At 42.4% G+C, this 123,345-nt stretch overlaps 1 pseudogene across 1 annotated transcript; it reads left to right on the forward strand.

Moving 5' to 3' along the window:
• Positions 1-63,901: 63,901 nt before the first annotated feature.
• On the forward strand, positions 63,902-120,242 carry LOC311111031 (E3 ubiquitin-protein ligase NEURL1-like; annotated as a pseudogene). The gene is made up of 6 exons: positions 63,902-64,018; positions 74,018-74,265; positions 74,790-75,111; positions 113,474-114,181; positions 118,921-119,088; positions 119,998-120,242. The product of its transcript is annotated as an E3 ubiquitin-protein ligase NEURL1-like (transcript).
• Positions 120,243-123,345: the final 3,103 nt, after the last annotated feature.

Here is a 123,345-nt window from a genome sequence, read left to right on the forward strand (position 1 = left end):
CAAGAAACGTTAACCTGCAATTATTTCATTGCTTTAACCCAAAGTAAATTCACTACACCGTGTCATCTCATTCCCATCTACAGTACAGTATGGCTGTGCAAACAAGGAGAAATTGATATTTTTCATGAATCCAAAGATTTGAGGTGCTTAGTGTAACAGTGAGATGCTTAGTGATTTTTCACTGATGTCCCACTCACAGAAAAAAAAGTAATGGATAGAACAAAGACTTAATTCATTGTCTCAACATTGTGGGAGACAAATAGTTGACTTCTAAGTATAAAATGTTATAGAAAGCAAGAAGTGAAATGTATCAGTGGACCAGATCTTTTGTGTTCAGGAAATTATCAAAATAAAAAAGTTTACACAATTGGATATACAGTGGCTTGCGAAAGTGCATTCACCCTATTGCTTACACCTATCAAGTTGTTTCAGATCTACAAAAGTGCCTAGGAAGGAGGGATAGGGTTTCTTCTGGACAGGGCTTAATATTTGCCCATAAGCACATGCCCTAGAGATAGTGGCTTGCGAAATTATTCACCCCCCTTGGCATTTTTCCTATTTTGTTGCCTTACAACCTGGAATTAAATGATTTTGGGGGGGTTTGTATCATTTGATTTACACAAAATACCTACCACTTTCAAGATGCAAAATATTTTTTCTTGTGAAACAAACAAGAAATAAGACAAAAAAACAGAAAACTTGAGCGTGCGTAACTACTCACCCCCCCCAAAGTCAATACTTTGTAGGGCCACCTTTTGCAGCAATTACAGCTGCAAGTCTCTTGGGGTATGTCTCTATAAGCTTGGCACATCTAGCCACTGGGATTTTTGCCCATTCTTCAAGGCAAAACAGCTCCAGCTCCTTCAAGTTGGTTGGGTTCCGCTGGTGTACAGCAATCTTTAAGTCATACCACAGATTCTCAATTGGATTGAGGTCTGGGCTTTGACTAGGCCATTCCAATACATTTAAATGTTTCCCCTTAAACCACTCAAGTGTTGCTTTACCAGTATGCTTAGGGTCATTGTCCATCTGGAAGGTGAACCTCCGTCCCAGTCTCAAATCTCTGGAAGACTGAAACAGGTTTCCCTCAAGAATTTCCCTGTATTTAGTGCCATCCATTATTCCTTCAATTCTGACCAGTTTCCCAGTCCCTGTCGATGAAAAACATCCCCACAGCATGATGCTGCCACCACCATGCTTCACAGTGGGGATGGTGTTCTAGGGGTGATGAGAGGTGTTGGGTTTGCTCCAGACATAGCATTTTCCTTGATGGACAAAAAGCTCAATTTTAGTCTCATCTGATCAGAGTACCTTCTCCCATATGTTTGGGGAGTCTCCCACATGCCTTTTGGCGAACACCAAACGTTTGCTTATTTTTTTCATTGAGCAATGGCTTTTTCTGGCCACTCTTCCATAAAGCCCAGCTCTGTGGAGTGTACGGCTTAAAGTGGTCCTATGGACAGATACTCCAATCTCCGCTGTGGAGCTTTGCAGCTCCTTCAGGGTTATCTTTGGTCTCTTTGTTGCCTCTCTGATTAATGCCCTCCTTGCCTGGTCCGTGAGTTTTGGTGGGCAGCCCTCTCTTGGCAGGTTTGTTGTGGTGCCATATTCTTTTAAAAAATGTATAATGGATCTAATGGTGCTCTGTGGGATGTTCAAAGTTTCTGATATTTTTTTCATTTCACTTCACCAATTTGGACTATTTTGTGTATGTCCATTACATGAAATCCAAATAAAAATCCATTTAAATTACAGGTTGTAATGCAACAAAATAGGAAAAACGCCAAGGGGGATGAATACTTTTGCAAGGCACTGTAGGAAATTACAAAAGGCTATGTGCCATGATTGACATCTCTTGATTGAAAATAGTGTGTGTTTAGTTCAACTTAAACTTCTTCTTCCAAAGCTATTTGTAACAGGTGGTTAGTGAAATCTATGGTTGGATATTGGTTCAGTATTTTATTTTTAATTGAAATCACAGTCTATGTGGGCTCATATGTTTCAAGCATGTGTCTTAATGTTTGACAGTATAAACATTTATTTCAAAATCTCTGACACATACAAACGTAAACAAAAAAATTGACATAAAGCTGGCCAGGTGTCATTACTAAGTCATTACAAGAAACATCTGCGTTTCAAGTACAGTATAAGTAATGGGTATGTTTTGTCCGGCTCAGATGCTAATGTACATGCACAGTGGCTCTCTATTAAAGACTTTGGAGATGGCTTAATGGGAAGTCACCACGCCTGACATGAAAATATCAGTATAATTTCCCTTTCAAAGCAGTCTCTCCAAACACAACACAAACATGCCAAGACATTACCATATATTGGCCGTCATGGGGAAAGGAGATTATGTTCCCTTTTGACGAGTCCTATTCAGACAGTGTGTACCACAACACATTAGGGCCTTTATTCACCATCTATCACAGCATTAGATGCACTTTGTGGTCAGAGTACAGATCTATCTTACTTTGATGTGTGTTTAAGATTCTGGGCTGCGGCTAGGTTCACTTTTCATTTCAAAAGATGAGATTGCCAATTTAGGGCTACACGTGTAAACAAATTGATTCTAATCTTTGGCAACACATGATCAAATATTTCACATCATAGGTGTTCAACCACTCAATAAAGGTCATTGATTATGAAATTGTTGCTTTGGGAATTTAATCAGGCGTGAAACCTCTCCCAGTCCTCAAAGGGGAGAAGAATTGTTCATGAGACAGGTCCCAGGCTGCTTTTTACAGTCATTTCATGTAAAGTACAGCCTTCTAGGTGGAAAGCAAATAATCTACTGCATGAACAATAGATGTAGCAGTGGCACATTCTGAAATAGATAGTGTTGGGGTATTTAATCATTGGCCGGGAGGATAAGGAGAACGGACAGCTATCCTGTGGTCCATAATAGCATCACTCTCCCCATCCACAAGTTCAACAGGGCAAAGGTGAGTCCTCCTACGTTATCAGTACGGCGCCCATAATCTCTACCAGACTGCCGGCAGAATACAAAAGTACCTGGATTTAATGGCTTTGGCATCGGCCCAATATCTGTCCTTCTCGCCCACTATGAGCTGTGAGTTATCTGACTGGGGCCCTCATCTCTGTACCTGAGTCAATCTATGTCTGATGTCAGGTCCTTTTACACATCAAGCCGTTTGATCTGGAGATGTCTGCCCCCCTTCCTGCTCCTCTATGTTTCTCTCCTGTTACTCTCCTGTCTCAGGGCACCTCAGTCCTATTGACTCAGTCAGCTGATTCAGGCTGAAATCAGCCTGGCCTTAGAGCTCATTTACTATCTGCATTTGCTTCCATTCCTGAGATGGTAGAAGCTAATGCATGGGAAATAAGACAATGACAACATTAATTAACTTGGGTACCTAGAGCTAGCTCCCTGTATTGCAGAGTAGTAGGATGGATTGCAAAATGGCTATAAGTGAATAGAGCCCAGCTTGATTGGTGACAGGGCTCTCCTGCACTCCTCTCCAGTTCAGCACCTCCGGTGTATTGAATCACAGGCTCTCTGCCACCAGAGTCAATAAACACAGAGAACCTGGAGCTAATCGTCTCTCTAAACATCCAACATTAGGAGCTGATAGAGCCAGTGCATTGACAGCTATCAGTCATTTAGTTTAGGTGATTAGGATGCCCATTAGCCACTGCACATGCAGCAGCTACTCTTCCTGGGGTCCACATAAAACATACAAAAATACATGACAAAGTACAGAACAGTTATAGACAAGAACAACATAAGTTATTACATTAAATTAAAAATTAAAAATAAAATAAGAAATACAGTGCCTTCAGAAAGTATTTGTACCCTTGACATATTACACATTTTGTTTTGTTACAGCCTAAATTCAAAATGGATTGAATAAATAAATACATCTCACCCATCTACACACAATACCCCATAACGACAAAGTGAAAACATGTTTTTAGAAATGTTTGCAAATTTATTGAAAATGAAATACATAAATATCTCATTTACATAAGTGTTCACATCCATGAGGCAATACTTTGTAGAAGCACCTTTGGCAGCGATTACAGCTATGAGTCTTTCTCGGTATGTGTCTAAGAGCTTTTCACACCTGGATTGTGCAACATTTGCCCATTATTCTTAAAGAATTATTCAAGCTCTGTCAAATTGGTTATTGATCATTGCTAGACAACCTTTTTCAGGTCTTGCCATAGATTTTCAAGTAGATTTAAGTCAAAACTGTAACTCGGCCACTCAAAAACATTCAATGTCTTCTTGGTAAGCAACTCCAGTGTAGATTTGGCCTTGTATTTTAGGTTATTGTCCTGCTGAAATGTGAATTAATCTCCCAGTGTCTGGTGGAAAGCAGACTGAACCAGGTTTTCCTTTAGGATTGTGAGAGTGTGATTTGAAGGAGTCAGGCGCAGGAGGGTTGTCACGCCCTGACTCAGGGGACTTTTATATGTTGAGTCAGGGTGTGGTTTTCTATGTTGTGTATATCTATGTGTTTGTTCTAGTATGTGTAGATCTATGTTGGCCGGTGCGGTTCCCAATCAGAGGCAGCTGTCGCTCGTTGTCTCTGATTGGGGATCATTCTTAGGCAGCCTATTGGCACTAGTTAGTTGTGGGATCTTGTTCCGTGTTTAGGCTAGTTTGTGTTCAGCCTTTGGACTTCACGTTTCGTTTGGTTTGTTGTTTTGTCGTGTGTTTATCATTTAATTAAACATGTACGCATATCACGCTGCGCCTTGGTCTGACCCGTCCTTAAACGAACGTGACAGAAGATTCCACCAAACACGGACCAAGCAGCGTGCCCAGGAGGACCGTACATCCTGGACACAGGTGGGGAAGATGTGGTCGTGGGAGGAGATATTTGCGGGAAAAGGACCCTGGGCGAAGAAGGAAGCCCAGGCAGGAGAGGAGCAACGGCAACACAGAAACCGGCCAAGGAGGAAGCCCGAGAAGCAGCGGCAAGAAACATTTTGGGGGGGGCTAAAGGGGTGGTCGGGGAGCGAGAGAGAAGAGCCCCGACCACTGCACCCGGTGGGTTTCCAGATTGAGTCCCTACGACCATGGGAAGAAGAGTGGGAACAGTTCTATACTGAGGAGTCGGAGGATGACGACGACGATGAGTTTCTGTTCCCTATCTCGTGGGGGCTCATTGGAGGAGGAGTGCCGAGAGAAAGAGAAGGATCAGATCGGCAGGGTAAGAGAGGAGGCCACCATATTATGGGGGCTGATAGATAGAGTAGAGCGGGAGAGATCCAGTCAAGAGGAGGCACTGCAGGAGGCTCGTAGGGAAAAGGAGGAAGTAGAGGCACGGAGAGAGGAGCTGGTTAGGCAGCATAAGGAGCGGGGGTTAATAGAGGAACCCAGGTATGCGGAGAAACGCACTGTATCGCCAGTGCGCATGCACAGCCCAGTGCGTTCTGTGCCAGCGCCCCACACGTGTTGTGCGAAAGTGGGCAGACAGCCAGGATGGGTTGTGCCAGCTCTCCGCTCCAGACCTCCAGTCCGCCTCCACAGTCCAGTCCGGCCCGTTCCTGTTCCTCGCACCAAGCCAGTGGTGCGTGTTCCCAGTCCGGCCCGGTCCGTTCCTGCTCCTCGCACCAGACCTGTGGTGCGTGTCTCCAGTCCGGCCCGGCCCGTTCCTGCTCCTCGCACCAAGCCAGTGATGCATTTTCCCAGTCCGGCCCGGCCTGTTCCTGCTCCTCGCACCAAGCCAGTGGTGCATGTTCCCAGTCCGGCCCGGCCCGTTCCTGCTCCTCGCACCAAGCCAGTGGTGCATGTCGCCAGTCCGGCCCGGCCCGTTCCTGCTCCTCGCACCAGACCAGTGGTGCGTGTGTCCAGTCCGGCTCGGCCCGTGCCTGCTCCTCGCACCAGACCAGTGGTGCGTGTGTCCAGTCCGGCACGGCCCGTGCCTGTTCCACCAGTGCCTGGTCCGGCACCGGTCAGCTGCTCCACTCCGGAGCTAGAGCAGTCCACTCCACCGGGGTCCAGTCCAGCTCCGGTCAGCTGCTCCACTCCGGAGCCAGAGCAGTCCGCTCCACCGGGGTCCAGTCCAGCTCCGGTCAGCTGCTCCACTCCGGAGCTAGAGCAGTCCGCTCCACCGGTGCCCAATCCAGCTCCGGTCAGCAGATCCAGTCCAGACCCAGACATTAGCCCCTCTCCAGGTTCGGGGTCTCCCACACCAGGGTCCAGACAGGGCTTGGTACTTCGTGGGAGGAAGGAGAGGGGAAGCAGCGCGCCGAGGTCCAGACCAGACCAGGGGCGCAACAGGGTGGCGGAGAGTATGTGGTCATCACGCAACAGGGAGGCGGAATGCCCACCCGGTCCCTACCCTGTTAGGTAAAGGTTGTGCGGTCGGAGTCCGCACCTTTGGGGGGGGGGGGTACTGTCACGCCCTGACTCAGGGGACTTTTATATGTTGAGTCAGGGTGTGGTTTTCTATGTTGTGTATATCTATGTGTTTGTTCTAGTGTGTGTAGATTTATGTTGGCCGGTGTGGTTCCCAATCAGAGGCAGCTGTCACTTGTTGTCTCTGATTGGGGATCATACTTAGGCAGCCTATTGGCACTAGTTAGTTGTGGGATCTTGTTCCGTGTTTAGGTTAGTTTGTGTTCAGCCTTTGGACTTCACGTTTGGTTTGGTTTGTTGTTTTGTTGTGTGTTTATCATTTAATTAAACATGTATGCATATCACGCTGCGCCTTGGTCTGGCCCGTCCTTAAACGAACGTGACAAGGGTAAATCACTGAATACATAGTTTATTCCGTAGGACACAGTTACGCTGGATAGCGTCAACAAAATACAGGCACACGGGGAACAATATCCCCGGAAATACAAGGTACGGGTAGCTCAACCGAGCTACACTCAACTCACAAATAACAATCACCCACAAGGACAAGGGGGCCAGAGGGAACACTTATACATGTACTAATGAGGTGATATGAACCAGGTGTGTGTAATTGACAAGACAAGATGGAATGATGATATATGGAGCGGCAGTGGCTTGTAGGCCGGTGACGACGAACGCCGAAGCCTGCCCAAACAAGGACGGGAGGCAGCTTCGGAGGAAGTCGTGACAAGGATTTTGCCTGTGCTTAGCTCCATTCCATTTCTTTTTTATCCTAAAAACACCCCAGTCCTTAACGATTATAAGCAGACCCATAACATGATGCAGCCACCACTATGCTTGAAAATTTGGAGAGTGGTACTCAGTAATGTGTTGTATTGGATTTTCCCCAAACATAACACTTTGTAATCAGGACAAATTGTTAAATGCTTTGCCACAATTTTTTAAATATTACTTTAGTGTCTTGTTGCAAACAGGATGCATGTTTTCGAATATTTTTATTCTGTACAGGCTTCCTTCATTTACTCTGTCAATTAGGTTAGTATTGTGGAGTAACTGCAATGTTGTTGATCCATCCTCAGTTTTGTCCTATCGCAGCCATTAAACTCTGTAACTGTTTTAAAGTCACCATTGGCCACATCCCTGAGCGGTTTCCTTCCTCTCCGGCAATTGAGTTAGGAAGGACGCCTGTATCTTTGTAGTGACTGGGTGTATTGATACAAAGTGTAATTAATAACTTCACCATGCTCAAAGGGATATTCAATGTCTGCCTTTTTTTTTCAGCACACAGCCATGCAATCTCCATAGACAAACATTGGCAGTAGAATGGCCTTACTGAAGAGTGACTTTCAACGTGGCACCATAATAGGATGCCACCTTTCCAACAAGTCAGTTTGTCAAATTTCTGCCCTGCTAGAGCAGCCTCGGTCATCTGTAAGTTCTGTTATTGTGAAGTAGAAACCTCTAGGAGCAACAACGACTCAGCCGCGAAGTGGTAGGCCACACAAGCTCACAGAACGGGACCGCCGAGTGCTGAAGCGCGTAAAAAACTTCTGTCCTTGGTTGCAACACTCACTACCGAGTTACAAACTGCCTCTGGAAGCAACGTCAGCACAAAAACTGTTCGTCGGGAGCTTCAGGAAATGGGTTTCCATGGCCGAGCAGCCGCACACAAGACTAAGATCACCATGTGTAATGCCAAGCGTCGGCTGGAGTGGTGTAAAGTTCACCGCCATTGGACTCTGGAGCAGTGGAAATGCGTTCTGTGGAGTGATGAATCACGCTTCACCATCTGGTAGTCCGATGAACTAATCTGGGTTTGGCAGATGCCAGGAGAACGCTACAATAGTGCCAACCGTAAAGTTTGGTGGAGGAAGAATAATGCTCTGGGGCTTTTTTTCATGGTTCGGGCTAGGCCTCTTAGTTCCAGTGAAGGGACATTTCTACACTCCAGCATACAATGAAATTCTAGACGTTTCTGTGCTTCCAACTTTGAGGCAACAGTTTGGGGAAGGCCCTTTCCTGTTTCAGTATGACAATGCCCTCGTGGACAAAGTGAGGTCCATACAGAAATGGTTTGTTGAGATCAGTGTGGAAGAACTTGACTGGCCTGCACAGAGCCCTGACCTCAACCCCATCAAACACCTTTAGGATGAATTGGAACGCCGACTGCGAGCCAGGCCTAATCGCCCAACATCAGTGCCCGACCTCACTAATGCTCTTGTGGTTGAATGGAAGCAAGTCCCCGCAGCAATGTTCCAACATCTAGTGGAAAACCTTCCCAGTAGAGTGGAGGCTGTTATAGCAGGAAAGGGGGGACCAACTCCATATTTATGCCCATGATTTTGGAATGAGATGTCCACATACTTTTGATCATCTAGTGTATTTAGGCTTACCATACGAAAGCGGTTGAATACTTATTGACTCAAGACATTTGAGCTTTTCCTTTTGTATTCATTTGTAAACATTTCTAAAAACATAATTCCACTTTGTGTCACGATCATCATAAGAAGCAGACCAAGGCGCAGCGTGATATGCGTACATCTTTTAATGAGTACTTTATACAAATAACAAAACAACAAACGATACATATAAGAGTCCCCAGAGCCAGGGCGTGACACTTTGACAATATGAGGTATTGTGTGTAGGGGTGTGAATACATTCTGAGGGAACAGTATATGTAGGAAAGACACCAAGAGACAACAAAAATACTATTTACAAAAAACAAATACTATTTATAGTATTTAGAAGTAGTGGGGCCAGCACTTCCCTCATTGCAGCTTTCATCAACTTCAAGCCAGCTTTAATGCAATTCACAATCAGAGCATTTAGACTTCCATCTTCAGTACAGTGAGTCCACAACTGTCATCTTATTTTAACACTTTTGGGATTATCTCAAAGAAACCAAGTGACTTGCTCTTCACAAATAACATCAGATCTATATAAACCTTTGACAATGTGCATGACACAGTTGTTAAACAGAGAGACGCATACTTTTCCGGCAACTGTACTCTGAAAGTCACAAAACTTTCACATCTGTCACATCAACTGAATTGGCACATTCCCGCTGAGAAAATTCAATTGGTGGCAGTCATGCAGTCAATGCTGCAAATCTAAGGATTTGATGCCCCAGCAAGCTGGCTGAATGAAGATTATTGTAAGCTTATTGTAAGTTAGACAACAGAGTGTTTGAAAAGGATAATATAAAATATCTCAGTCAGATTACTAGATCAATGTAGATGTCTCTCTTCAAACATGAAAATTAAACAATCAGAAACAGGTCTTGGCCTTTTTTGTTTTCAATCCTCGGTCAAGGGTATAATATCAAGGAGAAGAACAGACTGATTAATTGACAAACATCTTGTCAATATGATATAATGTAGATTATGCTTAATGGAATATGTCTTTCAGATTGGATACAAAATTAGACTTGGCTTACGATTAATTACAGTGGCTGTAGTTACAGTTTGGCTGTAGTTTTATTTAATTTAAAATGTATTTGGGTACATCTTCCCATTCTAAATGAATGTACACTGAACAAGAATATAAACGCAACATGCAACAATTTCAATGATTTTACTGAGTTACAGTAAATCAATCAATTGAAATAAATAAATTAGGCCCTAATCTATGGATTTCACATGACTGGGCAGGGGCGCACTTGGAAGCCAGGCCCGCCCACCCACTTGGAAGCCAGGCCCGCCCACCCACTGGGGAGCCAGGCCCAGCCAAACATAAGTATTTTTCCCCCACAAAAGGGCTTTATTATAGAGAAATACTCCTCAGTTTCACCAGCTGTCCAGGTGGCTGGACTCAGACGATCCTGCAGGTGAAGAAGCCGGATGTGGAGGTCCTGGGCTGGGGTGGTTACACGTGGTCTGCGGTTGTGAGGCCGGTTGAACGTACTGCCAAATTCTCAAAACAACGTTGGAGGCGGCTTACGGTAGAGAAATGAACATTAAGTTCTCTGGCAACAGCTCTGGTGGACATTCCTGCAGTCAGCATGTCAATTTCACACTCCCTCAAAACTTGAGACATCTGTGGCATTGTGTTGTGTGACAAAACTGCACATTTTAGAGTGGCCTTTATTGTCCCCAGCACAAGGTGCACCTGTGTAATGATCATGCTGTTTAATCAGCTTCTTGATATGCCACACCTGTCAGGTGGATGGATTATCTTGGCAAAGGAGAAATGCTCACTACTAGGGATGTAAACAAATTTGTGCACAACATTTGAGAGAAAAAAGCTTTTTGTGCGTTTAGAAAATTTCTGGGATCTTTTATTTCAGCTCATGAAACATGGGACCAACACTTTATATGTTGCATTTATATTTTTGTTCAGCGTATATGGCAGCTTAATGATTAAAAAGTATTTTAAGAAATTATGATAACATTGTGCCACCAGTAGGAGTAGCAACACCAATGACAGTAACACCAATGACACATTTTAGGTAATTGAGGATTTTCTTAAATGGAGACCACAGATACTCAAATCTAAGGTCATTAACCCTTTATAAAAATACTTTAGGGATATGGTTAATCATTTTGCTCACAATGTAATTTTCCTGAGTAACACCAATGACAGTTTTTAATTTAGACACCAAATTATCATGGAATCCTCAGATTTATGACACACTAAAAGGGTGTGATTAGCTAATACATTTCTTTAATATAGACCCCTCTCCGATTATAGTTTGCCACTGGAGGGAATGTTCAAGGTCTGCGTATATCTTTGTAATGAGTGATTCTCAAGGCGGTAACACCAACGACATAATACTAAGGGACACATACAGTATTACATTTGTAAAAAAATTAAATAATGTAATAGTGTTATTTGTTTTTGGATCTATACAATATATTTAATACTTTTGTTTACTTTCTAGCATTCAAAGTAATAGATAGATATCTTTAAATCCCCACAACATGTCACTAAAACTCTACTAAGCACTATTGGAACAAGCCAAATGGCTTGCCCTTCGTACTTTATACAATGCATTGAGGTAAAGTTTTGCTGTATGAAGGACTTGCGTTATATTTTATTAATCATAAACAGTTCAATATAAACTAAAACATGTACAGCAAATTATCCAGTGTTAAAAAATAAAAATAAAATGTTTTATGAAAACATGTTCGCTTAGGATCTGACTTGGTGAAGTCCATTGGACCAAAAGTGGATGAATGCAACAACCACGTCTCTGTCACTAACAAATACAGTAATGGGTGGTAACTCTACAATCTACTCGAAAGGAAAGGCACTCTGGGAAATATTTGAATAAGGCTTTACACTAAGCAGTGTGTTAATTTAACACTGTTCCAGTGTGCATATGGGTCCACAGATTCCACACTTTCAGTGTTGATTCAACACTCTCAGTGATATATATATTATTTTTTTTACAATGGAGAATTTGCGGTGTATATGATGTGTAACTGTCATTCTAAAGTGTTTTTTAATGATTGCAAAGCAAAGGGACGCAAATGCCTCCGCAATTCAAGAATGATCCAAATGCCATTTAAAAACATTTCAAATGTCATAATCCAAAACATTCAATGATTCTGTTTCGATTTATGGTAAAATGTCAATGCAGTTCAATCAGGTATTGAAAATAGTCCTACGGTACATTGAGTAGATGTGTATAGAATTAAATAGTGCAAGGCTCCAGTACTACACTGTCCATGGCATTCTGACATTTAGATTTCTTTCTACAAGTTTGATGTTAATGATTTGTCTTTCTAGGGGGGACCTTCATATCATCTGAGCAGTGTGAGTGCAATATCCGGCCTTGGGATGAAAGCACATTGATTGCCCTCCTCTGAAGCTTTTTATGAGGGCCTTCTTTCATCAAGACCAGGCCATTATTGAGCTGTACTCAATAACTTTAACTTCATTGATGATGGTATTATGGTCTATGCATGGTCTGAGAACTGGTCTAAAAGCCAACCTTTATAAATGCAATTTACTATCATAAAAGACATCAAAACATAAATTATTATAAATTATTTAACAATCTAGCAAAAAAACAAAGGGGATAATGGCCACCACTTACTAAATGAAAAATGTAGAAAAATTAATTGTGGGGCTTGCTTTTCCAATCAGGGAACTCTAGAAGAAAAGGAGAACCTTATACCAAGTCTCAGGACAGTTTTTTTTTCTCCGAATTGAATCTTCTCTTTTTAAAAAGGACAGTATACTTACATAATAAATCTTACATAAACAGTTTTGTAGATTTATACAATATGCTACCTCAATAAACAATAACACATAAAGTAGTCTACTTGGCAGAATAACAAGGGAAGGCAGGGAACAGGCATTATATTGTTAATAGCTAAACAATGAGCTTGCTAACTGCATACTATTGAATCAGGAAACTTGCAGCCCCTAGACATTTTATTTTGTGCATTCATAAAAATGGACTTGTCATTCCTGTAATTGATTAACAATTCAATCAGACTTTGTAATTTAGAAGCCCCTTAGTTTCACTTTAGGCAGTAATAGCGCCTTTGCTTTCACATTAGAAAGTATTGAAGTAGGAAGTGAAGTTAGTCTATCTTTATGACAGTCTAAGTGTCCATTTGGATTACAGACTCTGCTGTGTTTGTCTCAATTGTTCTAATGGGGTTTCTGCTTGGGTTAAATGCTGAAATGAGTGAGTGATTTCCTTAAAGCTTTAACCTTGCTGCCATAATACAGACAGAGAGAGGCATTGAGATTGTAGAAATGCAATGTCAACATATCTCTTGATTGAAAATGCTTTGAGAGGCAATGATGGAAATACATTTTATGCTCATTTCATTTATTGCATGATCTGTTAATGTCGGCAATTGTACTTAATGTAAACTGCCCACATCACAGACACACTCTCTGGAATACGACCCTACTTTTCCTATTTACATACCAACAATATTTAATCATCAACAACTGATACTGGAAAAATGTTGTTACTATTTTCACTGCTGTTCAAAAACCTAAAAGTTTCCAATTTGCCTTGACTGGCTGGTGACATTTAGCCTAGAAAACTGCATATTTAGCATATTTGTCTGTAAGAAATACATTGACCTCTGCTCTTTTCACTTCATTTGCTGTCAAAATATAAATATTGAACACCAAGGCCTCACCTTTGCTCTCCAAATTGGCAGTGGAATATGTGATGTGGATGGCAGGGTTGATTTCATATGTCAGTCGTGTTCACATTAGCATCAGGACCCTTGACTAAACACAAACCCAAGTCAAGAGGTCCAATTTAGACCTCCATTTCACACTTTAAACACAAAGCTATACAGTAACTCATGGACACTCCCTATTTAGGATAAATCACCCAGAATTATAATACATAGCTGACAATAACTCAATGCAGAAGTTGACCCTACAACTGATTTAAGATCAGTATCCCCCTCCCAAATACTAACTGTAAATGATAGAAGGATAGGAAAGCAAAACAGACTCTAGATCAGCACTTTGGAACCTCGACATACAATATAGTACACCCAGAGGCCACAGGCATCTCATGCAATCCAATTTGTAGCCTAGCCACATTCTTGCTGCCAGTTCTATTCTCTTTGTTTTTTTCTCTCTGCTAAGACCCACAATCTCTTTAGATCTCAAGAGGCTTAATCAGGGTCTGTGTTAGACTACTTCACAGCAGCCTTTGGCCACAACGGATATTATCCATCTTTCTCTCCAACAAATCTGTCAATCCACCCAACAGGAAATTAAACTTGCCGAGAAGCTTTTGTCTGGAACACCCTGGCAAAAAGAGGAAGCAGAAAAACATGAATTCCTAATTTAATACTAGCACAGGTGATCTCTGATTATCTACAGTAGTAGTGTAGTAGCTACACCACACAGTAATATCAGGCACTGTATCAGTCACAAATTTGTGCAATGGAACCAGCCAAGGGAATGCTTGCTTTGATTTGGCTTCATTTGCATAAACCCTCCCAACTATTCTTTTAATAAGTGATCCCCACCCAGGGACTTGACAGTGCGTGACAGATTTGCATATTCTAGGCAATATAACCTTTGATTCCAACCAACCTACCAACCAGACCTTTTTTTATCATTAATTTCATTTGGATTATTTTTCTTTTCTGAAAAGAAGAAGATGGATACAAGATACAAAGATTGTTGTGAAAATGACAGCTGTTAAAATTACATAGACCTACAATGCCTATTGCCTGTGACTGTGTGGCTTTACAGTGCCCCCTGATGGTATGACTGTGAATTATTTATGTCTTAATTGTCAGATTGTTTTCTCTTGCTCTGAAACCTTGAGGGTAGAAATTCAGTCTACTTTATTATTATATTTCATTTTTACTCTGCATTGTTGGGAAGGGCTCGTATTCATCGTTGGGAAGGGCTCGTAAGCAAGCATTTCACGGTAAAGTCTACACCCATTTGTGACCAAGCTTTAACTTCATGACTGATGTCTTGAGATGTTGCTTCAATATATCCACATAATTTTCCTTCCTCATGATGCCATCTATTTTGTGAAGTGCACCAGTCCCTCATGCAGCAGAGCACCCCCACAGCATGATGCTGCCACCCCCGTGCTTCACGGTTGGGATGGTGTTCTTCGGCTTGCAAGAAACCCCCTTTTTCCCCCAAACATAACAATGGTCATTATTTACGTTTACATTACATTTACGTCATTTAGCAGACGCTCATTATGGCCAAACAGTTCTATTTTTGTTTCATCAGACCAGAGGACATTTCTCCAAAAAGTATGATCTTTGTCCCCATGTGCAGTTGCAAACCGTAGTCTGGCTTTTTTATGGTGGTTTTGGAGCAGTGGCTTCTTCCTTGCTGAGCGGCCTTTCAGGTTATGTCGATATAGGACTCGTTTTACTGTGGATATAGATACTTTTGTACCCGTTTCTTCCAGCATCTTCACAAGGTCCTTTGCTGTTGTTTTAGGATTTATTTGCACTTTTCACACCAAAGTACATTAATCTCTAGGAGACAGAACGCGTCTCCTTCCTGATCTGTATGACTGTGTGGTCCCATGGTGTTTATACTTGCATACTATTGTTTGTACAGATGAACGTGGTACCTTCAGGCGTTTAAAAATAGCTTCCAAGGATGAACAATACTTGTGGAGGTCTACAATTCTTTTTCTGAGGTCTTGGCTGATTTATTTTGATTTTCCCATGATGTCAAGCAAAGAGGCACTGAGTTTGAAGGTAGGCCTTGAAATACATCCAAAGGTACACCTCCATTTGACTGAAATAATGTCAATTAGCCTATCAGAAGCTTCTAAAGCCATGACATCATTTTCTGGAATTTTCCAAGCTGTTTAAAGCACAGTCAACTTAGTGTATGTAAACTTCTGACCCTCTGGAATTGTGATACAGTGAATTATAAGTGAACTAATCTGTCTGTAAACAATTGTTGGAAATATTACTTGTATCATGCACAAAGTAGATGTCCTAACCGACTTGCCAAAACTATAGTTTGTTAACAAGAAATTTGTGGAGTGGTTGAAAAACGAGTTTTAATGACTCCAACCTAAGTGCTTTTAAACTTCCGACTTCAACTGTATATACAGTACCAGTCAAAAGTTTGGACACACCTACTCATTCAAGGGTTTTTCTTTATTTTTACTATTTTCTACATTGTATAATAATAGTGAAGACATCAAAACTATGAAATAACACATATGGAATCATGTAGTAACCAGAAAAGTGTTAAATAAATCAAAATATATTTTATATTTGAGATTCTTCAAAGTAGCCACCCTTTGCCTTGATGACAGCTTTGCACACTCTTGGCATTCTCTCAACGAGCTTCGCCTGGAATGCTTTTCCAACAGTCTTGAAAGAGTTCCCACATATGGTGAGCACTTGTTGGCTGCTTTTCCTTCACTCTGCCGTCCGACTCATCCCAAATCATCTTAGTTGGGTTGAGGTCGGGCGATTGTGGAGGCCAGGTCGTCTGACGCAGTACTCCATCACTCTCCTTCTTGGTATAATAGCCCTTACACAGCCTGAAGGTGTGTTGGGTCATTGTCCTGTTGAAAAACAAAGTATAGTCCCACTAACCAAACATCTCCAATTTGGACTCCAGACCAAAGGACACATTTCCACCGGTCTAATGTCCATTGCTCGTGTTTCTTGGCCCAAGCAGGTCTCTACTTCTTATTGGTGTCCTTTAGTAGTGGTTTCTTTGAAGCAATTCGACCATGAAGGCCTGATTCACACAGTCCCCTCTGAATAGTTGATGTTGAGATGTGTCTGTTACTTGAACTCTGTGAATCATTTATTTGGGATGCAATTTCTGAGGCTGGTAACTCTAATGAACTTCTCCTCTGCAGCAGAGGTAACTCTGGGTCTTCCTTTCCTTTGGCGGTCCTCATGAGAGCCAGTTTCATCATAGTGCTTGATGGTTTTTGCGACTGCACTTGAAGAAACTTTCAAAGTTCTTGACATTTTCCGTATTGACTGACCGTCATGTCTTAAGATAATGATTGACTGTCATTGCTCTTTGCTAATTTGAGCTGTTCTTGCCATAATATGGACTTGCTCTTTTACCAAATAGGGCTATCTTCTGTATACCCCCCTACCTTGTCACAACACAACTGATTGGCTCAAACACATTAAGAAGGAAAGAAATTCCACAAATTAACTTTTAAGAAGGCACACCTGTTAATTGAAATGCATTCCAGGTGACTACCTCATGAAGCTGTTTGAGAGAATGCCAAGAGTGTGCAAAGCTGTGATCAAGGCAAAGGGTGGCTATTTGAAGAATCTCAAATATAAAATCTATTTTTATTTGTTTAACAGTTTTTTGGTTACTACATGTTTCCATATGTGTTATTTCATAGTTTTGATATCCTCACTATTATAGTGGCTTGCAAAAGTATTCACCCCCCTTGGCATTTTTCCTATTTTGTTGCCTTACAACCTGGAATTAAATTTGTATAATTTGATTGACACAACATGCCTACCACTTTGAAGATGCAAAATACTTTTTTGGGTGAAACAAACAAGAAATAGGACAAAAAAAAACAGAAAATTTGAGCGTGCATAACTATTCACCCCCCAAAGTCAATACTTTGTAGAGCCACTTTTTGCAGCAATTACAGCTGCAAGTCTCTTGGGGTATGTGTCTATAAGCTTGGCACATCTAGCCACTGGGATTTTTGCCCATTCTTCAAGGCAAAACGGCTCCAGCTCCTTCAAGTTGGATGGGTTCCGCTGGTATACAGCAATCTTTAAGTCATACCACAGATTCTCAATTGGATTGAGGTTTGGGTTTGACTAGGCCATTCCAAGACATTTAAATGTTTCCCCTTAAACTACTCAAGTGTTGCTTTAGCAGTATGCTTAGGGTCATTGTCCTGCTGGAAGGTGAACCTCCGTCCCAGTCTCAAATCTCTGGAAGACTGGAACAGGTTTCCCTCAAGAATTTCCCTGTATTTAGCGCCATCCATCATTCCTTCAATTCTGACCAGATTCTCAGTCCCTGCCGATGAAAAACATGCTGTTCTCGGGGTGATGAGAGGTGTTGGGTTTGCGCCAGACATAGCATTTTCCTTGATGGCCAAAAAGCTCAATTTTAGTCTCATCTGACCAGAGTACCTTCATCCATATGTTTGGGGAGTCTCCCACATGGCTTTTGGCGAACACCAAACGTGTTTTTTTTATTTTTTTCTTTAAGCAATGGCTTTTTTTCTGGCCACTCTTCCGTAAAGCCCTGCACTGTGGAGTGTACGGCTTAAAGTGGTCCTATGGACAGATACTCCAATCTCTGCTGTGGAGCTTTGCAGCTCCTTCAGGGTTATCTTTGGTCTCTTTGTTGCCTCTCTGATTAATGGTGCTTCGTGGGATGTTCAAAGTTTGTGATATTTTTTTATAACCCAACCCTGATCTGTACTTCTCCATAACTTTGTCCCTGACCTGGTGCCCCTTGCATTGTGGTGTTGCAGACTCTGGGGCCTATCAGAACAGGTGTATATATACTGAGATCATGTGACAGATCATGTGACACTTAGATTGCACATAGGTGGACTTTATTTAACTAATTATGAGACTTCTGAAGGTAATTTGTTGCACCATATCTTATTTAGGGGCTTCATAGTAAAGGGGGTGAATACATATGCACGCACTACTTTTCCGTTATTTATATTTTAGAATTTCTTGAAACAAGTTATTTTTTTCATTTCACTTCACCAATTTGGACTATTTTGTGGATCCAAATAAAAATCCATTTAAATTACAGGTTGTAATGCAACAAAATAGGAAAAACGACAAGGGGGATGAATAATTTTGCAAGGCACTGGATTCTACCATGTAAAAGTAGTAAAAAGAAAGAAAAACCCTTGAATGAGTAGGTGTGTCCAAACTTTTGACTGGTAGTGTATGTACAGTGAGGGAAAAAAAGTATTTGATCCCCTGCTGATTTTGTACGTTTTCCCACTGACAAAGACATGATCAGTCTATAATTTTAATGGTAGGTTTATTTGAACAGTGAGAGACAGAATAACAACAAAATAATCCAGAAAAACGCATGTCAAAGAAATGTATAAATTGATTTGCATTTTAATGAGGGAAATAAGTATTTGAACCCTCTGCAAAACATGACTTAGTACTTGGTGGCAAAACCCTTGATGGCAATCACAGAGGTCAGATATTTCTTGTAGTTAGCCACCAGGTTTGCACACATCTCAGGAGGGATTTTGTCCCACTCTTCTTTGTAGATCTTCTCCAAGTCATTAAGGTTTCAAGCCTGACGTTTGGCAACTCAAACCTTCAACTCCCTCCACAGATTTTCTATGGGATTAAGGTCTGGAGACTGGCTAGGCCACTCCAGGACCTTAATGTGCTTCTTCTTGAGCCACTCCTTTGTTGCCTTGGCTGTGTGTTTTGGGTCATTGTCATGCTGGAATACCCATCCACGACCCATTTTCAATGCCCTGGCTGAGGGAAGGAGGTTCTCACCCAAGATTTGACGGTGCATGGCCCCGTCCATCGTCCCTTTGATGCGGTGAAGTTGTCCTGTCCCCTTAGCAGAAAAACACCCACAAAGCATAATTTTTCCACCTCCATATTTGACGGTGGGGATGGTGTTCTTGGGGTCATAGGCAGCATTCCTCCTCCTCCAAACACGGCGAGTTGAGTTGATGGCAAAGAGCTCGATTTTGGTCTCATCTGACCACAACACTTTCACCCAGTTCTCCTCTGAATCATTCAGATGTTCATTGGCAAACTTCAGACGGGCCTGTATATGTGCTTTCTTGAGCAGGGGGACCTTGCGGCGCTGCAGGATTTCAGTCCTTCACGGCGTAGTGTGTTACCAATTGTTTTCTTGGTGACTATGGTCCCAGCTGCCTTGAGATCATTAAAAAAGATCCTCCCATGTAGTTCTGGGCTGATTACTCACCGTTCTCATGATCATTGCAACTCCACGAGGTAAGATCTTGAATGGAGCCCCAGGCCGAGGGAGATTGACAGTTATTTTGTGTTTCTTCCATTTGCGAATAATGGCACCAACTGTTGTCACCTTCTCACCAAGCTGCTTGGCGATGGTCTTGTAGCCCATTCCAGCCTTGTGTAGGTCTACAATCTTGTCCCTGACATCCTTGGAGAGCTCTTTGGTCTTGGCCATGGTGGAGAGTTTGGAATCTGATTGATTGATTGCTTCTGTGGACAGGTGTCTTTTATACAGGTAACAAACTGAGATTAGGAGCACTCCCTTTAAGAGTGTGCTCGTAATCTCAGCTCGTTACCTGTATAAAAGACACCTGGGTGCCAGAAATCTTTCTGATTGAGAGGGGGTCAAATACTTATTTCCCTCATTAAAATGCAAATCAATTTATAACATTTTTGACATGCGTTTTTCTGGATTTTTTTGTTGTTATTCTGTCTCTCACTGTTCAAATAAACCTACCATTAAAATTACAGACTGATCATTTCTTTGTCAGTGGGCAAATGTACAAAATCAGCAGGGGATCAAATACTTTTTTCCCTCACTATATATATATATATATATATATATATATATATATATATATATATATATATATTAAGCCTTGTCTCATGCTAATGGGATGCAAGCTCTAGGCTAACTCGTTTCTAATAGACTATCATAAAGCCGAAAATCAAAGAAAGATGGCAGCTGTGTTGTTACCCATGTTAACCTTTTCCTTGTGGAAATGCTCCTATTGTTTTTTGTTAATCAAGGAGAAAGAGAACAACATTTTAGTCAAATACAAACTCTGCAAAGGCAGCATTGTTCTCTTCGTCCAGAAACACCACATCAAACCTGAAAAAGCCTCTGGAGGTCGTGCACAAAGGCACTAAGCTGGCAGCCAAAGTTCCAGAAATGCATGAAAGAGGAGAAATCTATACACATTATGACAATAAATAAAGATGCATAAATAATATGTCGAAGTGTTCTAGCGAAATGTCCATATAAACAATTGAAATGTCTGATAAATGCAAATCAAAACGACAATAATTAAATTAACATGTATTGCTAAGAATGTGAGTAGGGTGACTCCCCTAGCAGGTCTCGAATTCAGGCCACCAGCACCAACAACAAACGCACTAACCACTAAAATAATGGATACAGTACTTTGCAAAAGTATTCATCCCCCTTGGCGTTTTTCCTATTTTTGTTGCATTACAACCTGTAATTTAAATTGATTTTTATATGGATTTCATGTAATGGACATACACAAAATAGTCCAAATTGGTGAAGTGAAACGAAAAAAATAACTTGTTTCAAAGAATTCAAAAAAATTAATAACGGAAAATTGGTGCGTGCATGTGTATTCACCCCCTTTGCTATGAAGCCCCTAAATAAGATCTGTTGCAACCAATTACCTTCAAAAGTCACATAATTAGTAAAATAAAGTTCACCTGTGTGTCACATGATCTGTCACATGATCTCAGTATATATACACCTGTTCTGAAAGTCCCCAGAGTCTGCAACACCACTAATCAAAGGCCAAGAGAGGGCCGCCCACCGAAACCCACGGACCAGGCAAGGAGGGCATTAATCAGAGAGGCAACAAAGAGACCAAAGATAACCCTGAAGGAGCTGCAAAGCTCCACAGCGGAGATTGAAGTATCTGTCCATAGGACCACTTTAAGCCGTACACTCCACAGAGCTGGGCTTTACGGAAGAGTGGCCAGAAAAAAAAAACATTGCTTAAAGAAAAAAATAAGCAAACACGTTTGGTGTTTGCCAAACGCCATGTGGGAGACTCCCCAAACATATGGAAGAAGGTACTCTGGTCAGATGAGACTAAAGTTGAGCTTTTTGGCCATCAAGGAAAATGTCTGGCACAAACGCAACACCTCTCATCACCCCGAGAACACCATCCCCACAGTGAAGCATGGTGGTGGCAGCATCATGCTGTGGGGATGTTTTTCATCGGCAGTGACTGGGAAGCTGGTCAGAATTGAAGGTATGATGGATGGCGCTAAATACAGGGAAATTCTGGAGGGAAACCCGTTTTAGTCTTCCAGAGATTTGAGGTTGACCTTACAGCAGGACAATGACCCTAAGCATACTGCTAAAGCAACACTCGAGTGGTTTAAGGGGAAACATTTAAATGTATTGGAATGGCCTAGTCAAAGCCAAGACCTCAATCCAATGTGGTATGACTTAAAGATTGCTGTACAACAGTGGAACCCATCCAACTTGAAGGAGCTGGAGAAGTTTTGCCTTGAAGAATGGGCAAAAATCCCAGTGGCTAGATGTGCCAAGCTTAAAGAGACATACCCGAAGAGACTTGCAGCTGTAATTGCTGCAAAAGGTGGCCCTACAAAGTATTGACTTTGGGGGGGTGAGTAGTTACGCACGCTCAAGTTTTCTGTTTTTCTGTCTTATTTCTTTCTTGTTTCACAATAAAAAATATTTTGCATCTTGAAAGTGGTAGGCATTTTGTGTAAATCAAATGATACAAACCCCCCCAAAATCATTTAATTCCAGGTTGTAAGGCAACAAAATAGGAAAAATGCCAAGGGGGGTGAATACTTTCGCAAGCCACTGTATCTCTAAGGCATGTGCTTATGGGCAAGTATTAGTCCCTGTCCAGAAGAAACCCTATCCCACCTTCCTAGGCACTTTTGTAGGTGTAAGCAATAGGGTGAATGCACTTTGAAGTAAATCTCAGCTCTGTTAAAAGTACACTCCAAAAAATATTTTTGGGATCATAGTGATTCAGGATTATCATTAAAACAGGTTAATATGCTTCACCAACATTAGACAACTATACAGAAAGCCTTTCAAATGCTGAAAAAAACTAATAAAATCAATGATGCTAGAATAGTCCGATGAACTGATAACTGACACAGATTTGGTGGCGTAGCAGGAAGTTCAGAGCACCGTGATACAGAAGAGGTTGTCAGTTCAAATCCCAGGTGAAGACGTGATGAATAATAATTGCTGTATACAGTGCATTTGGAAAGTATTCAGACCCCTTGACTTTTTCCAGATTTTGTTTAGTTACAACCTTATTCTAAAATTGATTAAATTGTTCTTGCAAATTTATAAAAAATTAAAATATGAAATATTACATTTACTTAAGTATTCAGACTCTTTACTCAGTACTTTGTAGAAGCACCTCTGGCAGAGATTACAGTGTCTAGTCTTCTTGGGTATGACGCTACAAGCTTGGCACACCTGTATTTGGGTAGTTTTTCCCATTCTTCTTTGCAGATCCTCTCAAGCTCTGTTAGGTTGGATGGGGAGCGTCACTGCACAGCTATTTTCAGGTCTCTCCAGAGATCGAGTTAATGTCCGGGCTCTGCCTCAGCCACTCAAGGACATTCAGAGACTTGTAGCGAAGCCACTCCTGCATTGTCTTGGCTGTGTGCTTAAGGTCGTTGTCCTGTTGGAAGGTGAAACTTCGCCCCAGTCTGAGGTCCTGAGTGCTCTTGAGCAAGTTTTCATCAAATATCTCTCTGTACTTTGCTCCATTCATCTTTCCCTCGATCCTGACTAGTCTCCCAGTCCCTGCCGCTGAAAAACATCCCCATAGCATGATGCTGCCACAACCATGCTTCACCGTAGGGATGGTGCCAGGTTTCCTTCAGACGTGACACTTGGTATTCAGGCCAAAGAGTTCAATCTTGGTTTCATCAGACCAGAGAATCTTGTTTCTCATGGTCTGAGAGTCCTTTATGTGGCTTTTGGCAAACTCCAAGCGGTCTGTCATGTGCCTTTTACTGAGGAGTGGCTTTCATCTGGCCACTCTACCATAAAGGCCTGATTGGTGGAGTGCTGCAGAGATGGTTGTCCTTCTGGAAGGTTCTCCCATCTCCACAGAGGAACTCTGGAGCTCTTTCAGAGTGACCATCGAGTTTTGGTCACCTCCCTGACCAAAGCCCTTCTCCCCCAATTGCTCAGTTTGGCAGGGCAGCCAGCTTGAGGAAGAGTCTTGGTGCTTCCAAACTTCTTCCATTTAAGAATGATGGAGGCCACTGTGGGGACCTTCAATGCTGCAGAAATGTTTTGGTACCCTTCCCCAGATCTGTGCCTCGACACAATCCTGTCTCAGAGCTCTACAGACAATTCCTTCGACCTCATGGCTTGGTTTTTGCTCTGACATGCACTGTCAACTGTGGGATCTTATATAGACAGGTGTGTGCCCTTCCAAATCATGTCCAATCAATTGAATTTACCACAGGTGGACTCCAATCAAGATGTAGAAACATCTCAAGGATGATCAATGGAAACAGGATGCACCTGAGCTCAATTTCGAGTCTCTTAGCAAAGGGTCTGAATACATATGCAAATAAGGTATGTTTTTGCTTTTTCATTATGGGGTATGGTTTGTAGATTGATGAGGAAATGTTTTTGTTCAATTCATTTTAGAATGAGGCTGCTACATAACAAATTGTGGAAAAAGGGAAGGGGTCTGAAAACTTTCCGAATGCACTGTAAATGAACACTCAAATGTGTCAAATATAACAACCTTGCCAACAGACAAAGAGTTATGAATGGATCAATGGTTTACCAATCAGGGCCTTGATTGGCTCTGGAACAGTAACAAGGCCTGATGTGTAATTACATTTTTGGGGGACACATACAGTGAGGGAGAAAAGTATTTGATCCCCTGCTGATTTTGTACGTTTGCCCACTGACAAAGAAATGATCAGTCTATAATTTTAATGGTAGGTTTATTTGAACAGTGAGAGACAGAATAACAACAAAAAAATCCAGAAAAACACATGTCAAAAATGTTATAAATGTATTTGCATTTTAATGAGGGAAATAAGTATTTGACCCCCTCTCAATCAGAAAGATTACAGGTAACGAGCTGAGATTAGGAGCACACTTTTAAAGGGAGTGCTCCTAATCTCAGCTTGTTACCTGTATAAAAGACACCTGTCCACAGAAGCAATCAATCAATCAGATTCCAAACTTTCCACCATGGCCAAGACCAAAGAGCTCTCCAAGGATGTCAGGGACAAGATTGTAGACCTACACAAGGCTGGAATGGGCTACAAGACTATCGTCAAGCAGCTTGGTGAGAAGGTGACAACAGTTGGTGCCATTATTCGCAAATGGAAGAAACACAAAATAACTGTCCATTTCCCTAGGCCTGGGACTCCATGCAAGATCTCACCTCGTGGAGTAGCAATGATCATGAGAACGGTGAGGAATCAGCCCAGAACTACACGGGAGGATATTGTCAATGATCTCAAGGCAGCTGGGACCATAGTCACCAAGAAAACAATTGGTAACACATTACGCCGTGAAGGACTGAAATCCTGCAGCGCCCGCAAGGTCCCCCTGCTCAAGAAAGCACATATACAGGCCCGTCTGAAGTTTGCCAATGAACATCTGAATGATTCAGAGGAGAACTGGGTGAAAGTGTTGTGGTCAGATGAGACCAAAATCGAGCTCTTTGCCATCAACTCAACTCGCCGTGTTTGGAGGAGGAGGAATGCTGCCTATGACCCCAAGAACACCATCCCCACCGTCAAATATGGAGGTGGAAAAATTATGCTTTGGGGGTGTTTTTCTGCTAAGGGGACAGGACAACTTTACCGCATCAAAGGGACGATGGACGGGGCCATGTACCGTCAAATCTTGGGTGAGAACCTCCTTCCCTCAGCCAGGGCATTGAAAATGGGTCGTGGATGGTTATTCCAGCATGACAATGACCCAAAACACACGGCCAAGGCAACAAAGGAGTGGCTCAAGAAGAAGCACATTAAGGTCCTGGAGTGGCCTAGCCAGTCTCCAGACCTTAATCCCATAGACAATCTGTAGAGGGAGCTGAAGGTTCGAGTTGCCAAACGTCAGTCTCAAAACCTTAATGAGTTAAAGAAGATCTGCAAAGAGGAGTGGAACAAAATCCCTCCTGAGATGTGTGCAAACCTGGTGGCCAACTACAAGAAACGTCTGACCTCTGTGATTGCCAACAAGGGTTTTGCCACCAAGTACTAAGTCATGTTTTGCAGACGGGTCAAATACTTATTTCCTTCATTAAAATGAAAATCAAATTTTAAAAAATTTGACATGCGTTTTTCTGGATTTTGTTGTTGTTATTCTGTCTCTCACTGTTCAAATAAACCTACCATTAAAATTATAGACTGATCATGTCTTTGTCAGTGGGCAAACGTACAAAATCAGCAGGGGATCAAATACTTTTTTCCCTCACTGTAAATGTTCTTGCAACGTTCCCATGATATGTGTCTAGAACATTAATATCCCATGTTCTGAGAACATGGCAACCATGTTCTGTGTATGTTTGATGGGAGGTTGATGGAATATTCTCATAACCCTCAGAACACTGGACACATTAATGTTCTTTGAACATTGTCATTTAATGTGTCTAGAACATTAATATCTTATATTCTGAGAACATGGCAACCATGTTCTTTGTATGTTTGGTGGGACATTGATGGAATATTCTCCTAACCCTCAGAAAACTGGATATATTAATGTTCTTGCAACCTTCACATGAAACCTGTCTAGAACATTAATATCTTATAGAAAAAAATAAGGAAGAGAAGTGCTGCTAAGGTACAAAATAGTCGATTTTGGTAGACAGAAGGTGCTCTTTGGTAAAAGGGGTAAATTGGTCATCAAAAAGAAAGGAGGACCAAGGCACTCTTCAAATAATTAATTAAAATGCCTTTATTTGCATGGCATGTTCAATGGAAACAAAGTTTTAAAACTCTGACGCGTTTTCGGCTGCATGGCCTTCGTCAGGGAGTACAAAGATATGATAATACAATGTCCTCTTTTGAACAGCTTTTTCCAGTCAACCCTAATTTGAAGAGGGAGTGGTTACAGAATTCATTTGACAACACCTAGTAAGCAACACTATACACATTAAAAAGTGAAATACTGTAGATATGTTATCAAAAATGTATATTAAGGCTAGAGGCATCAGAACCCCTAGAAAGGTAGTTATAACCTTGAATAAGACTGGGCAAAGTGTTAAGAATAGGATAGCCATCTATATTATAGTACACTAGAACACAGCAAATATGCACCACAACAGTCTAAACATAGCTGAGGGCAACAGAGCAATATGTCCACTAGATGACAGCAAAGGGACATCTCACGACCCTACAGGAAAGGTGAGAAATCCATATCTTCATTTAAACCAGGATACTTAGTGGCCTGCAGTTTGTACATCCAAAAACATTTCCTTTGGTTTAGCTATTTAAGATGGTCCCCTTTTCTAATTGAGGCCGGAACATGATCAATACCCATAGCTTGTAGGGAGGCAGAGTTGCCATCATGTAAGGACTTGTAGTGCCTTGCCATGGGGTAGTGTTCATTGCCTACCCGTATGGTGTACCTGTGTTCCGCTAAGCGGTCTTGAAGGCGTCTCTTTGTCCGTCCAATGTAGAACAACTTGCACTGTGGACATTCCAATCTATAGATGACATGAGTGGTTTTGCAGTTAATTAAATGCTTGACTTGATACTCCATTTTAGAAGCTGTGTCAACAAAATACTTTTTCTGTCCAATATTTCTGCAATGGTTGCACTGGTAGCATTTAAAAGAGCCCCTGGGTTTGTGGTCTAGACACGTTTTTTGAGAGTCACCAGGAAGATAGCTGTGGACTAATTTGTCATTTAGGGTTGGACATCTCTTAAAGCTTATGACCAATTATTTTTAATGATTATTTTAATGTTCTCTGCTTCAGTGCTGTATTTTGTAACAAAGTACACTCTCTCTGGTGCATCACGAGGTGCTCCCCTTTGCAATAAGTTCTCTCTATCAAGTTGTCCGGCCCTTATAACTGCATCTTTCAGGACATGGGCGCTGTTTATTTTTTATTATTTTTTTAAACCTTTTTTAACTAGGCAAGTCAGTTAAGAACACATTCTTATTTACAATGACGGCCTACACCGGCCAAACCCGGACGACGCTGGGCCAATAACCCCGATTCAAGAAGCGATTCTCCAATTCAGCAGATTTGACACTGTAGTCTGTTTCATGATTGCATATTCCACAGACTCTTCGGAATTGGCCATATAGAATGTTCTCTTTTAGCCTTTTGGGGTGGAAGCTGTCTGCCCTCAGAATGGTATTCCCATCTGTAGGCTTCCTAAAGATTGATGTGTGCAAACAACCTTTGTCATTTTTACTGATGTCAAGGTCCAAAAAATGAATGTTGTCCTTGCTGTACTCCATTGTTAGTTTGATGTTAGGGTTAATGCTGTTAAAGTATTGTTGGAAGGAAATAAGTTCATATTCTGACCCAGACCAGAACAGCCAAACATCATCAATATAGCGTCCCCACCATATAATCAGGTCGAATAACTGGTTTTTAGAAGGATCCAAAATGAAGTCATTTTCCCATTTACCTAAGTACAAACCAGCGTAGGAAGGGCTGTAGCAAGCTCCCATGGCACATCCTTTGACTTGTTGAAAAATACGGTCCTGAAAGACAAAGATGTTATTATTAAGAGTCCATTCAGTCAGCGATACAATGAATTCTGTAGGAGGCATCTCAGTCTCAGGCCAGGTACTCAAAAAATGGTGCATAGCTGCCAATCCTTGTTCATGTTCAATGGTGCAGTATAGAGACTCCACATCCATGGTGACAAAAAATGAAGCTGTACCTATATTGTTCAATTCCTTGGTCCTCCTTTCTTTTTGATGAAGGGGCCCTGACCTACACGGTGCCCCCATTGATTTTGTTAGTCACTCTCACTCAGATATCATATTAACATGGCATAAGTCATGGCAAAATGTGTAGAATTACAGGAAATTAGCTGTAAAACTGCACACAAAACAGTTCTGTGAAGCAAACGTATTTGTTTACCTTTTGTTAATCAAATACTGCTTCTGCTAACAGATACCTCTGTACATATTAAATGATAGTTTTTAATTATTTTGCTGAGTTAATGTTATTTAATGTGTAGAGCCTTATTGTAAAGCTAATAGTCTATATTTTTGAAGATCGACTGAGGTGAATGAAGATACAGCAACCAATGTGATAATGGCTGGGGTAATGTTTGCTTGTTTTGCTCTTCTCCAAATTTGCTGTTTTAGTGGACCTCACTAAAACTCTGACCCTGGCTACGGCCATGGCAACCCCAATTCACACACATAACTCATCAAGGACACAATTCAAGAGGCCAACCAATGGAAACCAATATCCACACATTCCGAATTGAATACTGTAATATAGCAACTTTGCAGGCAGCAGATGTTTGATTTTTGTTTTGGGAATTGAATGCAACAGATGGCGTATGGTCAGAAGTACACAGTGCACATTATATCCAAGGCCACCAGACCCCATTCAGCTGAGTTTCCTTGACAACCAAGGATGACACATCAATGGTCTCGTCAACCGTTCCTATCTCCTTGGTCATTACCTCTCTCAGCTATTAGTAGCCTACATTTAAGGATAATAACGGAAAGGTGCAATTCCATGGAGTTGGAATTACGCTTGCCAAACAAAACAAACACGCACAAAAAAAACATAGTTTTTTGCACAAGGACTATTTTTAACAATATAAACAGAACATTTTACAAAAACACATTTACTGGAAAACTGTACAGATGCAAAGCTTGGTAACAGACTTTGATGAAATTAATTTTGGTTATTGAACTACAGTAAGTGAAGTGGATTTACATCCGGTTACAAAATTACGGTATTACAGTGAGGGAAAAAAGTATTTGATCCCCTGCTGATTTTGTACGTTTGCCCACTGACAAAGAAATGATCAGTTTATAATTTCAATGGTAGGTTTATTTGAACAGTGAGAGACAGAATAACAACAAAAAAATCCAGAAAAACGCATGTATAAAAATTTTATAAATTGATTTGCATTTTAATGAGGGAAATAAGTATTTGACCCCCTCTCAATCAGACAAGATGTCTGGCTCCCAGGTGTCTTTTATACAGGTAACGAGCTGAGATTAGGAGCACACTCTTAAAGGGAGTGCTCCTAATCTCAGCTTGTTACCTGTATAAAAGACACCTGTCCACAGAAGCAATCAATCAATCAGAATCCAAACTTTCCACCATGGCCAAGACCAAAGAGCTCTCCAAAGATGTCAGGGACAAGATTGTAGACCTACACAAGGCTGGAATGGGCTAGAAGACCATCGCCAAGCAGCTTGGTGAGAAGGTGACAACAGTTGGTGCCATTATTCGCAAATGGAAGAAACACAAAAGACCTGTCAATCTCCCTTGACCTGGGGCTCCATGCAAGATCTCACCTCGTGGAGTTGCAATGATCATGAGAACGGTGAGGAATCAGCCCAGAACTACACGGGAGAATCTTGTCAATGATCTCAAGGCAGCTGGGACCATAGTCACCAAGAAAACAATTGGTAACACATTACGCCGTGAAGGACTGAAATCCTGCAGCGCCCGCAAGGTCCCCCTGCTCAAGAAAGCACATATACAGGCCCGTCTGAAGTTTGCCAATGAACATCTGAATGATTCAGAGGAGAACTGGGTGAAAGTGTTGTGGTCAGATGAGACCAAAATCGAGCTCTTTGCCATCAACTCAACTCGCCGTGTTTGGAGGAGGAGGAATGCTGCCTATGACCCCAAGAACGCCATCCCCACCGTCAAACATGGAGGTGGAAACATTATGCTTTGGGGGTGTTTTTCTGCTAAGGGGACAGGACAACTTCACCGCATCAAAGGGATGATGGACGGGGCCATGTACCGTCAAATCCTGGGTGAGAACCTCCTTCCCTCAGCCAGGGCATTGAAAATTGGTCGTGGATGGGTATTCCAGCATGACAATGACCCAAAACACACGGCCAAGGCAACAAAGGAATGGCTCAAGAAGAAGCGCATTAAGGTCCTGGAGTGGCCTAGCCAGTCTCCAGACCTTAATCCCATAGAAAATCTGTGGAGGGAGCTAAAGGTTCGAGTTGCCAAACGTCAGCCTCGAAACCTAAATGACTTGGAGAAGATCTGCAAAGAGGAGTGGAACAAAATCCCTCCTGAGATGTGTTCAAGCCTGGTGGCCAGCTACAAGAAACGTCTGACCTCTGTGATTGCCAATAAGGGTTTTGCCACCAAGTACTAAGTCATGTTTTGCAGAGGGGTCAAATACTTATTTCCTTCATTAAAATGTGTTGGGTCATTGTCCTGTTGAAAAACAAATAATAGTCCCACTAAGCCCAAACCAGATGGAATGCTATCTTCCATATACCCCACTACATTGTCACAACACAACTGATTGGCTCAAACACATTACGAATGAAAGAAATTCCACAAATTAACTTTTAAAAAGGCACACCTCTAAATTGAAATGCATTCCAGGTGACTACCTCATGAAGCTGGTTGAGAGAATGCCAAGAGTGTGCAAAGCTGTCATCAAGGCAAAGGGTGGCTATTTGAAGAATCTAAAAAATAAAATATATTTTGATTTGTTCAACCTTTTTTTTAGTTACTACATATGTGTTATTTCATAGTTTTGTTGTCTTCACTATTATTCTACAATGTAGAAAATAGAAAAAAATAAAGGAAAACCCTGGAATGAGTAGGTGTGTCCAAACTTTTGACTGGTACTGTATATATATATATAGACTCTTAGTTTTTATTTGACACCCAGTTTGACATATTCCTATGAACTTCACATGTTGGTGCTCATGGGTCCTTCTACATGGAAATGCCCATAGCACAACGATGAAAATTAGTGTTATTTGCTCATATTCAAAAAGCAAAAGAGAAATCAGCTGTGTTTTCCATTTTCTATCTTGACCTTCCTCAAATGAACACTTTAGGACAGCTTCCTGGCTTCTGTCAGGCTTTTCAAACAGTTGCCGTTGTTGATTTTTATTTATTTATTCAAGCCCCCTTGCAAAAGTGCTGCCTGGAGGGTCCATAGCTCTGCTGTGAGGATGATGTCACAGTTACAGTGTGAGTAGAGACAGATGTGTTGAAGACAGAGTCTGTCATGAATGTGGACACGGTCAGAGAAAAAGACTGTACTGTACTGCAGCACTGAAAGCCTCCTCAGTCCGCTCATACACAGTTGCTTTCACACCTTGAAGTGTTTGAATATGTACAGTGGGGGAAAAAAATATTTAATCAGCCACCAATTGTGCAAGTTCTCTCACTTAAAAAGATGAGAGAGGCCTATAATTTTCATCATAGGTACACATCAACTATGACAGACAAATTGAGAAAAAAAAATCCTGAAAATCACATTGTAGGATTTTTAATGAATTTATTTGCAAATTATGGTGGAAAATAAGTATTTGGTCACCTACAAACAAGCAAGATTTCTGGCTCTCACAGACCTGTAACTTCTTCTTTAAGAGGCTCCTCTGTCCTCCACTCGTTACCTGTATTAATGGCACCTGTTTGAACTTGTTATCAGTATAAAAGACACCTGTCCACAACCTCAAACAGTCACACTCCAAACTCCACTATGGCCAAGACCAAAGCTGTCAAAGGACACAAGAACCAAAATTGTAGACCTGCACCAGGCTGGGAAGACTGAATCTGCAATAGGTAAGCAGCTTGGTTTGAAGAAATCAACTGTGGGAGCAATTATTAGGAAATGGAAGACATACAAACCACTGATAACCTCCCTCGATCTGGGGCTCCATGCAAGATCTCACCCCGTGGGGTCAAAATGATCACAAGAACGGTGAGCAAAAATCCCAGAACCACACGGGGGGACCTAGTGAATGACCTGCAGAGAGCTGGGACCAAAGTAACAAAGCCTACCATCAGTAACACACTACGCCGCCAGGGACTCAAATCCTGCAGTGCCAGACGTGTCCCCCTGCTTAAGCCAGTACATGTTCAGGCCCGTCTGAAGTTTGCTAGAGTGCATTTGAATGATCCAGAAGAGGATTGGGAGAATGTCATATGGTCAGATGAAACCAAAATAGAACTTTTTGGTAAAACCTCAACTCGTCGTGTTTGGAGGACAAAGAATGCTGAGTTGCATCCAAAGAACACCATACCTACTGTGAAGCATGGGGGTGGAAACATCATGCTTTGGGGCTGTTTTTCTGCAAAGGGACCAGGACGACTGATCCGTGTAAAGGAAATAATGAATGGGGCCATGTATCGTGAGATTTTGAGTGAAAACCTCCTTCCATCAGCAAGGGCATTGAAGATGAAACGTGGCTGGGTCTTTCAGCATGACAATGATCCCAAACACACCGCCCGGGCAACGAAGGAGTGGCTTCGTAAGAAGCATTTCAAGGTCCTGGAGTGGCCTAGCCAGTCTCCAGATCTCAACCCCATAGAAAATATTTGGAGGGAGTTGAAAGTCCGTGTTGCCCAGCGACAGCCCCAAAACATCACTGCTCTAGAGGAGATCTGCATGGAGGAATGGGCCAAAATACCAGCAACAATGTGTGAAAACCTTGTGAAGACATACAGAAAACGTTTGACCTGTGTCATTGCCAACAAAGGGTATATAACAAAGTATTGAGAAACTTTTGTTATTGACCAAATACTTATTTTCCACCATAATTTGCAAATAAATTCATAAAAAATCCTACAATGTGATTTTCGGGAATTTTTTTTCTCATTTTGTCTGTCATAGTTGACGTGTACCTATGATGAAAATTACAGGCCTCTCTCATCTTTTTAAGTGGGAGAACTTGCACAATTGGTGGCTGACTAAATACTTTTTTTCCCCACTGTATGTATTGACAAAGAGCATGATGTCTGAGGGTGTTGTAGGGTGGTGTGTTATATTATATTGCTTTATGATGTTGTTCAGCCTGGTCTCATAGACTAGACATAACATAGTAAACGTAAATCCGGGACACTCAAATTAGTATGATATATTATGTTTGGTGTGGTTGCATAAGACAGAAGGTTACTTAAGGCAAAAACGAAAGTCGGGTGGTTGGTCGGGGTGGATGAGTAGGCATATACCGCGAACATCTAGCAACCCAAATGTTGCGTGTTAGAATCTCATCAGGGATAATTTTAGCATTTTAGCTAATTAGCAACTTTGCAACTACACTATATATACAAAGTATGTGAACATCCTTTCAAATTAATGGATTTGGCTATTTCAGCCACACCTGTTGCTGACAGGTGTATAAAATCAAGCACACCGCCATGCAATCTCCATAGACAAACATTGGCAGTAGAATGGCCTAACTGAAGAGCTCAATGACTTTCAACATGGAACCGTCATAGGATGGCACCTTTCCAAAAAGTCAGTTCGCCAAACATATTGTATAAATTTGTAATTCGTAACATATCATACAAATTGTAATGAGTAACATATCATACAAAATGGATGATGGACATCACACATTAATACATACCATACAAAACACAAGATGTGATGTCCAGAGGGGTATCCTACATCACAGGTTTGAGGAGTTAGCGAAGTAACTTTGGTCAACTCTGAGCTCATATAAAAGTGGCTCACCTTTAAGCCAGGTAAATTTCTATGGCAACAAATCCTTCAGAACTAACCTGGTCCGGGGCAGGCTAACTCCACTTACCCTGAATGAAATGACTGAGCCGCAAGTTGAGGACCAATTAAATCAGGTTCCCTCCCTCTTGCAAAGATTGCTTCATCATCCCCTTCATTTGAGGAAGACGACTGATTCAATATTTTATTAATCCCCCCCCAAAATGGTGAAAAAAACCCAGTAATGTTAAAATATATCACATTACACATTTAGTAATGACAGAATGCATTTTAAACTTCAGGCAATGTAACACTGATGACTTAATAAATGTGGGAAAAAAAGGTGCTTGTGCATTGATAAGCACACCAAAGTACACCAAAGACTACATTAACAATAAGTAATACACTAAAGTGGCATTTCTAAAAGCATATAGCCTGCTGAATTTTCAAGATAACTTTTCTTTCATTTTGATTTAAGCACAAATTAAAATGTGGCACTGACTTGCCCATGGACTGACGTTTCAGCATTGTCTCAATTAATAGTTTGGTGTACGACTAGCCATTTGCAACATGCACGCGCAGTTACAAGCCTGCAAGAGTTGGCGGCAGGCAGAGCAATATCCACCATCGTATTACGTATGAAGCCTGAGCTGGAATGTAAACTAACTGAAGTTGGCTAGCTTTAGAAAACCCTGGGTAGATCTAGATCTAGCGTGCTTTTCAGGATACCCCTCAGGTTGTGTGGTTTTATTGTTATGTAAACCCATAGGGAGTTGGTGCGTCTGTCTGAAGACGTTGTCTCTCTCCACCGTCTCTCTCTCAGGGTTTCCTGCTCTATGAAACACAGCAACAGACCGCACACAGCAACAGGTACATACACATACAATTAACTTTATTAATCCATTCAATTTCAGAATAAATTGTATTAAATGATAGCTCTTCATCTATCAGTCAGTGTGTCGGGAATTTTCAACAATCCAGTTATTTATAATAGCTACATAATGAGGTCACAATGCTAGGATGACCAGACGTCCCAGATTTCCGGAGACAGTCCCTTATTTTGGTGTCCTGTCCCCGGCTAGAGCTGTCCCCGATTAGCATAGCCCTCAGAAAGAAAAAAGCAACAGTTAAATTGAGGCTGATATTAATAATCAGATTTGATGTCTATTCCTGTATCAAACTCAATCGCTGACCTTTTCTGAGAACGTTTGATCAGTATGCATTGTAACCATCGCATGAACAACTATGCCCATGGCCAGAAAGTGCATCCAACAGCATAGGCTAACAAACTTGGGTGATTCTGATTACTAGATAGGCTAAGATTATGGAAACTGTGGAGGGGTCATCCATTTCTGTGGTATAATTAATACAAGTATTTGAAAGGACTGTAGTGAAAATGTATAGTTGAATATAGTTCCATGTCAATATTTTAATATTTTCACTTAGCTACGCCCTCCGACCCCCAAAATGTTTTCGCATATTTGCATTAAAAAATAAGAATATGTGATGATGTTGAATCAACATGGAAAACTGATAGAATTTGGAAAAATGCGTCATCAACGTAAGATAATTAATTCTTTTTTTCACCTAAATCCAATGACATGGTGATTTCTTTGCTGATTTCACGTTGAATTCAGGTTAGTTGACAAATCAACCAAACGTAAATCAAAACTAGACGTTGAACTGACGTCTTTGCCCAGTGGGACAATACTAGCATTGCCACTAGCATCAATGTGGCATCAATCAATCAACCCATGTATGTCTCCTGCTAACAACTCCTTACAATGACCTCATGTGAGGTCTTAAAATATACTGCTTTCACTCAGCAAAAAATATACTAGCCAGTGCCGGTATCAGGGCTGCAACCCAGTCAGAGACACGGTAAACTCTACATCTAGAGTCCCACTTCCGAACCAAACCCCACACCCTGACCCCAGTGCTGCTTATGCCACTCTTTCCACTCATCCATAGTGACCCCAAAATGCCACTCTTCTCTGCCACTCTTTCCACTCATCCATTTGAAAAAAAAACAAAATGACCATTTGGCATAGAAAGGCTGAATTAACAAATGCCAATATAGATCTGACCTGGGTTCAGATACTATTTCAATGATATCAATTACTTTCACATACATTTCAAAGTAAGTGTTTTTATATATTTTCTTTGAAAATACAAGTAATTCAATAATGGAATGTATTTGGAAATACACTTGGAAAGTATAGCCATTTAAATAAAAAAAATATTTAACAACGTACTTCAAACTCTCTAGCATGGTCTTACGAGCACCACTCTGGGTACACTGAGTATACCAAACACTATCCATGTCTCAATTGTCTCAAGGCTAAAAAATCCTTCTTTAACCTGTCTCCTCCCCTTCATCTACACTGATTGAAGTTAATTTAACAAGTGACATCAATAAGGGATCATAGCTTTCACCTGGATTCAAATGGTCAGTCTATGTCATTGAAAGAGCAGGTGTTCTTAATGTTTTGTGCACTCAGTGTATTTTTTTTACTTACATGGAACAAAAATATAAAACACAACATGCAACAATTTCAAAGATTTTACTGAGTTACAGTTCATATAAGGAAATCAGTCAATTGAAATAAATTCATTAGGCCCTAATCTATGGATTTCACATGACTAGGAATACAGTTACGCATCTGTCAGTCACAGATACCTTAAAAACAAAAGTAGGGGTGTGGATCAGAAAACCAGTCAGTATCTGGTGTGACCACCACTTGCCTCATGCAGCGCGACACATCTCCCTCGCATAGAGTTGATCAGGCTGTTGATTGTGGCCTGTGGAATGTTGTCCCACTCCTCTTCAATGGCTGTTTGAAGTTGCTGGACATTGGCAGGAACTTGAACACGCTGTCATTCATGTCGATCCAGAGCATCCCAAACATGCTCAATGGGTGATATGTCTGATGAGTATGCAGGCCATGCATGGAAGAACTGGGACATTTTCAGCTTCCAGGAATTCTGTACAGATCCCTGCGACATGGGACCGTGCATTATCATGCTGAACAAAAAAAATTATCTCCACGGTACAGATGGCTATATCGGTCCACTAATACAGGACTGGTAAAGGACAAGTGCACTACTTTTGTAAAAAAAATATTTATTTTATTTTATTAATATACAGTATTTGTTTAGTTCTTCCCGCGGCTATGGTGCCTTTGAACGGAGTATGGTAGTAGGTGCCAGACGAGGTGCACTGGTTTGTATCAGGAACTGCAACGCTGCTGGGTTTTTCATGCTCAACAGTTTCCCATGTGTATCAAGAATGGTCCACCACCCAAAGGACATCCAACCAACTTGACACAACCGTGGGAATCATTGGAGTCAACATGGGCCAGCATCCCTGTTGAACGCTTTCAACACAAACAGACTACAGTACATGGTTACTAACAGGCTACCTAACACAGACTACAGTACACACTTACTGTAGATTAAAGATGAGCAACAGAATCCATAACAGAGACAATTAATTGGAATACCGAATGTCATAATTGGTGACTATTGGAAAAACGAGGCATCGAATGGTGCACTGTGCAAACTAAAAAGTGACACATATATATTAAAATACAATGCTTCATGAAAAGTTTAATGCAGCAAAGAACATAGCTAAGAATGAATTTGTACATTATGTTTTTTGATTACGTACTAGCGATGCTCCTTTGGGCTATCACTGAGAACAATAACACCAGGACATTTACATCATATCGCTACAGATTCGCTATGAATAGGGTATGTAGAGTTACAACTAGCTCTGACACATGGAGCAAATAGCAATCTACAGTAGGAGGACACCTCATCACCATGGTGACATGGTGACATGTTGCCTTATCTAATGTTACACCACCAGCCTCACTGCTGTGTGTGTGTGCATGTGTGTGTGTGTAAACTCATTTGTATTTAGCAGTGCACAGCTGCCAACCAGATTTAACATGGCCTTCCCGTCGTCGTCTGCTTTATTTGATTGTGGGTCAGAGCCAATGACAGAACATCCGTTACTGTCAGGAAATTCAATAGTTTGGAGTAAATTGTCCCTTATCTTGTTATACAGTGGGTATAGAAAGTCACCACCCCCTTTCAAAATGTTCACCTTTTGTTGCCGTACAGCCTGAAATGAAAACACATCAAATCAGACTTTTTCCAGCTTTATTTACACACAGAAACCCACAATATCCAAGTAAAAACATTTTTTTAAACATTCTGAAAATTAATTACAATTAAAACAGTAAAATACCCTATTTGGATAAGTGAACACCCCCCTGAGTTAATACTTGGTGGAATCACCTTTAGCTTGAATTACAGCCATGAGTCTCTTTGAATGCATCTCTACTAACTTTGCACACCTAGACTGTGTAATATTTGCCCATTGTTCCTTGCAGAATTGTTCAAGCTCAATCAAATTGCATGGTGACCGCTCATGGACTGCACTCTTCAAGTCATTCCACAGATTCTCTATGGGATTTAGGTCGGGGCTCTGACTAGGCCACTCAAGGACATTCACCTTCTTGTCCTTCAGCCACTGTAAGGTTGCTTTGGCAGTGTGCTTTGGGTCATTGTCATGTTGAAACGTGAAGCATCTTCCCATTTTCAACTTCCTGGCAGAGGGCTGCAGGTTTTCCTCAAGAATCTGTCAGTATTGTCCATTTACCCTTCTATCTTGACAAGAGTAACACCCCCACAACAGGAAGCTGCCACCGCCGTGCTTTACTGTAGGCATGGTGTTCTTTGGGTGGAAAGATGTATTGGGTTTTCGCCAGACATATCGTTTTGCGTTCAGGCCAAAAATGTCAATTTTGGTCTCATCTGACCACCTTTTGCCACTTGGCCTCAGAATCTACAATGTGCTTTTTGGCAAAGCTCAAACAAGACTTGATGTTGCCTTTTTTGAGGAGTGTTTTTTTTCTTGCCACCCTCCAATAGAGGCAAGATTTGTGGAGCGCTTGTGATCACATGCACATATTGACCAGTCTTTGCCATAAAGGCCTGAAGCTCCTTCAAAGTCACCATTGGCAGCCTCTCTGATCAGTCTCCTCCTTGCCTGGTCATCCAGTTTGGAGGGACAGCCTGATCTATGCAGGGTCTGGGTGGTGCCATACACCTTTCACTTCTTAATAATGGTCTTAACTGTGGTCCAAGGGATGGACAACCTATTTGAAATCATTTTATATCCATCCCCTGACTTGTGCCTTTCCACAACTTTATCTCATAGATCTTTTGAAAGTACCTTTCTACCCATAGTGGATTATTTACTTTGAATTGCAATTCTAAGCAGTGGAGTCCTCTATGAACAACTGCTTTTATTCAGAACTAATCAAAGTCACTACAACTGATCACAGATGGAAGCCAATTAGCTTGATTTTTGATCTGGAAGGTTTGCAATTGCAATTCTAAGGGGGGGTGTTCCACTTATCCAAATAGGGTATTTTACATTTTAGTCATTTAGCAGACACTCTCCTCCAGAGCGACTTACAGTTAGTGAGTGCATACATTTTTCATACTGGCCCCCCGTGGGAATCGAACCCACAACCCTGGTGTTGCAAGCGCCATGCTCTACCAATTGAGCTACAGGAGGCCACAGTGTTCTTTAGATTCTTTTTTTTCACTTGGATATTGTGGGTTACTGTGTGTAAATTTTTAAAAAAGTCTGATTTGATGTATTTTCATTTCAGGCTGTAAGGCAACGAAAGGTGAACATTTTGAAAGGGGGTGGTGACTTTCTATACCCACTGTACACTGACTTTGAAAATACACCACTGGTTCACCAAGATGCGTATTACAAACTACAGAAGACACACAGATATTCTTTGACCTTATTTATATATATATATATATATATATATATATATATATATATATATATATATATATATATATATATATATATATATATATACACAGTATCTGGTCGTTTTTTCTACATGAAATGTTTTTAAGCTTTTTTTCTGTTCCCCGATTATACAATTAAGTATGTGTTTAATATTAGCCTGTATGATCATGAACCCAAACCCAGAAACAAATCACAACATACCAGTTACTATTAAGTTGCTATGGCCCTTTCTATATAGCGCTCATTAAGCTCAATCATCTTTGTTCTGGTCTCTAACTACCTAGCCTTAGGGAGCTACTAAATCATATGTGTCTGAAATAAAACACACTAAAAATGATCTAATCATAACAACTTCCGCATTCAGTGCCCTAAGAAATCACCAGTGACAAAATGGTCTGGGTGTATGTTGCCCTAACTGGTGCAACAACAGTTTATTTTGTACTTTTAGTTTGCATACCACTGCGTACATCCACGCTGGCATTAAAAGTAGACACTAATGTCTTACACTTTAAAAAGCAATGATGCTTGTGTTTACAATAAGTACTCTAGGCTGTCTGCCTCCTGACTTTACACACAATTACACTGAAGTCTATGTATACTCATGTAGGAGTGGTATGTGGAATATGTGAAGTATTGCACCTGACTGGACGACAGGCAGATATTGTTATCATAACAGACACCACACACAAATACAAGCCTATATTTTATTCGGATTCCTCAGTTTACTTTGTGTAGTATTGGGGTACTAAATTGGAGAGAATGTCAAAATATCACATTACCTCAAGAGCAACTGTTGACACTGCCAGGACTTAATTCCTGGTGACGCATAAACCAAGCTCTGTGAAGCATCAAGTAACACGTTCTGAACTAGTTACTCTCGTCCTGTTCCTCAATGGCCCAAAGGCAGTAAGTGACAGTACTTAGTATTTGATACATTGAGTTCATTAGTGCAGCTTGCTAGAAACGTCATTCCAACTTTAGAACGTGCAGAGCAGTCATGACCAATGGGCTTGCATACAACTTTTTGATATATTTTATACTTTTTAAACTATTACACTTTTTGTCATTTTTTAGTCAATCTTCATTCACTCTCATGGGATTTCTTCAACATTCTGAAGGTCCGATTGTTACATCATCAACTCCCAAACTTCCAACATTCCATTCAAATCAAATGTTATTTGTCATATGCTTCGTAAACAACAGGTGTAAACTAACAGTGAAATGCTTACTTACGGGCCCTTACCAACAATGCAGAGAAATAATAAAATAGAGAAATAAGTAATAACAAATACACTATAAGTAATGATATCTTGGCTATATACACCAGTACTGAGTCGATGTGCAGGGGTTCGAGGTAGTTGAAGTAGATATGTACATATAACTAGGAATAAAGTGACTAGGCAACAGGATAGATAATAAACAGAGCAGCAGCGTACAGAGCCTTGGGAAAGTATTCAGACCTCTTGACTTTTTCCACATTTTGTTAGGTTACAGCCTTATTCTAAAATTGATTTAAAGAATCTACACACAATACCCCATAATGACAAAGCATAAACCTCTGTAGCTCAGCTGGTAGAGCACGGTGCTTGTAACGCCAAGGTAGTGGGTTCGATCCCCGGGACCACCCATAAACAAAAATGTATGCACGCGTGACTGTAAGTTGCTTTTTATAAAAGCGTCTGCTAAATGTCATATTATTATTATAAACAGCTTTTTAGAATCTTTTACTAATTTATTAAAAAATAAAAAATAAATATTACATTTACAGTTGAAGTCGGAAGTTTACATACATTGAGGGAAAAAAGTATTTGATCCCCTGCTGATTTTGTACGTTTGCCCACTGACAAATAAATGATCAGTCTATAATTTTAATGGTAGGTTTATTTGAACAGTGAGAGACAGAATAACAACAAAAAAATCCAGAAAAACGCATGTCAAACATGTTATAAATGTATTTGCATTTTAATGAGGGAAATAAGTATTTGACCCCTCTGCAAAACATGACTTAGTACTTGGTGGCAAAAAACCTTGTTGGCAATCACAGAGGTCAGATGTTTCTTGTAGTTGGCCACCAGGTTTGCACACATCTCAGGAGGGATTTTGTCCCACTCCTCTTTGTAGATCTTCTCCAAGTCATTAAGGTTTTGAGGCTGACGTTTGGCAACTCAAACTTTCAGCTCCCTCCACAGATTTTCTATGGGATTAAGGTCTGGAGACTGGCTAGGCCACTCCAGGACCTTAATGTGCTTTTTCTTGAGCCACTCCTTTGTTGCCTTGGCCGTGTGTTTTGGGTCATTGTCATGCTGGAATACCCATCCACGACCCGTCTTCAATGCCCTGGCTGAGGGAAGGAGGATCTCACCCAAGATTTGACGGTACATGGCCCGTCCATCGTCCCTTTGATGCGGTGAAGTTGTCCTGTTCCCTTAGCAGAAAAACACCCCCAATGCATAATGTTTCCAGCTCCGTGTTTGACGGTGGGGATGGTGTTCTTGGGGTCATAGGCAGCATTCCTCCTCCTCCAAACACGGCGAGTTGAGTTAATGCCAAAGAGCTCCCTTTTGGTCTCATCTGACCACAACACTTTCACCCAGTTCTCCTCTGAATCATTCAGATGTTCATTGGCAAACTTCAGACGGGCACGTATATGTGCTTTCTTGAGCAGGGGGACCTTGCGGACGCTGCAGGATTTCAGTCCTTCACGGCGTAGGTTGTTACCAATTGTTTTCTTGGTGACTATGGTCCCAGCTGCCTTGAGATCATTAAAAATATCCTCCCATGTAGTTCTGGGCTGATTACTCACCGTTCTCATGATCATTGCAACTCCACGAGGTGAGATCTTGCATGGAGCCCCAGGCTGTGGGAGATTGACAGTTATTTTGTGTTTCTTCTATTTGCGAATAACGCACCAACTGTTGGCACCTTCTCACCAAGCTGCTTGGCGATGGTCTTGTAGCCAATTCCAGCCTTGTGTAGGTCTACAATCTTGTCCCTGACATCCTTGGAGAGCTCTTTGGTCTTGGCCATGGTGGAGAGTTTGGAATCTGATTGATTGATTGCTTCTGTGGACAGGTGTCTTTTATACAGGTAACAAGCTGAGATTAGGAGCACTCCCTTTAAGAGTGTGCTCCTAATCTCAGCTCGTTACCTGTAAAAAAGACACCTGAGAGCCAGAAATCTTTCTGATTGAGAGGGGGTCAAATACTTATTTCCCTCATTAAAATGCAAATCAATTTATAACATTTTTGACATGTGTTTTTCTGGATTTTTTTGTTGTTATTCTGTCTCTCACTGTTCAAATAAACCTACCATTAAAATTATAGACTGATCATTTCTTTATCAGTGGGCAAACGTACAAAATCAGCGGGGGATCAAATACTTTTTTCCCTCACTGTACACCTTAGCCAAATACATTTAACTCAGTTTTTCACAAATTTCATTTTCTCCTAGTAAACATTCCCTGTCTTAGGTCAGTTATGATCAGCACTTTATTTTAAGAATGTGAAATGTCAGAATAATAGTAGAGATAATTATTTATTTCAGCTTTTATTTCTTTCATCACACTCAATTAGTATTAGGTAGCATTGCCTTTAAATTGTTTAACTTGGGTCAAAGGTTTGGGGTAGCCTTCCACAAGCTTCCCACAATAAGTTGGGTGAATTTTGGCCCATTCCTCCTGAGAGAGCAGGTGTAACTGAGTCAGGTTTGTAGGCCTCCTTGCTGGCACACGCTTTTTCAGTTCTGCCCACAAATGTTCTATAGGATTGAGGTCAGGGCTTGTGATGGCCACTCCAATACCTTGACTTTGTTGTCCTTCAGCCATTTTGCCACAACTTTGGAAGTATGCTTGGGATCATTGTGCATTTGAAAACCCATTCGCGACCAAGCTTTAACTTCCTGACTGATGTCTTGAGATGTTGCTTCAATATAGCCACATAATTTTCCTTCCTCATGATGCCATCTATTTTGTGAAGTGCACCAGTTCCTCCTGCAGCAAAGCAACCCCACAGCATGATGCTGCCACCCCCGTGCTTCACGGTTGGGATGGTGTTCTTCGGCTTGCAAGAGTCCCCCTTTTTCCTCCAAGCATAACGATGGTCATTATGGCCAAACAGTTCTATTTTTGTGTCATCAGACCAGAGGACATTTCTCCAAAAAGTACGAACTTTGTCCCCATGTGCAGTTGCAAACCGTAGTCTGGCTTTTTTATGGCGGTTTTGGAGCAGTGGCTTCTTCCTTGCTGAGCGGCCTTTCAGGTTATGTCGATATAGGACTCATTTTACTGTGGACATACAGTGGGGAGAACAAGTATTTGATACACTGCCGATTTTGCAGGTTTTCCTACTTACAAAGCATGTAGAGGTCTGTAATTTTTATCATAAGTACACTTCAACTGTGAGAGATGGAATCTAACACAAAAATCCAGAAAATCACATTGTATGATTTTTAAGTAATTAATTTGCATTTTATTGCATGACATAAGTATTTGATCACCTACCAACCAGTAAGAATTCCGGCTCTCACAGACCTGTTAGTTTTTCTTTAAGAAGCCCTCCTGTTCTCCACTCATTACCTGTATTAACTCCACCTGTTTGAACTCGTTACCTGTATAAAAGACACCTGTCCACACACTTAATCCAACAGACTCCAACCTCTCCACAATGGCCAAGACCAGAGAGCTGTGTAAGGACATCAGGGATAAAATTGTAGACCTGCACAAGGCTGGGATGGGCTACTGGACAATAGGCAAGCAGCTTGGTGAGAAGGCAACAACTGTTGGCGCAATTATTAGAAAATTGAAGAAGTTCAAGATGACGGTCAATCACCCTCGGTCTGGGGCTCCATGGAATATCTCACCTCGTGGGGCATCAATGATCATGAGGAAGTTGAGGGATCAGCCTAGAACTACACGGCAGGACCTGGTCAATGACCTGAAGAGAGCTGGGACCACAGTCTCAAAGAAAACCATTAGAAACACACTACGCCTTCATGGATTAAAATCCTGCAGCGCACGCAAGGTCCCCCTGCTCAAGCCAGTGCATGTCCAGGCCCGTCTGAAGTTTGCCACTGACCATCTGGATGATCCAGAGGAGGAATGGGAGAAGGTAATGTGGTCTGATGAGACAAAAATAGCTTTTTGGTCTAAACTCCACTCGCCGTGTTTGGAGGAAGAAGAAGGATGAGTACAACCCCAAGAACACCATCCCAACTGTGAAGCATGGAGGTGGAAACATCATTCTTTGGAGATGCTTTTCTACAAAGGGGACAGGACGACTCCACCATATTGAGGGGAGGATGGATGGGGCCATGTATCGCGAGATCTTGGCCAACAACCTCCTTCCCTCAGTAAGATCATTGAAGATGGGTCGTAGCTGGGTCTTCCAGCATGACAACGACCCGAAACACACAGCCAGGGCAACTAAGGAGTGGCTCCGTAAGAAGCATCTCAAGGTCCTGGAGTGGCCTAGCCAGTCTCCAGACCTGAACCCAATAGAAAATATTTGGAGGGAATGATATCATCATTATTTGCATCAATCCAGTGGCCATTTGTTTAGCAAACTCTGCAATCACATGAGCGCTACAGAAACATCACTAACCAAACAAAGGTCTCTTGCTGGTGTGCACTTGCATTAAAGGGTAACTACACCCAAAAATAAAAATGTATTATATTTTACCAGACCTCAAAAGTGGTCTCCTGATGTGGTTCAAGCATTGTTGTGGACTTAGAACATACCATTTTGTTGTTTTTCTGTTAAAAATGTGGGCTGGACGATTATTTTCTCATCACTCATCTTGAATAAACGTATACTAAAAGCTTTGGAAGTCAATCAATCCGCCATCATTGACACAATGGAAATATCTAATGATTTATTATTGAAATAATGAAATAGCATGGACGACTGAGAAAAACAAATTGGTACAATTTAAGGCCAAGTGGCAAACAATAATGTGGCCAGTAGGGATGGAGGTGTGAACATGCAGGTCTGGGCAGAGGAGATGTAGTCATTGTTTGTGTGTGTCTGTAAGTTTGTTTTTTAATATAAAAATATTATATTTAAAAAAATATGATTTTGAGAGTGAAAACTAGAAATAAGTGGGAAATACGGAAACCTAGAAAAACTAACAAAGAAAACAGAATCAGGCTAAAAATAAAATGAATTTCATAGGGGCCTTATGTATGCTATGTTCAGTTAACTTGTGTGTGTCCGACCCCCCGCCCCGGGGGCAGAGGTGCTCAGTGATCCCCCTCTCCAGCCCAGAGAGGACTTCATTAACATCCCACTGTCATCTAAATATGTATATATATATTTAAAACTTAAACAATGCCTTGTCTTCTGTACTCTATTATAACAATTTGAATATACTGTGGTATTCTAGTAGGAGTGTATAAAAGTGTAGTAGTCAGTGTAGTTATTTCTGATGAAATATGTAATCTAACTGTCCAACAATCCATAGTAATAAGGTTGATATAGTAGTCTATCAAAGTAATCAGACCAATTATTTTGCTATGTTAAACTTTGACTATATTTAACTGCTTGGTTTAAGAAAAAGTTTGAAACTTCTTCCACTACCACAATAAACTTTTAAAGAGTTAATGCAATTCCCACAATTTGTCTTCATGGAAAATTACCATCTAGTTACTATGTAATAACTAATGATGTGTCAACATCAATCAAGCAGTTACCATGTAGGAGTAGGACTTGTTAGTAATTAATTACCTCGAGCCTCAACAGTGCTGGTTGAACCCATCATGACTAACCCCTGTAGCTTTTACATGTGCATTATGAGTTTACCTAGAGTACTTTAATTATGCATTAAACCCGGCTAGATGGTACCATGTTAAGTATTTATTGATTGTAAATGTCATATTTAATTTGCCTGATTTATTGCCCTTATACTTTTAGCTGTGGTTAACCTTCAGACGCATTTGAAGACAAATGTTTGGACATGTTTCGCATGCTCTATACTCACTGTTGGCATAGTGTTAAACAGTTTATAATCTTGAGCAGCAAGGGTAGATGGGTTGTTAATGCAGTGCTACACTTCCATGCATTCCCCACGTGGCACCAACATGTTTGTGGGATTGGAGGTTAAGGAAGGGAAAAACCTCAGAGGATTATGTAGACCATTGTCTCCTAGTTTCACCTCTCTCAATCAAACACCATAGTTAATATGTTCAGTGTGCTGATATGTGTTAATCATCCTCAAGAGATATACTATTTTCCATATATTCTTTTTTGGTCAGGCCAAAGACAAAGCCGCCCATACTGGGGAATAAGAATGATTATAGAGACTAAACAAAAGTATTCATTGTGAGGCCATCTGATATGAATACAGTTTTACACAGTGATCCTTCAGAACCATCATTGGGAGATTACTATCAGGTTTAGGGGAAACTGGCATGTGCTTTTCATTGGCTGGAGACTTTCCACAGTAGGCTTCATTTCCTATTCCATCTCATTCACTTCCTCATCGGCTGAATGAATCTAGCTACTGTATGGGGGATGTGGAGGTTGTCCTGGTACCATCTGGCTTGTTTTCTTGTATCATGGCCTACGTTGAGTGGATGGAAACATCTGCGGAGTGAATGGCACTCTAGCTGAACTGCACTGAACCATGCTATCTCTCAGGCGTTAACTTTATGACAGCCTAACGCTTAGACACATTCTCAAAAGAGAAGAGACCAAAATGGTGCTGAACATAATGTCTTAGTGTATTTTGTTCTTCTAAATATTTTTCCATTGTAATTTACACCACTTTATAGGAATGCATATTTATAATGAAAGTATTTGACAAATATTTGACATACCTGTACAGGAGTACATATACATACAGGAATCAGTCCTTATCCTACCTTACTTGTTGTCATTCAGAACTGGTTGAAAACCTTACAATGTCAAAAGTGATCACAGCAATGAATATGTACTAAGTGATAGTGTGGAAAAAGTCATATTTAATTGCCTTAAAGTGTACACCATAGGTGTCGGATGAGCTTGGATGTGATCTATTACAGTATGAAAAACATTTATGCGCTCACTAACTGTAAGTCGCTCTGGATAAGAGTGTCTGCTAAATGACTAAAATGTCAAATGTAAATATAAATCTGCACTGAGGAACATGCAGGGAACTGCCAAAATAATGGAAACACTTGAGTAAATGAAGGATACAAAGTATGTTGAAAGCAGGTGCTTTCACACATCCCATCATGCTTAGGGTCATGTATAAAAATGCTGGGCGAGGCCATTATTTTGGCCATTATTTTGTCTACCAGGGCTATGCCCCCTTAGGATGATAATGCCCCCATCCACAGGGCACAAGTGGTCAATTGAATCGTTTTAGAGCATGACAACGATGTAAACCATATGCCATGGCCGTCTCAGTAACCAGATCTCAACCTAATTGCAGACTTACGGGAGATTCTGGAGCGGCGCTTGAGACAGCGTTTTCCACCACCATCAACAAAACACCAAATTATGGAATTTCTCATGAAAGAATGGTGTCTCATCACTCCAATAGAGTTCCAGACACTTGTAGAATCTATGCCAAGGTGCATTGAAGCTGGTCTGGCTTGTGGTGGCCCAACACGCTATTAAGATACTTTATGTTGGGGTTTCATTTATTTTGGCAGTTACCTGTAGATACAAATAGCACTCAGATCTGAAATGAACTATACTTGACTTTGGACTTACACTAGTATAGTGACTCTTTTAAAGCATAATTAATCAAAACATTTATTTTCAATGCAGAAGTATTAAAGGTTCCTTTTCGAGAGAATGGTTAATTTATGTGGCTTTTAATAGGACACGTTGTTCCATTTAAATCATGGTTCATAGTTCAAGGACTGTGTTTCAGGGGAATATGTGTTCTGTGCGAGACATATGGTACACAAACAGCTATTTAAGTGCAGGCAAATACTTTTTGGGAAAGAATATGCAGCCATTTCAAAAATGCTTTGACACTAATGAACTGAATACAAATAAGATCACAGGGCCAACCTTGCATTGCACAGGACATATCGTTAACCATCTGCTTCTTTGTTATCACTTTGACACCGTGTTATCTCAAAGATGCTAAATCTAGTTCCAGTCATGCTGTTCAAGCAAGAATGAAAACTATAGGAGACAATGTGGCCCTTGAAGACTGGATTTGGGCAGATTCTAAAATGAATCAGATTCAAAACGACAGACATTTTACAAGTATTTCAAGACCTTCTGAATATTTATTTGAGGTGATTCTCATCCATCTAAGCGACAAACTTGTGTTTGTCTCATGACGAGATGACGTGATGTTGGCCTAATAATAAGTTAAAAGTGTACCTAAATCATTCCAAGTACATAGCCCTTCAGGTGCTGACAACCACTTTCTGAAAACATTTCACGTAGCTGAACATAGCTGACATAACAAATGAGCACCAATGTCCTCACTTAAGAACCTCTCCTCAAAGTCCTATTACTTGCCCTGCAAAACACAGCCACAGTGAAACCTAAAACACATGTTGCTTGTGTGGAGTGTACTGTACAGTACCTCCTAGCTTATAATGAGAGCCATGCTGGACGTCTTCTGGACATGAACATGAAGACATGGCAGAACAGGAGGGTAGTCTGCACAGGCCTTAGTGAGAAATGAAATATTGTACTTTCAAGCAGCAAAGTCCCCAGGGGTTATGTGTCTAATAAGTGTCCCACTCCAGCTCAAGGGATGGGACACTTTGATATGACAATCCAACATGCTCTAACAATTCTTATGATGGATAACATTGAACAATTAATTTTCAAATTAAAAGCCTTCTCCTTTCAGTACAATACTGACAACAATGACCTGGTAACAAGTAATTGCTGAATGACAAAACTGTCAAATGTATTTAGAAAAGGTAGTCTAGGGCCATGCATTTCAATCAATTCCAGAAAGTGGTGTATTTGGCCTGTTGTATTTAACCTAGTGGCTGACATGGGGAGAAGTGTTGACTATCAAATACTCTGTTACTTGTCTTCCATCTAAATATTTTGACGTTGCAACCTAGATCTACTCTCTGGTCCTGGGTTCCAGTTACCTTACAAGGAATGCCTCGATCCTGGGCAAGAAGTGAGCGCATGTAAGCCACATTTATGGACCTTGGTCACATGTGAATTGTAAAAAAAAAAAAATCTCAGGGCTGTTTACAGTGGCTAGAGGAGAGACTCCAGGAGGTGTTAAATCTGTCAGTGATGGAATTGATTAGGCACATTAAAGCAATACAGCACCTTCCCACCAATCACACTGGTTGCAAACTTCCACTGTTCAATGTTCTTGAATGTAACCTAACTGTAGTTCCTTTTCCAGCCCTGCATTTCTAGTTTGTCTTTCAGACAATGCAAGACACCTAGGATATATTTAGGAAGCATTTACAGTCAGTCTTGCCTGCCTTCTAATATCTTTATATCTGGAAAGAGATGTGCCTCTCCTAGTGCATGAGTCACGCCACAGTCCCTCAGTTCATTACCCACATCTCCATTCCATTGATGATCCATCATTCCTACATTCTCTGGCCCACTGCACGGCATCTAAGGCCAGACTAGATGAAGACTAAACTGGGTTAATAAAGTGATTAGAGTCTTGAGTTAGAGAGGCGGTCCAAGGTGCCAAAATATTCTAAGCATGACAACTGTGAACTAAAGTGAAAAAAGAAAGAAAAAAAAGATGGGTGAGCGCTCAGTGAGTGAGAGTTCAATGTGAGGGAGTTCAGATGTAAAGTGGTGTTTGCCACAACGAAACAAAGATCAACACTTGACTTGGAAAAGGTCAAAATTAGTATATGAACATACTGTAAGTCGTATATCACAAGTCAGTTACTGCAACAATGATGAGCAAAATAGAATCTTTGGAAAGCATTGACACAGCCCTATTTTCACTTGAATGTGCCTAAGGATGATTCCACAAACATCTAACGGTTTTCCTGTAACCTTGTGAGTGTATGGCTGTTTTGGGGACTACAGTTCTGTGGGGCCTCAATATCATTCAACGGGGACTGTTAACTCATATTTTTCTCCCCCTATTCTCCCCATAATTTGGCTGGAGGGCTGGGGTGATATTTGAGGATCATATGATGCTCTTCTGTTTCTTTGTAATGTTTTGCACATGGCCACAGGACCAGGGTCCAAACACTTGGCTGAATGGTGTGTTTGTTCACCCTGGTCCCTGCAGAACAGGCACACAGCTCTCTCAGACAACGCTGTCAAGATGTCCTCGGGAGGCCCCTCACCAGCACACCCCACTTGGCAGCTGTTGCCAGTCTCTATTCAACAAATAATCTACTGGAGAGGGAGGTGTCAGTCAGTGCTGTCAGTGCTGTATTTACATTTTACATTTACATTTTAGTAATTTAGCAGACGCTCTTATCCAGAGCGACTTACAGTTAGTGAGTGCATACATTTTTCTACTGGCCCCCCGTGGGAATTGAACCCACAACCCTGGCGTTGCAAGCGCCATGCTCTACCAATTGAGCTACAGGAGGCCTATATGTGAGAATTTACAGCCCTATATGTAAGAAAAAGGAAGAGATGCACCCTAAAATCTAGGGACATCTTTGGACTCCATTTTACTGGACTGTGGCTGAGGCATAGTGGCACTCTAATGTTTCTCCTCTCAAGGAAAAATCGTTGTTTTACAGATCATGTATAATTCAATACATGTCTCCTTGTGGATACAGAATTATTTTATGCTAGTTTTAAGGGTATCTATTCTGAGGAGCTGAAATGGTCAAACCACTCGGACACCGTGGTGAAGGCATGACAGCAACTCTTCAAACTCAGGAGGCTGAAGAAATTCGCAGCCTGTCCCCGAGGGCACTCACAGTGTTCTACAGGAGCAACATTGACAGCATACTGTCTGGCTGCATCACAGCCTGGTACGGCAACTCCACCGTCGCTGACCGCAAGGCTTTACAGAGGGTGGTACGCTCAGCCGAACGCACCATTGGGTGGACACTGCCTGCCCTCCAGGACACCTACAACAGCAGGAAGGCCAAGAAGATCACCAGGGCCACCCTGCTTCCATCACTCCCTCAGACGCTGGCAGTACAGTAGCATCATGGCTTAAACTAACAGACTGGCCAATAGGTTCTACCCCCAGACCATCAGGCTGCTGAATAACCACCACTAGTCAGCATACCTACTCTCCCCCCCACCCCTCTACCTGCCCCCCCCCCCTCCACTGCAACTACATCTACAGGAGCATGTGACTAAATAAAAAATAAATAAACAAATATATTCTATTATCTCTAAGGTTATTTTTTTAATCTATACTTGTTGTTGACTGATGCAGCCCCTTTCAAAAGCGTGCCTAAACCACATGCTGTACAGAGAGAGTTATTCCACTCCAGGCCATGCTGTTCCACATGTTTACAACACTCCTCCTGTTATCAGAAAATGCCCAATCATACTTTCCAAGCCAAGTGATCAGGTGGCCTGTCACACTGTTAATAATAAATGTAATAGCCACAGGGGTCTCCATCACTGATGAAAACATCCTCCAAGTGCGCTGTTATTCTCTTTTTATTCCTATTTCCTGAGCCAAGAGTGTTTTTGTCAATTTTCCTATCAATAAACTGTACAATCCATCATTAGAAATGGGGTTTGTATGCTTAAATGATCTAATAAATTGTACATTTTGTCAAGTAAAGGCTGGAGTCATTGTTCTCTGATTTCCATTCTGTCATTGTGCTTGGGATCACTAGTGACAGTGACAGCTGACAACAACTGGACAAGCAGAGATGGCTAAAGAAAGGCTGTTTTTTACAAACTCGCCTGTCAGTCAAACACGTGTCTAGTTAACCAGTATGGCTTCAAACAGTGTATTATTAACACCAATGCTCCTAGCGAGCCAGCCTACGTATCTGAAGGCTGGCTTGCGACATGCATTATGTAACAAGGAAGGTGACAAGGAAAATTCTGAGAGGTGCCCATTGGGAGCCGAGGCTATGATGATGCCAACTTGGCATGGCTGGGCCCAGACACTGCAGATCAGACACTGCAACAAGTGGCTCATTTTCCCTGTCAAATAAAACCAACAAAGAACTACCATTTTCTTTGGGAGAAAATGGTAATCAGTGCTCATCATTCCTGCATTGAATGATACAAGTCTACAAAAGCATGTGTTTGTAGCCTACCACAATTGACTACTGGTGTTTCACCCTTCACCAGTAGTCAAGTGTGGTAGGCTACAAACATGTGCTTTTGTAGAATGTATCATTCAATAAGCTCCCAATGGGCACCTCTCTGCCGTCTTGTATCTTCAACTAATTTCTTCAGCTCCGGCCCACAGCTAGCTGCCTATGGGCATCTTAGTTACTCCACAGTCAAACCTGTCAAAATGCATCAGGGTTCAAAATTGGCTCTCATGAGCATAGCAAAACCCAAATATGTGCACAATTTTGAGTGACATCATTTGTTCAGCCTACCAGTGGATAATTTCTACTATGCTATATATAGACTACGCCTACCTGACACAGTGAAAGTGCAACCAAAATCAGAACTTGTGCGTAGGCCTACTGTAAACTGAAATCAACACCTGGTGCAGGTTTATATTTACACTGTTATCGTTAATTAATAACTTGTTAATAAATATCTACCTAAAAGTTGGGCTACACAAGGCCTAGGCCAGGGGTGTCAAACGTCCGGCCCCCAAACGGGTTTAATCCGGCCCGCGAGATGATTTTGAAAAAAATAATATTTAAAAAATAAAATAAAATTGTAAAGTATAAAAATGCGCTGCAATTTTTCAATCAAATAAACTGCTGTTCCAATTGCGTCCACTGGATGGCGCAATAGCAATTGTGTTAAGCAAGCAAACTGTTTATACCGGGGCAGAGCAAGTAGGTCAAGCACGTGCAGCCAATGAGCTACTTTGTTTTGCCTGCGATATTTATTACGGCTTCTACTTTTAACATTATGTGCTTTGGCACCCTCATTGCCCCAATATGTCTCTGTCAAAAAAGAGAAAAGTGGACGCAGAGTGCAGAGTGTTCCAAGAAAAATGGTCATCCTATTTATTCACGGAATTGAATGGGAAAGCTGTATGTTTGGTGTGTTCAGAGCATGTTGCAGTGCTGAAAGAATATAACCTTCGTCACCACTATGTGAGTCTTCATGCCGACAAATATGACAACTTTCAAGGACAGCGGAGATGAGAGAAGGTGAATGAACTGTTGGCGGGTCTGAAGAAACAGCAGTCTGTGTTTACTCACAGCCGAGACATCAGTGATGCTGCAGTGAAAGCTAGCTACCTCATTGCTAATGAAATCGCAGTGGCTTCAAAACCATTTAGTGAGGGTGAATTTGTAAAAACATGCATGATGAAGGCAGGGGAGATTGTGTGCCTTGAAAAGCGGCAGGCTTTTGCAAATATCAGCCTGACAAGAAACACAGTTGCAGACAGGATTTCCGATCTTTCAGTGGATTTGGACAGCCAGTTGAAGCAAAAAGTAAAGTCATTTATTGCGTTTTCGGTTGCAATTGATGAAAGCACGGACATTACAGATGTTGCACAACTGGCCATTTTCATCCGCGGAATTGATGACACATTGACCGTCACCGAGGAGTTCGTGGAGTTGGTGCCGATGACAGATACTACGACAGCAGCTGATATTTTTACCGCACTCGTCGGCGCACTGGACAGGGTCGGAGTGGACTGGTCCCGCGCTGTCAGCCTGGCTACAGATGGTGCGCCCTCAATGATCGGGAGAAAAGCAGGCGTTGTGACAAAGTTCAGAGAGAAAGTGCAATCTGCAAATGGAGGACGTGATTTTTTGACTTTTCACTGTATTTTGCACCAGGAGGCTTTGTGTTGCAAGTCATTAAAGATGGATAACGTCATGAAGGTGGTCATCCAAACTGTTAATTTCATCCGATCCAGAAGCCTGAATCACCGTCAGTTTGACAGCCTTCTCAGAGAGAAAGACCACATCTATGGCCTGCCATACCACACTGAGGTAAGATGGTTAAGCCGAGGTGCTGTGCTGAGGCGTTTCTTTGATTTTACGAGAAGAAATTGAACAGTTCATGGAAGAAAAGGGCAAACCAGAGTTAGAATTTTATTCCGCAGAATGGATGCAGGACCTTGCATTTATGGTGGATGTTACAGAGCACCTGAATAACTTGAACAAACAGCTGCAAGGGCGCAACAAAGTTGTCACGCAGTATTATGACAGCATACGTTCTTTCAAGTTGAAGCTGTCATTGTGGGAGACGTAACTTGCCGGTGGTGATGCAGCTCACTTCCCCTGTCTGAAAAATGTGTGCGCGACCCAACATGTGGCAGACATGAAGCGGTTCAAAGATAAAATAACGGGACTGTTACGGGAGTTTGAGCAACGCTTTCAGATTTATGTTTATATGTTTTTATGTTGATGTGCTATTGTTTTTAATTGATTTTATTTTATTTGTATATTTAACCTATTCTTGACTCTGTGGTTCTTGCACTTGTTTGGGGAACAGGATTTCATTATTCTTATCTACATTTCTGCCTGAGAAATGACACCCTGATATAGTTCTGTGATCTGTGAAACAGTTCTGTTAATCACTGAGGCATTGTGTGTTTGTGTGTTCTTTTTCTTTAGAATTTTCAAATAAACTTGACGTGTTTTATGATTAATTGTGATGTTGTGCTTGTACTATTTTGGACACACTGTCCTCAGGCTCCAGCTTTATGTTGTATGTTGATCGTATTAAAACAAAGAAAACAATCTGAAGTTGTTGTTTTTAAGTTATATATACCATGATTTTTCCGGTCCGGCCCACTTGGGAATAGATTTTCCTCCATGTGGCCCCTGAGCTAAAATGAGTTTGACACCCCTGGCCTAGGCCTACAATAGAGCTCGCCAGCTTGTAGTCCTAAAAAATGGAAATGAGTTATCTCTGGTTCGTTCAGCCATTCCTATGTTGAAAATGAATGGGGAGAGAATAGGGTTTTGGGATAAATGCCGATAATAAAGTGTTAATAATAGTTTCTACTGACTCACGTGACTTCCGTCTCGCTTCCGCATTGTCTCCGTGCTGCTGTGCTGTTTGTTGCTACTTGGCTACCTGCCAAACTATTCACGTTTTACTTTTAATAAACGTTTAATCAATCTCTGTGTTCAACAAATTTACCAACTTTTTAGTTTTGTCCTCACTCATCTTTTTTCGTTAAACTTTTTCACCCCGGACGTTTATCCCGAGACAGAAGAGTCATTTTCCTGTGCGTTTTAGCTGCCAACTTTACGTTATTTTCCTTTTTTCCATCGCAACTTTTTTCCCTTATTCAACTTTTTCACTCCGGACGCTTTATCTGGACATGGTTCATCAACATCTTCAACAGCCGAAGCTAAGTAGTAACATTAACATGATGTCTTCTAATTGCAGTCGCTGTACTCATAATATACAGGAGAACGATCGCCTTACGGCGAGAATAGCTGTGCTACAAGCCCAGCTTCAGACGCAATCGTTAGGCAAGGGTAATCTCAGTGTAGGAAAGGAAGAAACAGCGTCTGTGCCACCAGTAAGTACAGACAGTAACGTTAGTATAAATCCCCCCGCACAGTCCCCGCAGCCGGACAACTTTCTCATGGCTTCTGGAGGGAAATACTGTTGGAATGCTCAACCGGTGTCGCTCATTCAGCCGACAGAAACCTTCAACCGGTTTTCCCCATTATGTAGCGAGTCGGAGTCTGAGTCTGAGTCTTCTCTAGTCTCTACTCCTCCCGTTACGGGGTCTGAGACGCCGAAGGCTCCCACCATTAGCTCTGACAAATTGAAAACCCTAGTCATTGGCGACTCCATTACCCGCAGTATTAGACTTAAAACGAATCACCCAGCGATCATACACTGTTTACCAGGGGGCAGGGCTACCGACGTTAAGGCTAATCTAAAGATGGTGCTGGCTAAAGCTAAAACTGGCGAGTGTAGAGAGTATAGAGATATTGTTATCCACGTCGGCACCAACGATGTTAGGATGAAACAGTCAGAGGTCACCAAGTGCAACATAGCTTCAGCGTGTAAATCAGCTAGAAAGATGTGTCGGCATCGAGTAATTGTCTCTGGCCCCCTCCCAGTTAGGGGAAGTGACGAGCTCTACAGCAGAGTCTCAGCACTTAATCGCTGGTTGAAAACTGTTTTCTGCCCCTCCCAAAAGATAACATTTGTGGATAATTGGCCCTCTTTCTGGGACTCACCCACAAACAGGACCAAGCCTGACCTGCTGAGGAGTGACGGACTCCATCCTAGCTGGAGGGGTGCTCTCCTCTTATCTACCAACATAGATAGGGCTCTAACTCCTCTAGCCCCACAGTGAAATAGGGTGCAGGCCAGGCAGCAGGCTGTTAGCCAACCTGCCAGCTTAGTGGAGTCTGCCAATAGCACAGTCAGTGTAGTCAGCTCAGCCATACCCATTGAGACTGTGTCTGTGCCTCGACCTAGGTTGGGCAAAACTAAACATGGCGGTGTTCACCCTAGCAATCTTATTAGGATAAAGACCTCCTCCATTCCTGCCATTATTGAAAGAGATCGTGATACCTCACATCTCAAAATAGGGTTACTTAATGTTAGATCCCTCACTTCAAAGGCAGTCATAGTCAATGAACTAATCACTGATCATAATCTTGATGTGATTGGCCTGACTGAAACATGGCTTAAGCCTGATGAATTTGCTGTGTTAAATGAGGCCTCACCTCCTGGTTACACTAGTGACCATATTCCCCGTGCATCCCGCAAAGGCGGAGGTGTTGCTAACATTTACGATAGCAAATTTCAATTTACAAAAAAAAAAAATGGCGTTTTCATCTTTTGAGCTTCTAGTCATGAAATCTATGCAGCCTACTCAATCACTTTTTATAGCTACTGTTTACAGGCCTCCTGAGCCATATACAGCGTTCCTCTCTGAGTTTCCTGAATTCCTATCAGACCTTGTAGTCATAGCAGATCATATTCTAATTTTTGGTGATTTTAATATTCACATGGAGAAGTCCACAGACCCACTCCAAAAGTCTTTCGGAGCCATTATCGACTCAGTGGGTTTTGTCCAACATGTCTCTGGACCTACTCACTGCCACAGTCATACTATGGACCTAGTTTTGTCCCATGGAATAAATGTTGTAGATCTTAATGTTTTTCCACAAAATCCTGGACTATCGGACCACCATTTTATTACATTTGCAATCGCAACAAATAATCTGCTCAGACCCCAACCAAGGAGCATCAAAAGTCGTGCTATAAATTCTCAAACAACACAAAAATTCATTGATGCCCTTCCAGACTCCTTCTGCCTACCCAAGGACGTCAGAGGACAAAAATCAGTTAACCACTTAACTGAGGAACTCAATTTAACCTTGCGCAATACCCTAGATGCAGTTGCACCCCTAAAAACGAAAAACATTTGTCATAAGAAACTAGCTCCCTGGTATACAGAAAATACCCGAGCTTTGAAGCAAGCTTCCAGGAAATTGGAACGGAAATGGCGCCACACCAAACTGGAAGTCTTCCGACTAGCTTGGAAAGACAGTACCGTGCAGTACCGAAGAGCCCTCACTGCTGCTCGATCATCCTACTTTTCCAACTTAATCGAGGAAAATAAGAACAATCCAAAATTTCTTTTTGATACTGTTGCAAAGCTAACTAAAAAGCAGCATTCCCCAAGAGAGGATGGCTTTCACTTCAGCAGTGATAAATTCATGAACTTCTTTGAGGAAAAGATCATGACCATTAGAAAGCAAATTACGGACTCCTCTTTGAATCTGCATATTCCTCCAGGGCTTAGCTGTCCTGGATCTGCACAGCTCTGCGAGGGCCTGGGATCGGGAGAGACACTTAAGTGTTTTAGTACTATATCTCTTGACACAATGATGGAAATAATCATGGCCTCTAAACCTTCAAGCTGCATACTGGATCCTATTCCTACTAAACTGCTGAAGGAGCTGCTTCCTGTGCTTGGCCCTCCTATGTTGAACATAATAAACAGCTCTCTATCCACCGGATGTGTACCAAACTCACTAAAAGTGGCAGTGATAAAGCCTCTCTTGAAAAAGCCAAACCTTGACCCGGAAAATATAAAAAACTATCGGCCTATATCGAATCTTCCATTCCTCTCAAAAATTTTAGAAAAAGCTGTTGCGCAGCAACTCACTGCCTTTCTGAAGACAAACAATGTATACGAAATGCTTCAGTCTGGTTTTAGACCCCATCATAGCACTGAGACTGCACTTGTGAAGGTGGTAAATGACCTTTTAATGGCGTCAGACCGAGGCTCTGCATCTGTCCTCGTGCTACTAGACCTTAGTATGATCGATGGCCTTTGACACCATCGATCACCACATTCTTTTGGAGAGACTGGAAACCCAAATTGGTCTACACGGACAAGTTCTGGCCTGGTTTAGATCCTACCTGTCGGAAAGATATCAGTTTGTCTCTGTGAATGGTCTGTCCTCCGACAAATCAACTGTACATTTCGGTGTTCCTCAAGGTTCCGTTTTAGGACCACTATTGTTTTCACTATATATTTTACCTCTTGGGGATGTTATTCGAAAACATAATGTTAACTTTCACTGCTATGCGGATGACACACAGCTGTACATTTCAATGAAACATGGTGAAGCCCCAAAATTGCCCTCGCTAGAAGCCTGTGTTTCAGACATAAGGAAGTGGATGGCTGAAAACTTTTTACTTTTAAACTCGGACAAAACAGAGATGCTTGTTCTAGGTCCCAAGAAACAAAGAGATCTTCTGTTAAATCTGACAATTCATCTTGATGGTTGTAAAGTCGTCTCAAATAAAACTGTGAAGGACCTCGGCGTTACTCTTGACCCTGATCTCTCTTTTGACGAACATATCAAGACTGTTTCAAGGACAGCTTTTTTCCATCTACGTAACATTGCAAAAATCAGAAATTTTCTGTCCAAAAATGATGCAGAAAAATTTATCCATGCATTTGTTACTTCTAGGTTAGACTACTGCAATGCTCTATTTTCCGGCTACCCGGATAAAGCACTAAATAAACTTCAGTTAGTGCTAAATACGGCTGCTAGAATCCTGACTAGAACCAAGAAATTTGATCATATTACTCCAGTGCTAGCTTCCCTACACTGGCTTCCTGTTAAGGCAAGGGCTGATTTCAAGGTTTTACTGTTAACCTATAAAGCGTTACATGGGCTTGCTCCTACCTATCTTTCCGAGTTGGTCCTGCCGTACATACCAATACGTACGCTACGGTCACAAGACGCAGGCCTCCTAATTGTCCCTAGAATTTCTAAGCAAACAGCGGGAGGCAGGGCTTTCTCCTATAGATCTCCATTTTTATGGAACAGTCTGCCTACCCATGTGAGAGACGCAGACTCGGTCTCAACCTTTAAGTCTTTACTGAAGACTTATCTCTTCAGTAGGTCATATGATTGAGTGTAGTCTGGCCCAGGAGTGTGAAGGTGAACGGAAAGGCTGGAGCAACGAACAGCCCTTGCTGTCTCTGCCAGGCCGGTTCCCCTCTCCACTGGGGTTCTCTGCCTCTAACCCTGTTGCAGGGGCTGAGTCACTGGCTTGCTGGTGCTCTTTCATGCCGTCCCTGGGAGGGGTGCGTCACTTGAGTGGGTTGAGTTACTGACGTGATCTTCCTGTCTGGGTTGGCGCCCCCCCCTTGGTTTGTGCTGTGGTGGAGACCTCTGTGGGCTATACTCGGCCTTGTCTCAGGATTGTAAGTTGGTGGTTGGGGATATCCCTCTAGTGGTGCGGGGGCTGTGCTTTGGCGGAGTGGGTGGGGTTATATCCTTCCTGTTTGGCCCTGTCCGGGGGTTTCTTCGGATGGGGCCACAGTGTCTCCGGACCGCTCCTGTCTCAGCCTCCAGTATTTATGCTGCAGTAGTTTATGTGTCGGGGGGCTGGGGTTAGTTGGTTATACCTGGAGTACTTCTCCTGTCTTATCCAGTGTCCTGTGTGAATTTAAGTATGCTCTCTCTAATTCTCTCGTTCTCTCTTTCTCTCTGAGAACCTGAGCCCTAGGACCATACGTCAGGACTACCGGGCATGATGACACCTTGCTGTCCCCAGTCCGCCTGGCCTTGCTGCTATTCCAGTTTCAACTGTTCTGCCTGCGGCTACGAAACCCCTACCTGTCCCAGACCTGCTGTTTTCAACTCTTAATGATCGGCTATGAAAAGCCAACTGAGAGACCTGAGCCCTAGGACCATACGTCGGGACTACCGGCCGTGGTGACTCCTTGCTGTCCCCAGTCCGCCTGGCCTTGCTGCTATTCCAGTTTCAACTGTTCTGCCTGCGGTTATGGAACCCCTACCTGTCCCAGACCTGCTGTTTTCAACTCTTAATGATCGGCTATGAAAAGCCAACTGAGATTTATTCCTGATTATTATTTGACCATGCTTGTCACTTATGAACATTTTTGAACATCTTGGCATGGTTCTGTTATAATCTCCACCCGGCACAGCCAGAAGAGGACTGGCCACCCCTCATAGCCTGGTTCCTCTCTAGGTTTCTTCCTAGGTTTTCGCCTTTCTAGGGAGTTTTTCCTAGCCACCGTGCTTCTACACCTGCATTACTAGCTGTTTGGGGTTTTAGGCTGGGTTTCTGTACAGCACTTCGAGATATTAGCTGATGTAAGAAGGGCTATATAAAATAAAATTGATTGAAAATTGATTGATTAACACAGGTGTAGGATATCTTATACATTTTGTTCTATGAGATAATATCAGTCAATTATCATGACCTTTATGGATTATGAAGCTTTTAAGTGCGTTAAGTGCTTTTGTTATTACTTAAATGCTTCAACATTCACAGAAAGCTACGTCAGTTGGTGAAGATTATCTCATAGAACAAAACGTATAAGATCTCCTAAGTCTGTTTACCACAGACCTTATTTTCGGCATTTATCAAAAAAACCTAAAAAAACTAAATTGAACCATGGCGGAGTTAGTGCCTACAAAAAGACAACATTACAATTATTCTCTATTGACAATTGACCATAAACATTAAAACCAATTGACATACATGACCAAAAGTATGTGGACACCTGCTCATCGAACATCTCATTCCAAAATCATGGGCATTAATATGGAATTGGTCCCCCCTTTGCTACTATAACAGCCTCCACTCTTCTGGGAAGGCTTTCCACTAGATGTTGGAACCCAGATGCGGGGACTTGCTTCCATTCAGCCACAAGAGCATTAGTGAGGTTGGGCACTGATGTTGGGCGATAGGCCTGGCTCGCAGTCTGCATTACAATTCAACTCAAAGGTGTTCGATGGGGTGGAGGTCAGGGCTCCTTGCAGGCCAGTCAAGTTCTTCCACACCGATCTCTACAAACCATTTCTGTATGGCCCCGTGTAGCTCAGTTGGTAGAGCATGGCGCTTGCAACGCCAGGGTTGTGGGTTCGTTTCCCACGGGGGGCCAGTATGAAAATATATGCACTCACTAACGGTAAGTCGCTCTGGATAAGAGCGTCTTCTAAATTACTAAAATGTAAAAATGTAAAATGTATGGACCTCGCTTTGTGCACGGGGGAATTGTCATGCTGAAACAGGAAAGGGCCTTCCTCAAACTGTTGCCACAAAGTTGGAAGCACAGAATTGTCTAGAATGTAATTGTATGCTGTAGTGTTAAGATTTCCTTTCACTGGAACTAAGGGGCTTTGCCCGAACCATGAAAACCAGCCCCAGACCATTATTCCTCCTCCACCAAACTTTACAGTTGGCACTATGCATTCGGGCAGGTAGCGTTCTCCTGACATCCGCCAAACCCAGATTCGTCCGTCGGACAGCCAGATGGTGAAGCGTGATTCATCACTCCAGAGAACCCGTTTCCAATGCTCCAGAGTCCAATGGCGGTGAGCTTTACACCAATCCAGCCTACGCTTGGCATTGCACATGGTGATCTTAGGCTTGTGTGCGGCTGCTCGGCCATGGAAACCTTGTGCTGACGTTGCTTCCAGAGGCAGTTTGGAACTTGGTTATGAGTGTTGCAACCGAGGACAGACAATTTTTACGTGCTACACGCTTCAGCACTCGGCGGTCCCCTTCTGTGAGCTTGTTTGGCCTACCACTTCGCGACTGAACCGTTGTTGCTCCTAGATGTTTCCACTTCACAATAACAGAATTTACAGTTGACTGGGGCAGATCTAGCAGGGAAGAAATTTGACGAACTAACTTGTTGGAAAGGTGGCATCCTATAACGGTGCCACGTTGAAAGTCACTGAGCTCTTCAGGAAGGCTATTCTACTGCCATCGTTTCTCCATGGAGATTGCATGTCTGTGTGCTCGATTTTATACACCTTTCATCAATGGGTGTGGCTGAAATAGCCAAATCCACTAATTTGAAGGAGTGTCCACATATTTTTGTACATACAGTGTACATTGCAGCTGATTTTAGCTATTAAACTTAAGTTGCGTTTACACAGGCAGCCCAATTCTGATCTGTTTTCCACTAATTGGTCTTTTGACCAATCACATCAGATCTTTTAACATCAGATCTTGTTCAGAGCTCAAAAGACCAATTAGTGAAAAATTATGTCAGAATTGTGCTGCCTGTGTAAATGTATCCTAAGGTAGCTACAAGTAAATTGTTGGACTTTCCCTGCATTTCCAAAACTGTGTACACCATTCAGATTTCCTCTCAGTGCATACTGGTTTTGGGCGCGCTATGTTTGTTTACCGAAAAATGCACTCATATAGGCTATCGTTGACTTCAAAAGGAGAAAAGTTGGAAGTCAACTTCCTTGGTGTTATCGATAGTGTTAATAGTTATTCTTGAAGCTCCACCTCCACTTCCACCTTTTATGTTAATTTCAATGTTATTCTGCGCTGCTGTGTGTTACTGCTGTGTAGCCTATCTGCCGCGGTCCAATGTGAATCGGCTTGGACAGCCACTAACTACACTGAGGGCAAACGGTGTTTGAAGAGAACGAAATCGTGATTATCTGATTATGTTATGTTGACAGCCAAGGAGCGCATGTCTCTGTGAATATTTTATCTAACAAAACCAGAGAAGAGGAACTCACCTTGTATTTAAACATGGGAGGTCAGATAACAAGAAATACATTGTACGGTAAGGATATTTGACATTTGAGGGGGAGGTAGCCTATATTCGATTATCGATTGCATATGTTTAGCAATAATAAAAACGTTGCTGATGCTGATGGGATAGGCTACAATGAAAACCTAGAGGCAAACATTGCAAAATTTGAGGATGATTATAAGTTGATTGTTAACTGGCAGTTTATCCCTTACAAAAATAAATTAGTCAGCAAGAAAATGAGTTAAAGTATTATGAATGCTCTAGCTATGACTTGTGTTCTTTTTTATGTTAGATGCATGCTAACGTTATCACACAATTATAGCAATGCAATATTCTGGTATGTGCAGCAACGTGAATGTTCAAGAATCAACTTCATATTTGCATTGTTTCAAATTGGCTGATGGTATTTATATTTCTTATTTTCTTATCTGCTACATATTTTCTTCGGATGACAACTTTTGGTTAAGTATGTCTGGGATGATTGAGCCAAATAACTGGACATTGAATATAACGGGTTATCAATGTGGAGAAATGGTGTTCCTTAATTATTATTATTATGATTTAAATCGTTTACCTTGCCTAGTATTTGTAAACAGTGTGCCTCTCATTGACTGCCCAAGTGTCCAATCAGTTGTCTGATACTCCACAAAACCATATGCATTGACATAACTAATCAAATTAATCATGTTAATTACTCTAAATGAATACATGTGTAGTCTGCAGTTCTACTCTGATCATGGCCTCATGGTGTACTAAATCGTATTTGTTTTTTTGTCCCTTCTTGTCCCTTTTTGTCCCTTGTCAGATAGATCTATATGATGAGGCTATAATAAGAGGTTCAAAACTTTTATAAACATCAAATCATATTTTATTGGTCTCATACACATATTTAGCAGATGTTATTGCGGGTGTAGCAAAATGCTTGTAAATGTCTATCGGCGCCATCTTGGTGAACATCACAAACAGCTTTCCTAGCTATGCAATCCATCTTTCCTGGCTATGCAATGATACAGAGATTACGTGTGTGCAATGTACAGTATATGGTATACTTAAGCAATAAGGCATGAGGGGGTGTGGTATATGGCCAATATACCACGGCTAAGGGCTGTTCTCATGTACGATGCAACACGGAGTTCCTGGACACAGCCCTTAGCCGTGGTATATTGGCCACATATCACAAACCCCCGAGGTGCCTTATTGCTATTATAAACTGGTTACCAACGAAATTAGAGCAGTCAAAATAAATGTTTTGTCATACCCATGGTATAAGGTCTGATATACCACGGCTGTCAGCCAATCAGCATTCAGGGCTCGAACCACCCAGTTTATACTTTACATTAGACCTCACAGGTAGGAGAGGTCTATTAGAAATGTGAAACTATAGTTGTGTCAGCCAGGGTAGTATACATACCCTAGGCTTCCCAGTGGCCTTAGGCAGCTAGATGCCCTTAGAGTCATATCTAGGACCATCTTACCCAAACCCAGTTAAACCTTGACCATCAGCACGTCAAATGTAAAACCGACATTAGATTAGTGCTTAGGGCCAACCTCCACCTGTCCCTTTCAGAGATGACACATTGTGACAACCAAGCTGCTGTAACACACTTGCCCTGTGCTCTCCAGGGCTGCTGCCGCTGAGCTTTTGTCCCACATTAGCGGGCCACTGAGCCCTGATGCTAACGTAATGTCAAGCCTGGAAAAAAGACTCCAGAACGGGGCAGCGGGGCTGCGGGCCAGGTGACACTGCCTATGGCTGTCTCTGGCTCTGTCTATCCAGTCTTCACTGTTTGGTTGCCCTGACCAATCAATGACGATTGAGCTCTAAGCAATATTCCCCTTCCTTAACCTGCATGCTGGATGCTTGTCGTGGCCTTTCTCTTTATCATGCCCAGTCTCTGCTCAATGTGAAGTTTGACATCTCTGTCCGGTTGCATTGCTCTCAAGATAAACACTACCGGTCAAAAGTTTTAGAACACCTACTCATTCCAGGGTTTTTCTTTATTTTTTACTATTTTCTACATTGTAGAATAATAGTGAAGACATCAAAACTGTGAAATAACACATATGGAATTCTGTAGTAACCAAAAAAGTGTTAAACAAATCAAAATATATTATATATTTGAGATTCTTCAAATAGCCACCCTTTGCCTTGATGACAGCTTTGCACACTCTTGGCATTCTCTACACCAGCTTCACCTGGAATGCTTTTCCAACAGTCTTGAAGGAGTTCCCACATATGCTGAGCACATGTTGGCTTCTTTTCCTTCACTCTGCAGTCCGACTCATCCCAAACCATCTTAATTTGCTGGTTGAGGTAGGGGGATTGTGGAGGCCAGGTCATCTGATGCAGCACTCCATCACTCTCCTTCTTGGAGAGCCTGGAGGTATGTTGGGTCATTGTCCTGTTGAAAAACAAATGATAGTCACACTAAGCCCAAACCAGATGGGATGGAGTATCGCTGCAGAATGCAGTGGTAGCCATGCTGGTTAAGTGTGCCTTGAATTCTAAATAAATCACAGACAGTGTAACCAGCAAAGCACTCCCACACCATAACACCTCCTCCTCCATGCTTTATGGTGGGAAATACACATGCGGATATCATCCGTTCACCCACACCACGTCTCACAAAGACACGGCGGTTGGAACCAAAAATCTCCAATTTGGACTCCAGACCAAAGGACACATTTCCATTGGTCTAATGTCCATTGCTCGTGTTTCTTGGCCCAATCAAGTCTCTTCTTCTTATTGGTGTCCTTTAGTAGTGGTTTCTTTGCAGCAATTCTATCATGAAGGCCTGATTCACACAGTCTCCTCTGAACAGTTGATGTAGAGATGTGTCTGTTACTTGAACTCTGTGAAGCATTTATTTGGGCTGCAATTTCTGAGGCTGGTAACTCTAATGAACTTATCCTCTGCAGCAGAGGTAACTCTGGGTCTTCCATTCCTGTGGCGGTCCTCATGAGAGACAGTTTCATCATAGTGCTTGATGGTTTTTGCGACTGCACTTTCAAAGTTATTGACATTTTCTCTATTGACGATTGACTGTAGTTTCTCTTTGCTTATTTGAGCAGTTCTTGCCATAATATGGACTAGGGCTATCTTCTGTATCAACTGATTGGCTCAAACGCATTAAGAAGGAAAGAAATTCCACAAATTAACTTTTAAGAAGGCACACCGGTTAATTGAAATGCATTCCAGGTGACTACCTCATGAAGCTGGTTGATAGAATGCCACAGGTGTGCAAAGCTGTCATCAAGGCAAAGGGTGGCTATTTGAAGAATCTAAAATATAAAATATATTTGATTTGTTTAACACTTTTTTGGTTACTACATGATTCCATATGTGTTATTTCATAGTTTTTTACAATGTAGAAAATAGTAAAAATAAAGAAAAACCTTTGAATGAGTAGGTGTTCTAAAACTTTTGACCAGTAGTGTACACAGAGAACCTCTGTGCCGTCGAGGAGGTAGGCACCGACCTTCTCAGACAATACAATGTAATGCTTAATTTAAATAAGCATAAAGAATTCAAATCTATCAATGTGGCAGCAGTAAGCACAATGCATTTGGCATTTGTGAGGTCTTTTGTAAACACATTTTGGACCTTGAGTCAACCAAAAGTGTTTGTTTTGTATGTTCTGGCATGTCATACATTATCATTTGTTAGGCCAGTGGTTGAATACAATACACCCTTTTATGTTGCCATCAAACATAATGTGACATGATAAAAAAAATATGGTTACTTGATTTATTATGACTTTATTTAGGACCATTGTTGTACATAAAGAACCATTCATCATTTTTCTGTAGCCCAGGCACAGACATGTGAATACCTCAAGTCAGTAGTGTATACTCTAACAAATAAGATGTACTTTTCCTATGCCAGATTAGCCTGAACAATTCATTGGAGTTCTCTTGGCAGCCATAATCTAAAAGAGTTTCAACAATGGAGAAAATAACTCTGTAGAAACACATGACAAATTCTGTGCTGCATTATTTTTGGTTAATTTCCTGGTCAAATGTCTTATTCAAATGAGGCTATTATGTACATCCATGGATAGATACGAGTTTAACCTATGCATAATATTCCTGTCTTGAAATTGAAGTGACTGCATTCGCAGAAGCCCCATGATGCTCTGTTGCCAATGTAAGCTGCCTAATTGAAATGTCTCCTGGGTACACTGAAAAGCTCTTGACCCCTAGAGGTCATGAGCAATAATAAGAGATTAGGCTAGGGATACTCTCTCTCTCTCACACTCACTCACACACACACGCACCCCTCTTAATTAGGCAAACGTGCTCCTCTAGTTTTAGATCCTTAGACCTTTTGCTTTTTAGTGCAGTGACCTGGTGACAGGCCAGTGTTGACCTGCTCCCAAACCTCTACTGGTTTATACTGTACTGTAGGTTTGTGAAGGACAGGTATTTGTGATATTACCTATTATCTTAATATTATTATATATTATAAAATATTATTTGTGAATGTTAATTTGACAATCAGCTAAGTGCAAGTCATAAAATAACATTAGGTTATTCCCACACAATTGTCTGTTGAATAAGTCATTATTTGTGATGATCTCACCAGAAATATCTCCATGACAACTCAATGTCCTTGGCATTGTTGTATTGCTTTGAAGGGAGATGTGAAAATGTAAATGAGGAAAAGGAGATTAGGATAACCAAGGGGAGTAGCCTAACTGTTGATTTAGCGCTTACAGTGGCACAAACCACGCCTTATCAGTCTACAAAAAGGCAGATGTGAGAAAAGTAGATTTGGAGTCAATTAGAGCTGCATTGAAGGATGTATGTGTAGGAGCTGTTTATTACCCATTATGCATTCTTTGGTATTTACTACAAGTCAGATACATCCTAAAGTAGCTTTGTAGTCGTTTTTTCCGTGTTATGCTATTCTTTGACCCTCTGTAACTTTCTCACTCATTATTATTCACGATTATTTCAGAATGATCCGTAATCATGGTAGCATCCACATGAATGTAGAAGTGTTTAGAAACATATTATATTCTTATTTGCAATAAAAGTGACTCCAAAATGACACAATACATTATTTACCATTCATTTCTGTTGGGCACATAATTATCTGAAACACAACCAAAACTAACTGCAAATGCATCCAACATGTTTGTAGAGTCACACGCTTGCTGTAGTCATTGCATGCTAGGAATATGGGACCAAATACTGCATTTCTGACTACTTTATTTATAAGAATCTTTAGGGGTGTCAATAATTTTGACCCCTACCTTTTTGAGATAAATTATTACTTGATAAACAAAATATCTTTCTCTGAGCAATTGTATTAGTATAAACTATAATTTCCCCCCAAAAATGTAGCATACGATATAGCTCATTATTTGAATTATTTATTTTAGACAGTCATTATTGCTCATCTTTATCAAGCGTGTCAATAATTGTGGACCCCACTGTATATATTGTTGATATATTCAAGATATATTCAAGACTCAAGATGAAACCAGGGCTATATCTTTAACCAAAGCCTAAAGGAGTGTGTGTGTTTGTGTGTGTGTGTGTGTGTGTGACTGTTTCTGTGTCTGTGTCTGTGTCTGTGTCTGTGTCTGTGTCTGTGTCTGTGTGTCCACAGGCGTGGAAGGAAGCTAAAGTAATTTCACTGCCTAAAAATAGTAAAGCACCCTTTGCTGTCTCCAACAGCCGCCAATCAGTTTGCTGCCTGTTCTTAGTAAACTGATGGAGAGAATTGTGTTTGACCAAATACAATGCTATTTTTCAGAGAACAAGTTAACTACTGACTTTCAGCATGCATATAGAGAAGGGCACTCAACGTGTACTGCACTGACTCAGATGACTGATGATTGGTTAGCATAAATGGATAATAAGATGATAGTTGGAGCTGTATTGTTAGATTTCAGTGCAGCCTTTGATGTTATTGATCATAAACTGTTATTGAAAAAAACTCACTTGTTATGGATTTAAATCACCTGCCATCACATGGTTGGAGAGTTATCTATTCAATAGATCCCAGAGAGTGTTCTTCAATGGAAGCTTCTCTAATATCAGATATGTACAGTGCGGTGTCCCTCAGGGCAGTTAGCTTGGGCTGTTACTCTTCTCTATTTTTTACAAATTATTTGCCACTGGTGTTACACGATGCTAGAATGACTATGTATGCGGATGATTCCACACTCTACATGTCAGCACCAAAAGCCAGTGAGCTCACTGAAATTCTAAATAAGGAGTTACAGTCAGTATCAGAATGGGTGATTAATAATAAACTGGTCTTAAATACAATGCCTTCAGAAAGTATTCACACCCCTTGACTTTTTCCACATTTTGTTGTGTTACAGCCTGGATTTAAAATGGATTAAATGTAGATGTTTTGTCACTGGCCTACACACAATACTACAACTAAAAGCATTGTATTTGTTTCAAAACATTCCCTAAGATCTAAATCTCAACGGTTGCTGTTCTGATGTCCAGCAGCTCTTTTCAGGCATAGGAAATAATGGCAGAAACATTGTGTTCAAAAATTTTATAAACACAAAATAGCAGAATTGGTCAGGAGCCCGTAAAATGGCTGCTGTCCATTGCAGTGTCAATCTCCATGCAGCACTGGTCTCTCTGCTACAGCACCGCAACCGGTACCTATGCACCAAGTCTACCTATGCACCTTATTTACATAAGTATACAGACCTTTTGCTATGAGACTTGAAATTGAGCTCAGGTGCATCCTGTTTCCATTGATCATCCTTGATACAACATGATTGGAGTCCACCTGTGATAAATTGTTGCAGTTGATTGGACATGACTTGGAAAGGTACCTGTCTATATAAGATCCCACAGTTGACATTGCATGTCAGCGCAAAAACCATGAGGTCGAAGGAATTGTCCGTAGAGCTCAGAGACAGGATTGTGTCGCAAGGGTAGCAAAACATTTCTGCAGCATTGAAGGTCCCCAAGAACATAGTGGCCGCCATCATTCTTAAATGGAAGAAGTTTGGAACCACCAAGACTCTTCCTAGAGCTGGTCGCCCTGCCAAACTGAGCGATCGGGGGAGAAGGGCCTTGGTCAGGGAGGTGACCAAGAACCCGATGGTCACTCTGACAGAGCTCTAGAATTCCTCTGTGGAGATTGGAGAACCTTCCAGAAGGACAACCATTTCTGCAGCACTCCACCATTCAGGCCTTTATGGTAGAGAGACCAGACGGAAGATACACCTCAGTAAAAGGTACATGACGGCCCACATGGAGTTTGCCAAAAGGCACCTAAAGACTCTCAGACCATGAGAAACAAGATTCTCTGGTCTGATGAAACCAAGATTGAACTCTTTGGCCTGAATGCCAAGCGTCACGCCTGGAGGAAACCTGCCACCATCCCTACGGTGAAGCATGGTGGTGGCAGCATCATGCTGTGGGGATGTTTTTCAGTGGTAGGGACTGGGAGACTAGTCAGGATCGAGGCAAAGATGAACAGAGCAATGTACAGAGAGCTCCTTAATGAAAACCTGCTCCAGAGCGCTCAGGACCTCAGTCTGGGGCGAAGGTTCACCTTCCAACAGGACTATGACCCTAAGCACACAGCCAAGACAATGCAGGAGTGGCTTCGGGACAAGTCTCTGAATGTCCTTGAGTGGCCCAGCCAGAGCCCGGACTTGAACCCGATCGAATATCTCTGGAGAGACCTGAAAATAGCTTTGCAGCAACGCTCCCCATCCAACCTGAGAGAGCTTGAGAGCTTGTAGCGTCATACCCAAGAAGACTCAAGGCTGTAATCGCTGCCAAAGGTGCTTCAACAAATACTGAGTAAAGGGTCTGAATACTTATGTAAATGTGATATTTCCGTTTTTTCTGTTTTATACATTTGCAAACATTTCTAAAAACCTGTTTTTTCTTTGTCATTATGGGGTGTTGTGTGTAGATTGATGAGAAAAAAATACAATTTAATAAATGTTAGAATAAGGGTATAACCTAACAAAATGTGGAAAAAGTCAAAGGGTCTGAATACTTTCCAAAGGAACTGTATTTGGTTAACTATTTAACTATCTGTATTTACCCTTTTTTGCACTATTTGTTTTTGACTCATCACATATACGCTGCTGCTACTGTTTATTATCTGTCACTTTATTCCTAGTTATATGTAAATATCTACCTCTTACCTTGTACCCCTGCACATCGACTCGGTACTGGTACCCTGTGTATATAGCAAAGTTATCGTTACTCACTCTGTATTTATTATTAATTTTATTATTACGTGTTTTACTTTTCTATTATTTCTCTATTTTCTTTCTCTCTGCATTGTTGGGAAGGGCCTGTAAGTAAGCATTTCACTGTTGTTTACGAAGCATGTGACAAATACAATTTGATTTGTGTTGTGCATAAAGGGTGTGACCATTGAGCAAGCTGAGGAAGCTAAACTCCTAGGTATAACATTGGATGGTCAATTATCATGGTCAAGTCCTATTGATAAAGTTGTTGTGAATATGGGGATGGGGTATATCTGTAAAAGATCTTCTGCATTTTTGACACAAATCAACTGTACTAGTTGTTCAGGCTCTGGTCTTGTCCCATCTTGATTACTGTCTGGTAATATGGTCAAGTGTAGCAAAGAAAGATCTAAAAAAGCTGCAGCTGGCTCAAAACAGAGCTGCACGTCTTGCCCTTAACTGCACATACAGAACTAACATCAACAACATGCATGCCAGTCTTTCCTAGTTGACGAGAGATTAACTCCTTCTCTTCTAGTTTTTATTAGAAATATTACTGTGATCAATTCCAGATTGTCTGCATAATTAAATAACATACAGCTCAGAAACCCATACATACCCAACAACACATGCCACCAGGGGTCTTTTCACAGTCCCCTAGTCCAAAATGAATTAACGGCAACGCACAGTATTATACAGAGCCATGATTGCATGGAACTCCCTTCCATCTCCAATGACCCAAGCAAACAGCAACATTACCATTTCAAAAATTGATAAAACAACATCTCATTGCACAATAGAGACTGTGAAATGACACACAAACACACGCATATCATTGTATTTTAAATTTGTGAAACTGTTCTTGTCTATCAGTGTTTTGCTTTGTTACTTGTCGTGTTTATGCTTTTGTGTGGACCCCAGGAAGAATAGCTGCCGCTTCGGCAAAAGCTAATGGGGATCTGAATAAACCATTGGCAAAATGTGGAATAACAAAAAATGAATGGTATGACAGGAGATTACCAATGACTGATATTACCTCATTTTGTATGAGGTTTTCGCAGCTGCACAATTCTCTCTGGTTACCAAGCAGCTCTTATCCTTATATATTCTCATCCAAGGAGAAAATCGAGATTACTAACAGACCTATATTTAATTTTGTTTGTACTCGTTGTTGGATTTCTGAAAATAAAGTTTGAGTTAAATGGTTCTTAAAGGAACATACAGGTAATAATGGAAACGAGGGATACAGGTGTGGTTCCTGAGTTAATTAAGCAATTAACATCCCATCATGCTTAGGGTAATGTATAAAAATGCTGGCCAGCCATTTTGGCCATTATTTTGGCTACTATGGCTATGACCCCATAGGAGGACAATGCCCCCATCCACAGGGCACGAGTGGTCAACAAATGGCTTGATGAGCATGAAAATGATGTAAACCATATGCCATGGCTGTTTTCAACAAAACACCAAATTATGGAATTTCTTGTTCCAGACACTTGTAGAATCTTTGCCAAGGTGCATTGAAGCTGTTCTGGCTCGTGGTGGCCCAAAGCCATATTAAGATACTTTATGTTGGTGTTTCCTTTATTTTTGGCAGTTACCTATACACCCAGTCATCATCACAACATTGAAGAAAGGCAGTTTTTATTGATTGTATGCTGTTAATGCATTTTTATATTGACATTGTGCATATTTAAACAGTGGATGCCATAGAGTACAACTGCAAATGTTGTGGTTCCTATGATATGCATTTTAGTAATACTTTTCTGATCTCTCAAGTAATGTTCTTTGTAGATCCGTATATCTAACTCCCCCTATGCTTCCTCCTTTTCAGATTCTCTGGGTGGCCCCTTCCCCACCACATCCCACCGCTACCACCATAAGCCCACCAAGCAATGTCTGCCCATCCTGCAGTGTGGGGGCAGCCTGTCCTCCTTTCCCCTGCTCTTCCACCCCAGTGCCAAGGGCTCCCAGATCGTCATGGACGTGGCCCAGAGGACCGTCAAGAGGCAGGCCAGCTTCTGCAACGCCATCACCTTCAGCAACCGGTCCATCGCCCTGTACGAGCAGGTCCGCCTCAAGGTATGGATAGACTGGGCAGTGGACCATGGTTATCAGCACACTTTCTTTCCTCCCTTTCTTTTAGCCTGTTTTCCATAATTATTTTGTCTGTCTCTCTCACTCACTGTGCATTTTACCTTCATTATTCCCCTGATTCTGTGTGGGCCAAAAGAGCTTAGCCAAAGTTTCCACTTCACCTATCAGACCATCTATGTCTCAAGTGAAAGAGCAGGGGAAGCATTGCCATGTGAGCCATTGGCCTACTGTTATCTTGAATGGTGAAAGAAGTGTAAATAGAGGTTTTAAATGAGATCCGACAAGAATATCCATTCTGATGATAAACAGACATACAGTATATGTTTATTTGTGTTGTTGTTGTTTACCATTTGGTTTGTCAAAGTTTTAACAAATGGCCAACCATAATGTCTATTGGTCAATTTTAGGTTAACACGACTAATGGAATGGACTTTAGGTCATTCACCAGCTTAACTCCCTTCATCAAAATGTAAATGGTATATGTGAAACCATTATCTGTTCCCCTCCAGATCACTAAGAAGCAGTGCTGCTGGAGCGGAGCCCTGCGTCTGGGCTTCACCTCCAAGGACCCGTCCCGCATCAACCCAGACAACCTGCCCAAGTACGCCTGCCCAGACCTGGTCTCCCAGAACGGCTTCTGGGCCAAGGCCCTGCCCGAGGAGCTGTCCAATGAGGGCAATGTCATCTCCTTCTGGGTGGACAAGAAGGGTCGGGTGTTTTACCGCACCAATGGTTCCAGCCCCATGCTGTTCTTCAGCGGGGTCCATGCCTCCGAGCCACTCTGGGCTCTCATAGACGTCTACGGCCTGACACGAGGTGTCCAGTTACTGGGTGAGTTTCACAGGGAGAAGGGAAAGTGTTATGGCGGCTTATGATGTTCCTTGCCCTATATTGTTCTGTCTGATTTGAGAGAAATGTACAATTCCAATTCATTTTTATAAATTTCCCAAATTGACTAATGACAGCAAGTGGTGGTTGAATGTTTAAAATTGTACTGTATGTGCCGGTTGTGTTTGAGTGAGGTTGGTTGTTTAGTGATGTTACTTTTGTACTACTGCTCTACCTTTCCCACACACCATCATACCAAAACAGTCCAATGGAAAAAAGATGGAGTGAGATTAGAAAGGTTGCGTAGTTACACTGTTAGCATAAAGGAAATGCCACCACAGTGGAATTTGAGAACCTCTGGAAAACAAAGCATCTATTCTGAAATGCCCTGTTTGATGGGTTTACCCCTAACACTTGAAACTAATTCAGAAAAAGTTTCCCATCCAGCAGAAGTTGAAGGGCATTTTTGTAATATAGTGATGTGTAGGTGAAGTTTTTACCAGTATCTAAAGTTTTACCCAGTTTGAGAGCTGATCAGCTGATTAAAATTGATAGGAGTGCAGTCAGATTTTTGGAACTGAAAATAGCTACAGTGCTGTGAAAAAGGACACTGACATGCAATCTCCATGGCATCTATGCAATCTCCATAGACAAACATTGGCAGTAAAATGAGATGAGCCTGAGGGGTCTTCTAGACCAACATTGCTGCCCCTGCCATTTAAGTAAGATCTGTTACATCACTAGGCTCTCTTCCTACACAGATATCTATACAGAAAGGCTTGGTTATTGTACTGTTATAAACTGGTGATGTTAATGACGCACTTTGCTAAGGCTCATCCAAAACCCTGAGAAAATGTTTTCTCTAATACAGTAGAGCACACCAGCATGGGCATTTTTGAATTGTTCAGTATATACAGAATTTCATCACGGTTGAGTGCCATCTCTATTCAGTACGCTCCTGCATGCAATCGTATACATAACCACTGTACTTTTAGAGCAGAAATAGAGGGTATAAGGAGTATATTCTGGCAAAACATTCAAATAAGTTGGTGGAGTTGTTTTTACTAGTTATCAGCTATGTTGCAATGAGTCCCGTTGCAGTGAATATGCTGTGTAACTTTCCCCTTTTGGAGATAAATTAAATTAGCTTTATTTCAAATTTGTTTTGTTTTCAAGAGTAATGATCAAAGCATGTTTAAAAGAGTTCACTCCTTTTATTTCACAAGGTCGAGCTAACCTTTTTATCTGTAGTTCCTATATGAAGAGCCTGTTACGGGAACTGAAACCTAAGTCTCACCCTGATGAGATGAATCAAAGAGTTCTTGTCAGAAAAAGATAAAAGCACCCCTAAAGATAATGATTCAAGTTATAATACACTATATATACAAAAGTATGTGGACACCCCTTCAAATTAGTGGATTCAGCAATTTCAGCCACATCCGTTGCTGACAGGTGTATAAAATCGAGCACACAGTCATGCAATCTCCATAGACAAATATTGGCAGTAGAATGGCCTTACCGAAGAGCTCAGTGACTTTCAGCGTGGCACTGTCATAGGATACCACCTTTCCAACAAGTCAGTATTAATGTCCATGATGTTGGAATGAGATGTTCGACGAGCAGGTCTCCACATACCTTTGGTCATGTAGTGTATTTGCCCCCTTTCTGATTTTCTCTGTTTTTGCATATTATTGATACTGAATTTGATCAGATCTTCAACCAAAACCTTATATTAGATAAAGGGAACCTGAGTTTACAAATAACAAAATAAATTATACTTATTTTTTTTATTTAGTTAACAAATTTATGCAACACCCAATTCCCTGTGTGAAAAAGTAATTGCCTCCTTACACTCAATAACTGGTTGTGCCACCTTTAGCTGCAATGACTGCAACCAAATGCTTCCTGTAGTTGTTGATCAGTCGCTCACATCGCTGTGGAGGAATTTTGGCCCACTCTTGCATACAGAACTGCTTTGTGGGTTTTCAAGCATGAAAAGTTATACTTTCATCCAAAAAATTATACTTTTGACTCATCTGTTCATAGAACGTTCTTCCAAGAGTCTTGATGATCATCCAGGTGCTTTTTGGCAAACTTCAGTCAACTTTTTGAACGACATGGGTCCCCATTATGCCTGGCGAAAACCAAACACTGCATTCCACAGTAAGAACCTCATACCAACAGTGAAGCATGGTGGTGGTAGTGTGATGGTTTGGGGATGCTTTGCTGCCTCATGACCTGGACGACTTGCCTTAATAGAAGGAACCATGAATTCTCCTCTGTATCAGAGAATTCTACAGGAGAATGTCAGGCCATCCGTCTGTGAGCTGAAGCTGAAGCGCAGCTGGGTCATGCGGCAAACACAATCAAGTCTACAGGAAAATTGTTAAAAAGCAACACATTCTAAGTTTTGGAATGGTTAAAGTCCAGACCTAATCCCAATTTAAATATTGTGGTAGGACTTGAAACGAGCAATTCATGCTTGAAAACCCACAAATGTTGCTGAGTTAAAACAGTTCTGAATGTAAGACTGGGTCGAAATTCCTTCACAGCGATGTGAGAGACTGATCAACAACTACAGGAAGCATTTGGTTGCAGTCATTGCAGCTAAAGGTGGCACAACCAGTTATTGAGTGTAAGGGGGCAATTACTTTTTTCACACAGGGGAGTTGGGTGTTGCAGAACTTTGTTAATTAAATAAAATATGTTTTTTTGGTTGTTGTTATTTGTAAGCTCAGGTTCCCTTTATCTAATATTAGGTTTGGTTGAAAATCTGATAACATTCAGTATCAAAAATATGCAAAAATAGAGAAAATCAGAAAGGGGGAAAATACTTTTTCACGGCACTGTATATTACTGTAAAATTGTGGTAGAATCCCTTCCTAAATTTTGCTTAATCCTAAATTGCTCTTGTAAGAGTACAATTTTGTTTACCAAACGTAATCTTCACCCCTCATGGAAAAAACTTTCAAGCATCCCAATACTTCAATCAACATGGACTCATTTCCAATAATGATCCTCCCTCTCTCTAAGGAATGGAGGCTGTCATCACCATTAATAAAAATAGAAGAGGCTCCCATATATTATAGATAATACCATTTCAACTCATTTCTAGCAGTGCTAGTTGACAGCAAGCAGTGTGCTATCTCCTGTTGGGCTGTTTGGTATCCAGCGCTAGAGTGCGACTATATGGAGTTCAGTGGGCTCGCGACGAGCTGTGATGACACACGGCGCATAGCTCTTGTTCATCGACAGACATTAAGGAGAGATGATGTCAGGAAAATGGCGTGACTGAAGACATTTTCCCAGACAGGAGAACAAATACAATGTTCTCACTGGGACTAAGAAAGAGTATGTTGTGTTAGCATTGTGGAAATCACATCTTTAGCGTTGGATCTCCACTGGGCTTTGTGATTTTACCTAAACATAATCATATGTAATCAGGATTCTTAACAGTGATCTACAAACATTTCAAATATATCATTTTGAATGTCCAAGTAGATTCTGCCTCTACTGTAGGTTTTCAGAACAGCAGCTCTCCATATTACTGTTACCTATGAGAGACTCAAACCTTGTTGCTCTCATACATGTCTACACTGACCTACAGGAACAGCAGAGCAGCCTTAGCACTCAGTCAGCTGAAGGGTACTTCACTATCAGGCTTCTTCTATAGCCTAAGAACGTCACCAGTCAAGAGCATGGTATATCTCAAAGCCCTAGTATTGCCCCGGCAGTTGGCCGCAGTTCAAGCAGCACTTAGTCCCTGAAATATGGGGCGGCCACATCAAAGCCTGCCCCGGTGAACTGGCACATGTGCTCAGTTTCCTAACGGGGGACATTTTGATTCTTAATGATGCTTACACTAGGAGCTGACATTAACGCTAAGCCAGCTGATAAAGGCGGACAAATTTCACCTGTTCTGCGTGAAGCTATTTATCATACAATCTGTCGGGAGGTTGGTCCTGTAGACTAGCTCCAGCTGTTTTCTACAGGGACCAAATGGTGCAAGTTCAGTGAACAAACAATGCTTTGGAGTAAGTGATTTTGGTTGTTCCAGTAAACACGTTGAACAAATGGAAAATGTGGTAAATGAATGAGGACCATTTTCACATTGATCTCAAACGTTATAGTCTATGGTGACTTACAGTAAGTGATATATATCAGGAAATGTAAAAGATATGAGTAGCCTATAATTTGATCTAATGTGACCAGTTCCATCTACTAAATCTTGAGCAGCTTCACCACCGAGCCCTGACTCTCTTCCATCTGCGTGACAATATATTGTGACTAGTCCTCAAATGAACTTCAATCCAACTTTCACTCTGTGTTCCAGTCAGAGATGCATGCTCAGTCTCAGTGCATAAATGTAGCTACCCGTTTCTTCTCAGGTGCCTTGCCTTTCACGTTTGATGGATTGATTTTAAAAGTGTCCCTGATCACGTTGGGCCAGATCAGTGTAACTGTAGCAGTTCCTCAGTACCAGCCCCAAGGAGACTGCTCTGTGCTATAAATTCATTTCCCCTCGTATTTGTTGTGAGGCGAGACTTGGTGATGTGAGTAATACATAGTGGGTAGTGGCACAATGCTATATTCTATTAAGATACTGTAGATCATGTGTGTAAATAAAAGCAGTACAGCAGAGAAGGAGTGGAATGTACTCGAGTTTATAAAGTCACTGCCTGTTCAATTCAGTTGAATTCCACATCATATGCAGACACCATTGCCCCTAGGGTCATGTAGTGATCTGTGACTTTGCTTTAACATGTCACATAGAGATACATTAAACAAATTTCAACTATAAATAAAATCAAGCTTTTTTTGTACAGCACATTTCAGACATGTATTGCAACTCAATGTGCTTCACAGGAAAAAAACAAATGTATTGGTCACATACTGTGATGAGGTGATTTGGAAAGTGTCAGGCACAGGAGGGTAAATCACAGAATAACAGGATATATTCTGAAACACAGAGTTACGCAGTAATGCGTCGAAACACTCCAGTGCGCAAAACAGGCGCACTGGAAAATACAATATCCCGGCAATACAAAATGCATGGAGCTCCACCAAGCTTCTCTATCCTCCACAATAAACAATCACACACAAAGACAAGGGGGCAGAGGGAACACTTAAACAGGTACTGATGAGGGGATATGAACCAGGTGTGTGTAATAAACAAGACAAAACAAATGGAATGATGAGATGAGGAGCGGCAGTGGCTAGAAGGCCAGTGACGATGAACGCCGAAGCCTGCCCGAACAAGGAGAGGTGGCAGCTTCAGAGGAAGTCGTGACAGTACCCACCACTTGACGTGCAGCTCCAGCAGCGCGCCGACACCGGCCTCGGGGACGGCCAGGAGGACGCGGAGCAGGGCGAGCCGGATGGCGACGGTGGAAATCCCGCAATAGGGAGGGATCGAAGATATCCCTCACCGGAACCCAACAACGCTCCTCCAGACCGTACCCCTCCCACTCCACGAGGTACTGAAGGCTCCCCACCCAACGCCTCAAATCCAGGATGGAACGGACGGAGTACGCCGGGGCCCCCTCAATGTCCAGAGGGGGCGGAGGAACCTCCCGCACCTCAGACTCCTGGAGCGGACCAGCCACCACCGGCCTGAGGAGAGACACATGGAACGAGGGGTTAATACGGTCATCTGAAGGGAGTAATAACCTATATGTAACCTCGTTCATCCTCCTCAGGACTTTGAACGGCCCCACAAACTGCGGGGCTCAGCTTCCGGAAAGGGCGATAGGTTAGTGGAGGAGTGGCAGAGAGAGTTCTGGGCACATTCTGGCCATGGTAAGAACACTGACCACTCCCCCAGCCGGTCCTGGCAGTAGGACCGCAGGAACCTACCCACATCCTGATTCACCTGTTCCACCTACCTATTACTCTCGGGGTGAAACCCAGAGGTCAGGCTGACCGAGACCCCCAGACGTTCCATGAACGCCTTCCAGACCCTGGATGTTAACTGGGGACCCCGGTCAGACACTATGTCCTCTGGCACCCCGTAGTGCCGGAAGACGTGAGTAAACAGGGCCTCCGAAGTCTGCAGGGCCGTGGGGAGACTGGGCAGATGAAGGAGGCGGCAGGCTTTTGAAAAGCGGTCCACAACAACCAGGATGGTGGTGTTACACTGAGAGAGGGGAAGATCAGTGAGAAAGTCAATACACAGGTGGGACCATGGCCGTTGTGGAACTGGTAAGGGCTGTAACTTACCCGCTGGGAGGTGCCTAGGTTCCTTACTGGGCGCACACCGAGTAGGAGGAGACACCCTCACGTCCTTAACCAAGGTAGGCCACCAGTACTTTCCGGTCAGGCAGCGCACTGTACCACCGATACCTGGGTGACCAGAGGAGGGGGACATGTGTGCCCAATAGATCAGACGGTCACGGACAAGAGACGGCATGTACTGCAGCCCAACTGGACACTGAGGTGGAGATGGCTCTGTGCGTAAAGCCCGCTCTATGTCCGCGTCCATCGCCCACACTACCGGCACCACAATGCAGGAGGCCGGGAGTATGGGGGTGTTGTCTATGGGCCTCGCCTCTGTGTCGTACAGCCGTGACAGTGCGTCTGCCTTCACGTTCTTCGTACCCGGGATGTAAGATAGTGTAAAATCAAACCGGGTGAAGAATAGGGCCCACCTGGCCTGGCGAGGGTTCAGCCTCCTCGCTGCCCGGATATACTCCAGGTTACGGGGGTCTGTCCAGATGAGGAAAGGGTGTTTCGCCAGTGCCTCCACATGGTCAGGGCTCGGACAACAGCCAACAGCTCCCAATCACCAACGTCGTAGTTCTGTTCCGCCGGGCTGAGCTTCTTGGAGAAGAAGGCACAGGGGCGGAGCTTGGTTGGCGTGCCCGAGCGTTGAGATAGGACAGCGCCTATCCCTACCTCGGACGCATCCACCTCCACTACGAATGGTAGTGATGGATCAGGATGGGCCAGTACCAGGGCAGAGGTGAACAGAACCCTCAGGTTACTGAAGGCCCTGTCAACCTCAGCAGACCAGCGGAGCCAGGACGGCCCACCCTTCAACAGAGATGTGATGGGAGCTGCGACGTTGCCAAAAAACCGATAAACCTCCAATAGTAGTTGGCAAAGCCAATAAAGCGCTGCACCTTCTTGACCGTGGTTGGAGTCGGCCAATTACGCACGGCTGAAATGCGATCTCCCTCCATCTCCACACGTGAGGTGGTAATGCGGTATCCGAGGAAGGAGATGGACTGTTGGAAAAACAGACACTTTTCTGCCCTGGCATAAAGGTAATGTTCCAACAGTTGGACCAGCACTTTGCGAACCAGGGACATATGCTCGGTGCGCGTAGCGGAATACACCAGAATGTCATCAATGTAGACCACTACACCACAACCAAGCATGTCCCGAAACCCCTTGTTCACAAAGGACTGGAAGACGGATGGAACATTCATCAAACTGTACGGCATCACCAGGTATTCATAATGCCCCATGGTTGTGCTGAATGCTGTCTTCTACTCGTCCCCTTCTCGGACACGCACCAGGTTGTACGCACTCCGGAGATCTAATTTTGTGAAGAAGCACGCCCCATGCATTGACTCGATCACAGATGGAATGAGGGGTAGAGGATAACTATAACGTATTGTCCCCTTGTTCAGTGCTCGGTAATCAATGCAAGGGCGAAGTGGAGGGACGTATGAACCCCTGGCGCAGGGACTCGGAGACGTTTGTCTCCATCGCCTCCGTTTCAACCTGCAACAGTGGATACACATGACTCCTGGGAGGCACAGCGTCTACCCAGAGGTTTATCGCGCAATCCCCCGCCCGATGAGGTGGTAATTTGGTCACCTGCGTTTTGGAAAAAACGTGTGCGCCAAATCGAGGTATTCAGGGGGAATGTGCACAGTGGAGGTAGTGTCTGGACTTTCCACCGTGGTTGCACCAACAGAAACACCTAGCCACCTACCCTGACACTCTCGCGACCACCCCGTGAGAACCCTCTGCGGCCATGAAAAGGTGGGGTTGTGTAGTGCTAAACAGGGAAGACCTAACACAACAGGGAAATCAGGAGACTCAATAATAATAAAGGTGACTTGCTCTCTATGGGTCTTGTGCGTAACCATAGTGACTGGTGCTGTAACTTCCCTAACGAACCCGGACCCTAATGGTCGACTGTCAAGTGCTCTGATGGGGAGTGGAATGGATAGGGGAGCCAATGTAATGCCTAGACTATGTGCCAATGACCTGTCCATAAAGTTCCCAGCGCTTTACACTGGGGAACTACTGTGTAATCAGGAAAGTGGATGTGTAGGGTGCAGTGCGCAGCAGAGGGATCTGAACGAGTGTGGGTGTTCGATACCTGGGGTGACGCGAGTATGTCCTGCCTGCCACCTCCAAACCCAAAAGAACGCAGACAACAGAGTGACACTGGCGCTGTCATCCTCCGCTCTCCCAGATCGCTGCTCCACCCAGCTTCATCATCTCATGATCCGGGTTGGGGAGGGGGTGGAATGGGCAGGCCCCTTCCAGGACGCCCTCTAGAAGCCAGCAGGTTGTCCAACCGGATGGCCATGTCCACCAGTTGATTGAAGGACAACGTGGTGTCCTTTTTGGCCTTCCTGTGACATCGGGTGCTGTAGGTGTCCTGGAGGGCAGGCAGTGTGCTCCCGGTGATGCGTTGGGCAGACCGCACCACCTTCTGGAGAGCCCTGCGGTTGCGCGCGGTCCATTTGCCGTACCAGGCGGTGATACAGCCCGACAGGATGCTCTCAATTGTGCATCTGTAAAAGGTTGAGGGTTTTAGGTGACAGGCCAAATTTCCTCAGCCTCCTGAGGTTGAAGAGACGCTGTTGCACCTTCTTCACCACTCTGCCTGTGTGGGTGGACCATTTCAGTTTGTCATTGATATGTACGCCAAATAACTTAACTTTCCACCTTCTCCACTGCTGTCCCGTCGATGTGGATAGGGGGGTACTCCCTCTGCTGTTTCCTGAATTCCACGATCATCGACTACACAACAAACATAAGAGGATAAAAAAAACAAAAGAATAACAATAAAAACTGAAAGACTAAAAAGCACCCTAAGGAAAAGAAAAGCTAAAAAGGTGTGTTTTAAGATCTCTTTTAAATATGGCCATAGTTTCGGCCGCCCTCAGGTTCTCTGGCAGGCTATTCCAGAGTCTGGGGGCATAATAAATAAAGGCTGCCTCTCCATGCCTCTTGGTCCTAGGCTTTGGGATAGTTAAAAGGCCAGTGCCAGAGGACCTGAGGAACCTACTGGGTACATAACTTAAAAGTATGTCTGACATGTATTGGGGTGCACAATCGTGGATTGATTTAAAAACCAATAGAAGAATTGTAAAAAAATGCAGAGACCTTTAAACCGGTGTAATGTGTGCTCTCCGTCTGGTCTTGGTCAGTACCCGTGCTGCAGCATTCTGTATGTTTTTGCAGTTGACCAATGGCTTTCTTGGGTAGACCATTACAGTAGTCAAGCCTGCTTGTAATAAAAGCATGGATGAGTCTCTGTGTATCAGCCTGAATATACCGCACAATAGTGGTACATAAAGTATCCTAACAATACATTTCTGTTGAATTAACCAATGAGTTCAGTGATTTCAGGCTATCTGTTATCTTGTTTTTAGTACCAGTAGTGGTGTTCATGTTGTCTGCCTTACTGGGGTGTTGTGACACAGGATCTAAGGATCTCTAGTTCTGTTTCCTCTCAGGCTGCTACAGTAACAGGGGAGTGTAGCTCAGTAGCTAGCCACCCATGTGAGAATTCAAAGGTGATCCAGAGACGGTGTTGCATAACCGGTGAAGCTAAATTAATCTGCCGGAATCAAACTGAGCCTGAGGGGTCTTCTAGACCAACATTGCTGCCCCTGCCATTTAAGTAAGATCTGTTACATCACTAGGCTCTCTTCCTACACAGATATCTATACAGAAAGGCTTGGTTATTGTACTGTTATAAACTGGTGATGTTAATGACGCACTTTGCTAAGGCTCATCCAAAACCCTGAGAAAATTTTTTCTCTAATAAAGTACAGCACACCAGCATTTTTGAATTGTTCAGTATATACAGAATTTCATCATGGTTGAGTGCAATCTCTATTCAGTACGCTCCTGCATGCAATCGTATACATAACCACTGTGCTTTTAGAGCAGAAATAGAGGGTAGAAGGCGTATATTCTGGCAAAACATTCAAATAAGTTGGTGGAGTTGTTTTTACTAGTTATCAGCTATGTTGCAATGAGTCCCATTGCAGTGAATATGCTGTGTAACTTTCCCCTTTTGGAGAGAAATTCATTTAGCTGTATTTCAAGTTTGTTTTGACTTTAAAATATCTCAATTTTCAAGAGTAATGATCAAAGCATGTTTAAAAAGGTTCATTCCTTTTATTTCACGAGTAAGGTCAAGCTAACCTTTTTATCTGAGTTCCTGTATGAAAAGCCTGTTGCGGGAACTGAAACCTAAGTCTCACCCTGATGAGATGAATCAGAGAGTTCTTGTCAGAAAAAGATAAAGCACCCATAAAGATAATGATTCAAGTCATAATACACTATATATACAAAAGTATGTGGACACCCCTTCAAATTAGTGGATTCGGCTATTTCAGCCACACCCGTTGCTGACAGGTATATAAAATTGAGCACACCACCATGCAATCTCCATAGACAAACATTGGCAGTAGAATGAAGAGGTCAGTGACTTTCAACGCGGCACCGTCATAGGATGCCACCTTTCCAACAAGTCAGTTTGTCAAATGTCTGCCCTGCTAGAACTGCCCCGGTCAACTGTAAGTGCTGTTATTGTGAAGTGGAAACGTCTAGGATCAACAACAGCTCAGCTGCGAAGTGGTAGGCCACATAAGCTCACAGAACGGGACCGCTGAGTGCTGAAAAATGGTCTGTCCTTGGTTGCAACAATCACTACAGAGTTCCAAACTGCCGCTGGAAGCAGTGTCAGCATAAAAACTGTTCGTCGGGAACATCATGAAATGGGTTTCCATGACCGAGCAGCCGCACAAAAGCCTAAGATCACCATGCGCAATGCCAAGCGTCGGCTGGAGTGGTGTAAAACTCGCCACCATTGGACTCTGGAGCAGTGGAAACGCTTTCTCTGGAGTGATGAATCACATTTCACCATCTGGCAGTCCGACGGATGAATCTGGGTATGGCAGAGGCCAGGTAAACGCTACCTGCCCCAATGCATAGTGCCAACTGTAAAGTTTGGTGGAGGAGGAATAATAGTCTGGGGCTGTTTTTCATTGTTCAGGCTTGGCCCCTTAGTTCCAGTGAAGGGAAGTCTTAACTCTACATCATACAATTACATTCTAGATGATTCTGTGCTTCCAACTTTGTGGCAACAGTTTGGGGAGGGCCCTTTCCTGTTTTAGCATGACTATACCCCCGTGCACAAAGCGAGGTACATACAGAAATGGTTTATCGAGATCGTTGTGGAAGAACTTGACTAGCCTCCACAGAGCCCTGACCTCAACCCCATTGAACACCTTTGGGATGAATTGTAACGCAGACTGAGAGCCACGCCTAATTGCCCAACATCAGTGCCCGACCTCACTAATGCTCTTGTTGCTGAATGGAAGCAAGTCCCCGCAGCAATGTTCCAACATCTAGTGGAAAGCCTTCCCAGAAGAGTGGAGGCTATTATAGCAGCAAAGGCGGGACCAACTCCATATTAATGCCCATGATTTTGGAATGAGAGTAGGTGTCCACATACTTTTGGTCATGTAGTGTACCTCCCTTTCGTGGCTGCAAATGGTGGGAAATTACACAACTTTTTAACGACATGAATGGATTATGTGCTAATCTGACTGAAACCAAAGTTCTGTTCTAGAACACAACTGTTTGTTTATGGGACAATCATAGAAATAGAATATCTATAAATGCGGTAAAGGAGTCGCACATTTAACAAATCTGATCTAACAAAGCGGGTATTCATCAAATCCGTCATGATTTATGTATTGTAACAGGCCCACAATGTGGTTACTTAAGTCCGATTTTGATATATTTGGCTGTTTTCACTGCATGTAGAAGTTGTCCCTTTTCAGGTTTAGAAGAAGTGACTGCCAAATGCTAACTCCCGTTCATATAAGCTGGTTAGCATAGCTAGCATACAGAAATCGGTGGTGGTAGTCAAAGTAGTTTTTAACTGTAATGCAGTTGGTAATGATGACATGAACATGTGATGGGGTTGACATCCATACAAGCATTATACTCAGATTTTTACCTCAACATAGTGTGAAATACACATATAAACAATAGCCTAAATGTAAGCTAATTTTGCTGGGGAAAAATGAGGAGACTCTGTCCCCATTGGCCCGTGTTTCCATGGCAATTCCATTGTTTTGGTCGAGTTCAATTGACCTCTTTACCGCATCTATGGGGACAATGCTCATGAGACTGTGGCATCCAAATCAATATAAATCACATTTTATTGGTCACATACACATATTTAGCAGATGTTATTGCGGGTGTAGCGAAATGTGTTCCTAGCTCCAACAGTGCAGTAGTATCTAACAATTCACAACAATACACACAACTCTAAAAATAAAAGAATAGAATTAAGAAATATATAAATATTAGGACTTGCAATGTCGGAGTGGCAATGACTAAAATACAGTAGAGAAGAATACAGTATATACATGTGAAATGAGTAAAGCAGTATGTAAACATTATTAAAGTGACTAGTGTTCCATTATTAAAGTGACCAGTGATTCCATGTCTATGTACATGGGGTAGCAACCTCTAAGGTGCAGGGTTGAGTAACCGGATGGTAGCCGACTAGTGATGGCTATTTAACAGTCTGATGGTCTTGAGATAGAAGCTGTTTTTCAGTCTCTCTCAGCACCTGTACTGACCTTGCCTTCTGGATGGTAGCGGGGTGAACAGGCCTTGTCTCGGGTTGTTGATGACGTTGAAGATCTTTTTGGCCTTCCTATGACATCGGGTGCTGTAGGTGTCCTGGAGGGCAGGCAGTGTTCTCCCGGTGATGCGTTGGGAAGACCGCACCACCCTCTGGAGAGCCCTGCGGTTGCGGGCGGTGCAGTTGCCGTACCAGGCGGTGATACAGCCCGACAGGATGCTCTCAATTGTGCATCTGTAAGAGTTTGTGAGGGTATTAGGGGCCAAGCCAAATTTCTTCAGCCTCCTGAGGTTGAAGAGGAGCTGTTGTGCCTTCTTCACCACACTGTTTGTGTGGGTGGACCATTTCAGATTGTCAGTGATGTGTACGCAGAGGAACTTGAAGCTTTCCACCTTCTCCACTGTGGTCCCGTCAATGTGGATAGGGGCATGCTCCCTCTGCTGTTTCCTGAAGTCCATGATTAGCTCCTTCGTTTTGTTGACGTTGAGGGAGAGGTTATTATCCTGGCACCACTCCGCCAGGGCCCTCAGCTCCGACCTGTGGGCTGTCTCGTCATTGTTGGTAATCAGGCCTACGCACCCTTGTGGGGCCCCTGTGTTGAGGATCAACGAAGTGGAGGTGTTGTTTCCTACCTTCACCACCTGGGGGCGGCCCATCAGGAAGTCCAGGACCCAGTTGCACAGGGCAGGGTTCAGACCCAGGGCCCCAAGCTTAATGATGAGCTTGGAGGGTACAATGGTGTTGAAGGCTGAGCTATAGTCAATGAACAGCATTCTTACATTGGTATTCCTCTTGTCCAGATGGGATAGCGCAGTATGCAGTGCGATGGCGATTGCACCGTCTGTGGATCAATTGGGGCGGTATGCAAATTGAAGTGGGTCTAGGATTTCAGGTAAGATAGAGGTGATATGATCCTTAACTAGCCTCTCAAAGCACTTCATGATGACAGAAGTGAGTGCAACAGGGCGATAGTCATTTAGTTCAGTTACCTTTGCTTTCTTGGGTACAGGAACAATGGTGGACATCTTGAAGCAAGTGGGGACAACCGACTGGGATAGGGAGAGATTGAATATGTCTGTAAACACTCCAGCCAGCTAGTCTGCGTATGCTCTGAGGACGCGGCTTGGGATGCCGTCTGGGCCGGCAGCCTTGCGAGGGTTAACACGCTTAAATGTCTTACTCACGTCCGCCACGGAGAACGAGAGCCCACAGTCCTTGGGAGCGGGCCGCGTCGGTGGCACTGTGTTATCCTCAAAGCGGGTGAAGAAGGTGTTTAGCTTGTCCGGGAGCAAGACGTCGGTGTCCACGACGTGGCTGGGTTTCCCTTTGTAATCCGTGATTGTCTGTAGATCCTGCCACATTCGTCTTGTGTCTGAGCCGTTGAACTGCGACTCCACTTTGTCTCTGTACTGACGTTTTGCCTGTTTGATTGATTGCCTTACGGAGGGAATAACTACACTGTTTGTATTCAACCGTCACCTTGCCATGGTTAAATGTGGTGGTTCGCACTTTCAGATTTGCGCGAATGCTGCCGTCTATCCACAGTTTCTGGCAGTGTCTATCCAGGCAGTGTCTCACAGGCAGGGTTGCCAGGTCTAGCTAACATTTCTAGCCCAATGACCTCTGAAAACCTGCCCACTAGGCCTGAAAACTAGCCCAAAATATTGTTTTGCAGTAAGAGAGGAGTTGCCACATTTATCCACTAAACCCTTTTTCCATAACGTTATCGAGCGAATTAAGAAGGAATATCGACATCATTTTTAACGATGTAGGCTAAGAAGCTAAATGTGGAATTCCATCTAAATAATAATTATTGCAAGTTTAAGAATGTTGCGAGAGAAAAGATAAATCACCCTTATTAAACTCTCCAGATCATTTAAATCAATGGACTTGTTTTGACTGCTATGATTAAGCAATAAGGCCAGAGAAGGTGTGGTATATGGCCAATATACCACGGCTAAGGGCTGTTCTTAGGACATAGCCCTTAGCCGTGGTATATTGGCCATATACGACAAAGAACAGCCCTTAGCCGTGGCATATTGGTCATATACCACAAACCCCTGAGGTGCCTTATTGCTATTATAAACTGGTTACCAACGTAATTAGAACAGTAAAAAGTATGTTTGTGTCATTCCCCTGGTACATGACTGATATACCATGGCTTTCAACCAATCAGTATTCATTCAGGGCTCAAACCACCCAGTTTATAATTGTAAATCAATCCCATTTGTGCTTTTGCATAACTATATGTAAATCCAACAGAGTTTGTTTGATGAAAGTTGGACAGAGGATCTCAATCTCAGTGCAAGAAACATTTTCTGGCAATTGTGCCATTATTATGTGCCAGATGTTAAGACTACAAACTGCTATAAATGGCCTATTTGTGAGATTGACTTGTCATTTCAATAGGCATAGGCTACTGACAAAAATCAGGGTTTATAATTGCAATTCAACTTTGCCATGGTTTGCTGAGCTAGATGCAGGTAGCCTATAGCCCCTGATAGGCCAACATCTCATTTCAGGGAAAAGTCCACACTGAAACTGACATTAAATGTGGAGAATGATACATTTGCAATAGAGCTGTGACCACGATCACAATTGATAACTTCCAATTTAATTAACTAAACATGGCCATTAATAATAGCATAATAACACAAGGCTACAACAACAAACTGAGTTATAGACTATTATTACATCCGTTTGCCAGTGTCACGTTCGTTCATTGACGGGTCAGACCAAGGCGCAGCGTGATATACGTACATGTTTATTAAACCAAATAAACACAACGACAAAACAACAAACTAAATGAAACGTGAAGTCCAAGGTAGCACACACAACATACCTTACACGGAACAAGATCCCACAACTACACAGTGCCAATAGGCTTCCTAAGTATGTCCCCAATCAGAGACAACGAGCTACAGCTGCCTCTGATTGGGAACCACACCGGCCAACATAGATCTACACATACTAGATAATAACATAGAAAAAACACAACAAGGAATATACACACCCTGACTCAACATATAAGCGTCCCCTGAGTCAGGGCGTGACAGAACCCCCCCCCCCCCCTAAAGGTGCGGACTCCGACCGCACAACATAAACATAACAGGGTCGGGGCCGGGTGAGCATTCTGCCTCGGAGGCGGATCCGGCTCGGGGCGTGACGACCTCTCACTCTCCGCCTCCCTGTTGCGCCCCTGGTCTGGTCTGGACCTGCTTCCCCTCTCCTTCCTACCACGATACGCCAGGCCCTGTCTGGACCCTGGTGTGGGAGACTCCAAACCTGGAGAGGGGCTGACGTCATGGTCTGGACTGGAGCCGCTGACCGGAGCTGGACTGGGCACCGGTGGAGCGGACTGCTCTGGCTCCGGAGTGGAGCAGCTGACCGGAGCTGGGTCAGGCACCGGTGGAGCGGACTGCTCTGGCTCCGGAGGGGAGCAGCTGACCGGTACTGGACCAGGCACCAGTGGAACGGGCACGGGCCGTGCCGGACTGGACAAACGCACCACTGGTCTGGTGCGAGGAGCAGGCACGGGCCGGACCGGACTAGGAACACGCACCACTGGCTTGGTGTGAGGGGCAGGAACGGGCAGGGCCGGACTGGCGACGCGCACCACTGGCTTGGTGTGAGGAGCAGGAACAGGCCAGGCCGGGCTGGCGACACGTACCACTGGCTTGGTGCGAGGAGCAGGAACGGGCCGGGCCGGACTGGCAACGCACACCACTGGCTTGGTGCGAGGAGCAGGAACGGGCCGGACTGGCGACGCGCACCACTGGCTTGGTGCGAGGAGCAGGAACGGGCCGGGCCGGGCTGGCGACGTGCACCACTGGCTTGGTACGAGGAGCAGGAACAGGCCGGGCAGGGCTGGCGACGCGCACCACTGGCTTGGTGCGAGGAGCAGGAACAGGCCGGGCCGGGCTGGCAACGCGCACCACTGGCTTGGTGCGAGGAGCAGGAACAGGCCGGGCCAGACTGGCGACGCGCACCACTAGCTTGGTGCGAGGAGCAGGAACTGGCCGGGCCAGGCTGGCGACGCGCACCACTGGCTTGGTGCGAGGAGCAGGAACGGGCCGGACCGGACTGTGAAGGCGGACTGGAGGTCTGGAGCGGAGAGCTGGCACAACCCGTCCTGGCTGGCTGCCCACTTTCGCACTACCCGTACGGGGCGCTGGCACAGGACGCACTGGGCTGTGCACGCGCACTGGCGATACCGTTCGTAGAACTGCCGCAGGATATGCGGGACCGAGAAGGCGTACTGGAGACCAGGAGCGTTGAGCCGGCACACCCCGTCCTGGCTGGATGCCCATCTTCGCATGGCACGTGCGTGGTGCAAGCACAGGACGTACAGGACTGCATAACACGGAGCTTGCCCAGTCATACGCTTCTTCACGTGAGTACAGGGAGTTGGCTTTGCTCTAACCCTAGGCTCCGCCAACCACCCTGTGTGCCCCCCCCAAAAAAATTATTGGGGCTGCTTCTCGGGCTTCCTCCTCGACCGGCCTCCTCCGTGTTGCCGTTGCTCCTCTCCTGCCTGGGCATCTACCTTAGCCCATGGTCCTTTCCTCGCGAATATCTCTTCCCATGACCAAAATTTGCCCACCTGTGACATGGCTATTCGCTCCGCCTGGGCACGCTGCTTGGTCCTCGTTTGGTGGGATCTTCTGTCACGTTCGTTCATTGACGGGTCAGTCCAAGGCGCAGCGTGATATACGTACATGTTTATTAAACCAAATAAACACAATGACAAAACGACAAACTAAACGAAACGTGAAGTCCAAGGTAGCACACACAACATACCTTACACGGAACAAGATCCCACAACAACACAGTGCCAATAGGCTGCCTAAGTATGTCCCCAATCAGAGACAACGAGCTACAGCTGCCTCTGATTGGGAACCACACCGGCCAACATAGATCTACACATACTAGATAATAACAGAAAAAACACAACAAGGAATATACACACCCTGACTCAACATATAAGCGTCCCCTGAGTCAGGGCGTGACAGCCAGCTCCAGGTAGGCTACACAAGTGGCACAAATTGATTTGCAATGACTCCAGTGATATCGTCATTTCAATATATATTTATTGTATCAAATAGTATGCTACAGTAGCCTACAATGGCATAAAAATTAATAGCCTACTTGATGGCCAACAGATGCAAATGTAGCCTATCATTGTCCACATTTAATTACATTTTAATTGTGGACTTTTTCCCATAACACAAGCACGCGAGGGAGTTCCATAACTTCCATTTCAAATTTCCACTCGCGGAGCGCTCCAGACCCTAGAACTGAGCATGAGTAAAACCCTTCCCTTTATGCTGTTATGCATAAGAAAAGTCGACATTAGAATGCAGTTTACTTTAAACCACCTCTGAGTGAATTTATCTAAAGAGCTCTAGTGCTCCCAAAGTCGTTTTCCTATGCTTTGTCGCCGTTCTATCAGATCTAGCACGTTAATATGTTTTATAGAAAAAGGGTGTCTCCATAATGACCAATCTGGTAAAAAGTTGTCACGACGTGCACTGCTCTGTCTACGTGACTCAGCTGCCTCTGCTGCAGCACCTCTCAACCAGTGCTCTCAATGCACACACACCCCTCCGGCCCTCCCCCTCTCCACCATTCACTCACTCACTCACTCAGTAACAAACAGCATGCTCACTGCCTGATAGTCAGCAGCAGCAGGTCACAGTGAAATATATATATATACAGTGGCGACCCATCATTCAGGGCAGGTGGGGCATTATTAGCAGCATACAAACCTGGTCTTTTTTTTGCTTTCTTGAGTAAGGCAGCTCCAAAATGCAGGTGTTTCAGCCTAGCTCAGTGCTTTCTGTGGTGGTGGGGCAGCCAGTGGAAAATACGGAGCGTAGGAGATGGTCATGTTCTCTAGTTGCGCCATGATTGGCTCAGTGTTCTGTCACTCATGGGGACACTACGTCAAATCACATTATATCTACAGTAGCTTTGATTGGACTGATCTTGTCAACATCATACTTTCAAAATCTTAGCTAGCAAGCTAGCAGTCATCATGAATCAAGTCGACAATCTACTGGCAAATCATTTTCAATCCTTGTCATATGAAGAGAAATTATTAAGAGAAATTATAGATAAAACGTATGGGTGCTCATCGGCCATTGGACACAAACATTACACAACAAGTTGGAAATCGCAAATTCAACAATGAGTGGTTTAGAAGGACTCAGTGGCTAACTGCAAGCATTGCAAAGCAATGCTTTAGCAAATGTACATTATACCAGGGGCATTGGTAGACACAATGTAAGCAACCTAATTTATGTCCCTCTAACTGCCCTGAATGCCTTTGCTGATCCTACAGCTATTGTATGCAGCAATCATGTGACTATGAACCAGATTTATGTTGTTAGCACTGAGGCGGTGTGCCCTAGTATGAAGTCCACTGTGTGCAATTCACCCTGCACTAACATAAATAACATGATAATTTCTACTTCTGCTAAGCTTCCCAGTAATATCTATTTATAATGGCAATCGAAATGTTAGCTATTAAAATCAGATCCAACAATAATATCAAGGCATTAGAAATCCAGGGCTTAAAAACAAAGGTGTCATTGTACGCTGATGATTCATGTTTTCTTTTAAATCCACAATTTGAATCCCTCCACAGCCTCATAGAGGATCTAGGTACATTTTCTAACCTCTCTGGATTACAAAAAACATTACTATGTAGTTTACCAATAAAATGGTCTGATGGTGATGTGGATATACTCGGAATACATATCCCAAATGAAATAAATGATCTCACTCCAATAAATGTTAATAGAAAGTTAGCAAAAATAGATGAGATCTTGCTACCATGGAAAGGTAAATACCTGTCTATTTGTGGAAAAATCACCCTTATTAACTCTTTAGTATTATCCCAGTTTACCTATTTGCTTATGGTCTTGCCTACACCTAGCGAACAGTTTTTTTAATTATATGAGAAAGAAATATTCCATTTCATTTGGAAAGGCAAGCCAGACAAAATTAAACGGGCCTATTTCTATAATGAATATGAATTCAGAGGACAGAAATTATTAAATATTAAAGCATTAGACCTAAAAGCTTCAGTCATACAAAAGTTATACTTAAATCCAAACTGGTTCTTTAGCAAATTAGTAAGATTGTCTCACCCCATGTTCAAGAGTGGCCTTTTCCCCTTTATTCAGATTACAACCTCTCACTTTCAGTTATTTGAAAAGGAAATAATCTCCCAAATATCACTATTTCTAAAACAAGCCATAGAAAGTTGATTGCAATTTCAATTTAATCCTCCAGAAACGACAGAACAAATAATGCAACAAATATTGTGGTTAAACTCAAATATACTAAATGATAAAAAAACATACTTTTTTGAAATTTTTTAGGTATGACTGGGGGAGTTATGTCGCACATGCAGCTAACAAAAACATATGGAAATGTCTGCTCTACCCAAAATTACAACCAAATAATTGCAGCATTACCACAATAATGGAAGAGAAAAGTGGAAGGGGGAAAAAGTAAGGAACTTGTCTGTTGGCCTTGCATTAAAGAACATAATTGGTAAAAGAAAATTGTGATAAATAAAAAAGTAAACCAGTTTCATTTAAGGACCAAAGGATTGACAGCCGTCCCAAATAGATCACAAAATAGTTGGGAAGAGATTTCTGACGTACTGATTCCATGGCATAGTGTTTATGAACTAATTCGCAAAACGACGTCGGATTCAAAACTTAGAATTTTTCAATTTAAATTATTATACAAATTCTTGCTACCAATAGAATGTTATTTATATGGGGGATACAATCTTCCCAGCTCTGCAGATGTTGGCCTAATATAGTGTATAAGAGGTCATAAAAAAGGTTTTGTAGTGATTCCTATGTTGTTGATGTAAAGAATATTTGTTGGTCCGTGGTGTGTAATGAGGAGCAAACAGATGTTGCACTTGACACATTTTTGAAATTGCTTATCCCAGTTACTAATAAGCATGCACCCATTAAGAAAAGTATTGTAAAAACTGTTAAATCCCTGTGGATTGATGAGGAATTGAAAAATTGTATGGTTGAGAGGGATGAGGCAAAAGGAATGGCAAATAAGTCTGGCTGCACAACCAATTGGCAAATTGAGAAATCATGTGACTAAACTGAATAAAAAGAACAAGAAATTACACTATGAAGCAAAGATAAATTACATAAAGAATGATAGTAAAAAAGTGTGTGCCCTCAGGCCTGGAGGGAAGCAAAAGGCATTCCGCTACCTAAGAATAGTATAGCCCCCTTTACTGGCTCAAATAGCCGACCAATCAGACTGTTACCAACCCTTAGTAAAGTTTTGGAAAAAAAATTGTTTGACCAGATACAATGCTATTTTACAGTAAACAAATTGACAACAGACTTTCAGCACGCTTATAGGGAAGGTCATTCAACAAGTACATCACTTACACAAATGACTGATTAGCTGAAAGAAATTGATGATAAAAAGACCCTGGCTGTTTTGTTAGACTTCAGTGTGGCTTTTGACATTATCGATTATATAAAACTGATGTGTTATGGCTTTACACCCCCTGCTATATTGTGGATAAAGAGTTACCTGTCTAACAGAACACAGAGGGTGTTCTTTAATGGAAGCCTCTCCAACATAATCCAGGTAGAATCAGGAATCCCCCAGGGCAGCTGTCTAGGCCCCTTACTTTTTTCAATCTTTACTAACGACATGCCATTGGCTTTGAGTAAAGCCAGTCTGTCTATGTATGCGGATGACTCAACACTATACACGTCAGCTACTACAGCGACTGAAATGACTGTAACACTTAACAAAGAGCTGCAATTCGTTTTAGAATGGGTGGCAAGGAATAAATTAGTCCTAAATATTTCAAAAATGAAAAGCATTGTATTTGGGACAAATCATTCACTAAACCCTAAACCTCAACTAAATCTAGTAATAAATAATGTGGAAATTGAGCAAGTTGAGGAGACTAAACTGCTTGGAGTAACCCTGGATTATAAACTGTCATGGTCAAAACATATTGATAAAACAGTAGCTAAGATGGGGAGAAGTCTGTCCATAATAAAGCGCTGCTCTACCTTCTTAACAGCGCTATCAACAAGGCAGGTCCTACAGGCTCTAGTTTTGTCGCACCTGGACTACTGTTCAGTCGTGTGGTCAGGTGCCACAAAGAGGGACTTAAGAAAATAGCAATTGGCTCAGAACAGGGCAGCACAGCTGGCCCTTGGACGTACACACAGAGCAAACATTAATAATATGCATGTCAATCTCTCCTGGCTCAAAGTGGAGGAGAGATTGACTTCATCACTACTTGTATTTGTGAGAGGTATTGACATGTTGAAAGCACCGAGCTGTCTGTTTAAACAACTAGCACACAGCTCAGACACCAATGCATACCCCACAAGACATGCCACCAGAGGTCTCTTCACAGTCCCCAAGTCCAGAACAGACTATGGGAGGCGCACAGTACTACATAGAGCCATGACTACATGGAACTCTATTCCACATCAGGTAACTGATGCAAGCAGTAGAATCAGATTTAAGAAAACTGATAAAAATACACCTTATGGAACAGCGGAGACTGTGAAGCAACACAAACATAGACACAGACACATGTATACAAACACACGATAAGATACGCACTAAACACACACACATACACATGGATTTTGTGTTGTAGATATGTGGTAGTGGAGTAGGGGCCTGAGGGTACACACTTAGTGTGTTGTGAAATATTGTATGAATGTATTGTAATGTTTTTAAAATTGTAATTCTGCCTTAATTTTGCCGGACCCCAGGAAGAGTAGCTGCTGCCTTGGCAGCAGCTAACGGGGATCCATAGAAAATACAAATACAAATCACTAGCCTGCTATTCCGTGGCATGGATGTGTGGTCCAAGTCTGGGTTTAAGAGTCTATTTTCCAAGCTTAAAAGGATAAACATTCAACATTGGCCATGCTGTCAATCCAGCATGACATCTGCCGCTTTCAAAACAACTGGAAACTCGGAAATGGGAAATCTCAGACTTCAGTGAGTTCAAGACAACTGGGGGGAAAAAAGAGCTCTGACTTGGAAAATACGTTTTGAACGGTCATCCAACCGTAACTCAGGTTCTTTTTAGAGCTCCGAACTGAAGATCACTGATGTCATGATTCAACCTTGTTTTTTTTCAGAGTTCTCAGTTGTCTTAAAAGCACCATAAATCCAGAGAATGCCAGACTTTTATGAAAAAGTTTGTTGACAAAATTTGCCCACGAAGGACTGCCGTGCCACCTTCCTGTTCAAGTGAGCACAGCAGAACAGTCCAAAAATGTATTGTATGCTGCTGCATAAATGATGTAATATGTTCTGAATTCTGTCGCTGTACATTTCAAAAGTGCTGAACAAATAGTTATATTGACTATGTCCGTCCTACCGCGCTCATTAATGTCTTAATTGAAATTATGGATTGCCTCTTATCCGCTTGTCGTTCCCTTATACCGTAGTTTGTACATCTCAATTGTCAGTAGAAACCACATTTGTTTAAGCAAGTCAGCCATATCAGCTATGTTTTTTTTAAAGGCAGTAAATGAGGCTAAATTAACTGTTTTGCTGCCAGACAAGGCTACGCTGATAGCCAGGTGTAACAGTGGTAAGGTGTTGGGACTGCTGTTGGGACTCTGCTGTTGGGACAGCTTTATGTAGGCCCTAACAGCTTGTGGGCACCGTCTGTCACCATTATAGTCCAATTCATGTATTGTTTAGTGTTATTGTGTTGTGTTGTGTAGTGGCTTTGCTGGCATGCATCTCAATATTTTTGTTTTTCTGTGCCCCACCAATGCTAAAATCGCCACTGTATATACAGTTGAAGTCGGAAGTTTACATACACCTTAGCCAAATAAATTTAAACTCAGTTTTTCACAATTCCTGACATTTAATCCTAGTAAAATTCCCCTGTCTTAGGTCAGTTAGGATCACAGCTTTATTGTAAGAATGTGAAATCTCATAATAATAGTAAAGAGAATGATTTATTTAAGCTTTTATTTATTTCATCACACTCAATTAGTATTTGGTAGCATTGCCTTTAAATTGTTTAACTTGGGTAAAATGTTTTGGGTAGCCTTCCACAAGCTTCCCACAATAAATTGGGTAAATTTTGGCCCATTCCTCCTGACAGAGCTGGTGTAACTGTGTCAGGTTTGTAGGCCTCCTTGCTCACACACGCTTTTTCAGTTCTGCCCACACATTTCCTATAGGATTGAGGTCAGGGCTTTGTGATGGCCACTCAAATACCTTGACTTTGTTGTCCTTAAGCCATTTTGCCACAACTTTGGAAGTATGCTTGGGGTCATTGTCCATTTGGAAGACCAATTTGCGACCAAGCTTTAACTTCCTGACTGATGTCTTGAGATGTTGCTTCAATATATCCACATAATTTTCCTTCCTCATGATGCCATCTATTTTGTGAAGTGCACCAGTCCCTCCTGCAGCAAAGCACCCCCACAGCATGATGCTGCCACCCCCGTGCTTCACGGTTGGGATGGTGTTCTTCGGCTAGCAAGAAACTCCCTTTTTCCTCCAAACATAACGATGGTCATTATGGCCAAACAGTTCTATTTTTGTTTCATCAGACCAGAGTGCATTTCTCCAAAATGTATGATCTTTGTCCCCATGTTCAGTTGCAAACCGTAGTCTGGCTTTTTTATGGCGGTTTTGGCCTTTCAGGTTATTTACATTTTCTCTTATCCAGAGCGATTTACAGGAGCAATTAGGGTTAAGTGCCTTGCTCCAGGGCACATTGACAGATTTTTCACCTAGTCGGCTCAGGGATTAGAACCAGCGAGCTTTCGGTTATTGGCACAACGCTCTTAACCACTAAGCTATCTGCCGCCCCGATATAGGACTCGTTTTACTGTGGATATAGATACTTTTGTACCTGTTTCCTCCAGTATCTTCACAAGGTCCTTTGCTGTTGTTCTGGGATTGATTTGCACTTTTCGCACCAAAGTATGTTAATCTCTAGGAGACAGAACACAACTCCTTCCTGAGCGGTATGACGGCTGCGTGGTCCCATGGTGTTTATACTTGCGTACTATTGTTTGTACAGATGAACGTTGTACCTTCAGGCGTTTGGAAATTGCTCCCAAGGATCAACCAGACTTGTGGAGGTCTACCATTTTTTTCTGAGGTCTTGGCTGATTTCTTTTGTTTTTCCCATGATGTCAAGCAAAGAGGCACTGAGTTTGAAGGTAGGCCTTGAAATACATCCACAGGTACACCTCCAATTGACTCAAATGATGTAAATTAGCCTATCAGAAGCTTCAAAAGCAATGACATCATTTTCTGGAATTTTCCAAGCTGTTTAAAGGCACAGTCAACTTAGTGTATGTAACCTTCTGACCCACTGGAATTGTGATACAGTGAATTATAAGTGAAATAATTTGACTGTAAACAATTGTTGGAAAAATTACTTGTGTCATGCAGAAGGTAGATGTCTTAACCGACTTGCCAAAACTATAGTTTGTTAACAAGAAATTTGTGGAGTGGTTGAAAAACGAGTTTTAATGACTCCAACCTAAGTGTATGTAAACTTCCAACTTCAACTGTATATTTTCAGAGAAATGCAATGGCGGCCGCGGTGCAATATAGAAGTAGCCCAAAAACCCGCCACCCGCGACCAATACGTTTTAACCCGTGACACGTTTTCAAAGTAGCCCAATTTAGCGAGAAAACCGCGAACATGGCAACACTGCTCACAGGTGTGGCTGTGTTCTTACACAACCTGGTCTCAGAGCATTTCATATTATTCTGTATGTAAATCCTAGACACTCCATTTAGTATGATACAGTGCATTCAGAAAGTATTCAGACCCCTTGACTTTTTCCACATTTTGTTACGTTACTGCCTTTTTCTAAAATCCCTCATCAATCTACACACAATACCCCATAATTACAAAGAAAAACAGCATTTTAGGAACATTTTTCAGAAGTATAAAATAAAATAAAAAATATTACGTTTAAATAAGTATTCAGACCCTTTACTCAGTACTTTGTTGAAGCAACTTTGGCAGCGATTACAGCCTCGATTCTTCTTGGGTATGACACTACAACCTTGGCACACCTCTATTTGTGGAGTTTCTCCCATTATTTTCTGCAGATCCTCTCCAGCTCTGTCAGGTTGGATGAGGAGCGTTGCTGCACAGCTATTTTCAGGTCTCTCCAGAGATGTTCGATCGGGCTCTGGCTGGGCCACTCAAGGATATTCAGAGACTTGTCCCGAAGCCACTCCAGCGTTGTCTTCATATCAAATCAAATCAAATTTTATTTGCCACATGCGCCGAATACAAAGGGTGTAGACATTACAGTGAAATGCTTACTTACAAGCCCTTAACCAACAATGCATTTTTTAAAGAAAAAATTTAAAAGCAAATAACTAAAGAGCAGCAGTAAAATAAAATAACAGTAGGGAGGCTATATACAGGGGGATACCGGTGCAGAGTCAATGTGCGGGGGCACCGGCTAGTCGAGGTAATTGAGGTAATATGAACAAGTGGGTAGAGTTAAAGTGACTGGCTGTGTGGTTAGGGTCGTTGTCCTGTTGGAAGGTGAACCTTCGCCCGAGTCTGAGGTCCTGAGCACACTGGAGCAGGTTTTCATCAAGGATCGCTCTATACTTTCCTCCGGTCATCTTTCCTTCTATCCTGACTAGTCTCCCAGTCCCTGCTGCTGAAAAACATCCCCACAGCATGATGCTGCCACCACCATGCTTCACTGTTGGGATGGTGCCAGGTTTCCTCCAGACGTGACACTTGGCATTCAGGCCAAAGAGTTCAATCTTGGTTTCATCTGACCAGAGAATCTTGTTTCTCATGGTCTGAGAGTCCTTTAGGTGCCTTTTGGCAAACTCCAAGCAGGCTGTCATGTGCCTTTTACTGAGGAGTGGCATCCGTCTGGCCACTCTACAATAAAGGCCTGATTGGTGGAGTGCTGCAGATATGTTTGTCCTGCTGGAAGATTCTCCCATCTCCACAGAGGATCTCTGGAGCTCTGTCAGAGTGACCATCGGGTTCTTGATCACCTCCCTGAAAAAGGCCCTTCTCCCCCGATTGCTCAGTTTGGCCGGGCGGCCAGCTCTAGGAAGAGTCTTGGCGGTTCAAAATATTTTCCATTTAAGAATGATGGAGGCCACTGTGTTCTTGGGGACCTTTAATGCTACATACATTTTTTGGTAACCTTTCCCAGAGCTGTGCCTCGACACAATCCTGTCTCGGAGCTCTACGGACAATTCCTTCGACCTCATGGCTTGGTTTTTGCTCTGGCATGCACCGTCGTCTGTGGGACCTTATATCGACAGGTGTGTGCCTTTCCAAATCATGTCCAATCGATATAGGACTCATTTTACTGTGGATATAGATACTTTTGTACCTGTTTCCTCCAGCATCTTCACAAGGTCCATTGCTGTTGTTCTGGGATTGATTTGCACTTTTCGCAACAAAGTACGTTCATCTCTAGGAGACAGAACGCATCTTCTTCCTGAGCGGTATGATGGCTGCATGGTCTCATGGTGTTTATACTTGTGTATTATTGTTTGTACAGATGAACGTGGTACCTTCAGGCGTTTGGAAATTGCTCCCAAGGATGAACCAGACTTGTGGAGGTCTACACATTTTTTCTGAGGTCTTGGCTGATATCTTTTGATTTTCCCATGATGTCAAGCAAAGAGGCACTGAGTTTGAAGGTAGGCCTTGAAATACATCCACAGGTACACCTCCAATTGACTCAAATGATGTCAATTACCCTATCAGAAGCTTCTAAACCATTACATCATTTTCTGGAATTTTCCAAGCTGTTTAAAGGCACCGTCAACTTAGTGTATGTAAACTTCTGACCCACTGGAATTGTGATACAGTGAATTATAAGTGAAATAATCTGTCTGTAAACAATTGTTGGAAAAATTACTTGTGTCATGCAGAAAGTAGATGTCCTAACCGACTTGCCAAAACTATAGTTTGTTAATAATACATTTGTGGAGTGGTTGAAAAACTAGTTTTAATGACTCCAACCTAAGTGTATGTAAACTTCCGACTTCAACTGTACGTACAGACGAATACGAAATGCTCTGAGACCAGGTTGTCTTACAGGGTAAATAAGCAGTTTGTTCATCAGTGAATAGAAGTAAGCCTTTGATGGATGAGGGGTGTTTGGAGCTAGAAGTTAGTTTACTGGAGTTAGATGAATCACTTTATCACTGACAAGGTGCTAGAGGTAGTATCGCTGTAGTCATTAAAGAATATATACAATTATGTCCAGATTCAGGGTAAAATCTAATTATGTGGAAGCTAAGGACTAGCTTCATATCATGGTGTGTATTGCCTTGCATTATACATCATGGTGTGAGAAATAGAATACTGGTAGTCTCAAACAAATAACATTGGGAATGTTAATTAAACTCGCATGGGAAAATAATATTGCTCTCTAGTAAAAATAGACAAGTAGTCAACATGTACTGGATGAAAGAACTCATTGTAACATTTGATTAAAACATAACAGCTATTGTGGAAAAGACACCTTTTACTTTTTTAAATCACTTGTTGATGTGGTCATGCCTGTTATGGTGGTCAATGTGAACTGAAACTCTTTGAATCTTGTTTTATTTTTTACTAATTTGATTCTTCTAGGGCTGTCTTGACCCTATTGTACATAGCTTTCATAACCTGTTTGTTTTTGTCAACAATCACACGCACATAGAGCTTACTTTTTTGTTTTACTTGTCAACGTAGATGTTATCTGTGGCTGCACATGGTCTCGATCTGTGGATAGAAATAGTTTTCAATCAGGCTTGATCAGATATGTACAATCTGGCCACTGCAGCAGCCAGCCAAACAGGCCAGGGTTTATTCAAGGGCGACGCAGGTGAAAGTAGGTTTGTTCCACTGGTCATTCTAAAGCAGCACTGGTGACAGCATTGAAACAACATTTACACTAAACAAAATAGGAATGTCTAGCTGTGTGTGAGTGAGTGGCACTGCTTACAGCTTATGTATATTCACCGATACCAATTTGTGTGTTGCATACTACAGTTGCGGCCCTTGCACTTTTCTTAAATAATTCCTGATTTCTTATAAAATAAAATAAAATAAAGCAACTTTCTGTCACCACACCTTGTTATTGGATTTTCAACGTTGCAGAACCAATTTTATTTTTGTAAGCAGAAAATAAAGATTAATGACAAGAGCATGACAAGAACAAAGTTGTAGACACTCCCTGGTTGTACAGCCTTTGGCCAAGACAATTGAAGACAAACACTACTTGTAGTCATCAGTGAGCTTGCTGCACCTTTTTACTTGCAATTTGGCCCACTTTTCAGCAGAAAACTGCTCTAATTCAAACCATTGTCCAAAACCTGTATCTCTGTTGAAGGTTGTGGGTTTTCCAGCAGAACAACAACCCCAAACACACATTAAAAAAACACCCAGGAATGGTTAAAAAGAGATGCTTGACTATTCTGGAGTGGCCAGTGAAGAGTCCAGGTCTGAATCACATTCTAAACCTATGGCGAGAGCTGAAAACAGCAGTTGATTGAGGGCACCCCTCAAACATTGACGAATTAGAGCAGTTTGCTGCTGAAGAGTGGGCCAGTAGAAAAGTGCAGCAAGCTCATTGATGGCTACAAAAAACATTCTTGGCAGTTTAACTTGGCCAAAGGCTGTGCACCAAGTACTGGCTCCGGGATGTCTATAATTTTGTCTGTGTCAAACTTAAGTTTACAAAAATTTAATTGGTTCTGCAATGTTGAAAATCCATAACAGGGTGTGAATTTCAACTGTTTTTAGAAGAATAAATAGGGAATTATTTAAGAAAAGTCCAAGGGTGTCTATATATCCAGACCCATTAAACCTTACATTTTCATAGATAGAACATTAGGTTCTCTTTACAATCTCCATGAGGCGAGATACAGATAACTGCCAAAATAAAGGAAACACCAACATAGTGTCTTAATAAGGCGTTGGGCCACAACGAGCCACCAGAACTGCTTCAATGCCCCTTGGCATAGATTCTACAAGTGTCAGAAACTCTATTGGAGGGATGCAACACCATTTTCCCACAAGAAATTCCATAATTTTGTGTTTTTGTTCATGGTGCTGGAAAACGCTGTCTCAGGCGCTGCTCCAGAATCTTACATAAGTGTTCATTTGATTTCAATTGATCCCACTGTTCCTTGTGAAACAGCAGCAAGTTCAGCAGTCTTCGTCACTGAAGCTCTTGCCAAACGTGCCCCAACAATCACCCCTCTTTCAAAGTCACTGAGATCTCTTCTTCTAGCCATTGTAGCCAAAATAATGGCCAACTGGGCATTTGTATACATGACCCCCAAGCATGATGGGATGCTAATTGCTTAATTAACTCAGGATGCTAAGTGTCTCCACATTATTAACATTTAGCTAATTCACTGAACTGGAATGTTTGGCATGTTAAAATCATGAAACATTGTACAACTCTTTCTTTCTTTCTGAGACAGCTGATCACACTAATACATAATGTGCAAATTCCCTGCTGTTTTGATGATTGAGTGTTTTAAAGGTGGTTAAAGTTACATTTGGACTTTGCAAGAGTATGGATCCTGCTCCAGGTTTCCAAATTTTGTAAAATTGCTATTTATTCTTAGACCTCTTGAGATTAAGATGTGTATCATGTTGTTGCCTTTGTCCTGAGTTTTTTTATGAAATGGAGTGTATGTGTGCACTACCGTGAATTATATACATACAGTGCCTTGCAACAATATTCATCTCCCTTGGCGTTTTTCCTATTTTGTTGCATTACCACCTGTAATTTAAATGGATTTTATTTGGATTTCATGTAATGGACATACACAAAATAGTCCAAATTGGTGAAGTGAAATGAAAAAAATAACTTGTTTCAAGAATTCTAAGAAATAAATAATGGAAAAGTGGTGCGTGCATATGTATTCACCCCCTTTGCTATGAAGCCCCTAAATAAGATCTGGTGCAACCATTTACCTTCAGAAGTGACATAATTAGTTAAATAAAGTCCACCTGTGTGCAATCTAATGTCACATGATCTCATTATATATACACCTGTTCTGAAAGGCCCCAGAGTCTACAACACCACTAAGCAAGGGGCACCACCAAGCAAGCAGCACCATGAAGACCAAGGAGCTCTCCAAACAGGTCAGGGACAAAGTTGTTAAGCAGTACAGATCAGGGTTGGGTTATATAAAAATATCCAAAACTTTGAACATCCCACGGAGCACCATTAAATCCATTATTAAAAAATGGAAAGAATATGGCACCACCTGCCAAGAAGGGCCGCCCACCAAAACTCACGGACCAGGCAAGGAGGGCATTAATCAGAGAGGCAACAAAGATAACCCTGAAGGAGCTGCAAAGCTCCACAGCGGAGATTGGAGTATCTGTCCATAGGACCACTTTAAGCCGTACACTCCACAGAGCTGGGCTTTACGGAAGAGTGACAAGAAAAATGCCATTGCTTACAGAAAAAAATAAGCAAACACGTTTGGTGTTCGCCAAAAAGGCATGTGGGAGACTCCCCAAACATATGGAAGAAGGTACTCTGGTCAGATGAGACTAAAATTGAGCTTTTTGGTCATCAAGGAAAATGCTATGTCTGGCGCAAACCCAACACCTCTCATCACCCCGAGAACACCATATTTTTCATCGGCGGGACTGAGAAACTGGTCAGAATTGAAGGAATGATGGATGGCGCTAAATACAGGGAAATTCTTGAGGGAAACCTGTTTCAGTCTTCCAGGGATTTGAGACTGGGACAGAGGTTCACCTTCCAGCAGGACAATGACCCTAAGCATACTGTTAAACAACACTTGAGTGGTTTAAGGGGAAACATTTAAATGTCTTGGAATGGCCTAGTCAAAGCCCAGACCTCAATCCAATTCAGAATCTGTGGTATGACTTAAAGATTGCTGTACACCAGCGGAACCCATCCAACTTGAAGGAGCTGGAGCAGTTTTGCCTTGAAGAATGGGCAAAAATCCCAGTGGGGTGAATAGTTATGCATGCTCAAGTTTTCAGTTTTTTCGTCTTATTTCTTGTTTGTGTCACAATAAAAAATATTTTGCATCTTCAAAGTGGTAGGCATGTTGTGTAAATCAAATGATACATCCCACCAAAAAAATCTATTTTAATTCCAGGTTTTAAGGCAACAAAATAGGAAAGATATAAATACTTTCACAAGCCACTGTTTGTTCTTAGACCCCAGAATCCATGCCTAGGCCAATTAAACCATCATTATTCAAATAACAAAGATGGATCAACCATAGAGAACAGTATACTGTAAGTGCCCTCCCTTAGAAATGCTCTAGTCCCCATGGCAACCCTATTCTCAGGTATGTTGCCCAAGATACAATGCCATTGTAACAAGATCAATAATTTTGACACATTCTTTTTGGCCTATGCTTCCGGGATGCTACTCCCCACAGCCAAACATTTCACACTGGACTATGAGGACAAGTAGGAACTAGAATGTGGGATGGCCCTCTTTCATCAACGTCATGCTATACACATACAAGGTTTTAGCATGTATTTAAGCTAGCTTTATTTCAGATGACCTCAGCGCTTTATATTAATTAGATTTGTTAAGGAAAATAAATGTCTCTAAACAGGGCCAGTTGTCTCAACCATGATTTAATCAGTTCGGATGGAATCTAAGACATTTGCAGTGAAATCATAATGGAAATGGTAATAGAACATGTCAGCTCAGAATCTTGGGAGCTCAGCTATACAGTACAGGGGGAGAAGCTAACCACATTCAGATGGCCAGAGAGTCCATTATCAATAATGAGCTCATTGTGTGTGGACGTTTCACTGGGGGTTACCCTGGGTTTCCTTGACCAAAACAAGGAGATGAGACTAATTGAGGAAATCTGTTTGTGATTAGAGAGAATCACCAGAGACCCTATAGCCCCCCATAGCCCCAAAGCAAAATATTATTGATTCACCAGAACCATCACACAGATGAAGATGTTTACATTTCTAGTCAGCCATAGAAGTGCAGTGACATGAATAAGTAACTTTTTGCTGACACAATCCAACTTTGAGGTATGATTAATGTTGGAGTCATCAAAGAACCTTAAGTTATTTCAAGTGTCTAAAACATAGTTGTTGTTTTTTTGTCCTCCTTGGTAATGAAATGATTGGTGGAAGGTGTATGCCAATAGTTTAGCAGTCACCTGAGGCATAATATCTACAGAAGTGGTTCTCAGTTGCCTGACGACTCAAACTGAATTATTCCGCTGCTCTATGTTCGCTACATACTTCAGTCTGAGACTGCCATTGTTGAAGTCATTTGTGGTGACGTCAAAATGAGGGGTGTTGTGCAAAACAAAGTCATCAGCTATTGGATCATCTCTAACCAATCCAATCAAAGCCAATGAAGAATTTTCAAAACGCTGCTTTACCCATGTGTTTTCTGGCTCTGGCCCAACTCATTGGTTTCTGGGACCAATCAGAAGGGTTAGAATGTGTTTGCATCCTAGAAATTGTCAGGGAGGTACTCAGATCCAGACTCATTGCAGAGAAGGAACTAACGTCCGTGGGTGTGGCGTAGCGTTTGGCCGGAGCAAGCAGTTTGGGTAGCCAGGCAGGGTTCTCCGCTGACCCTTAGCAGCACAAAGTGCTGAGCCTGCCTGCCTTTGTAGATATGTGTCACCTCAGTGAGTGCCATCTTCTTTCCACTATGGAAGGAGGTCCAAGAATCAGAAACATCTGGCTTTGGGCCAGAGAATCCAACTTGGTGTTCCAAAAATGCTACATACACAGCTCATCTTACATTTGGCATCTCCGAGTCTGAGAGTTCATTGAAACATATAGCCTCCCACTACACACCAGAGGAGCTATAGGAGGACGGGCTCATTGTAATGGCTGGAATGGAATCAATAGAACGGTATCAAACACATCAAACAGATGGAAACCACATGTTTGACTCCATTCCATTTATTCCATTCCAGCCATTACAATGAGCCCATCCTCCTATCGCTCCTCCCACCAGCCTTCTCTGCTACACACCAATACAGTACCTAACCCCCCATCCCCCGATACACACATACACCTATGTACCGCTATCTCAGCTGGGATAACACTCCTTAAAAGCTCATTGATGTGGATTCTCCCCAGAGCCCTCACCCTTTCTTCCCCTGATAGACGAAAGCCCCTCTCTCTCCTTTTTGGGACAGACAAAGCTGCCCCTCTCCCCCTCCCTCTCTCCCCCAGGCAGCCCCTCTGTTTCATGATATATGACCTCACTCACTCAATCTGGACGGAGCCTAGGCCCTCGAGTCATGCATATTACAGCAAATCCCCCCACCACACACACACACACACACACAAAGACACACACACACACAGGCCACTTGGGAGCACTGACCTTGTTGAGGTTACAGCCATACTCTCAGTAAAACCCAGTGAGCCCCCTAATCCAGCTCCACTATGCCAAGGAATGAATCAAATGCTCTCAGGCAACTCACAGCTGCACGCCACTGTCTCAACTGATATTTTCAAAGTCTATAAAAGGTATAGGATTCCTGAATTACTGTGAATGATTTAGCTTTAATTGCCTTTAATGGACTGGACTGTACTCTATCTTTCCTGCTATTGCATTTGGGTCCTTCTGAAAATATGCCAGTGTGAATGAAATTGAATTTAGTTATAGGACGTTTTCCGCTACCCATTTCACATAGTGGGAAAGGTTGTTTAAATTGGCTGGGGAATATAGGAGAACATTTACAATCTGGGCAGCATCAGACTAATCATGTGTTTCTATGTTAGCAGGTGCTCTCTGTGTTTAATGAGTGGGAAACAATCAGTGGTCCAGACCTACATTCCTGCATTAGTATAGGCTAAACTATCATCCTCATCCCCTTCCCCCTCCAGCCCAGCACACAGACCAGACCAGACTGGACTAACAGCACCAGAGACCTATGCTTGATGGGCGTTTATGTATCTTCCTCCATGAGGTTAAATAACCCTTATAGGTACACTATAATGTTATGTGTTTATTGACTCAGAGAACATTTCTTCCTGCCATATCCTGGAGTTTCTACCTCCCAAAATGTCACATTCTAATCCTTAGCAACTGGTTTTACTAGGTTGTGCTCAGTCAGTTAGTCCCTCAGTTTCTGTTTGTTCCTCTTTTTATATTTGGAGTCAGTTTTGGGAAGGGTTTTACGTGGATTATAACTAAGCTGCTTTCCAAAGTGACCCCTTAAATCAAATCAAATTGTATTTGTTACATGCGCCGAATACAACAGAAATGCTTACTTTCAAGCCCTTAACCAACAATTCAGTTTTAAGAACATAGAGTTAAGAAAATATTGACTAAATAAACTAAAGTAAAAAATAAAAAAAGTAACACAATAAAACAAGAAATGTCTCCTTTACCTTTTGTTTCATGTTTGCAGTTAGATGATTGACAGGCAGGGGGTTTTAAATGGCCACAAATATGAGAACTACAAACATTAACTTTTTTGAATTTTGAAGTTTGCCCCAAGGATTAAAATCTATGGTTTTAAATGGCCACATTCATGAGGTCAATCACTGCACCGACCACTGTTAATAACATTAGTGTATAATGTGTTGTTCACCTGATTTGAGTGTTCCATTTAACTGTAGTAAGGGTATAAGGATCCCTCACGTTACAAAAGCAATTGTAGTCACTTAATCACGTCTATTTTCTAATTTACTCAAAATGTGATCACAATTTTATTTTGCTATTCATAAACTTCAATGACTTGAACTTTGCTGTTTTTTGTGAAACGTTTTTAAGTAGTGGATAATCACCTTTGGTCCTCATATGCCCTATTATAAAACCATTTGGGCGTATCCAAATGAACCAGTAAAAATGGGAACGGCAAAGTGGCACTCGTTAGGCGACAGAGAATGTCTGAATGCCTAATTTTCTGGCACTATGGCTTCAAACAGGCTCCAGAGGACAAAAGATGCAAGCCTGCACCTGTCTGTGTGTGACTGACGTTTTAATGAGTGAGCTTGTGAAATACCAAGGCACTCAGTCTGAGAGGAACCAAGCTCTAAACCCCAACTACGAGGGTAATCACACTTGGCTTAGGATCAACTCTAATAAAAAAAGCATTGGCCCATGCTATGGTGTATGTGCCATTGAAATAATGTAAAGTCATATATCAAATAGTATGAATGGTTTTCGTGACAAAATTACAAAATCGAAAAGGGAGTTGAGAGAGGATGCACCCTGGTTCTGGGTGCTGTTGCTAGGGATGTACACTTTTTAGTTGTTTGTTGTGAAAATAGTGTATATGTTGCTCTCTTGCATACAATCATGTCCTATACCTGGTGTGAGCCCAAATTGACCACTATATTAGTTTGGTGAAGATCTCATTGTGTGACTTCAGGCTTTGGTCTTCCCCTCGTGTCTCATGTCTATAGTTGCAAAAATCCAGAACTTCCCCAAATCCCCATGTTTTCCAGAAATCCCAGTTGGAGGATTCCTGGATTTCCTGCTTATTTCTGCCAAATTCCGGGAATGTTCCAACCGGGACTTCTGGAAAACCTGGGAATTTTGGGAAAGTTACCAGAATTTTGCAACCCTACTCATGTCATTCTATCCCAATCTCCTTTGTAATCTAAATTGAGAGGATTCAGAGGATCTAAAGGTGTAAATGATACTAACATGTAGTGTATTTTAACCGTAGTCACCGTTGGGGAGACTGAATGTGTATGTGAACTGTAGTACAGTGGCACAATTATTTTGGGGCCCCATCACGACTTGGATGTGATTAGCAGCAAAGTGTCCTTGGACAGAAATAGTGGTGCTAAGTATAAGACTGTGGCTGTTGTTAGTGGACACCCTTCACACAGGAAGTAATTATGGCCAAGAAGTTTATCATCTGGGTCCAACCTACCGGAGAGGTGCTGCCTCCGTGTGATAAAGAGAGAGTGTGAGGTGGCAAGTCTCCTCTGTCTCTCCCTTTCTATTTCTCCCTCTCTTTTTTTACTCCCTCTCTTCCTTTCTCTATTTTTCTCTCCATCACACTCTCTCTCTCTTTCTTTCTCACAGTTTCCTTCGCACGCTCTCCTTTGCGCTCTCTCTTTTGTACAGTGAATGGACCCTGCCTCTTATGTCAGTCAACCCCTTTCCACTCTTCTCACATGTCCAATCTGGCTAATTTTAGCCCAGGTTTAGAGGGGAAGGTTAATTTTGGCTGCTGCCTGTCCCCTGTCCCTAAGCGTGCTATGATGCAGATCCATTTGTACCAACCAGAGGTTTGTTTTCTCTGCTAAGGCGGTCTGTGAACGGCCATGTGACTCTCACTCAACAGTTTGCCAATTTAGCTCAAGGGAGGCTATTTATTAGTGTTGAGCACAGCCAAAGGAAAGGTGATACTGTTGGCGCTTCAGAATGTCTGTCCCTCTCAGTTGCAGCATTGGCCATCTCTTTAACACCCAAACACATAGTTCATATGGCTACAGTGGACATACTGTATATAAAGTCACTGTGATTATGTGTTATGTAAAGTTGTCAGATAGCTTTTTGGAATGTGTATGCACGTCACAGCATGTGCATAAACATATCGCTTTTTCAAACATGTTTATGCATACATGTACTTTACTCGCAGTGGAATGAGAAGATACTGTACCAACCCAAATACTTTCATATTAAAGCATTAAGTTCCAATACATTGTGGGGACACTAACATTCCATGAGGATTGTTTGAGGCTGATGAATAAGGATATGTGCTTTCAACAGAAGTGGTTATCTGTGCAGTGTGTGGAACTGCTGTAATGCTTGGTCTCTGCTAAAGTGGACAACTGTCCCATTCAGGGCACAGCTGAGCTTCATGGTCTTTGTAGTGGGTACAAGTGAACCGCTCACTCAGTCAATGTTACGTAAAGCTATTATGTCTCTTTTATTCTGATATGGACATTACCCTCAAGCAATATCCCTTCCCACTTTAACACTTCTATTTCTAAACACAGAAAAATGCACATTTAGGTATTTGCAGGTGGCAGATAGCCTAGCGGTTAGAGCGTTGGGGCAGTAACTAAAAGGTTGTTGGTTCGAATACCTGAGCCGAGAAGGTAAAAAATCTGTCTGTGCCCTTGAGCAAGGCACTTAACACTAATTTGCTCCAGGGGTGCCGTACTACTATGTCTGACCTTGTTAAACAACACTTTTCACTGCACCTATCCGGTGTATGTGACACAAATTTTTTATTTTTTTATTTGTGCCTTTATGTGATAGTATATTTCATAACAGTGAGTAAAGTGGATCTTGAATGTGAAAGAGAGAAAACCGAAAAGCTTTTGGTAAATAGCTCATAATACTATTATTCCAATATTTCTGGGAAAAGAAACTACACTTCAGTGTACACATTTGAGGATTGTCCTAACATAGCAAGTTCTTTACAAAGCTTTGACCATTCGCTGCATGGACTTTATATTATGAAAAAAGTGTTAATCATATGATGTGTTTGTGTCTCTCTCTGTCCCTACAGACAGTGAGATGGTGCCTCTAGACTGCCTGCGTCCTCGCTCCTTCACCACCGCCCACCGGGCATCGCTACGGCGGGACCCAGACGACCCTCACCTTTCTATCAGCCTGTGTGACCTCAGCCTCCAGCAGCAAGAGCAGGAGGAAGAGGAGCGCCTGCACCCCCTCAGCTCCACCTCTTGTTCCATCCCCCAGAACTCCCTCAACTCCCAGCAGTGCTCTCTGCTCCCCTCGCTTGTTGACAGCGACCTCCACTTCCACCCGCTCCGAGGCGCCCATGTCAAGGCCCTTGATGAGCACACGGTGTCCCGGGGCATGGAGCATCGCAGCGGTGATGAGAGAACCCTGGTTTTCACCAGCAGGCCCCTGCGTTGTGGAGAAAGCGTGTTCGTAAAAGTGACCAAGGCGGGTGCCACGCGTCTCGGTTCACTCTCCTATGGCGTGACGTCGTGCGACCCAGCTTGGCTTCGTCCCAGTGACCTGCCATACAGCCCGGAGTCCCTGGTCGACCGCAAGGAATTCTGGGCGGTGTGTCGGGTGGGGGCGCCTCTGCAGAGTGGTGACATCCTGGGTTTCGTGTTGAACGTGGAGGGGGAGATGTTTCTGAGCCACAATGGAATCAACGCAGGGATGCAGGTGTGTGTGGACAACGCCAGACCTCTGTGGATGTTCTTCGGTCTGCATGGAGCCGTCACACAACTCAGGATCCTAGGTGAGTTCACTGAACAGTTTTGTAAAACTGTTATTATATAATAATACGATACATAATTCTATTTGACACTCATGTCATTGTTATTAAGTGCTTCAAGTGAGATTACAGTATAAACTGGGTTAATACATGCTAATCTGTTGCTATAAAGTCATTCTCATTGACTCAAAGACATCATATTAATCTTTGTTCAAGTTTATCTGAAAATCGTGAGACTTTTCAGTCTTTTTTCCCATTAAGAAACAATTTTAGTGTCTGATCCTTGAATGACCTTTGGAGAATGGATTCTTACATAGCCAAGTCATGAACTAGTTTTCCTCTTTCTCCGTTCTTTGTTGCACTCTGACTTTTTATTAACTCATATATCTCACTTGGCATTTAGCTTCTCCTCCCACAGTTTGTAAATTAATACGAGCGTTCCATCTTCAGTTCTACTCCTTTTCTATGAACTCACTTGTTATCGGAAGTGGCTCCAACAGATGGAAGTTTACCACAGTTCACCTGCTGTTGCTGATTGGGAAATTAATCCTAGCCTAGTCGACTGAAACCATTCAGTTATGACTCTAGGCAACTTTAAAGGCCAATTAGAACATGGTGCAATAATGTATTTGCATAGTAGTTGGGCACATTAAAAAGCTGTTACTCTCCACACACACACACACACACACACACACACACACACACACACACACACACACACACACACACACTTACTGTATGACCATAAGAACACTCTAATTCCCTAGCTGTAAGTCATCTTAGGTGCAGACTAACACATCATGCCCAATCTGTACATACCATGACAAGCTTGTCTGGATGAGGAGGCCTAAGGGTGAAAAACCCTGTCTTGATTGAATCCAGCAAAAGGGTGGTTTTAGGACCAGCCCATGATAAATTAATAGTAGAATAACATGTCATAAATAATGGCTGACAGGGAAGGGTGCTGTTGGAAATGGGGAATTAATGGCGAGCTGCATGTGGAGGTTTGGGGTCGTATTTCATTTCACTTGGCTTTGCAGTGATTCTCCTGTTTGTAAGTGGATTCTAGGGCTGGAATTTAAAGGGATCCTGCGAGATTTTGGCAATTAAGCCCCTAGCATAATGCTAGCGTACCTATAGACTTAGTCATTGCACTAACGCTAGTCAGCATTGGCTCGGGAAACTACCTCTAACTTCCTTCAAACTGTACGCAGAGACTTAAAACATTTATCCACAAGTTCATTTGACTCTGGGTAAGTAGAAAAACTGAATTGACAAAATCTCGCAGTATCCCTTTAAGCAGACCTACAATGTGGTGCACAGAGAAATTAGGAAATACTGATTTGAAGAAAGAGTATTAGTTTGACTGTGTTTACAGGTTGAAACAAATCAGAACTCACTGAAGATGTAGGCATGCATTATAATAATGCAGGATCATATATTTTTCTGGTTTGCAAGCAAGTTCAGTACTAGATGTTCATGACTTTGATACTGGCTATGATGCAGAATACAGCTTGTAAGCACAGATGTGTGTGCTCTCTTGGTTGTTAACAAGCTCCGCTGAGGCCAGGATATTTGTCATCAGGCCCTGAACACCCTGTTCCCCCTGCTAGGCTTTGTTTTCTGGCCAACTTCTTAATAAGAATGATTGTGTCTCAATCCGTTTGATTATTGTCCAAACTGAATGTTAGAATATTGTTTGAGAGCAATATTGGAATGTCTTTGAAGACTTTTAAAAAATGTGATGGAACTTTTTTTGTGTCTCCTATCTTTTCCACTGTCATCCCAGCCTCTCCTCTCCTCTCTTCTCCTCTCCTCGGTTGAGGAGGTTATTTCTGTCCTGTGTGGGCACAGCAGCAGCATCAGAAAGCTAGCAGAGCCCCCCATCCATTAGGGGGGGGCTCTGCTAGCTGCTGTGCTAGCTGTTTATGATGCCTTCCATATGCATTATTAAAATGTAATTGCGTCTTGCATTCAGGCGCCAGGGTTTTCACCCACGCTTTATTCTCCTAGTGGTGGCCACCTCGCTACCTCCTCTCTCTCTCTTTCTCTACCTCTTCGCTCTCTCTCTACCTCCACCCCCCTCTCTTTCTCTCACCCCTCTTATGATTCTGACAGCGCGTCCCATTACCCCCTCCAGCTGTGGGGAGGGCAGCTCTGACATTTCTCTCCGCCCACACACTGGCGGCACATGGCACGCGTTGCCGTGGAAACGTACAGCCACCTCTGAAAGTGGCGCTTGTCCGTGGTCGTGTGTCGTTGGAGCTGTGAAATGAAGCAGATGGGAGTTCATCACTTTTACATGGTCATGGAGTCTGTGTGAATATCTTAGTTTGGTTGTATAAGCTTCATAAGCGTACTTGTTTATGTCTGAATTCCCATTGCAACGCCACACATACATTCTAGATGGGGCTTAAGCGTGATAATATAAACATGGTTTGAAACAGATGTTTATATTATGTAAGTACAGAGGCTGATGTCCCTACAGCACAAATGCAGTAGCAAACTGAATGAGGCCATATATAATAATATATGCCATTTAGTACACGCTATTATCCAAAGTGACTTACAGTCATGCGTTTATAGATTTTTTATTCACTGTATGGGTGGTCCCGGGAATCTAACCCACTAGCCTGGCATTGCAAGAGCCATGCTCTACCAACTGAGCTACAGAGGACAACAAATGAGACCTCAAATATAATCCTAGTATTGTAAGGTTAGGCATTAAAAAGTCTGCCTTAATGAGTATGTTTATGTGGTTTGATGCAGTAAATCCGTCACATAAAAAAGATCACTGCCAACGATAAGAAGGTGATATAATGCACGAAATAACCACAGTGGATTTATCTGGGGCCACGTACAGACCTCCCAGGCTGCCCTGCATACTCAAAGGCCCTCAGATATTGTTCATTCCAGATAGAGGGGCCAGGAGTGCATTCATACGATGGCAGGATCTGAACCCAATCCTGGATGAAAGGGTTTATGAATAGACATGAAGGGTATCTGTCTGTCTGTCTGTCTTTCTGTCTGATCTCCTATTAGATGGGACCAGGATGTTACCAGACAGCTGTGCAGCCGGTCAGTCACATAGGTCAGGTTAACGATCATGAGAAAGTTTGCAAGCAAACCTATGTAACTATAGTAGTCTACCCACGATGTCCCTGTCCTTTTTGCTAGTAATGCTGGTGATGTATGTGGTTGACACGTTTTAAAGAAGATACTGTATATCTTCTAACTGTACATTGATCCATTTGTCACTGGTGTAATAACCAGGGGCGCAACTTTGGTTTTAGAAGTGGGGGGGACATATTATTAATTATTTAATTTTATTAAGTCGGATAAACACTCCAAACAGCCTCCCCGACTGCTCGGAGGCGTCCACATGGTCCTAAAGCACACCGTTGCCTCGTTTTGTGTCACATTCCAATGATAAAACTGGGGGGGACAAAAATACAATTTCAGAATGTGGGGGGGACATGTCCCCCCGTCCCCAGTGAATGTTGCGCCCCTGGTAATAACCATGCAAGAAACCAAACACGGTTGAGTGTAACCTTGTTCAATACAACAATAAACACTAGTAAGACAAAGCTAGGACAGCTTTTAAAGGCTCCAAGCCTGTGAACATGAACTTACTCTCTCTTCTCCTCTGCCATTTCCCTCAGCCCACAGTACAGTGTGTCTGTTAGTGTTTGAACAATTTGAACAGCAACCTGGCCACCATATGAACCACTGTTTGCAGAAGCTAACAAGGCTTGTTTATTTAGATTGAAACTGGAACCCCGGCAGTAAGGGTGGTCCAAGAGAGATGGGAACTCAGGGGAACGGATAGGGGCACCCCATTGTCAAGGCTCTGTTGCATTAGACCCCGCTCAGTTTTGCACTTGATTGTGTACATTCTTGTCATAGCAATAGGACTTACGAGAATGTGTTTCAAACTTTCTTCTAATACTTTTTTGGGGGGTCTCGTCGACTAAAGCGCAGCTGTTTACAGTTGTTTTTAATCTTAGGGAGAGAAGTCACAGATCTTTGCCATTTCAGGGAGACTTGGGGTACGGGATACGAAAAAGGGAATAAAATGGGGTAATGTGTAGGTTAATTGCGTATGCTTACTAGTTGCGTATGCTTACTGTTGTTTGCAAACTGACAGTGTTTCATTTGGCACATAAGAGGTACGTTATGCCATGACTATACCAGTGCAAGAGCAGTTTCATGGCAGACATCAAATTATGTGTAAACAAAAATGGTTTTGTGCCATTCAGACATAGGTCTGTGGATTTGGAACTGTCAGAGCTTTTCTCCTCTGTGGAGAGAGATGCCAATGTGAGTGCTGATGTCAAATAGGGCTGCCGGTGTTGCTGTTCAGAATGGATGGAGATGGCACAGGACAGACACAGCAGACTCTCTCTTCCATGGCCAGAGGGATTGTATATGTGGGGGATGGGGAGGGGAAGGGGGGGCAAGACTACAATACCTCAAGGGCTCCTGACTCACTCATACCCACACATACGCCATGTCATCTGCGAATGTGTGTGTGCGTGTGCGTGTGGGTGTCGGTGTTTGTGTGTGCTTTAGTCAGCTTTCGCCAGACTCTCAAAGTTGAACCTTGTCATATTCTGACATACAGTGTTATTACACCATATCTATGGAGATCCACAAATAACTAGACCCAGCATTTTCCTTGTGAAACTGGCATTCTAAGGTATTTGTACTTACATGAGTTCAGAGTAGTTTGCATGTGACACAGTGCTTCTCTGTGCCCTCAGGCTCGTCTCTGAATGCAGACCCTCGGGGGCTGTCAATTCCCAGCTCCCCGAACACCCCCACCCTGCGTTGCAGCGGCAGCTCCGAGCCCAACTTCAACTCCAACCTGAACATCAACCTCAACACCAGCCTCAACTCCAGCTACCCACCAGCCTTCAGCAGCTCCACAGGTAAACCCTCTTTCCGTTACTACCTTGTGTCTCACTCACCAGGTTATCCCTGTGTTGTCTTTCACTCTATTTCTCTCTCTTTTCTCTCTTCTCTCTGTAGGATGTAGGATCTTAATTTGATCACCGTGTTGCAGGAGAACTTGTGAAACTTGTACTGTATTTGAGGTTTAAAAAGAAAAAATGTGATTTTCCCTTACAAAAAATATGTATCAACCCCTACAAAAATGTCCATTAATTATAATCCACATAATTATTCACATTTCCTGTTGCTGCAGGATTATTTTCCTGCTGTAGCAAACTGGCTCAAATTAAGATCCTACATCTGTGTCTCGCTCTCTCCCTCTTTCTTTCTTTCTTTCTTTTTTTCTTTCTTTCTTTCTCTCTCTCTCTATCTCTCTCTCTGTCTCTCTCTCTATCTCTCTGTCTCTATCTCTCTCTCTGTGTCTCTCTCTCTATCTCTCTGTCTCTCTCTCTCTGTGTCTCTCTCTCTCTGTCTCTCTCTGTCTCTCTCTCTCTCTCTCTGTGTCTCTGATTTTCCACCTCTGTTTATGGCAGGAATGTGACAAAACAGTCAACATACCATGACCAAGAAAGGCAACGTCAGCTGCAGTAAACGTAACCAGCATTTGTTGAGAGTTTCTTTTGACTTTAATAGGTTGGAAATGTGCTGTTTAAATTGCACGATATCACACCTGTTATGATGGTTAAGCCCCTCTCAAAAGGATGAACATTAGTTATTTGACGCAATATCCTGCAATGTGTAAACATAGAAGAGAACATTCCAGAGCAGATACAGTATAGATAGTCAGAAATGGAAAAACTATTCCTATAAGTACAGTTTCCAAGTTATACTGTATGCAAATGATCCACCTAACTCCTAACTCTAAAACCTATTCCATTGTCTCCCAGGTACGACCCCCAGCTCGCCATTCTCCAGCCACTCGGAATCCCCCACCTTCCCATCATGCTCGGGCTTGTGGAGTGACGAGTGCACCATCTGCTATGAGAACGTGGTGGACACGGTGCTGTACGCCTGTGGTCACATGTGTCTCTGCTACGCCTGTGGCCTCAAACTGAAGAAGATGGCCAACGCCAGCTGCCCGATCTGCAGGAGGACAATCAAGGACATTATAAAGACCTACCGGAGCACGTAGGATCTGCCTGGCTGTGTAACATCATGGCTCATTCATCAAAGAAACCATTGAGACCTATTGGAGCATGTACGTTTGGCCTGACTGTCTCAATATTGCTCAGCAACGCTATGAGATTCAGCATCATGCAGTTGGTCCATCAAAGATATCAGAAAAACATGTTGGGATATAAATACATTGTAAAGATGAACAGGAAGAGGTAATGCTGGCCTCCAGTGTGTCACTATGGCCCAGAGACTGGATTGGGTTCAGCCACCATGGAGTTGGACTTCACCAGGAGGGATCTGGCTCACTCTCTGCAGACACAATTGTGTCTGTTAGGGCTGTGATGGTCATGGAATTTTGGATAACGGTATTTGGCCAGCCAAATGGCCGCGGTCACCATAATAACCATTCGAATAGAAAAAAAATAATAACGTTTTTAGACTGACATTTTCTTCACCGCTCCTGACTGCATGTGCTGCCATATAAATTGAATGAATAGAACGGGCATCACCATTCAAGTCAATGATGGCATAATGGGTGGACTGGTGGCCATTGCGAGTGTAGCCATAGGAGCAAAATATGTGCTAAAACATGTGCTGTGATTTGTTGATTCAACTGAACTGACATTACAAAAAATACATTTCATTGCATGAGCCACATCAGTTAACATCATTTGAATGAACATTCTACATTACTACATTACCATGAAAATTATTGAATCCCAATACCAGGCAGCCATTGCAAGTAGTGTACCCATGAGTTTACCAGTCAAATTGCCATGGTTAGAGGTTCCAAGCCCATTATATATGTACTGCTGCTGCATTGTGGGGGGTGTTGCCTAGACAACCAAAGACTTGTTTGCTTGTTTCAGTTACTAAGAGTCCATGTTACGGCCGAAACGGACTCAACCGCACGAATGCCCAGCCGTCCCATTTTCAGTCAGCAGTTGTTCCCCCCCAAAAAAGTAATAATAATTCAACGGTTATGATAGTTATTTTATTTTCATGACGGTTTTCTTCAGTAACTGTCAGTTATACAGTAATTGTGCCAGCCATAGTGTCTGTACAATACATTTCCATCTGTGACGCTCTGAATGTTCCGCCTGGTTGAATAATAACGTTACCCTTTGGACAAGTGACTCATGAATGAAGAGGACATACAGTTTTTACTTTGTTTGGTTGGAGAAGAAAGTCAAAGGTATTGCCATGAAAAAGGGATGGTGTAATCAGAGGAAGTATTGTACCTGTGAAAAGCAAGGAATATAGTAATTAGCTGTGTGCCTATGTTGCATGAATAATCCCTTACATTCATTCTCTATCGAGTCTCAAAAAGACTGTAGGGAAGATCAAATGCAGCTGGTCACCATAGAAGGTTATAGATTGAAGGTGAATGTAAATATATGTGGATAGAGCAGGTGTGTCAAATTCATTTTGCCGCATTCGGTCTTCAAAGAGGTGCGGAGGGCTCCACTGAAAATGTGTTATATTTCATTGCCATCAAAATTGACAAAATATTGTCTTTTTGAATTTTCAATGCTCCCTGACTGTCTAGCTTTCTTTAGATGGTTATTAGCGAACTGGACACGGTCAAGAAAACTGTATGAATGTAGATTCATTATCATTTATACACAGTTTCGATTTAGTATATTTTGTTCGTCCGTGGGCTGGATTGGACCCCCCACAGGTTGTATGTTTGACAAAGAAAATAAAAGAAAATAACATTTTACTTGCCACATGCTCCGAATACAACAGGTGTAAACATTACCGTGAAACGCTTACTTACAGCCCTTAACCAACAATGCATTTATTTTTTAATAAAAAAGTAAAATAAAACAACAACAACAAAAATGTGTTGAGAAAAAATAGCAGAAGTAAAATAAAATAACAGTAGGGAGGCTATATACAGGGGGGTACCTGTGCAGAGTCAATGTGCAGGGGCACCGGCTAGTTGAGGTAGTTAAGGTAATATGTACGTGTGGGTAGAGTTAAACACCCCTGTGTATAATGAGGGAGATGTGACCATAGACTTCGTTACACAGTGTAAGGGTACCTAGGTCCTGTGTGTGTGTGTCTGCACAACGTTCAGTGCACAGAAACCCTTAGCAAAGACGCAACAGATATATCAAAGCTCTAACTGTCTGAAGGGTCGTAAAATGCAGACTCTATTGTATATAGCCATCTTCCTGACTCTCTCCTAACCATGTCTGGTTAATTATTGTGCCATTTCCTGGGTGTAGTGGGAAGTAATAGCAGGTTGAAGTTTATTGAGGTGAGTCTTGTCCTTGAGGCAGAACTGAGCGATTTCCGCTAGATCGACCAACTGCAAAGTCAGAATTGGCTATATTGTAAAAATTCATGGACACAAAAATGTGATAAACCACCTTGATTCGGTCCTATCTAGCAAAATTAGAAATTGTGTTTTTTACATTGGTAGAGACTCAGAGCTAAAAATTTTTTTAAAAAAAGGTATATCATACACTGCAGTTGAGGAACAATGGGAAAGTAATTCTGCTTTGAGTTGATGAACTTGTAACCCCACTTTTGAGAAAATGGCCCTTGAATGTTTTGGTACACCTACTTGAGAGCTCTTCTTTGTCTACACCCATTCAGCATCGCTCTTAAGCCTCACCCATCTCTTTAAAGATTCACGTGTTCAGGTTGTGCTAGACAGAGTGAGTAAGGTAGTGTAGCAAACATCCAAAGATTAAGACTAAAAGTAGGGAAAGTAGTAGTAAAAAGTAGTAGTAAAAATACACTTTATCTAGTCCTTGGCCTATATCCTAATCGACTACAGGTCATGTTGTTCTTCACATTACTGTCTCTGGTAAACACACACTACATCAAATAAAATCAACGTTTATTTGTCACATGCACAGGATACATAAGGTGCAAACAGTACAGTGAAACGGTTACTTGCATAGTGGAGTCTTTTGTTTAGACCCATACTCCCAACCCATACTATGCATGAATCTGCAGGTAGCTAAAGCTAACCAACTAGGTTCAATGTTAGCTATCTAGCTAACATTAGGCTATAACTAGCAATGCAAATAACTTTCTGAGATACGAATAAAATTACTACACAGCTCATTCATGTAACGTTAGCTAGCAAGCCAGCCAGCTAA

The sequence above is a fragment of the Coregonus lavaretus genome, assembly GCF_964263955.1.
Source record: "Coregonus lavaretus genome assembly, chromosome: 36".
Taxonomy (NCBI): Eukaryota; Metazoa; Chordata; class Actinopteri; order Salmoniformes; family Salmonidae; genus Coregonus; species Coregonus lavaretus.